Source organism: Zingiber officinale, chromosome 4A (assembly GCF_018446385.1).
Source record: "Zingiber officinale cultivar Zhangliang chromosome 4A, Zo_v1.1, whole genome shotgun sequence".
In the NCBI taxonomy this organism is placed as follows: Eukaryota; Viridiplantae; Streptophyta; class Magnoliopsida; order Zingiberales; family Zingiberaceae; genus Zingiber; species Zingiber officinale.
The window spans coordinates 150,124,264-150,268,442 of NC_055992.1; the positions used below are offsets into that span (position 1 = coordinate 150,124,264).

Genomic DNA, 144,179 nt, shown 5'->3' on the forward strand with positions numbered 1-144,179 from the left:
ACGGCGACAAAGATCGAGACATGTGGCGGCCAACAACAGGGAAGCATTAATAGGGCTAATTAAAAGGTATGGGTGGCGTGCTCAACCATAATGATCAAAGATTTGTACAATCTTCTAGAAATTAGGAGGGTGTCAGCAACATATAAAGGGCGCTCATCTGGGAAAGCGATGAGATGTGAAAATTTGCTAAGTGTTATCGTCAATCATCTTGATCCGCTTAGAGCTCTGACTAAGATATAGCCGAACGGTGGCTCCAAATCCAGGTCAGATGATAACCAACCGGTGGCTCTAAACCCAAGTCAGATCATAGCTAAGTGGTGGCTCTAAACTCAGGTCAGCAAGAAAGCTTCAATGTTCATTATAGACAAGCTGCGATTCTAGGCTCGAGTTAATAAGATGAGGCAGAATGTCGACTATGAAGATAATATTGTTAGAACCCCGTGGTAGTTTTAATGTGATCAATCAAGTTAAGTTAGGTTCTGTAGTGTTGGATCCTTGTGTCTAAGTGTGCAGGAGCTTAGGAACACAAGAAGTCGAGTGAAAGATGTAGCTAGCTAGAAGCAAGGCACGGGAAGGGAGCCGACGGGCTTGGTGCATCTGAGGACGAAGTGCTGCAGAAGAGTACACCGATGGACGAGAAGGACGTGCGCGATGTTTCGAGGGACGAGAAGCCTAAGCTTGCTCGAGGAGAAGGCCGGAAAATGGGTTCGCGTAAGCCCTATCCCTGATGGCCGCGATCACCCAGGCGATCGGAGCTGCAAAAGAGAAAATAGAAGGTTGGAAATATTGCTGAAGGCGCCTTTAAAGGGAGTTAAAGGTGCCTCCGAGGCACCTTTGCCCACCTCCACACCTTCACTATGGAAGGCGCCTTCCATGGCTGGAAGGCACCTTCGATGAACAGTACAAAGGCACCTTCTAGCCCTATGGAAGGCACTTTCGACCAAGTTGAGTTTAGTCGTTGCCAAAGGATAAAGCTTTATCCTTTGGCGCCTCGCTGGAGGCGCCTTCTAATCTGTTGGAAGCACCTTCCAGCCTTGGATAAGATTTTTCAAGGGCTATTAAAAGACCCCTAGAGTTAGGAAATAAAGATCAACTCTAGTATTCATTTCCTAGTGTATTTCTGAGCTTTTAACGAGTGTAATAGGCTTCTCTGCCTACACAAAGGAGATCTTTTCAGCGCTTTCTTTTGCCTTAGATTAACAACCACCTAGGTTGTAACCAAGTAATTTCTTTGTGTCTCTTGTTTAATTATTTGTCCAATTTCTTTTTATAAGTGTGCTACTAATCTGAGTTGAAAGCTCGAGAAGATATTACATTCATTTTTGATAGACAATTCACTTCCTCAAGCCGGTCGCCAAGGGCCCTAACAAATATAACTCGATCGGCAGCTCTAGCATAGAGAATGGCCGATCAGGGAAAGGTCACTGAAGATACTACTTGTCCAATCATTCGGACTTACAACTTCCTTCGACTAGAATTGAGGGTAAGATTTGTGATGTGGTGATAAAGGAGGCCCACCAAGCATGGGTTAAAGGCGGAGATAGCAGCCAACATGGAAGTTAGAGTAAAGGTGGTCAACGATGGTCAACGATAGTCAACGGTCCCACCAAAGATGGTTGAGCGGAAAGCGACACCAACTGTCGATCGGACATGAATTGTCCGATCGGCCAAGTGGCTTATCTAAATGAATCACCCATCTAGCCAGGAGCACTAAGCAAGAACATCATACGCTCATTACGGATCGGAGGAATGCTAAGGCGACCGGAGCGCTTATCCAGTTGGATGGAAGCAATCCGCTGAACCAAGTCACTGCGGGGGAAAAGTAGCAGAGGTCGACCGAGCAGAGGAGTCCTGGCCGAGCAACTACCCCCGTTCGGCCGAATAGTGGGATCATTCTCGTATCTCTTAATATCCCTTTGGGAGGTAATGCCACTGACAATAGGACATGGTCAACAGGCGGATCGTATAACGAAAGCTTCTATTATCTTGCTAGAAATTTTTATGTCCTGTTAAGGTATGGTGTCAGAGATACTTTTCTGGCATGCCCTTTCATAGGAGAGTTTAAAGAATGTGCCCATGCCTTGAGGAACTAGCACATCATCCACTATAGCACTATATAAAAGGGGGGGTACATGCACCGACAGAGGTACATGTTATTCACTATTCATGCCTGTATTTTCAATGTTGCTCCACTTTCTTCTACTATTCCGGTGACTGACTTGAACGTCGGAAGGTCAAAACTGGGGAACCCTTCCCTGACCCAACACTAACATTTCTTGTGTTGCAGAGCGGAGCAGAAGTCACATCCCCAGCTAGTCTTCTTCACGATTTTTGGATAGGATCAAAGACCAAAGTTGAGATACTCCATTAATTATATCTTTGCTATTTGACCTCAGGTAGTAGTCTTTCCCTTATTTTTTTAGGATAGCAAAACATCCTTTGATAAAATTTCATGTCATTGACAATCTTTATATATGATGGTGTCTCAATAAAGACCAAAGCCAATTCAAAATTAATAATTGTTACTTGAATTACTAAAGCATCATTGTGTGTGGGATTAAAATACCCTTTAAATCTACTAGTCTAAATTCCAACACGGATCCCATCTCCATATTTGACTCGTGGATAAGCACTCCTCCCGACTATGCCTCTTCCAGGCACAGTTAGAGTCACCATCTGTGGCCCCTCCAGAGATCATGTTGATGATTCCCTGAATTGGTTGATTATTTGGTGCAAGAGATTCAGGTTGAAGTTCGGATGGATTCTGTCTCAAAAGGGATGGTCCTGGGGTGCCCAAGCGGCCTTGCATTAGGGGTATCAAAGAGGAGGTCGAGGCTGATATGGTACCAGAGTCGTGAGCAAGACACTCACTTGGGGGCTAAGCACTATGTCATGTTCTAGTTCACTTTTTAAACCGTGGTAGCTATTAGTAGTATGTTCATATTCATGATGAAAGGCATAGTAAGCATTGATTTGAGACCACCTAGGACCTCGTTCAGGGTTAGAGTTTAACGACCTCCCCAAAAGTTGATGTTCTTCACAAATCTGCATCGCCCTCTCTTTAGGTAACTTTAAGGGGTGGGATAAGGAGGTAACATGGCTGAGTCGATTGTGGAAGGGGCCGAGGTTCCAGACAACATTCAGGAATCTCAACCGGTCAGGTCCCTCTTGATTCTTGTCGAGCTTTTCTGTTGGAATAGGTTGGGTCGGCAAGAGGGGGTTGAATTGCCTGTTGAAAATAAAACAAAAACCCTTCTCTATATTTCAACTCAGATTAGTAGCACACTTATAAAAAGGAATTAAACAACTAATAAATTAAAGACACTAAGGAGTAACTTGGTTACAACCTAGATGGTTGTTAATCCAAGACAGAAGAAAGTACTGAAAAGATCTCCTTCGTGTAGGCGGAGAAACCTGTTACACTTGTTAAACACTCAAAAATGTGCTAGGAAATGAATATAAGAGTTGTTGAATTATTTCTAGCTCCAAGGGTCTTTTTATAGCCCCTGAAAAATTCTATCCAAGGCTGGAAGGCGTCTTCCATAGGGTAGAAGGCGCCTCCAGCGTGACAATTTTATCCATACGAAGATAAAGTTTTATCTTGGCTAACGATCATTGGGAACGTGCCTTCGGACTGTTCATGGAAGGCGCCTTCAAGCTGTTAGGATCCTTCGTACGGAGGCTAGAGAGGGGGGTGTGAATAGCCGACCCCAAATCGTCGCGTTTCTACAAACTAGGGTTAGCGCAGCGGAAAATAACACGTAGAAACGAAGGAAAAGAAGACAAACCTCAAACAAACTGATGTAACGAGGTTCGGAGATTAGGGCTCCTACTCCTCGGCGTGTCCGTAAGGTGGACGAGTCCAGTCAATCCGTCGGTGGATGAGTCCCCGGAAAACCGGCTAATATGAACTTCTTCTGGGTGGAGAAACCTCGCCACAAAACTTGCAACAACAAGAAGGAGTACAAGAAATACAAGTAGAAAGACAAGAACAATGTACAAACACTAACTTGCCTTCTTGTCGACTGCCTGTGAAGCAACAACTTCTCGGACAATAGCAGCAGCTGACCGTCGACTGGAAGCTCACACGAAGCTTACTGGGGAGAGCTCAACAAGCAGCAAGCTAGAAGTAGGAGAAGAGAAAAAGAGTTGAGGCTCGCAGCAGCAGCCCTCCTTTATAACCTGCGAAGAAAGCGAAGAAACATGGAAGAAATCTAGCCGTTGCGTCGCAACGGCTGAGTACTGATCGATGCGTGGACCGATCAGCTCCATGTGGATCGGTCCATAGACCGATCCTATTCCCTAGCCTTCGCTTCTGTTCCGCTCGATCGGTCCATGGACCGATCAGGAACCTCTGATTGGTCCACGCATCGATCAGGAACTTCTGATCGATGCCGAGGGATCAGGGCCGATCGGTCCCGGACCGATCAGCCCCTCTGCGCCCGCTCTGTTCGCTTCGATCGACTCGATCGGTCACCGATCGATCATTATCACACGATATGCTATCGATATTCGCGATCGGTCACCGGCACCGATCGAATATTCATGATCACTGGATCGATCACCATATCGATCCAGCTCATGGTTTTTGCCCAAACCAAGTCCAAACCAACATCCGGTCAATCTTGACCTGTTGGTACATTGCGCCTAGCATCCGGTCACTCCCTTGACCTGCTAGGACTCCCCGCTAAGTGTCCGGTCAATCCCTTTGACCCACTTAGACTTTTCTCTCCGTACCAAGTATCCGGTCACTCCTATGACCTACTTGGACTTCCCATCACCAGATGTCCGATCACACTTGATCCATCTGGATTTTCCCTTGCCCAGCTTCACTCACCAGGACTTTCACCTAGCTTCACTCACTAGGGTTTTCACCTGGCTTCACTCACCAGGATTTCCAATCTGCCTGGCTTCACTCACCAGGACTTCCCAACTGCCTGGCTTCACTCACCAGGACTTTCACTTTCACCTAGCTTCACTCACTAGGATTTTCACCTGGCTTCACTCACCAGGATTTCCCGACTGCCTGGCTTCACTCACCAGGACTTTCCAACTCACCTAGCTTCACTCACTAGGATTTTTCCCGTGCCAAGCTCCCTGCTTGGACTTTTCTCATGCCAAGCTCCCTGCTTGGACTTTTCCGTGCCAAGTCTCCATACTTGGACTTTTCCCGTGCCAAGCTCCCTGCTTGGACTTTTCTGAGTCAGGTCACCTCACCTCGGGTCAACCAGGTCAACCTTGACCACGAGTTGCACCCACAATCTCCCAAGCTTGTATCCTTGTCAAACATCAAGATACAACTTTTCTGTTCACGTCAAACATCGTCATAACTCGTCAAACATCAAAACATAACTCGAGTCAAGTCAACTCGAGTCTGGTCAACCAGGTCAACCTTGACCTAAGGTTGCACCAACACAAGCCAGTAAAGGCACCTTTGCACTGTTCATCAAAGGTGTCTTCCAAGCCATGGAAGGTGCCTTCCATAAGGCAATTCAGCTTCTATTTTCCTCGAGCAAGTATCCGCTCCAACTTCTCGTCCCTCGGAAATGTCGCGCCCTTCCTTTTTGTCTGCCAACATACTCTTCCGCAACACCTCATCCCTCGAATGCACCGAGCCCATCAACTCTCTCCCGTATCATCCTTCTTGCTAGCTACATCGTTCTCTCAACTTCTTGTGCTTCTAAGTTCCTGCACACTTAAACACAGGGTTAAACAACAACAAGACCTAACTTAACTTGGTTGATCACATCAAAATTACCACGGAGTACTTACAATCTCCCCTTTTTTGATGTGGGCAAGCTCAAGTTAAGTTAAGGTAAAAAAATAAATAATATTAAGATAATTAATATCACAAATAATAATGTGCAAAAAATAATGATACCCACCCCCTAGACTTTATCTTCACTTCTCCCCCTTTGATCACATAAAAATAGGATACATTAAAATGCTTTGAGAATAAATCTAAAACAAAGTCTAAGGAAAAATATTCTTATGCAGAAAATTTTGAAAGATTAAATGTCGAAAAATATGGATTTTAAAAAATACTTTGAAAAATATTTTTAATTATTGAAAAAAAAATTTAACAGACATATATAAGGCAGATAAAAGTTTTCATATAAAGTTGAAATTATTGTAAGCAGAAATAAAGTCCTTTCTACATTAAGACATATTAAAAAAATAAATTTTTAAAAATTAACTTCTAATTAATTTCTAACAGAATTTATGTAAAATAATTTATTTGAAAGTATTTTTATAACAATTAAATACTTAACATTTAGTAAATTAAATATTTATTTCAATAATTGGCTTCTAGGCTGTGGCGAAATACTAAATTTTTTTGGTTATTGGAACAACAACCACTTCTAGACAAAGCCTTTTAAAAAAATTAAATATTTAATTTTCTTTCTGAAAGTCCTAAGTCTAACTTTTAAAAAAATTAATTAAAAAAGCAAGGCATGCAAAAAAATAACCTAAATATGATTTTGGAATCCAAAATAGATTCCTTCATATAGGATTAATCAAAAAAAATTTATGAACATATTTCTGTTGATACCGGTTATGATGAGTGAGCCTTTCATGAACATATTTCTATTGATACCGATTATGATGAGTGAGCCTTTCAGGTGAAGTGAATGCTAAAGTTGAGAGGATGAGTTGATGGCTGAAGTTGATCGAGCATGAGTTTCCTTTCATAGGGCCAGGAAAAGTTGGCAGGGCCCAGAGATGACCGACCAAGATATATTCAACATAAGGTATTCTTAATATATGACCGACCGAGGTATATTCTTAATTCATGACCTGCCGAGATATATTCAACAGAAGAAGAAAGGGGCATTCTCAAGATACAACGGGCTTAATGATCGGCCAGTATATATCTAAACAAACAAGCAGTTGACAACCTTATGACAGCCTAGCAAAACTGTTCTCTTAAAGTTCCTTCGTTCGTTAAATGGTTACAACCATATACTCTTCTACATATATCATCATATCAAGGATGTAACTCATAAACGATAAAGAGGGTACATCTGGGGTAGAAAAAAGATTCCTCAAAGGACTATTACACGAAGTCCATGTTGTACTTTCCTCATCTTCTGACAAACTCTAACAAACCGGGGACCACCTCATGATCGTGAAGATTATGTGAGGTGATATAAAAAGGGGAATCCTCTCCGCTGGTAAGGTATGCAAACACGAGCACTTGTATCTTTCTACTATTGTTCTTCTTCTTCTTCCACCTTCAGACGAGGAACTGACTTAAGCGTCGGAGGGCCTAGAAATGGATCGCCACCCCGGTCTTAGGTCATTAACGCTTTGTTGGATCGTCGGAGTGTGTGTAGGATCATCGGAGAGTTCCTCCAGATCTTAAGAAGCTTACTGTTCTTCAATTGTCAGAGCCAGTGCGCCATCTTATCACCTTCAGACAGGATCATCTGTGATATTTTTCTAATTTGACCCTTATGGTATTTAAAGTGCCAATTTAATCCATTATATATTCTAACTTGTTGAATATATGAGTATGCCAGATTTTTTAACTTTTCTATTTCTACTTTCGATTGTTCATTTTCCATTTTTATCTTGTCGAAGTCTTCTAATCAACAAGATGTTACTAGAATTTCTTTTAATTTATCATCTTCTTTTTTTAATTTACAGGAATTTTTTGATAACATTTTTATAAACTAAAATAATTTATCAAGAGATAGAGACCATACCTGACTTACCTTATCGATCCCATAATCTGAAGCTCCCCCTGAAGTGCTACTATCTTCTAATGTCGCTCCCCCTTCATCGATGCTCTCGATGCTCATTTCGAACGAGCTTGCTTCATTTTTATCTTCTTGGTGACTTGCCACTAGCGCAAGTTCAGCGAGGACTTCGATCTCCAATTCGGATGACGCTTCATCTCACATCGCCTTTAGATTTCGATGCTTTGTCTGGACTAGTCTTTTGTCCTTGCTTTTATCCTTGTTCTTGTCCTTGCTCTTCAATTTAGGGTAGTTATCTTTCACGTTCCCTTCTTCAATGCAGTGGTAGCATCTTATCTTTCTTCTTCTTCTCTTATCCTGTACTTGATTAAATTTATTAGTTTTAAATATTTTTTTAAATTTCCTTACCATGAACATCGTTTCGTCATCATCGAGAGAAGTTTCAAAATCTAGTTTGCCCATTTTTTTTCCTTTAAGGCAATGTTGTGCTTGGGTTCCTTTTTCAAATATGCACATCTCGTTTCATGAATTTCGAAAGTTGAAAATAACTTTTCTAAAGTACTTACTTGTAGATCCTTAGAGATATAATAAGCATCTACGTAGATGTCCATTCAGTAGTCCTAGGGAATGCATTAAGTGCGTACCTTAGCAAATTTCAGTTGGTTACCTTTTCTCTGAAATTCGTGAGTCCAGTGATGAGTTCCTTTATTCTAGAGTGAAAGTGTGCAACGGTTTCACCTTCTTCTAACTGGAGGCTGTTGATCTGGTTCCGAAGTAGATCCCGTCTCGCGAGTTTTGCCTCCGAGGTCCCTTCGTGTAGTTCCAGGAATTTCTCCCAGAGCTCCTTAGCTGACTCGTAGGCTCTGATCCTGTTGACTTCTTGAGGTGGTAAGACACTAAGCAGATGAAACTCTGCTTTGCCGTTTGTCATCAAGTCGGCTTACTTCTTCTTCGTCCATTGGTATTCTTCTTTGCCCTCTCGTGCTACAAAACAAAATTTCATGATTAATAGTAAATTGAAATCTATCTTAAAGAATACCTCCATCTTTTTCTTCCAGCTCACGAATTCCCCCTCGAACTTTGATGGATAGATGCTCGGTCCAGCCATATTTTGTGCTTCGTTCGACGGTTAGTCCTCCTAAAGTTATTGGGCTCTGATACCACTTGTTGGAACAGGTTGGGCCAGCAAGAGGGGTGAATTGTTTGTTGAAAAATAAAATAAAAACCCTTCTCGATCTTTCAACTCAGATTAGTAGCACACTTATAAAAAGGAAATTAAACAACTAATAAATTAAAGACACTGAGAACTTACTTGGTTACAACGCAAATCGTTGTTAATCCAAGACATAAGAAAGCACTGAAAAGATCTCTTTTGTATAGGCGGAGAAGTTATTACACTCATTGAACACTGAGAAATGTGCTAGGAAATAAATATAAGAGTGGTTGAATTATTCCTAGTTCCAAGGGTCTTTTTATAGCCCCTAAAAAATTCTATCCGAGGCTGGAAGGCGCCTCCAGCGTGGCAATTTTATCCGTGTGAAGATAAATTTTTATCTTCGCACTATTCATGGAAGGCGCCTTCAAACTATTGAAGGCGCTTTCGCACTATTCATCGAAAGAGCTTTCCAAGCCATGGAAGGCGCCTTCCATAAGGCAGTTCAGCTTTTTTTCTCCTCGAGCAAGCTTCCGCTCCGGCTTTTCGTTCCTCAAAAACGTCGCGCGATTTCTTCTCGTCCGCCAGCGTACTATTCCACAGCACCTCGTCCCTAAGACCCACCGAGCTCGTCAACTCTCTCCCTTGTCGTCCTTCTCACTAGCTGTGTCTTTCGCTCGACTTCCTGTACTCCTAAGTTCTTGCACACTTAGACATAAGGGTTAAACAACAGGACCTAACTTGACTTGGTTGATCACATCAAAATTACCATATACTTTTTAGCCTGAGCAAGAAGTTTGTCATAATCATGCAGAGGTTTTTCCAATAGTGAGTGAAAGAAATCTCCATCTTTCAATCCTTGGGTGAAGGCACCCTTCAAAATCTCAAGTACAATCGAAGGAATGTCCAGAGTAGCTCGAGTGAACCTCTGTATGTAAGCGTGCAAGGATTCCTGTGATTTTTGCTTAAAATTAAAGAGACTTAGGAGAGTATGTGAGTACCTATTTGAACTGGAAAAATGACATAGAAATAGTGTGATGAAATCATCAAAAGACTGTATAGATCTTGTCCTAAGGGTGTTGAATCATTGTTGTGCGGGGTTAATAAGAATAGTGAGAAAGACTTGACACTTGACTCTCTCGGAGTACTGATGTAGTAAACTTGCATTCTCAAATCGATAAAGGTGCTCGTCTAGGTCAGTGGTACTGTTATAATTGTGGATGTGAAGCGGTTAAAAGTGTCGAGCAACTCTTCCTTTAGAGTACTCTCATCAAACGACTCTTGTCATGCAACCATCCTCCCGATGGGTATCCAGCCCTTCAGCTCCTCATTAACTTGTCGCTTACTAGAATTGTAAACTGAAGTAGCTCCTCTAGAGAGTGGGTTCAAGCATATGTGCCTCCTCCACCAGTATCCTTTTTGGCTTTGCTTCCCCTTCGTAACTGGGAGCAAGGCCTTGTCTTAAGGTTATGTGTACTATAATAACTACCATTCGCAAGAATTCCTCCCATGGCATCGGATCCCTGGGGTTTCCACCATGGTTGGTAGAGAAAGCTAATTATGTTCCACCGGCTCCTCCGGTTGTTGTTGCATTGAGGTTCTCTTGGTGTTCACCATCAGAGTTCCCCTAGTATTTCTTATCATAACTTTTTGTATTTTTTCTCATAGACGGCATGAATTTGATGGTGTCTCTTTTGACCTACTCGAATTTTTCCCTTCCTTCCTTCTCTTTGGATAGAAGTCGCAAGGGATCCTCCAAGAAAAGAGACCTGAGGATCAATGAGCATTAGTCAGGAGTCGGTATTGTCTCTTCGACGATCAAATCAATGAAAGGACAAAAAGGGTCATAAAGAGCTTGAAAGATCGAGAAAGACAGAAAGAAGTAGTCTTTGCAAGTGTTTAGAAAAATCATATTGTCACCTACATGCGTGAAAGTTTATAAAGCCTCGGCTGAGGCAGATCCACGTTGGTTGCTACGCTCACACTAGATGGGCCACGTGGATGATTGCATGAGCGAAGCACCTCCCCTTAACTGACCACACGAGTGAACCTTCCCTTCTGTGGCTACAATCATTAGTCTATACCACCATTCTATTTGATTGCCAGTCCGATGTCACTTTCTCAAGGGGATCACTGGCAAATACTGATTCTGCACCAAAGGGGACTAGAGGTGAACATCCAAAAGAGTCAGCTCACTTTAGCACCTCTATAGCAAGCCTCTAACATGGTTGCTCGGCCCCAAGTTAATCGGGCTTCTTTGGCAGGAAAGGATGTTAATTGAGTGTAGTGGGTCTGGAAAGGCCAATGGCCGGATTAAGTTCTCCTGGGCAGCATCAATATAGTTTAGGCAAATCACGTTATCATAAATGAAGGTTGAATTATAGTATTTTTAATGTGTATTTGGCTTAGTTACTTTTGAGGATTTTGGTTTAATTTGTAGTTATTATGATGTGTATTCGTATTCACGTTATAAAAATTACAATTTTGTAACAATTGTCACATTCCGACCGGTTCAGAATTTAATATATTTGGTAAGAACTTGAGGACGATTATGCCATTTTAAAGAGAGGATGGTGGGTAGAACATCCATTTAATAAAAAATTTTAAAAGAGACATCCTTTCAATGATTAAACAATAAGATACTCATAAAAATTTTTACCAATTATTTACAAGTGTTACTTTATTTCTACATGACTATTGGATTTTAGGGTGACTTGAGACTTGAATTTTGTTCTTAACTCTATTTATTTTTATAATCTCGGTATTCAATTTTTGAATAACTAAGTCTGAGAGGCGATCAGCTTGGCCTAACAAAAAATTTTCATCGACTATCAAGGATAAATCAAGAAGTATGCGTGGCTCCTCATCCACATCCAGTCGTCAATATCTCAAATTTTTCATCAAATCGACTAAGTAATGGAGGTGACTGGCTTAACCCCACGACAAGCTCTCACCGGCAAGAAGGATAAATCCAAAGACACATGCAACTCCTTGCCCAGCAGCGAATGTTAGGGTTAGAACTAGAAAAAAAATTCGAGGAGACTGAATTGTATAGATATTTTTTATACGACTAAATAAATATATTTAATAATTAAAGTTTTACAACAATGATAAAAAAAATACAAATATAAAAAAAAAACATAATTATCTAGATCATTTGGATAGAGGGACTCACAACTAAATAAATGGAAGGGAGAATTTTTTTCATTTGTTTGACTTAGGCCACTTGACCCATTTTTGTTGGTGGTTTGATTTTTTTTAAAAAAAATCCTTTAGAGCAATGTCGTTCCGTATTTTTTAAAGTTTTGTTTAAATAAAACAGTATCATTTTACTAGTGGAAGAATGAGTTATATGGTCTATGCCACCGTGGGCTAGCGGCGATTAGGTTGGAGGATGGTGAAGCCTCCCTCGGCCTCCTCGATGTGTCCGCCATCAACGAACATCCCATATTTTTCATCGAACCGACTAAGTCCTAGAAGTCATTGGTCCGGTCTCTCATAAAATATTCTCATCAACTATTAGAATAAATCCAAAAATACGCACGATTCCTCATCTAGCAATCAACGCTCTATATTTTTCATTGAGCGTCAATGCATTATAAGTAGGAATCGTATATCATGAGGTCGCACTTAAATCTCTTCAGATTGAGTTCACTAGAACATTTAGGGACAATAAAGCGTTTCTCTTTTGAAATTATCACACAAATTGCAAATTGGAGCAATTTGAGAGTAGTTATTCCTTCCCTATTTTATTGTTTTTAAACAAATTATATTTCATTCTTTCGACAAGGTTAGGCTAAACGTAAACTAAGTGAGTCAATTGGATAAATATAAAATTAAATATTAATTTTAAATACATAAGAGCCTTTCCAATGGAGAATAATTGGAGGGGATATTCTCCAAATATCTTCCCTTTTAAATATCTTCCATTATGAAGATATTTGAGGGATGATTGAAAATCATCGAATTTCACTTATGGGGCCCATCAAAATGATGAGTGCCACACAGTTTTGAGGTTTTTTTATTTTTTTTAATTTAATTAAATATGATGGCCCATCAAAATGATGGATTGATGTTACTTTTAGATTTTTTTTATTTTTCTTAATTTAATTAAATTCAAAAAATTAAAAATAAATTAAACATTTGAAAAATTAAACGTTTGAAAAATCAAATGTTTGAAAATTTAAATGTTCAAAACCGTTTAAAAAATTAAACGTTGGATAACGTTCAATTTCTCCCTATATATACATTCTTTCTTTCATCTATTTTTATCATTTCCATACCCATTGACTACCAAAAATTTAAAGAGAAATGGATAAAAATTCTAATCATTATTTTAGAGATTTGTTCAACTCTCCAAATATCGACGAAAATTCTAGTGAAGAAAGTTCTCAAGCCCGTCCTAATTTCTTCAATCCTCAATTTCCATTTCTCACTCAACATCCACCAAATTTTCAACATTTTCCATACCCACCGCCATATTACCATAATTTCCAAAGTTATCCAAATTCTTTGAGTGGCGACCCTCGAGCTTTGTTTTATATATATCCTCCAGAATATTGGGAGAGTAAATATTTCATGTAAGCCCCATCTCATGGAATTAATCCACTTCAATCACCAAAAATTCATTCAAATGAATCGAGAAGAGTTAGTGTTGATGCAACTGACAGTGATAAAGGTACACCTTATGCAGTCCCCAATTCACAATTTCTTCCATTCTCATCTGAAATAGGGTCCGACGATATTATTCTCAATCAAGCACCAGAGATGGGCAACGAATCAAATGAAGACCATAACAAACGAATAGTATGAGCAGTAGCAAATGATAAGCTCCTTGTAGCGGTCTACACAACTATGAGTGAAGATTCGATAGTTGGCAATGCCTAGAAAAGTGAGTCATTTTGGAAACGAGTTGTGGCATACTTCAATACCAATCAAGCAAAGGGAGCTAAAAAGAGAACTGTGGAGAAAGCAAAATCACATTGGGCTTCATTGAAAAATATCGTAAATAGATACAATGAAATCTACAATAAATGGTATAATGATCGACCAAGCAGATGGAGTGACGAAGATTTGATGGTGCGAGCTCATGAAGAAAACAAGAGTACTTTAAAAACTACTTTCCAATATGAGCATGTGTGAAGAATCGTGAAAAATAGTCCGATGTATGCTCCTCAATTCTCAGAATGACGAGCTACAAAAAAAGCAAAAATATCAGAATCATTATATGCACATACTGACTCTTCTAATCTAACACAACAGTTGATATAGATGATAGAGAAATCCGATCTCGCCCAATGGGACAGAAGACAACAAAGAGGAAAGGCAAAGAAAGAGTAGACCTAATTGATGAATTAAATCAGGCTATGCAACAATCAATGACACATTTGGAAGAGTATAATAACAATAATAAAGTTGATCAACTCATCCAAGCACATCAACTCATCGTAATGGACACACGAGGCATGACTGAAGAACAACTTCAAAATCATCTAGTGATATGTGAACAACTGAATAAAAAATTGAACATTAGTTAAGTTCTATGGTTTATTTTATCTGTTGTATGTTTATTTTATTAATTGTAATTTATTGTTATATATTTTATTAATTTAATACGATTTGTATCTTTATGTTTCAATTTTAAATTTATAAAATATTTATAGATGTATGAACTAAGTTCTATATCTTCTATTATATTTTTATTAAAATTAAATGTAAGTTAATTAAATGGTCGTGGGGTCCATAAATATTTGACTGGTGTGATATTTGATTATGGAATTGAAAATATTTGAGAATGAATATTTGATGGATGAGTCTCATAAATATTTGGTTAGTAGAATATTTTATTGTAAAAATTAAAATATTTGAATAATATAATATTTAAAAGATGATAATAAATAGGGATCATAAATATTTGAAAAAAATATCCTTAACTATTTCGGATACTCTAATAGAATAAAATGGTATATCTTTCTCCTCCACCCTAAATTCTTACAAGTTTTATGATATAAAACAATTACAACAGTCAACGATCAAAAGCTAATTTGATCGGTATAAAAATAGAATCTTGATAAATCATTTCCTTTGACTTTCTCATATTTTCGAGGCACGTTGCTGTACTGTATGATCATTACGAATGACCTAGAAGTTGACATTTGATGGAACTTGGATCTGCAGCTTACGACGCAGGAGGTCCTCAAGGTCAGCAACTTCGATACGGATGGGAGAACAAACACTACATCTTTGATCGTCTGTTTTCTGCATTATCTTTTTTTTTTTTCTTTTCATTGCTGTTCACAATTCATTAGATATGGAACATCATAATCATCTGATCTCCCATCGAATCTTCATGATTTGCATATTGACTCATTATATCTTCATGAGATATGTATCTTGAATTTGGACAAAACAGAAGTTCCATATTCAAGATAATTAAGTTGTAAAGAGATGATGATACAGATGGCTGATTACCCTACAGCTTTAGTCCAAACTGATCCAATTGCTACATATATAGATATATTTAGGATTCATAATTTCAATGAGACCGAACCAAACATCCAAAAACAAGTATCAGAGTGAACAAAGTACACATCTTGCTACTGAGATGAGTACTTGCTGCTTCCATGGGTGGCTGGGGGTGGAGTGTTGAGGTCAGGGATGGTAGGGTTCGGGCTGGAGTTGCCATTGCTGTTGTTCTCGGCCAGTTTCTGCTTCAACTCAGATAACAGAGCCTGGTTCTCCTGGTTCAGCATCTGGGCCTTCTTCTTCAACCTCTCGTTCTCCTTCATGATGTAGCAGTTTTGCAGGTAGAGCTTGGTGTTCAGCCTCTCCATCAACCGACGCACTGCAAGTGGATCCAAAAAAACGATTTTGATCTTGTTTTTTTTTTTTTTTTTTTTTTTAATTTTATAACAAGATGTGTGTTTGATAAAGGTGCTGGAGCATAAGAAATCTAGTAAACAACAAAAAGATAGAAAAGGTCGCTAATGGAAACATGCATAACTGAACCTACGAAAGTAGAAGTAAACCACCAACTCTGAAACTTTTGACATGGCAACCACTAACAATTGTAGGTGGTTGACCAATTGAAGAACACAGTTGAAGAGAAGTGAGAAACAGAATGGCCAATTGCATGAACTTATACTGAGGATAGTTGGACGAGAAAATTAATTAAGATTCAATTTCAGCGAGAAAACAATTTCTTCAAGAAAGCTACCTTGTAGCAAGAAGATTGGCGGAGAGAAACAAGAGGGATAGCAGTGGATGAACTCGGTGGCGATTGTTGGTGTGTAAAGATGGCGTTTTGGGTCGAGAGGTGCGAGGCTTTTTATAGAGTGATGGATGAGGACTCCAGTCTGCTCTGTTTTAAAAATCTATGGTGTTCAAGAACAGAGAGAGTGGGTGTCAGGGAGTGGAACTGTGGCAGGCACAGGAGTCATGCATGTGGGACGTGAGCAGAGGCGAGCAAAGAGAGGAAGGAGACGGCCGGAGAAGGAGAAGGTGGCGTCACGTGATATGGCGTGAGTTTCCTGGGGATTTCAATCCAAGGAGCCACTTCTACATGATGGCGATGATGGTGAAGTGGTCGTCCCAAAGATTCGCAATGATGGCCTCTTCCTCCTCTCCTCGATCCTCTTCTCATCACAAATATTGTCCCCCTTCATCTTGCCCATTAATCCCCTCGTTACAGCTCATTCGAGCTTGGCCTTCTCGGCTAGAACAAGGCAACGCTGTGAACCATTAGTTCTTGGCATTTTGTAGGCGGCCACTCCACAAAGCCGTTTCTGATACGCATAATCGACATGATTCAATTCTTGCTAATCTCATTAAATGAACACTTGAACAAGTAGTTGGTTGAGTCTTGAGCAAAATGATGGCGAGGAGTAAATGGCGGAAACAGAGGGAGTCTGACCCAAGTTTTATTTACACTCTTGTGGGGTGTCAATGAATGTTCGGAGAAGGGATCGATTGCATGGCTAGCTCCAAGGGAGAGCCAATAATGAGGAGCACTCGAGTAGCGCAGACAAAAAGCACGGCAAGTGTTCGCCCCTTGTTGAGCACTGGGGAGGGAGTTTGATGACATTGGGATGGATGGAGGTTTTTGACAGGGCAGTTCGGAAATGGAAGGCGGAGGGGGAGATTTGCACGGTGAAAATGTGGTTAGATTTAAGGGAGAATCTTTCTTATCCTGCGAGATGGTTGGATTGCATGGGCAGAGAGCTGCTGCAGGTGGCAATGAGTTCAAGCCACCCACTGAAAGGTTCCGCATGTCCCACTCATCATGAGCAGTGGATTTGAGATTAATTTATATTACTGGAGTTTAAGATGCTGATTTAGGACTTGTGGACTATGGTGTTCTCCCCGGAGTCAAAATTCTGGTCTAAACTGGACTGGTGCAATACCAGGGCCTACAGATGCCTAGGAGCTGATCTTTCTTGGATCCAATGAGAAGAACAGCTGACTTTAATTTAGAGCAGCAGGCAGAGACATAATATTGTTTTTCTAAACGATATAAAGAAATTAATGGAGTAGACAGGCATGATGGCAATCTGGGATGTATCGCAGATGGAGGTCAGCCTCAGAGTGAGACGACTGTAAAGCCCACAGATGTTGTGTTGTACCATGGACGCAGCCTTGGGGCACGGCATCATGCATCTTTTTGCACTTCCATGTAAACTTACATGCAACAGGACATTGGGCTATCTTTTTCATCAAGATTTACCATTTTTCCACGTGGCTTTATTTATTTATTTATTTTAAAAAAAATCAATTCTGAATATTTAAGGGCATGGCATCTTGCATCTTCTTGTATTTGGATTGTTTCTGTCTTTTATATGTTTCGAGACTATTTAAAAATTTAATCGGTATTAGGCGTTTTGATCCTCACATCTGATCTCGATCAATTCAATCTGATCCTGATCCCAATCGCCAAATCGCATAGAATTACAATTTCTATCGGAATCCTGGGCTTTCCGCAGTGGCGCACGCACCCACGGTTTTGCTCAGAGGCCCAGAGTATTGCGTGCGCGATCCGAGACTGAACAAGGAACAACGCCCTGTCGCATTCCTCGGCAGTTGGCAACGAAAAGCACGCGGGCCAAGCCGCTTCAACCAAACTCATTGTCCAGACTGGGCCTGACAATTGGAAGGCTCGGTATCTGGACCGACTGCAAAATCACAGAGAGAGTGACGCTGAGCTAGCTATAAAATAACTAGTTGCGAAATTGTGGCCAAACAACCAAGTTAGCTATGAAATCGCGCCACAATTTCATTGCTAACTCAGCATCTTGACTGTGATTTTGCAGCTAGCTTGACTATATGATCGTCAGTTAATAGCTAAACGGGTTGCTCGACCATACACCATAATTTTACAACCAACTAGACTATAATTTTATATTAGTTAGGTGACGATTAGGTCCTCGTGGTGGCGTGCAAACAGTTAGTTTGGGGAAATCAGTGCTTAATTGATAATTTTATTATTTTATTAATAATTCTGTCCTTAAAATCTAAAATAAAATTATATTAATATTTTTTTCACATCAAAAATAATTTAAAATTTATCAGTAATTTTCATAAACGTATTAATTAAGTATATAGAGACTTAGCTTACGATATATCATTGCCTACAATATTAAAAAATATATTTTTCTCAACTTTTTCATTATATTCAAATATGATATTAAAATAACTTTTTTTATAAATCAGAGCTTGTTACTCATACATGTTCATATATTATATTATAGTCACATAAAGCTTTGGCTAAAAAATTAAAATTATTTTTTATAGGTTAATTCTACTTCCCTGAGATTTCTTTTTGCATTGCTCCAGGTATAAAAGGCCTAGCTAGCTCACACAACACGTGAGAGGCCTAGCTCACGTGTTCGTATAGCTCTACCTTGTATAAGAGACCTAGCTCACTTTAACGCGTATGCAGTATGCAAGGTAGTTTAAATAAAAAAACAAAAGTGAAAAGGATCACAAAATTATCACGCAATTAAAGACCTGTTCCCTTGATCCATGCCACCTAATTCGGTTCTTTTCCAAATTGGACACTACAATTTGGCCGCTGACTCGCCTCAATTAACGTCAATTAATTACCAGAAAGGGCGAACAAACTTAATTAGCCGATAAATTCATCGGCCAAAATCACGGAAATTTGCCAAAAAGCTAGCAAAAGACGAAGCCGAAATCAATGTTCCCGGCGCTGCATAAATCCGTGAAAGAAGCAATATAAAGGGGATGCAAATGTGGCTTTAATGTCTCCATAATAACAATATAATAACTAGTTTTCCCTTTCACTAAGGCCACAAAGTAGGAGTTAGTCGATCCGATCGAACTAGGTTGATTAGATGCGAAGATATAAACAATGATAATTAATTCTTCGGCTTTTCTTTCCCCTCGTTAATAATGAGCCTTTTGGTGCTAAAGTTATCATTAATAAGAGCAAGAAATAAATGTAGACAAAGACGGGAAGAAAAGGAAAAGGCAGAGGCTTCATCCCTTCATTCGTGCATTAAAGAATAAAAAAAAAAGACTATCAAAACTCATTTGGTTGATTATTAATGATATCAGTTAATGCACTAGAATAAAAATAATATAGCATGGTTATAAACATGATGTAATATTATGTAATCTGCAAATATAACCCCCAATTTCACTCTTTGGGCTACTAATTCTTTAGATAAATTACCATTCAAAAATTCACTATAAAACTCATTTTCTTGTTAAGGAAAGAAACTTCTTATCGACAATACTTCTCTTAACATAATTCTTACGAACAAAAAGGTACAAAAGAAATAATGATTTTTTTTTTCTTAGATAATAAGATGATTTAACAAAGGACAGAGTTAAAATTGTGGAATTCCCCCAAGATGCAACTAACTTTTAAATTTTCCAAAGGGCATACTTGTTGCCCAGTTTATCCGTCTGACGTGCTGCATTCAAACAAACACCACCACCACTGTAGTACTTCAATGTGGTATTACATTTAAAAGTTAAGAACCATAATGAATGTGGTGTTACATTTCAAAAATAAGAACCATAATGATGCTTGATTTTAAAGAACACCACCATTGTAAAATCCAACATTATATGGAAAATTGAATTTCAAAAATTAGCACCAAATTGATACGGTATAAATCCTAATCAGCACCACTGTGGAACTGCATAAATCCTAGAATCAATACTATTATGGTGCTAATTTTTAAAAATTAAAACCATAATAGTGTTGATTTTAAAAATGTCGTACAATAGTAGTGTTGGATTTCACAGATGTTGTTCTTTGAATGGAACACTAAAATGGTTGGCGGAAAGGGTAAATAGAAAATAAGTGCATCCTTTGAAATATCTTAAAGTTAGATGAACATTTTGTATAAAAAAAGATTTAAATTGTTTAGAGCAACTCTTGAAAAGGCTAAAAATAATAAATGAAGGTACATTTGGACTTTTGTGAGCCATGTAAATCTATAGGACTTAGAAAGGATTGATAAGAGTCATCTAGGTCCATCCATCAATTTTGACCAAAATCTATTGATTAACCTAGGAGGCTTGGATTTTTAAAATTTTGGCATAGAATGATAAAGATAAGTGTCTAGAATGTATATATGACATCTAACCATGTTTATGAGACTTTCACAAGAAGCTATAGTCACATGTCAAATGGCACGGACCTTGGTGCTGGTCTTACAAAACCAGTAACACGTTGGTGCTGATCTTCCTAATCCAGCACCATGTTGGTGTTGGTCTTGCAAAATGAATACCAATGTGGTTTCTTGGATTATGATCACGAAACTTTGTGTTGGTTTCCAAAGATCAACACAATGTTGTTATTGATCTTCTCATACCAACACCACTATGTATAAAAAGATTCAAATCATTTAGAGCAATGCTGGAAAGGTCTAAAAACTGTAAATGGAGGCACATTTGGACTCTTGTGAGCCATGTGAACCTACAAGACTTGGAATAGATCCGATCATAGTCCTCTAAGTCCATCAATGAGTTTTGATCGAATTTCATTAATTGACATAGGGTTCTAAGACTCCTATAAGAAGTTATGGTTACGTACCAAGTGATAGGACCTTGGTGTTGGTCTTTCAAAACCATCAACAATGTGGTCCCTTGGGTTCTTCAAACTCAATATCTTGTTTCAATTGCTAATGAGCATTTTATGAATTACAACATCAATGACTTCTATCCAATGGTATCATTTCATTGTCAATATTGGTAGAATCCACGTGTAAAACTAAGCTGATAAAAAAAATGCAAATCTTTGTTAAAAATATGACATATATAAAATATCAACCAAGAGTTGAAAATTCTAGTTTTATAAATTCCAATTCACATGAGGAAAATTGTCTACATGAATGCCAAACAAGCCAAATGCGTTGTTTCACACGGTTGCAAATTAAGGAAGCACTTAGAATCCTAATACTAAGAGCACTTCAACTTGGCTAAGGTATGGGGCATGTTTAGTCCTCGTATATAAAGTTATGTGTGATGCAAATCAATGTAAGCAAATTGCAATAACTATAAAGTAATGTATGGTTTATGCAGAATGAATCTTTGAATTCATTTTTCATATCAGAATGAATTTTCAAAGTCTAAATCCTTTGTAATCCTGGAAATATTACATTTGGATACACTAAAATAGAATCATAAAAAGCCTAAACCAATCTACTTCTTAACTATTTAAAGACTTAGTTTTTCATGTGTAATCATAAAGCATGAGAATGCTCTGTTTTTACATGAACAGAAGAAGTCATCAATCCTATTGAACTTTAAAAAACATAGATTCAAGATAGATAACATATAAGAAAATCATAATATATTTAAATTGTGAAATATAACTAGCAATAACTTGTAACTAGTAAATAGAATGTAAAATAGTTGAAGTATAGGGTTAAAATATTACACTTTGACTGACGGATAAGATATAATAACAAGTAATTGTAGGTCCTTATTCTCATCAGTATTCCAAATCTACATAAGATATGAACTCCAATTCATCTAGAGAAAATTCAAAGTAGTTACATCACCATTCTCAAGTTACAATTTAGTTAATGAAACCTTTTATTGGTAAGCATATTGAAGAATACAGATAACAAAAATGATGTTGCAATATCAAAATGAAGAATACAAATAAAAGAAAGATGTTAAAGCTTCATTCATCTTAGGGCATGTTGTTAAAACATGCAACAATAAAGATAATTATTAACTTTAATTTCTTAATCAACCACTATAAATTAATAAAAAAAAATTGATAGTAGATAATAAATCTTCTTTATATGTGTCGTCACTGCTGGTCACATTTTTGATTATCTTTAATTGATCTGAAAAATAACACATCATCATATTTATAAAATTTTAATAAAACTAATTGATTAAAAATTAAAATTATAATACAAATATAAAATTAATCAACACATACTCTTGCTGTAAAATTGGACAGCTGATCTTATCATGTGACACACCTTGAAGCCCTCATCCATAACATAGCCTTGACTTTGATGTTAACTTTTCCTTTGATGATTATAATCTCTTCGCACATCCCTTTGTTCTGATTAAAGATTGATCAACAATACCAAGGGCCCCATCCATCATTTTGTTTTTTTGACCTTCAATGTCACATTTCTACTAATGTTTATCTCTTGATTTTTTTTATAGATATAATCAAATTATTGATCCAAGAAATTTGTCCCCTCATCCATCAAAGATATATCATCAATTAATACTGATATTTATAGGATAACCTCAAGTGTCATATTATCAAAAATCTTTTTGGATCATTAGTTAAATTTTACTTCCTCAAAGCACATATTCCTTCAACCTTTGCATCTCGTGCTCATAGTTTGAGTATATACTTATTAGACAAATGAAGCACTTGATTGATACGAAAAATGCTAATATATGTATGAATGAAATGCCTTCGAACTCAAATTTTATGTAGCTACAAGATATGTAGTCCATCTGTTGGTGATGTGTGAACACCCTTGATTTAGAGGAAGAACAACTTTAAAAATTCAGTACATGGTAAACAACTGAGTTAACTAAGGTAGATGTTTGTTGCACATAATAACCATGACTATCACTTATTTGACTTTGACTCTAGTCATATCTTTTTTGTATACAATATAACCATTTAAATTTATACTCATGCTTATGTGTTGTTATTGGTCTGTCGGAGATGATCTGATGACTCAAAAGGGTAGCTTGGTGGCAGATAAACTTCTATGAAGTACCAGCAGGAAGCTGGAGCTGTTGGAAAGTCGATCGGACGCGTAGAAACTCATGTGATAGTTGTCTCTAATGGCTTGGGCGAAATATCCTTAAAAAGGGTGTGGAAGACGCCTTCCATAGCCTTGAAGGTGCCTCTAATATGAAAAATCTGATACCAAACAGTCGGTCCTTATCTGCGACTAAGTCTGAATTTTATCATATGGAAGGCGTCTTCCATGGCACTGAATGTCCCTTCCATGAACAGTGTGAAGGTGTCTTCCAAACCATGGAAGGCGCCTCGGGCACTGTTCACCTAAAGCCTTTTGTATTCCTTTTGCCCTGTAAAATATGTTAGTCCAGTAATACAAAGTATATCCTGTAAGATAAAGTTTAGCACAATCATAGTAAGAAGTAGTAATTAGATCTTGTCTCCCCAAGACTAGGATTTAATCAGGATCTCAATTTAGGTTTTCGAAATGATCTAAATTTGACCGACGCCTATTGCCCCTTTGAACGGGGACACGTCCTCATATAGTCACTCTCCTCTAGTGACTTACCTCTACTTACCAGGTATAGAGTTACCTCCGAAATTACACATCCGGACTTTAGGAATCAAACATCTCGACCTACTAGAATCACACATCTGGTCTTCTCCAATCGAGAATTGCAAATTCCAACCCTTGCCAAAATCCACATCTGGATTTCAACCTATCGAAAAACAAACATCCCGACTTACTGGAATTATGCATCTGGTCTTCAACCAATCAGGAATCGAACATCCTGACTGGGTTTAGTCAACCCTGTACACTTGATAACAAGGTTAAACTATGACAATACTTAACTTAACTCACTTGTTATTCATCAAAATTTGAGTTAAACCGTTAGTACAAATTGCACCAACATGGAGTGCTTTAGAGGTGCCTTGGAAAGCATAGAAGGCACCCTATAGTGGAAAGAGGTCGAAGACGATGCTGTTGATCGCAATCAAAGTTTATTGGATTAAACATCGTGTTGAAGGCACCTTGGAGGAGCTTGGAGGCTCCCTCAACAACCTATAAAAGAATAGTTCGACCGAGCATTCTACATAACTTAATTACAACTTCAATATGCAACCTTTTGAGTTTCTAGTTTCTCCGACATCATCCTCCCGTTGTGTTGCGACGCTACTATGTCCACTACTGTTGAGAATCCATCCGACATCAAGTTCGATCTAATAATCTTCAAGTGTTGGGTAATGAAAGTTTTAATTAAGTGCTTAATTACTACATAAATGAAAGTATAGATTATTACACTTGTCCTTAGTTTTCTATTATACTTGATTCCCTCTTCCGATGGTTCTGAAAGAGCTTTATAATGGATTACCCTTCGATATGGCTCGAATCGTGGGTCTTGGAGTAAGAGTCGTTGGAGACTCCGAATCAAGTAACCGATCGTGTACTTGTGTTTTTCATTTCTGTTTAATTATGTTGCACACTTTATTTTATAAAACTGAAAAAGATAAGTTTTTAAAAAACAAGTGATTCAACCTCGCCCCCCCCCCCACTTACGTGTGCACTGATCCTATACCTTCATATCAATATGGTCCACAATTAACTTTCTATCTTTGATGTCATAGTGCCATATTAAAATGGGTGATAAAATTCATTAATGAATTTTTATTTGAGACATACCTTTTGAAAAATGAATGTGAGGGAGCACTTGGTATACATTCGGCAATGGGAATGGTGATAGGTTTTGATTGAAGGGTTAATGACAATGGGAATGATTGCTGGATTGATGGTGCATGGTATATATACTAGAATGAGTATTATTTCCATTAATATTGCTTGGTTTGACTAAAAGTATGGAATGAAAATCAGTCAAAATTCTCATTTTACCCATATAAGTAAAATGCAAAAAGAATCACACAAAGTCATGGACAGAACCATGTTAATAAAAAAATGCAACATGGTGAGTATTTTTTCCTTCATCCAAACGTACAAAAGACCTAATAGAGCATAACAATTATCTCTAAAATAAACCATCGTCACATATTAACTTGTACATAACAATTCTATCAATGGTTTTGCATAATTAAAATATCTACCATAATATCAACGATACACATAATAATCATCTATTGTTGTGTTTGCTACGCAAGATAATATTACCTTGTCCTCCTGTCAGCGACCCAATTAATAAACAAAAGTGGGAGAAGCAAAATGTATTCATTAAATCAAACATCATCACAGGCATACTATTACAAGAGCACAAAATCTTTAACTTTAGAGGGATCCAAATTGAACAATAACTCAACCTTCACAGAATCTTCACAAATTGCTTGAGTAGCCTTGTACTTGTTCTTACCAACGAACCAATATTTATCCAATATTTCAAGAACTTGTGATATTTTTGAGGATTTACCTTGAACCCAAGATGATATTGACTCAAGGTGTGAGCTAACAGTTTGTATAAATCCCTCAATCGGATCATTGAGTAACTTGAAGTCAGAATCAACATTTTGCACAGCTGAAGTCTTTGCCTTCTTCAAAGCTTTTTGAACTTTGTCAGCGGATGATTTCTTTTTCTCCTTAGAGTGAGATGCCCTTAATGTAACAAAAAGTTGTTGATTTAGCATCGAATCAACTTCAATTCCTTTTTCAGCAGGTGAATTGTCATCCGATATGATCAACTCAGCATCTACATAAATGATATTTTGTGCAGTCATCGTAGGATCTTCCGCAACAAGGTCAGTTTGTCTGTCATTGTCATATACCATCTCAAACTCCGAAAAAAAAAAAAGAGAATGATACATTATAGAGACTTTTGGCATCATTGTGATTCTATCCGAAAAAAGAACATATCAATCAATTTAATAAAGTCAGGGAACTCGTGACCATACACACCTATCATTAACAGTGTAACATATCCATAAATGACATTATAATTTAAAATGAATAATACACATATTTTAATCCAATTAAGATACCATGTTTCTTCACAAGCTATCTTCTTTTTAACATCATTCTAAGTACAACTACTTTGCCTGCACATTTCATTGATAGCGTGGAATTACCTCTTTAAGGTTTTGATCCTAGATTCAATGTGATTGACAGATTTTGTGAAAGTTGGTAACTTTTGGATCATAATCCTTTTTATCTTAACCATGTAGTTGTTCTTGAACCCTCCTCCATCTATTTTCCAAAGAGGATTGGTTGTCATATAAACATTTTATTAATGCCTAGCTCTCCTCTTTCATACAGAAACTTTATTTTTACCTATTATCCTCGTGTTGCATTCTTTCCCACGGATTCCTCAAGAATACTCTCCATCCTACCATCCTGGTCATATCAAAGTCACAAGAAGCATAACAATTGAATTACAAGAATATCAAATTAGGTTGAAAGAAAGTTAATGACACATAAAACATCAAGCATATTAAGATGAAAATAATAGGAGTACACAAAGGTTTTCACAAAGTTGCATAGAAAACAGAACAAACATCACAATAATGAAAGTCATTCAATATCAAATACTTTATTTTCTCAATTGTTAAACATTTGGAGTGCTAAATTATTACTAAATGCAATCCACTTGTATGTTAGGGTAATTGTCCGTAGGTACTCTGTTTTAGTCTCATGATCACTGTCATCATCTTCACTCTGTTCATCTTCACCACGGATACACTCCTCGGGATCATGACTCATGAATACATGGATCAAGTTATAAAACAAACAATAAGTAATGATAATACAAACTTAGGTTTACATTAGAAAAAATGAAGGGGAAGCTAAGATTTTCCAACAACCCTTCAACAATACAAAATAACATTCCTAGCGCTAGAGTGCTTCATGTTAAAATATTCTTCATCTCTCTCAGCGCAACGATCTTCCCATTCATTAAGGTGATACCTATGCCCGCGATAAGATGTCAGAAATCTATTTGAGTTGCAATATCCAGCAATGACCAAACAATAACAGCCTAAACTAAGAACACTAGTTAAATTAATAAATTCAAGTATTCCATAAATTTGAAACTTCGTCATAATTCCAACTTCAAAGTAAAAAGTATTTGTTATTTATTTTAGGGACTTTAAGACTAAATGGTTTATTGATGGCATCACAAAGTACCCAACCATCATGGGCAGAACCTTCCCACCAAGGTAACAAATATGAATTGCATTTGTGGGCAATACACTCCAACTCATTTGTTGCAATCCCCCTCTTTCATGTGTGATAACATTGTTTTTCCTCTTTAGGGGTGTCACTTGGATAGAAGTACTGTCTAAAGCACCTAAACAACCCTATAATAATTTTTAATTATAATAATTAGAGGTAATTATTAGAATTATAGTTTGAAATAAAAAATACAATTAAACTAAAGAATTATAGGTGATTAAAAAATTCTTACCTTAAATGGTTTCCATCTATCTTCTTCACAGTCATCGCGTACCGGTTCAAGTTTCTTGAGCAATATGTTGTGTAGTTATAAAATTGCTCGAAGACATTGATTAAAATGACGACTCACTGTCTCCCAACTTCTTTTAAAAAGGGGACTTGTCATTCGATTAGTTTTATGATGTGCCAACACATAGATAAATAAGGTCATAATTTCATCAATGGTGACATTTTTTATGATTTTTAAACCCCCAATGTCTTGTACCATATTACATAATATCCTGAATGTACTCCTATCCATTCGAAGTTCACTAATAATACTTATTTCATCGCTCTCTTTTGTAAGGTTGAACATCCATTCCACACCCGCAATCTGTTTGCCCTCCCTACCTTTTATTTGACGAATCCTACTCCAACGATATGCAAGTATTGCAATTTGATAAAGTATGACAACTAAACAAACGATGAACATTCTATAACTTCCCTACATATTCCACAAAGTGCATATTAATCTACAACTTCTATAGTTAAATGGTAGTCGTGCCATGTTTATTTACATCACATAACAACAGATGTCACCAATAATAAATCAAAACCAAAACCATACAAAACAACCATTCTCTATAACCATCGACTTCATATCAAACATATTCATCTTACAATTATCCAAAATTAAACTCAACACAAGCAAGCAAAGAGAGCAGAAGTCATTCTTTTAGGAAAAACCATAATTCCAAAAAAACATTCATAACATCCGATATCACATAAACGTTGAACAAAAATAAACAGATCAACTCATAGTAAAAATAAATAAATAGATCAACTCACAGCTATGCCTAAAATAATAAATAGATAAACATTATTTAGCACCAAAATAATATAAACACCCTACACGACCTAAAGGAATTTCTGGAAAAATATTTTCCTCTTCGCAAACACTATCATTACTAGATTTTTGACCGAAATTATTGTATGAATTCTTCATATAGCAGCTTCTTTAAACCATAAACTCCCCTCTTTAATAATCTTAGTTTGTCCCAAAATCAAAAGGCCCCTCCTTTCGATGACAGCTTAAGTTCGGAAAAATCTGGGATGGGATAGTGAGGATAACGAAGGAGGAGAATAAAGTAGGAGAAAGGAAGAAAAATATGAAGAGGAGGAAGAGAAGGGGGTGGAGGAGCTCGGAAAGCCGAGCAAGTAGGATGAGGAGAAATAAGTGACGAGAAGAAGGGGGGGGGGGGGGGGGGCTAGAGGAAAAGAGCAAAGGGAGGAGAAAAGAAAAAGGAGGAGGAGAATGGGGAGGAAGAGGCACAGGCGGGTGGGGAAGAAGAGGAGCAGAGAAGAAAAGGAAAAGAGAAGAAAAGGAAGGAGGCGGGGGTCGGGTTGCCTCAAAAAATAAGGAAAGAATGAGTTTAGTGATAATCTAGGGGGTGGGTGGGTTATGAAATTAGGGGTATCAAACCCATATTTTAATTCTGATTTCCGTCTACCAAGCACTAGGAATGGGAATAAAACAAATTTTATTCCCATTCCAGCCTCCTAAACCCGTCTACAAAGAACCCCCTGACTTTTCAAATTCCTGATTACTTGACATTCCATCACAAAATATATGTCTAAAATAAACGAGCGACCACTTGTATCGCAATTCATACATCAATGACCACCAATCATTTTTCTCCAAGCTAGCACACTTAATAATCTCTTTCCATACTTTTCAAATTCATTAAGTGTTATAGAATTTGTAATGACATTCTTTATGGTTTGATAGCAATTTTGAAAAGTCAAAGGGTATAATTTATCATAGAATTTGTTCAGTATGTGCCATAAACAATATTGGTGCACTGTTTTAGGGAAAACTTGTGCAATGACTTTCGTCATAACAAGATCTTAATTGGTGATGATAACATTTGGTGTACCTTTAGGTGTGACGTCTATGAACTTCTTAATCAACCAAACAATAGACTTAGAGAGCGTCTAGTTTACACATTTTTCATTTTCATTTTTTGGAAAACGCACATTTTTTGGAAAATAATGTTTAGTTTGCATTTTACACATCTAATTTCTATAAAAATAAGATAGCATTTTTTGGAAAAATAGAGAATATATAAAAGTCATTTTCTAAGAAAAGGGAAAATGCACATTTTCAATAAAATGAAAATGGAAATCATGCAAAATAAACGCTCTCTTAGTTTTTTCATTACTTAGGAACCTATAACTAAAAACAATTGTTTATTGATAATGATTAACTGTTATAAATGGTGCAAAAACCAACCAATATTTGTTAGTGTTATAAGTCGTATCAAATATAACTACATCACCAAATACATTATATACGCTCCTTGATATATGATCCGTCCAAAAATACCTATTAAATTTATTATCTGAATCAGTATCATATGTAGGATCGAGACATGCTAGGGGGTTGAATAGCACTCGTGACTTTTTCGCACTTTTGAAAAACACAGAATAAACGCAACAGAAATAGTAAGTAAAATAGCAGATGTAAAATAATCGCTAACACGTGTTGATTTTACTTGGTTCGGAGCCTTTGACGACTCCTACTCCAAGACCAGTGATCGTCGATCACTTTCGTTGGACAATCCACTTTCAGTTCGAATATTACAAGTATATTGAATTATAACTTTGCAGTAAGTAAAATATACCGACAACTAAGAATCCAGAAAGTCGCACTTTCGATCATCGGAGTCATGTCACATAGTCATAGGATCATCCTTGAAGCAGTGCACAAGTGAAGGATTGCAAGAATGGTTCTTTTTAGCACTCTGCTCGAACCAGCCTTTTACGGACTATTGAAGGCGTGTTCAACCCCCTTGAAGGTGCCTCCAGCGGTGCAGCTTATCCCCACAGTGTCGGAGACGATAACTCCCGTAATCTATGAAAGTTATCCCTTCGAAGGCGCCTTCAAGCGCATAGAAGGCGCCTTCCATCCCTATTCCAAGGCGCCCTGGCTCCTCTCCGTGCGAAGCTTCGACCAAAGCAGCCGAGGCGCCTCCAACAATCCTGGAGGCGCCTCGGACACTGTTCATCTGACCTTTTCTTTGTGCATCTCACTTCCTGCAAGATATATTAGTCCAAATACAAAGTATATCCTGTAAGACAAAGTTAACATAATAAAATATGAATAATAAATTATTTGACAGTTTCTGGTTTGTCCTATTCTGACTTTGAGATTTCCTGGAAATCCTAGGTTGAACCGACGCCTACTGTTCCCTCAATGGAAAGCGCGTCCTTACCTACTCCTCTCAAGAGAGTTTACCTTTTTCCAGACTGATCTTCCATACCGACTGAACTTTTACTAAGCGTCTAATCCGTTAGGACTTCATGTTGGATGTCTGATCCTTGACCCATCCAAACTTCCACTTGGTGTACGTGAACCCCAAGATGTTCACCTAGAGTCCTCGACTCTAGGATTTTACCAATATCCTCAACTCGTCAAGACTTTGCCCAGTCCCCCAAACCAGGATTTCGTTGTCTAGCCACAGTTAGGACTTTCCATAACCTAGGATTATCACCCCCTATAACCTAAGGTTACCTCCCCCCTAGGGTTTTCCACCTGTCTAGAATCTACTAGGACTTTTACCTAAGAACACTTAGGATTTTCCTGTAAGTTCAGTCAAATTTGTTAGATCACAAGACATCTTAACTTTTGAACCATTTGTCATAATCAAAACTCAGGTTCGATCATCTAGTGCTCCCTGCACCAACATTGTAATCAAAGAAAAAATCTCAATTCTTCTCTTTCTTAGAAGTAGATAACTCAATCAGTATTTGAGCATTGATACCCTTCTATTTATGCCTTATCTCTTTTTTTGAAATTTCTAATATCTCTTTCTGTATAGCTCACATGCTCATGCCCTCCATACTCTATATCCAATAATCATACTTATTGACAAGTTGACACATTAGCCTTTGAAATTGTTAAGTCAATACTTTCTTTACTGATGAAACACTACAACATGAGCATAGAAAATGCACCTTTAAAGGAGTCAAAAGTGGATAATTATGACTTTCAATGAAATTAATGAGAACACAATTTGGTCCAGTTTGTTTCTTCACTAATGAAATATTTGCCTTACATCTAGTTCTAATTTTACCATGTGCTCTTATCTTTTTAATTTTATTACCTTGTGTTTGCATATGCAGTTGATCATCTGTATATCCTTCTTTAAAGTATATAAATTTTTTACAGACTACTTTATTAGTTCTCTTATTTTTCTTGTTATTGCTTATTCTTGTGCTAAATCCGACTTCTCATGCATATTGATTATAGAACGAAAATGTCTCCTCGAGTGATGTCAAATTTAGCCCATTTTTTGGCTTTTAATCATTGTCAACTTGGGAAATGTATAGCTGATTAACATAGAGATTTTCTTCCATTAATGTAGATGTCTGATTCAGAAAATCGAGCAACAGTACAGGGGGAGCATAAACAATGTATCAATTGCTAGACAACTATAAGTTGAGTAATAATTTTCTTGCTTGATTCATGAAGCTCACTGTAATTAGAATCTCATCCAAAACTTAGTATCCCTGTAAATTTCTTTGTTCAGACAAGAAAGGGAAGAATTCTACAGAGGTTCATGTGAATTATAGAATGATAATGATAAAAATAATAACGATACAAAATTCTAAAAAGAAACATTAGCTTGTGATACTAGTTAAAAACAAGCACCTGTTAGAGTGTATACTAAAAGCCTAGCTTTTGGTATAAACATTTATCTAGAAATAAGAATCACATTGGTCAAATGTCTACATTTGTGATAAATGTAGTTGTTCAATTAATTTATATTATAGATAACATGGTGTGTGGTGTCACACACAGAGGATCATGTTATCAGTACCTTATAAATTATAAACAGTAGCTCACGACCAAGATGGAAAGGAACAAATCATTTGAAGGTCGTAGTGTAATTAGGTATTAGTTTATCTTAACTATATAATTACACTAGTACACTTAGAGTGTATTGAGTAGGACCATTAGAGGTCGTTTCTTTTATACTGACTTTATAAAGAAACAAAGACCTCAGTTATTATGGAAGTGTGTGCTCTTAATCCTAATATAATAACAAGCACATATATTTGATATTTATTTCTTTAATTTGTCAATGGGTGAGATTTAGTTCGATGAATCAATAAGCCCGATAAGTTGGGAAATGATATCACTTATAGTGTGTATTGTTGATTATAGAAGGAAACTGTGTCCTAGAGATACTAGGTTGAGAATGTCCCCAAGAGGAGCTCAAAAGGATTGTCATGTTAAACCCTGCAGGTGGACTTAGTCCGACATGACGATGAAGTTGAGTGGTACTACTCTTGGAGCTAGATATTAATTAAGTGAGTTGTCAGTAACTTACTTAATTAGTGGACATTTGTTATCTTAAACACAGGGAGACTAACACACTCATAATAAGAAGGAGCCCAAAAATGTAATTTGGGATTGGTGCGGTAGTTCAATAATAATATTCTAGTGGAATGAATTATTATTGATAAAATTAAGTTGTGTGTTCGGGGCGAACACGGGATGCTTAATTTTATCGGGAGACCAAAACCAATTCCTCCTCTCGGTCCCTATCGTAGCCTCTTAATTATAGAGTACTATACCCACCTATACCCACCTTCTTACCCATCCTATAGGGGGCCGGCCAAGCTAGCTTGGAGACCAAGCTAGGGTCGGCCATGTTTTGGTTCATGGGTGAATTCATGTGGCCGGCCCTAGCTTGAACTCAAGCTTAGGTGGCCGGCCCTATTAAAATAAAAAGGAATTTTATTTTTTAAATTTTTCTCATGTGGATAACATGATTTAAAAGAGAGTTTAAAATTTTAAAACTTTCCTTTTATAAGATTCTACAAAAGATTAAGAGAAGAGTTAAATCTCTTTCCTTATTTGTAGATTAAAAGGTTGATCTTAATTTTGGTAAAAACTTTCCTTTTAATCATGTTCATGATTTAAAAGAGAGTTTAAAAATTAAATATCTCTTTTATAAAGCTTCTACAAGGATTAAGAAAAAATTAGATATCTTTCCTTATTTGTAGATTGGAAGAGATTTTAATTTTTTAAAGATAACTTTATTTTTATCCACATGTTTAAAAGAAATATTTTAATTTATAAAATTTCCTTTTTATTGACCATCATGAAGGGAAAATTATTAGAGAAATTTTTATAAAATTTCCGGAAACAAATTAGGAAAGTTTTAATTCTTGATTGAATTAAATTTCCTTTGCTTGGTTTAAAGTGGCCGGCCACATTGTTGATGAGAAAAAAAATATTTTTAATTAAATAAATTTTCTTTATCAATGGCAAAAGAATTAAGGAAATTTTTATTTAAATTTCCTTATTTGCCAAGGCCAAGGATTATAAAAGAGAGGGTAAAGGTGCCTTCATAGAGAACAACTCTATTATTTTTCCTCTCTCTTTTTCTTCCTTGGTGTGGCCGGCCATCCTCTCCTCCTTTCTTCTCTTTGATGGCCGAACCTCATCCTTCCTGTGGAGACTCATATGGTGGTCGGATCAAGTTTAGAGAAGAAGAAGAAGAAGGAGAGAAAGAAAGCTTTGTTTCTAGCATCCCTTGGAGCATGGTGGTGGTGGCCGAACCTCTTCATCCTAGAAGAAGTTTTGATGGCCGAAACTTGCAAGGAAGAAGAAGATGCTTGGTGGTTCTCATCTCGGAAGATCGTTGCCCACACAACGTCCGAGGTTAGAAGAAGAATACGGTAGAAGATCAAGAGGTTTTTCTAAAAGGTATAACTAGTAATTTTTCTTTCCGCATCATACTAGTTATTTTTGGAAATAATACTAAATACAAGAGGCATACGATTCTAGAGTTTCGAATTTGTTTTCGATATAGTGTTCTTTTATTTTTCTTTTCCTTGTGATTTGATTGTTCTTTTCGGTTAACCTAAAGTTATTTTAGGAAATTAAATATTAACTTTCTATAAAAGGTTTTGTCTAGTCGGTGGTGGTTGCTCCCATATCCAAGAAGGCCATGTGCCTCGCCACGTCAGTACTGGGAACCGATTATGGAAATTAATATTTAATGGAATTAATAACTTAAGGTGACTTGGGTCGAACGTGTTAAGTTCCGCAGGAGATCCAAGTCAAAACCTAAAAGAACAAATAGATTAAGTTTTGGATCAAACGTGTTAAGTTCCGCAGGCGATCCAAAATTTAATTTAAAAGAACACATGGTAGCTAGGAAAAGGTTCAGACCTTTGTACAAAATTTTTGTACAGTGGAACCTCTAGGCTTTCCGAGTAGCAACCAACAGCACCATGTTCCATAAGGTCGATGTGGAATGTGGATTGGTCAACACTTGAGCTTTCCCACTGTGAGATACAATCTATGTGATAGATTATAATCAATCAACAAAATTTATAAAGATCCAACTATACCATTTACATCTACATAATCAAAATTTAATAGTTTGAATTTCAACTTTAAAGTATATTACTAGCACCAAGTTACATAAGGTGTGCAAAATGAGAAGGATTATCAAATTTTACAACTACAAATGCTTAAGGGAGTGGCAGCTGCCAGGAAGGGAGCAAGCGGCGACAATGGGGATCCCCAGAGAGGCGGTGCGGGAGGGCATGAGCTTTAGGGATTATGAAATTAGGAGGAAGAGAGGATTGGAAGGGAGGTGAAGAGGAGGCGAAGGCTTTAGTTTTATAAAAGATAGTGAATCTGGTACACACCCAATGATGCACACACCTTGTGAGCTATATATTTTTTATTTTTTTTTACTTTTTTAAATTTCTTTAACTTTAATATTGTAGCTCAAATCCTAAAAATTAAATCTCAAATTCTAAATCCTAAACTCTACGAAAAATTTAAAAAGAAATTATAAATGGTGCTCATAAGATGTGCATATAAATACTATTTGAAACCATAAAGAGTACTAAAATTCCCCCTTTTGATTTTTTTTCTTTTTCTATATTTATTTATTTATGAAACAAATTCCAGTAGACCACGATGATAATCCAGTGTTGAGGGGACCCTTTACGATAAAAAAATAGAAAAACAATTGAAAATTGGCATTGACAATTCTTGATTAAGTAATGAGGTTGTTTTGATGGGTCAAGGACAGTGATATGGTGCCATGGATGGATCGATGGCGTTGCCAAAATTAATCAATTCTCTAATTTTGACCGATCATTGACTTCGGTCTGTTGAAATTTATCGGTTTTTAACCTTTCTATTTTGGGGGGATTTTTGGACCGATTCCTAACCTCCTCCTCAAGCAAAATTCACCTTTAATTATGTTGTTTAAATGACAGTATATTTTTTTGAAAAAAATATGTAATTTTTTTTTAAAAAAATTATTCAAACTTTAGGAAAGTATTAAAGTGATCATACTCTTTTTAAAGTTAAAGTGTATTAAAAACTAAATCTTCATTATAATTTTGTTCGACTTCTAGAAAAGTGTTAGTAGGATAGAATATACATAGTAATTATATTCAAACTAGAGAAGTGGGAGTAATCGATGAAGATGAAGATGAAGACGAAGGTCAACTAGGTCAAGCTGGTGAATGAGTTCGATTCACCTTCCGAGTAGGAGTGGATGAATGTATGTAATGTCAATATCAATTAGCCCCTTGAGCTATAGTGCAATAGTAAATATATTTCAGGACCCTCAAGTACTCCTAATTCAAAATTTAAAGAGTGTAAAAAATTTACCTTTAACGTTTGAATCACTGATATTATTCGTACTTTCGAATTTATCATAGTGATAAAAAAAAAATCCCCAAATAGGTTGATCAATTAAAGCATATATTTATTGATTATAAGTTTTAGTAAATTATAGCACCTAGAAAAAGTCTCAAATATTCAATTTGAAATAACTAAAAGTTTTAAATATATATATATATACTGTCAAATTTTCAACAAAATCTAAGGAAAATGAGTAATTAAAAGAATAGATCTGAGCTGCCCTTGATAAAGCACTTAACTCTAATAACGAAAACAATTAGTACTGAAATGTACAAAACCGATAGAATTGGAGTTACGACTTCTTACTGGTTACTGATACTGTCAAGTAAGTAAACAGGTTAACCAAAATAGTACTCATTTTCCTTTTTTTTTTTTTAATAAAAAACCCAATTTAATTTGTTTTTTTCCTAAGCGATGGGGCGTTCGTTTATTTAAAGGCAATGCTCAGAACCCTCGTGGCCATGCCCGGGTTTCACTCCCTCCTCCCTTCTCCTGCTCCACTCTTCCTTCCCTCCGCCGCCGATCCCTGAGCTCACATTGCCCCCGGAGGAGGACGAGAGGGAGGAACAAGGCGGTGGTTCGACTGGGCAACCAGTTTTCTGCTCTTTTTTTTTTTTTTTCCGTTTTCCGTTGTAGTTGGCTGGATCTGGTGAGCTTTGCTTCCTCTGCTTCTTGCTCTGTTGGTTTTGGTGGGTTTGGGGGAGAAAAGAGGCCTTTTTGTTGTTCATTGCTAGTGTGTGGAGCAGGTGATAGAGAGTGCGTGAGAATTTTTCACCTGAACAACGTCTTTGTGCTCCCTAGCCTGTCCCTTTGTTGATTACATTTGTTTGGCATCCGCTCCCGGGAGGAAATGGATAGGGTTTCCTCGGCGGCGATGCTTCCAGGGGCGATCCAAGCGAGGGAGCAGATGGGGTTGGTGTGGCAGCAGGTGAAGGCGCCGGTGATTGTGCCTGTGCTGCAGCTGGCGGTGTACCTCTGCCTGGCTCTGTCGGTGCTGCTCTTCGTCGAGAAGGTCTACATGGCCATCGTGATCACCGGCGTCCGGCTCCTTGGCCGCCGCCCGGAATCGAGATACAAGTGGGAACCGATGGGCGACGATGCCGAGCTCGGCACGTCCGCCTACCCCATGGTGCTCATCCAGATCCCAATGTACAACGAGAAAGAGGTCCGCTCCGATGTCGATCGCATCAACAAATCTCCGTTTGTTTACTTTCCTTGACGCGGGCGTTTCAAATTTATTTGAATTTTCAGGTGTACCAGCTCTCGATCGGAGCGGCTTGCGGGCTCTCGTGGCCTTCGGACCGCATCATCATCCAGGTGCTCGACGATTCCACCGACGAATCCATCAAGGTAGCAGATCAAATCGATTCTTTGAAATTTTTCTTTTGATTTTTCTAAAATATCTCCAAATTCCCCCAAAGAACTTTTTTCAAAACTCTCCTTCAGTAATACCTGAAGAAAACTAAATGCTATGTGCAATTTTGGGAGTTCCCTACAAAGATCACTGCTTTGGCAATTGGAGTGGATTTGAAGTCTGAACTAATCATTGTTCTGTGGCGGAAATGGCAGGAGCTGGTTCAGATAGAGTGCCGGAAGTGGGCGAGCAAGGGAGTGAATATCAAATACGCGATCCGGGAAGACAGGGTGGGGTACAAGGCTGGCGCGCTCAAGCAGGGTCTCAAGCACCACTACGTGAAGGATTGCGAGTATGTCACCATCTTCGACGCCGACTTCCAGCCGGAGCCCGACTTCCTCCTCCGAACCATCCCCTTCCTCACCCACAACCCTCAGATCGCCCTCGTCCAAGGCCGCTGGACCTTCGGTACACTACACACCCAATGCTTTCTTTTCTTTACTTATCTTTCTTTTCCAAAAATAATGACATAATCTTCAAAATATATATAATGGTGACAGCTAGTGAGCTAGATAAAGACGAAACACATTTATGAACTGAGATTTACAATATATAGATTATTATAGATTTTGTTTGTCTCTTTTTCATGTTTCTGTAGAAATTAATAGATTGGATGGTTTAGGGTATACGTTGTTTAAATGTTATTTATGCTTAAGGACCTCTGAAATCTAGCTTATGACTCATGAGTGTGTCCAGGACCACCATTAATGCGTAATTATGTTTCACATAGTTGCAATGGACAACCGTACAAACACAGGATTTAACTTTAGTAGATCATGAGTCCCACATTATTGACTGTGTTTATTCAAACTATTCATCTTCTTTCTTTTAACTTTATGTTGATGGATACTAACCATGTCAAGCTCCCGTCATCACTGTCATTGTCATATGATCTAAAACTCATAATCCAAATGGTTATGATTACATAAGCTTATGTTCTGATTTTGGACTTTCTATTATTTTAATATTCTTTCATTCACTTGTTCAAATTCTTGAGCTTTTATCCAAAGATCCCTAATGTTGGAAAATACCCAAATGATATTTTTTGGAGTCAAAATATCTTCTAGTGTTCATGAAACAATTTGAATGATTGAAAAATAAATTTTTCATTAAATTTTATTAGAAAGATAAAATCAATTAATTATATCTTATTAAATTATTTTGTGAAATAAGTTGATGGAATAAACTTTGCTACATTGAATTTGCTTGTTATGTTTCACAAAACCCATTAAACTCAATAGGTGTGTGTTTGTTTTTAGTATTATTATTATTATAAAAATGAATTATTTAAAAAAAAACAAGAACATTTCATTTTATCAAATTGATGAACTGAAATAATTTACCTTTTTTTTAAAAAAAAACATGTTCATTTAATTTATAAATACATTTCTTAAATTAAAAAAAAAACTAAACATAGTTGATCTTTTCTTCACCAAGTTGGTTGGTGAAATAATTTGAGGGACTAAATTAGAAACATATTTAATTAACTTTATCATTGTCAAAAACTACAGAGTAAGTTTATCAGGTATTTATTTTGATTGAGAACAACTTGATTTAAATATTTTAGACCACTGTGTTATGACTTGAATAATTTTCAATATTAGAGATATTGAGATAATTTTTTAAAAATTATTTGGATAATTACTTGTGCTTATCCCACTTGTCCAAAATAGAGATAGATTTTATGAAACTTGCAATTCATTTGTAGTAGAAGGTGATTACACTCATCCTAAGCGTCACTCATAGTCTATCCTCGAGTTATGTGAAGAAGATAGATCACAGGGTCAAACTTATAACCGATCGTCAAGTTGGTTAGGGGGTAGAATGAGTTCTTTTTCCGAGGTTATACGTCCATCGGAAATTGATCCTTTATCCTATTATAATAATTCTGTCATCCTCTAATCAACTGGTAGTCAACTGGTCATCCCCTAAGGACATGAAACTTGCAGTTCCTGATTTGAAACATAAGGGTGGTTGTAATGCTGATCCCGATAGCATTGTAGGTTTTGTAAACCCAAGAAATTGGATGTTGGGTTCAGAATGGTTGTCGGCTATTTTTTTTTATATATATTTTATTTAAAAAATAAATAAATATTATAAATGAAGATAGTAAATAGAAAAGGTAGATAATAATTTATGAATTAGTGGGATTCAAGTTATTTTTTTTATTTATGATTGTAGGGAGAGGTTTATAAATATTGTGGACTTTTTACTTTTAATGTAAGGATGATGTGACACAATAAATCTTATAATAAAGTTAGATTTATAAATTGAGGATTGTGATTACTCTAAGATCAGATCAAATAAATCACACTTGAAAGTGAGGATCAACTGCAGTAATATTATTTTGGAAGGAGGGCAGAAGATCCTAGTGCTGTCCTGTACTGGCACACCACATGCCTGGCTTGAGGAGCTCGTGATTATAAATTCCTCTTGTTTTCTCTGACATAATCATATGTTTGCAACTTGCAAGTGTGAGAGAGTCCAGAAAAAATAAACACTTATTAATGGGAGATTAAAGAAGAAAAAGGTCCAACAAGTCTTATCACACTTTTGGTACTACCGATCTCTTTTACCATCACTGTTCTTGCTGCTTTTCCCATGTGCAATTATACTCACTTGCATCCCATCTAACTGTTTGTCTCCACATCCAATTTTTTTTTCATGTCCACCGACACTGCCATTTACTGTATTCTTAAGTTTTTTTGTTTCTTATTTATCTTGTCTAGTCTGCGCAAGCAAGGTATCTTGTCGGCTCAAATGATGAATCATATTTGTCCAAAAAGCCAGTTAAATAATTTTTGGAAGTTGTTTTTTGCTTCCATCCTTGAATGCAATGGATTGACTGCAGTGAATGCGGACGAAAATATGATGACAAGGATGCAGGAGATGTCCTTGGACTATCACTTCTTTGTTGAGCAGCAAGTGGGTTCCTCCACCTGTGCCTTTTTCGGCTTCAATGGTTAGTTCTAAATGCACCTCAGAAGTATTTAACCAGTGAATTAAGCTAAGTGATTATGCTCATGAATGGATGCTTGTCAAGGAACTGCCGGGGTGTGGCGGATTTCAGCTATCAATGAGGCTGGAGGTTGGAAGGATAGGACCACTGTGGAGGACATGGATTTGTCTGTTCGTGCAAGCCTCAAGGGCTGGAAATATATCTTCCTCAAAGACCTCGAGGTACGTACACTAATTGAGATTAGTAATCATTCATGAGTCGAATCAGAAGTTTCAAAATTAGTTCAACAAAACTGTGAATATGGAACTAATAATTAGACAGCCGTGTTGCTACCTTAAATGTTGATTTGACTAGTTTGATTCATGTTGAAACAAAAAAAAAGGTGAAGATATCCTTTGTCAAAGGAAAGAGATTATTGTTAGAAATTGATTTTTCTTAACGAATTGATTGAATTAAAATATTGGCAGTCTATTTTATAAATAGACTGTCATAAATTACTAACAGCACCATGCCGATGCACCACAGATTCGTGCCACTGATTAATTTCAGTTTGATATATTATTATATCAAACTGTATATGTACTTTCTTTTATATTACGCTAAATTGCCCAAAAATCCCCACCCACATTATGTATGCAAAAAACAAAAAAAAATGATTGAAGGAGGATTATTTCTCTCCAAATTATCTTGTTTTATATGATAGTCACTGATCTTTGTTTAATCCTCTCAAGAGCTAGTAGGGAAGGTTACGACCTCCCTTCTCTACTGTAACCTATCATTCTTCATTCTAGCTTTCCTCTCTTCCAATTTCTTCACCCTTTAGATCATTGTTCCTGGCCACCACCTCACTAAAGTTGAGATCCTCGTGAATTAGATACTCATTAACGATCACTTCCTCAGATCTCTCCAATCCAATTCCTCTATGCTCTTTCATCTTGATTCTCATATTTCATTAATAAGTTCTAGTAACATGCTATGTTGATCACAATAGCCACAAATATAAATGTCATATCTCTCAAGTTGAACAATCTTGTTAGCCGCACCATTCATCCTATTATTTTGGTCATGAAACACATATATCATCTATGGACCATGTGGATCGTCCTATCTAGCATCAAGGATAAACTGGAAACCTTAGACATGTAGATTTCCCACTATGCCAAAGTACATATGAACATGCCATAGGATCCTGCTTCAGTAATCCAAAACATTTGCTCACCCGATAACTTCTTTTGTTTTGGATGCTAAAAGAAAGAGATTATCAATTAATTGGCTAACAATATGCACTGATTGAATGTTGATTCATCTCTGATTATTTCTTTATCCACCTTTGATATTTTTTAGGCTTGCAATGTTTATTTTCATTTGGTATATTACTTACTATATTCATTGTTTCTTTTATATCATGTCACAATCTCTATAATATAGGGTATTTTGTATACAAAGACAATATTGAATGAAGAATTATTTCTCCCCAAATCATCTTGTTTTACACTGTTCATATAATTAAATAATGTTGAAAAACCATTTATCAGCTAAAGAATTTTTTCCCGATGAAATAATTTGATGAGTTCTGAATTCATTTCATGCTTCTTATTATATCTGTGTTCAGGTCAAAAGTGAACTACCAAGTACTTTCAAGGCCTTCCGACATCAGCAACACAGATGGTCTTGTGGCCCTGCAAATTTGTTCAGGAAAATGGTGATGGAGATATCCAAAAACAAGGTTAGTCACATTAGGATATTACTTTTTTTTTTAACATAAATTTTTTACATCTGATGAAAACTTTTCTCTGTAAATACAGAAAGTGACTATCTGGACAAAAATATATGTTATATACAGTTTTTTCTTCATCAGAAAGATTGTAGGTCATATTGTGACCTTCATATTTTACTGCATCGTAATCCCGATGACAGTCTTTGTTCCTGAAGTACAAATACCAAAATGGGGTTTAGTGTACATTCCTTCAGTCATTACACTGCTGAATTCAGTTGGAACACCAAGGTATGAGAACTTGAAACAATCTTTAACTTTAGATTTGCTTGATTACCAATGCCATCCTTATTTGTTTAACGATGGATCAAACAATTCATGTTTAGTTTTGCTATTTTGGCAAGGTCTTCCCAGTTCAACTCTTATGTCTGATGACAAAACTTCCAAATCAACAAATGACAACACAATAAATCTTCTGTTTGACTAAATCTTAAATATAGGCCCTTTGATCCAATGTTATACTGTAGGTCTTTTCACTTGCTGATGTTCTGGGTCCTTTTCGAGAATGTCATGTCTCTGCATAGAACAAAAGCAACCTTAAGTGGCCTATTGGAAGCAGGGGGGAGGGTCAACGAGTGGGTGGTCACTGAGAAGCTAGGGGATATCATGAAGACAAAATCTAAAGGAGCTAGGAAGCCAAGACTAAGACTTGGTGACAGGTATTCGCAATTCATCTATTAGAAGCTTGCCTTGTTAAATTCAAAGCATTAGTCTTAGAAGCAAACTTTAAGGAAATAATATTGGATTGAAATGCTCCTTTTCCTGTCCTGAAAAATAGGTTACATCTGATGGAGCTCTTTACTGGAGTCTACCTCTTCTTCTGTGGGTGCTACGATCTTTCCTACGGGAAGAACCATTACTACATCTACCTTTATCTTCAAGCAATCACTTTCGCAATTGTTGGATTTGGTTATGTTGGCACTTTTGTGCCACAATCCTAAGGTCGATATACTGCCGACCGCATTCATACAGTGCCACAAAATCATACCTTGTACCTGGGCATGCTTTAGTTTCAGCAACTGTGGAGATCATTCAAGAAAAGAACCAAGTCTCATCAACAACGAAGGCAGACCTCTATCCAATGTGAGTCTAGAAGGCAGTCTTCTGATAGGATCCTTGTGTGATTAAGAATTGAGTAAATGATGGTCTAACAAAGTGTCACAATTGAACAACCTTGAGTATCAAGGGCAGAAGTAGAGAGCAGTTTTAGCATAGTGATGTGTGAAAGCCAGAAATTCTAGATCAATTATAATTATTAAATTTGTCTTTATATTCTTTCGCAGTGTTGTGCTAAACAAAAGGGGGGAAACCAAAAATTAAGTTGAGAAATTAGTTGATAAACTTTAGGTACTAAAGTGTTACTCTATGGCCAAAATATGCAGATGCTGCAATGAAAAAAAATTGTATTCCAAGATGCCATTGTAGTATTCTCCCATTTTGGTGTGCACCCTTTTGTAATGAGCATGAGTATCCTATTGTGTGCTTCGATACTGCATATTTTGTAATCCAGATAACTGATATCTTGGTCCATTGTTGTTCTCCAAGAACATGATCTCCTAAAAGGGTTTGCAACTGGCATATGCTTGAAGATGCAACTGTGACCATGTCCTTCATAGGCTCCTCTGCTTTTCATATCCGGAGTCTTTTCTTGGTTTCTCCATTGAAGTACCAAGGTAGCTTTAGCTCCGGTAAAAAGTCCTCGGCGCCTAAGATTTTCTATTGGAGTAGGGTCGAGATAAGTTTTGTATTATGTAAATTTGTTTGATAAACTAATCAAGTAAGGTAGAAATTAAAATAAATAAAACTATTTAAATGATTATTTAATTTTAATTTAGTTAAGTTTATTTTAAACTTAATTGGTTTAGGTATTATTGGATTCTTAATTTAAATTTGTTTAATTGTTTGAATTTTTTTTTTATTTGATAAAAATTATTGACGAATAAAATTTATAAATTTTATTTATGAATATTAATGATTATATATATATATATATATATATATATATATATAGAAAATTGTTATACTTAGGACTCAATCCTGCAGATTATTACGGACCGACTGTCATGTCACCTTATTTAATTTTTTAATACAATATTTTCTCTCTCTTTTTTTTATTTCTTCCTTCGTTCTCGCTACAGACTCACCACGTCACCTCGCCGCACCTCATCACCGCACCTTGCGGTGCCTCATCACCGCTGGCCACCCGCCCGTAACGCTCTACCCTCCTGCGATATATGAAAGGACGGTGAAGTGATGCTGCTCGCCATCATCCTCTCTCCTTCCTTGAATCGGTCCTTTTTTCTTCCTCGCTTTAGGGTTTGATATCAGATTTGCTTTTCGATGCCTCACTGCTCCCAGCTTTGGATCCTCTTCAGTGGATTTGAGGTCAAGTATTGCATATACTAATGCATTCGTCCGCTCTCGATCGATATGCCTTTTTTTTTGGGTTTTTGATTGTGGTACTGAGAGGATGATTGTTGTAGCTTGCGATAATGGATGCCTCGCTTTCTGCTGCTAGCAGATGTGCTTGTTTGACAACGAGAGAGAGCACGCCGGTCACGTTCAAATTCCGGCGTGGTCGCGTCCGGAATCCATCGTGATCGTCGCATGCCCAACACGGCTCTAATCACGCCGGATCGCAGCTAGAATCGAGGCTCGGCCTAGCGGGTGGGCGGCGGTCAGGAGGGTGGCCGGAAGTCGAGCGGGTGGCCAGCGGTGACGAGGTGCGGCGAGGCGCGGCAACGAGGTGCGGTGTGCATGCAGCGAGAACGAACAAGCAGAAGAAATAAAAAGCGAGAACGAACAAACGAGAACGAACATGCACGGCGACGAGGTGCGATGTGCATGCGCGGTGACGAGGTGTTGGGCAGGATTTCGGTCGCCTGCCCAACACGGACGCGCGTCCGGATTCCGATGTGGTCACGTCTGGATTCCGACGCGGTCGCGTCCGGAATCCCTCGTGATCGTCGCATGCCCAACACGGCCATGATCATGGCTGGAATCGAGGCTCGGCCTAGCGGGTGGCCAGCGGCGGGGCGGGTGGCCGACGGCCGGGCGGGTGGCCAGCGGTGACGAGGAGCGGTGAGGTGCGGTGATGAGGTGCGGCGAGGTGAGGAGCGAGGCGTGGTGAGTCTGTAGCGAGAACGAAGGAAGAAATAAAAAAAAAAGAGAAAATATTGTATTAAAAAATTAAATAAGGTGACATGTCAGTCGGTCCGTAATAATCCTAGAGTCCATAGTATAACAATTCTCTATATATATATATATATCTTACTATTTTATTAAAAATCTCCCCCCTTTACTAACTAACTTTGGTGAAGCCTAAAATGAATTTACGTTACTGCCCTTTTTTCTATTCACACTAAAAATAATTCCAAAGTCTATTAGTAATTCCACAAGCGAAACAATCAGTGATCTAGAGTTCAAGACTCAGTTACAACGTATTATTATGAATTTTTCTCATCATTAATTTTCTCTGCTTGTTTTATATAAAAAAATAAAATTCTCTTTAGTCCCACATCTTAGAATCGATAACACTATGATCAAAGAAGTTTCTATAAATATTTTAAGTCGACAATGTTAAAAAATATACTTTTCTTAGTTTATTTTACTAAGATAAGTATAATATTAAATTAAAATAATTTTTTTCATAGGGAAGCTCATTACAGTAGTTTATTGCTGGGGCCCAAATAATTTATATATTATTATATTACACATGCACAATTACACTAGTATATAGAGAATTGTTATACTACGGACTCTATCCTGCGAATTATTACGGACCGACTGACATGTCACCTTATTTAATTTTTTAATAGAATATTTTCTCTTTCTTTTTTTTATTTCTTCCTTCATTCTCGCTACAGACTCACCACGCCTCGCTCGTCACCTCGCCGCACCTAATCACCGCACCTCACCGCGCCTCGTCACCGCTGGCCACCCGCCCCGCCGCTGGCCACCCGCTAGGCCGAGCCTCGATTCCAGCCATGATCATGGCCGTGTTGGGCATGCGACGATCACGAGGGATTCCGGACGCGACCGCGCCGGAATCCAGACGTGACCACATCGGAATCCGGACGCGCGTCCGTGTTGGGCAGGCGACCAGAATCCTGCCCAACACCTCGTCGCCGCGCATGCACATAGGGGTGAGCATTCGGTTAATTCGGTTAATTTGATATTAATTTTGTATAAATTCTTTTTATTGTTATTTTAAACAAATTTAGTTAATTTGGTGTTAACTGAAATAACTAATACGGTTAATTCAGTTTTAGTAAAATTTTGATTTGATTTGGTTAGCCAACACTAAATCGGTTTTCGGTTAATTCGGTTAATTTATGGACCGAATTAACCGAATGCTCACCCCTACATGCACATCGCACCTCGTCGCCGTGCATGTTCGTTCTCGCTGCATGCACACCGCACCTCGTTGCCGCGCCTCGCCGCACCTCGTCACCGCTGGCCACCCGCTCGACTTCCGGCCACCCTCCTGACCGCCGCCCACCCGCTAGGCCGAGCCTCGATTCTAGCCGCGATCCGGCGTGATTAGAGCCGTGTTAGGCATGCGACAATCACGATGGATTCCGGACGCGACCACGCCAGAATTTGAACGTGACCGGCGTGCTCTCTCTCGTTGTCAAACAAGCACATCTGCTAGCAGCAGAAAGCGAGACATCCATTATCGCAAGCTGCAGCAATCATCCTCTAGTACCACAATCAAAAACCCAAAAAAAAAGGCATATCGATCGAGAGCGGACGAATGCATTACTATCTGCAATACTTGACCTCAAATCCACTGAAGAGGATCCAAAGCTGGGAGCAGTGAGGCATCGAAAAGCAAATCTGATATCAAACCCTAAAGCGAGGAAGAAAAAAGGACCGATTCAAGGAAGGAGAGAGGATGATGGCGAGCAGCATCACTTCACCGTCCTTTCATATATCGCAGGAGGGTAGAGCGTTACGGGCGGGTGGCCAGCGGTGATGAGGCGCCGCAAGGTGCGGTGATGAGGTGCGGCGAGGTGACGTGGTGAGTCTGTAGCGAGAACGAAGGAAGAAATAAAAAAAAAAGAGAGAAAATATTGTATAAAAAAATTAAATAAGGTGACATGACAGTCGGTCCGTAATAATCCGCAGGATAGAAACCGTAATATAATAATTCTATATATATATATATATATATATATATATATATATATATATATATATATATATATATATATATATATATATATAAAAGAGTTACTTTTCCCCCCTCTCGGTCAACGCACACTCCCTCCACCTCCCCTCTCTCTCCCTGCCAAAAGACCATGTAACCTCCTCTTTGTTTTTTTTTTTTTTTTTTTATTTCATTTAATTCTCATTTAATTTTAATTTTTTAATTAATTTTATTTAAAAATAACTCTCATACAATTATATTTTTTATTTTATTTAATTATTTTTTTCATAATACTTATATTTTTTCAATTGATTTTTTTAAATTTTATTTTTTTATTAATTTTTTTAATCAATTTCTTTATCAATTTTTTATGAGTTTTATTTTTTCAATAAATTTTTTATATGTTTATATGTTGATCCGGTAGTAAGAACAGGGACCCCGCCCTGTGGAGTCAACGCCACGTGGAAGTCACATTGGCAGTTGTCCATCCGGAGAGGGCCGGGTCCGACCGGACGGCCGGCCGGCCGTCCGGTGGAATCGAACGTCCGGGGAGGGATGGGTCCGATCGGCTGGCCGACCGGACGATATTCGGCTGATGGTTAAAGGCGCCCTGTCGAAATCAGGGTTCCGGCGCTCAGTGGAAAAGGTCGCGGGGCCGAGCGGACTTCACGCTCGGCCAAAGCCATAAGGTAACACTGCTAATAGTCTCCATAAAGCACGTGATGGAGGATCTCCCCAAGTAAACCACCGCATATGTCCGGCCGGATGTTGAGGGAGTTGTCCGCCCGGAAGCCAGATCTGGAGCAAAGGGGAAAAGGACAAGGAACGTCTTTTTCTGACAGCAGGTATATTTCACGTGCGGGCCATGCTCCAAATCTTGTGACAGGGGATTCCGCTGTCCCATCGAGGACATGCTGAGACTGTAGCAGTATGGGTTAGGGAAGCTCACTGACAAGTCCTTACTGGAGTATGGGCCATGGACACGTGTACATCTCGGTAAGTGTACACTCACTTCTTCGCTGCCCTATATAAAGACCCTCATTCTTCGTCGGAGGTACGCATTCTACGAGTTTTAAAGCCACTGTTTCTTTCTTGAGCTTCGCCTGATTGAGCGTCGGAGGGTCGCCGCCGGGAACCCCTTCCCGGCCCGACTTCTGTGCAGGTTCGCCGGAGCTTCGTGCCACCAGTCGAAGATCCACGACAGCAATCGAAGAGCGCCCCGTGCCTAGCGTCCGTTGATTCAGCATTCGGACAGGATCAATTTGGCGTCGTCTGTGGGAACGCTCCTGCATCCGAATGGAAACAATGGACGAGGCTGGACGACAACACACGGTGACGCTTTCGACGGAGGAACTCGAAGCCTTGATCGAGATAAGGGTCGCCAAGCTTGTGGAGCAAAAACAGAAATCCACAGCCGAGCGGCCGGAGTAGCAAGCAACCTCAGCTTCTGGTGGCCGAGCGGAAGCACCTCAAGCCACCGTTGCATTCCACCGGGCCCTGTTCCGCACCCCTGAAGCCGCAGCAACTCATAGAGATCGTGGATCTTCTTCGGACGAAATGCCTAGACGAGATGACAGAAAAGGGAAAGCCCCCCGAGCGGACGCATCGCCCGAGAGGATTAATCGCCAATTTTCAGAGGCTATTCTACGAGATCCTCTGCCGAAGCACTACGTGCCTCCGACGATCGGCGAGTATAATGGGACAACCGACCCAGACGATCATCTGGGTAAGTTTGATAACACAGCTACGCTCCATCAATGCACAGATGGAGTAAAGTGCCGAGTTTTTCTTACCACTCTCTCGGGATCGGCTCAACGGTGGTTTCGGAGGCTGCCGGACGGATCCATCACGAGCTTCAAGGATTTCCGGACGGCCTTCCTCCACCACTTCGCCAGCAGTCGGCGCTATCAGAAAACTAGTGTTAGTCTGTTTGCCATCAAACAGGAGCCGAGAGAGCCGCTCAGAGCTTATATCCAGCGGTTTAATCAGGTAGTCATGGATATTCCAACGGCCACCTCAGAGACAATGATGAACGCATTTACACAAGGCCTCGTGGACGGGGACTTCTTCCGCTTGCTCGTTCGGAAGCCGCCTCGAGACTATGACAATATGTTGCACCGAGCCAACGAGTACATCAACGTGGAGGAGGCCCAAGCAGCTCAAAGAAAGGAAGCTTCGACTGATCGGGCTCAACCTTCCGAGCGGAAGCCTCCCACCGCTCATCAACCGCCAAGAGGACCGAGGGCTGAAGCAATCCGCTCCCCCCATGCCAGGTCTCATGTGCAAGAGGTAGCTGTCGGCCGGTCCAAGAAAAAGAAGAAATGGACCCCGATGTTTTGCTCCTTCCACCGGACGGATACGCACAACACAAGGGATTGTCGAAGCCTTCCCTTAATTGCTCAGCCCATGCCCCGGAATGGCGGTCGGCGATGTCCATCATCCGATAGGCGGCAGAGACATCATGAGGCCGACAGGAGTCAACCTGATAGGCGACAACAACAGACTTCCGATCGGCATCGCTCACCAAGGCGGGAGAATCGCCGCATGTCTAGGGAACGGTCTCGACCGTCCGCTCGGGAAGAAGAAAATAGAAGCAATACATCCCGAGGCGAGATCAATATCATTGCTGGTGGGCCGACCGGAGGAGACTCCAACCGAGCGAGGAAGGCGAGCGTCCGACAACTCCAGATTCATGCGGTCGGCTGCAGTCAGGAAAGGGCGAGCGGACCCGAGATAAGCTTCGGGCCCAGAGACTTGGAAGGGGTCGAAGTGCCGCATGACGACGCTCTCCTCATCAAAGCGGTAATAGCGAATTGTACTATCCACCGCGTTTTTATTGATACAGGGAGCTCGGTCAACATCATCTTCAAGAAAGCATTCGATCAGCTGCAAATTGATCGAGCCGAGCTGCTGCCCATGACAACCCTCCTTTACGGGTTTACGGGCAATGAAGTCCTGCCGGTCGGATAAATCCGTCTGGCTATCTCGCTGGGAGAAGAGCCGCTCAGGAGGACAAGGACAGCAAACTTCGTGGTGGTCGACTCTCCTTCGTCCTACAATGTCATTTTGGGACGACCGACGCTCAGCGAGTTCCGAGCGGCCGTCTCCACCTTCCACCAGAAGATCAAGTTCCCCGTAGAAGACAAAGTGGGAGAAGTACGGGGAGATCAACTGGCCGCTCGGCGATGCTACATCGAGATGGTCCGAGCAGAAGCCAATTCCGCTCGGAAAACGTCCCGGATTGAGGTAAACGCCATCACAGAAAAGCCTCCCTCTTTAGTTTATGAAGAAAAAGAAGAAGTGCGGATACACCCGACCCGATCGGAAGCTACGACCTTCATCGCGTCCGATCTGGAGGCGAATCAAAAAGAGGAGGTGATCCAATGTCTCCAAAGGAATTACGATGTCTTCGTCTGGTCGACGCATGAGCTGCCTGGAATTTCGCCGAGCATAGCGCAGCATGAGCTACATGTCCGACCGGATGCACGACCAGTAAAGCAAAGAAAAAGGGACTTCAGCGCCGAGCAGAATTCCATCATCCGAGCGGAGGTGGAAAAACTTCTAGAGGCCGGCCATATACGCGAGGTGCAGTTCCCGACCTGGTTGGCTAACGTAGTATTAGTCTCCAAGCCAGGCAACAAGTGGAGAGTGTGCATAGATTTTCGGGATCTCAACAAAGCTTGCCCGAAAGATTTTTATCCTCTGCCCCGGATAGATCAGCTGGTGGACTCTACGGCCGGCTGTGAATTAATCTGTATGCTCGACGCCTACCAGGGCTATCACCAAGTGCCGCTCGCCCGTGAAGATCAAGAAAAAGTCAGCTTCGTGACGGCCGACGACACTTATTGCTATAATGTGATGCCGTTCGGATTAAAGAATGCGGGGGCCACATATCAGCGCTTGATGAATAAAGTATTCAGAGAGCAGATCGGGCGGAATCTAGAAGTTTATGTGGACGACATTCTCATTAAGTCCGTCCGAGCGGCCGATCTCTTCAAGGACATGGAAGAAACCTTCCGAACGCTACGCAAATATGGAGTCAAGCTATATCCCCAGAAGTGCCTGTTCGGAGCAAAAGGAGGGCGTTTCTTGGGGTATATAGTGACAGAGCGGGGCATCGAAGCAAATCCCAGCAAGGTGAAAGCTCTACAAGATATGCCGCCTCCAAGAAATACAAGGGAAGTGTAGCGTTTGGCCGGTCGGATAACCGCTCTGTCCAGATTCATCTCCAAAACCGCCGACCGGAGCCTTCCTTTTTTCAAGATCTTACGCAAGGCTACAAAATTTCACTGGGACGAAGAATGCAACCGAGCGTTCGAAGATTTAAAGGCATATCTGAATTCGCTCCCGGTATTAGCCAAGCCGACTATTGGTGAGCCACTTTGTATTTATCTATCCTCGACCGAGCAGGCAATCGGCTCAGCACTGGTGAGGGCGAGCGGAGAGGAGCCTGTGTATTTCCTTAGTCACATTTTAAAAGATGCTGAATCTCGCTACACTGGGCTCGAAAAGCTAGCTTTCGCTCTGGTCCTCGCCGCTCGGCGCCTTCGTCCATATTTCCTGGCGCATACCATCATTGTCAAAACCAATAGCCCGCTCGGGCGTGTATTGCTGAATCCAGAAGCGTCCGAGCGGCTCATTAAATGGACGACGGAGTTAAGTGAATTTGACATCCAATACCAGCCCCGCTCGGCAATCAAAGTGCAGTCCTTGGCGGATTTTGTGACTGAAGTTCAGAATTCAGAGCCGGAAGCTATGTGGAGAATATTTGTGGACGGATCATCCACTCGGCTCAGAAGCGGGATTGGGATACTGTTGCTCTCCCCTCAAGAAGAAAAGATGCACTTATCCGTCCGGCTGGATTATAAAGCTACAAACAACGAAGCAGAATATGAGGCCCTCATAGCCGGCTTACAGGCCGCCCGGCATGTAGGTGCCGGACGGGTAACACTCCATTCAGACTCCCAATTGGCCGCTCATCAGCTGACAGGCACCTTTGAAATCAACAACGCTCGGCTCAAGCTTTACGCTCAAGCCTTCGAGAAGCTCAAGACTGACTTCAGAGAAGTTATCATCCAAAAGATACCCCGAGCGGAGAACCAAGCGGCTGATGAGTTAGCCAAGCTTGCAAGTTCAATGACGCCGATCGCCATCCAGCAGCCAATTGAACAAGTATCTTTGGTGGCGCATGTCGATCGGATGGAGGGCCTCGCATTTCCGAGCGACTGGAGGACACCCATCACGGAGTTTCTGCGCTCGGGCGCCACATCGTCCGATCAGAATGAAGCTTAGTTGCTAAGGAGGAGAGCCGGTCGGTTCACACTCATCGGCGATCAGCTCTACAAGAAGGCTTTCTCCCGCCCGTTACTGAAATGCGTGAGCCCGGAAGACGTGGCGTATATCCTCCAAGAAGTGCATCAAGGATCCTGCGGTGGGCATCCGGGCGGACGATCGCTGGCTAAGAAGATCCTGTTGGCCGGGTACTTCTGGCCGACCTTACAAGCAGATGTCGCGAGAACCGTGTCGACGTGCCTTTCGTGCCAGAAATACCACAACTTCTATCACCGACCGATAGAGGAAATGGAGGCATCGACGGTCTCATGTCCGTTCGACCAGTGGGGAATGAATATCGTTGGTCCATTTCCTATGGCGACCGGACAGCGGAAATTTCTACTAGTGGCGGTCGATTATTTTTCCAAGTGGGTGGAAGCCGAGCCGCTAGCCAGGATCACCGAACAAATGGTCAAAAAGTTCATATGGCAACCCATCATCTGTCGGTTCGGCATCCCTCGCCGACTGATTTCCGACAACGGAAGGCAGTTCACAGGAAAGTTGCTTGAAGACTGGTGCAAAAGCTACGGCATCGAGCAGCACTTCACATCTGTAGCCTATCCCCAAAGCAACGGTCAAGCTGAAGTAGCCAATCGGGAGATTCTTCGCATTCTGCGCGCTCGGCTCGATCACTCTGGAGGAAGTTGGGTGGATGAAGTGCCGGGCGTCTTATGGGCCATCCGAACGACTCCAAAGGAAGGGACGGGCGTCACGCCCTTCCACTTGGTGTATGGCGGCGAAGCGGTCATTCTTGTTGAAGTCGGCGTCGAGTCCGCTCAGATCAAAAATTATGATGAGGACAACGCCGAGCGGAGGAACATGGAGCTGGATTTGGTCGAAGAAGAAAGAGCCAAGGTGTCCGTTCGGCTGATGGCATACCGACAGCGGATGAAGCAAAACTACAACCGCCGCGTAATCCCCAGATCATTCCAGGTCGGCGATCTTATCTGGAAGAAAGTCAAGCCGGTCGGCGACGTTGGCAAGCTTGAAGCCCCGTGGGCGGGTCCCTTCAAAATCATCGAAAAGCTCTGATCGGGCGCTTACTATCTGGAAGATGAGGACGGACGGCAGCTGGATCGGCCATGGAGTGCGAATCATCTCCAGCCTTATCGTGCCGGATGAAAGGTGCACTGGTGTAACACATATTTATGTATATTCTAGTTGCCCATGTCCTTGTAATGCAGGAAGCAGAAATGAATTAAAAGGATGGCTATCATTCCTGCCGAGCGGCTGTGTTAAAGATTAGCCATGAAGACCGTCGAGCTCCGACGTTAAATATCGAGAGACGAGCCGGCGTCTATAAACGTCCGAGCGGAAGACCGTCGAGCTCCGACGTTAAATATCGAGAGACGAGCCGACGTCTATAAACGTCCGAGCGGAAGACCGTCGAGCTCCGACGTTAAATATCGAGCCGGCGTCTATAAACGCCCGAGCGGAAGACCGCCGAGCTCCGACGTTAAATATCGAGAGACGGGCGTCTATAAATGTCGAGAGACCGCCGAGCTCGACGTTAAATATCGAGAGACGAGCCGGCGTCTATAAACGCGTCCGAGCGGAAGACCATCGAGCTCCGATTTAGAGACGAGCCGGCGTCTATAAACGCCCGAGCGGAAGACCGCCGAGCTCCGGCGTTAAAATCGAGAGACGGCGTCTATAAACCGTCCAGCGGAAGACCGTCGAGCTCCGGCGTTAAATATCGAGAGACGAGCCGGCGTCTATAAGCGTCCGAAGCGGAAGACCGTCGAGCTCCGACGTTAAATATCTAGAGATGAGCCGGCGTCTATGAACCCTCCGAGCGGAAGATCGCCGAGCTCGACGTTAAATATCGAGAGACGAGGGCGTCTATAAACCTCCGAGCGGAAGACCGTCGAGCTCCGACGTTAAATATCGAGAGACGAGCCGGCGTCTATAAACCCTCCGGCGAAAGGGCCGAATGCTCAGCGTATATGCAGACGCCGGCGTCCTGTAATGCAGGAAGCGAAATTAATTCAAAGGATGGCTAAGCGTACGCCGATCGGCAGTATCGAAGTTAGCCGCGAAGACCGTCGAGCTCCGACGTTAAATATCGAGAGACGAGCCGGCGTCTATAAACGTCCAAGCGGAAGACCGTCGAGCTCCGACGTTAAATATCGAGAGACGAGCCGGCGTCTATAAACCCTCCGAGCGGGGAATGCCTATAAAGAGAATACAATTGCCCCAGAAACTCACCCTCAATATCATTAAATCGTCTCTACGTTCCGCTCGGCCCAGAGCCAAAAATTACTTGCTCGATACATAACGAAGGATCTCTGCTATCAGAGCGGAAAATTAAGTAGGCGAAGTATTACATGTTTAGCCGAACGGCAGGGCAATGCCAGGCACTTGGTAAAAATCTCTTTCGAATACCAGAGGGGTGATAATGGGAGAGCGAATGAACACATATTTTGGTTATGTAAAAAGACAGCAAATATAAGGAAAACATTGCATTAAAGTTAAAGCTTTAGGTCGAGCGGCCCAATTACAAAAAAGGATGATATCCTGGCAAGTGGCTGAATTACAGAAAGCTACTCAATATAATCATAAAGGTCCCTGGGAATGTTATTCATAAGAGCCACCTAATCGCTGGCCGGAATAGCAGTAGACTCTGGGAGAAGACCCTTAGACTTCAGATAAGTGACGGTGGTGGTCATAGCCATGTCGAAAGCTGTATACATCCGCTCGCATATTTTCTCCGAGAATTCAGGCGAGCGGATGTAGCTCTGTCTTAAGGCTGCGACTCGACTAGGCTCGGCATCTTGATATTCTTTGAACGCCGCCTGGGAGCCAGTAAGGGCCTCATTCAGATTCTGAATCTTAGCCGCGTCGGCCGAGCGGCCCGCCTTCTCCCTGTCGAGCTACTCTGTCAATTCCTTTATCTTCAGCTCCAGGCCCCGAGCCTCAACGTTCTTCTTCTCCAGATCGGAGATAGCTGTATTCTTCCGAGTGGTGGCCAGGGTTATTTTTGTGTCAAGCGACTTGACTTGTCGCTCGGACTCGGCCAGGGCATGGGCCTGGTCGGCTGTCTTCTTCTGCTCGGCCGCCAGCAGGGTTTGAGCTTTCTTCAGCTCCTTTTGCAGCTCGGAATAGGAAGGGCCCTGAAGGCCGGACGGCCCAACTGCGGCCTTCAGTTGTCGTAGCTCTTCATCCACCAAGGCCAAGCGGTTGGAAACCGCAATTTCCTCCACCCATCTCTGGCAAAAGAAAATTATAGTTGTTAGCGGCCGATTGGTGTCGGCCTTTTTGCATGTCACTTGACACATCAAATTAATTAAAATTGAAACTCATTTAACATAAAGATAAGCGTTGTAGCAACGAGTCCCAAGTCATATTTTTCCAAGGATAACTAGTCAATGTGTATACATATCTAGAATTGATTTCAAATTGAATTATTGCATTAACAAGATCAACCAAGTTCTTCTATTTGACTCACATTACCCATTGTCTACATCTAATAAAATCAAGAATAGAGTTAAAGCAAGGGTAAGCTTATCTAGTATGATTCTCTTCTATCTCATCAAATTAATAACAATTAAACATCATTGATTCAAATTCTTCAACATCATTCCATCGAAGTAAACAATCAATAGCTCAAATTAAACATCCAACAATTAAACGTCATCACAATCCAATTCAACACTTAACTCAATCATCAAGTCTCCAATTCTCAATCACAAACAACACAATTAAACAAAGATTAGCATTGAAACTAGTTTACAGTCACTAAGATCAAAAATTAGATCTACACTAATAAAACAAAACCAAGTTAGTAGCTGAACATTCAAAATTAAACACTAGCTTAACTCTAGTTAGTAGCTAAACACTCTTTATGTATGAACCGAATTAAGGAATTTAAACTAGGTAATAAATTGCACTCTAAATCAGTAGCTGAATATGGATTTGAATACAGAAATTCAATGAAATCAAATTGCAAGGAAGAAAACAGAAATAAATTGCAACAAAATTGAAACAAAGATGAAGTTACAAAACTAGAAAAATCAGATCTGTTGTTCTGAGCCATGTGATGAACATTTTGACCTAATTGATAGAAAAGCAAAGAAAACAAACGTTTCACACACACAAATCCTTGACGCAAGCTTTCTTCTCCCTGCTGTCAACAGAATTGCCTCAGAGAACGCCCTTGTGGCAATCGGCAGCAGGTCTCGAGCTTCCAACTAATCCACCGGATGATCTTAGCCTCAGAGAACGCCCATATGGCTCACACCCGAGTGGAATTCACAAGGCACAAGGAAATAGTGCCGGAATCTGAAGATGTGCAAACTCCAATCGATTGATCAGACTGATTCTGGAGTTGCTGATGGAATGGAGAACGCAAGTGTGATCGGAACCTCAGAGAACGCCCATACAGCTCCGGTGATGATGGAAATCGCGGATCGGAGAACGCCCCTGCATCCGGATTGTGAAATGGACAGAAACCAACTGCGCGGTCTGGAGAACGCCCCTGCCGCTTCTGTGACCTCGGTCGATGATCGCCGTCAGCTCATAGATCGTCGCCGGTGAAGATCGCTAGCTCATGGATCTGGAATGGAAGAAACGGGAACTCGGTGTCGCGGCGGAGAAGATGATGCACTGTAGCACAAAATCGCGAGGAAGCCGAGCCCGAGCACTGTAGCTTCTTGCGAGGTTTTTATATCCCTTTCAAATTAAATCCGACGGCTGAGAATCATCGGAGCTTGATCAACGGTGGGAAATAACCTAAAATCTGATCCAACAGTACTTATCTTCATCTACGGTCCAGATCTACTCCTCATTAGGTCGGATGGACCAGATGCTTGACGGATGACCCAGATCTCTCCAATCTTCAACGAACGGTCCAAATCGATCTAGGTCTTGATCGCCTCATTTTGCCCTAGCTTTGAGCCCAAGTGTGGTCCAATCTGATCGGGTCCATGACCCTTTTGATGCCTACAAAATAATAAACAAACATTAGCACCAAAATACCATGAAAATAGGCTAATTTGCAATTAAGTCCAAGATTGATACAATGTATAAAAATGTAATGTAAATATGGGCTCTATATATGAAAACTACATCAAACCATGATTATATGAATGAGAATAGTATAGTAAAATCATGGTTATCACCGATCGGAAAGAATGCATACAAAACTTCGTAGAGCAAACTTACCCCCGTGGCCTCCCGCATGTGGCTATTGGCCAAGTTTTCGAGGGGGATCAGCGTTGTGGGTGCCCGAGCATCGGCCCACATCTCAGCTAGGGGCCCTTTCAAGGTGATGGTGTGTTCGGGCACGGTTGGACGGTCGGCCTCTGGCAGCAGCTCTTCAGTCGGTAGGTGAAGAGTGACCCGAATCGTGCGAACGTGACCGGGGGTCGTCCGACCGGCAGTCTGAAGGGGATCAGAAGCCGGCGCAGAAAACTGCGAATGAATGGTCGAGCGTTGGACTGAGTGACGAGCGGGCGGAAGGGTGCTGATTGGAATAGCCTCCACTGGAGCGACTGGCTCATCCCAGTCCGAAGGAGTCCGGTCGGACGAGATGGTTTCGGTCTCTGGCGCCTTGCCCCGAGCAGTTGCAGTGACCCGCTCGGATGGTTGGACCGCGGAGGTTGCCGACCACAGGGGAGTCTCCACTCGACGCCTCTTTTGTAAGGGCTGCTCCTCCTCCCGAGCGGAACCTTCCTCGGGGGCAGTTCGTTCTCTTGAGGGGGTGGCGCCGCTAGCCACATTTTGTTGGGAAGCTTGAGCGGTCGACTCAGCTTGAGTTCCGCTCTCTCCTTCATGGGATCCGACCGGCTGGATACCCAGCGCTTCCATCTCTTTGGCAGCCGCGGCTTCTAACGCTGCCGCCTTTCTCTTCAGAACGCCGGCCATCACCGAGTCCATAACGATGTCAGCTGCAGGAGAAAGAAAAGAAATCAGTTAGCAATTAAAGCAAATGCCCAAGCAAAATTCTTACCGAAGCCGGTCGGAAGAGGAGTCCGTATAGGACTCAGCCCGAAGATGTACATCACTCCCTCGTGAAGAAGTTTGTTGATGTCAAGTCGCAGACCGGCCAGTATATTTGCAGCGTGGAGATAGTCCGGTCGGGTCTTGAATTTCTTCAACTCGGGAGTGGGAGGTAGGCTGACCTGCCACTGGGTCGGGAAGTTGGCCCGATCGGGCATACGGATGTAGAAAAAATAATCCTTCCAATGTTTATTGGAAGTAGGAAGTTTGTTGAAAAAGACCAAGCCGGGCCGAGCTTGGAACATGAAGGTGCCCAGCTCGGCTTGCTTGAGGTAATAGAAATAAAAGAAGACCTCCGGTCGGAGGGGGATGTTTTGAATCTTAAACAAAACGACAACACCGCAGAGGAGACGGAAGGTATTGGGTACTAAACTGCCGAGTGGCACACCGAAAAAATTACAGACATCTATGATGAAAGGATGTACAGGAAAACGAAGACCGGCGGTAAACTAGTCTCGGAAGACACAGAAAGCCTCACGCGGCGGCCTGTGAGGCCGAGCAGAAGGACCAGCTAAGCGAATTTCGAAATCCTCTGGGATTTCGAAATTGTCTGTCAAAATATCGAAGTCCCGCTGTTCGAATCGGGACTGCATGGTGGTGTACCATGGGCCGAGCGACTGATCTTCGGGATTGGAAGAGCTAGCCATGGGCCGATCAGAAGGAATCAAAAGGCAAAAAGGCAGGAGAAAAGCAACAGCAAACGAAAGGAGGTTTCAAGGATCGAAACTGAGAAAGAAATGCGGAGGAAACATCGGAAAGGAGGAAGGAAAGATATAAAACCTTGCTGCGGGGAAAGGGACAAGGAAAAGGAGTCGGAGAGCAGAAACAGGATCGCCGGAGCTCCAAAGCGCAGGAGGTAATGGTCAAAATCGCGGAGGCAAGTGAGGGAGAGAAGGAAACAAAGAATTTATAGGGTGAAGGCCGGGCGGCCTCCACCGTTGGATCCAGGTCACAGGAATCAAAGCATGCATCGAGCCGTCCATTTCGAATCGCTTCGATCACATCAAAACACCATGCCACCGCCGCTGTACGCCGATGGCAGTGCTCCACGTGGCATTCAATCATTCGGAGCATTTAATGAAAGCATGCTCAACCTTAATGTCGAAGATTGGCGCAGAACACGAGGAGATCCGGTGAATGCCATTGTTGATTCGCTTAAGGCTACCTCTATGGTTGGCCGAGCGGAGGATACCAGCACGGAGGAGCCGCTCGGCCAGATTCTTAGTCCAGTCAGTTGGACTATTCGCCTCCTTCGACTAGACTTGAATGGAAGGCAAGTGATCCGGTAGTAAGAACAGGGGACCCCGGCCCTGTGGAGTCAACGCCACGTGGAAGTCACATTGGCAGTTGTCCATCCGGAGAGGGTCGGGTCCGACCGGACGGCCGGCCGGCCGTCCGGTGGAATCGAACGTCCGGGGAGGGATGGGTCCGATCGGCTGGCCGACCGGCCGATATTCGGCTGATGGTTAAAGGCGCCCTGTCGAAATCAGGGTTCCGGCGCTCAGTGGAAAAGGTCGCGGGGCCGAGCGGACTTAACGCTCGGCCAAAGCCATAAGGTAACACTGCTAATAGTCTCTATAAAGCACGTGATGGAGGATCTCCCCAAGTAAACCACCGCATATGTCCGGCCGGATGTTGAGGGAGCTGTCCGCCTGGAAGCCAGATCTGGAGCAAAGGGGAAAAGGACAAGGAACGTCTTTTTCTGACGGCAGGTATGTTTCACGTGCGGGCCATGCTCCAAATCTTGTGACAGGGGATTCCGCTGTCCCATCGAGGACATGCTGAGACTGTAGCAGTATGGGTTAGGGAAGCTCACTGACAAGTCCTTACTGGAGTATGGGCCATGGACACGTGTACACCTCGGTAGGTGTACACTCACTTCTTCGCTGCCCTATATAAAGGCCCTCATTCTTCGCCGGAGGTACGCATTCTACGAGTTTTAAAGCCACTGTTTCTTTCTTGAGCTTCGCCTGACTTGAGCGTCGGAGGGTCGTCGCCGGGAACCCCTTCCCGGCCCGACTTCTGTGCAGGTTCGCCGGAGCTTCGTGCCACCAGTCGAAGATCCACGACAGCAGTCGAAGAGCGCCCCGTGCCTAGCGTCCGTTGATTCAGCATTCGGACAGGATCATATGTCAAGGGTTGAAAGGGGGGTCATCTAAAGTGATGAGAAATTTTGACATGTGTCAAGGGTTGGAAGGGGGGTCATTTAAAGGGATAAAAGATTTCGACATGTGTCAAGGGTTAGAAGTGGGATAATTTAAAGGGAGGGGAGGTTCTGACATATGTCAAACATTGAAGAGGGGTAATTTAAAGAGAGGGGGGTGTTTTGACAGATGTCAATGGTTGGAGAATGACGAATTTAAAAGGAGGAAGTGTTTTGACAGGTGTCAATAGTTGGAGGATGGGTAATTTAAAGAGGGTGAGAGATTTTGACATGTGTTATATGTCAATGGTTGGAGGGAGGGATGATTTAAAGGGAGAGAAGATTATGACATGTGTTAATAGTTGGATGCGGGTAATTTAAGTGTCAAATTAGGAATGTAATTTAAAGGAATGGAGTAATTTAATAATTATATAAAATAAAAAAAATTAAAAATTTTGATAAAAAAATAATAAACAAAATTGATTAAAGAAATAAAACTAAATAAATATTAAAAAATTAAAAACATAATAAATAAAATTAATTAAAAATAAAACTAAATAAAAATTAAATAAAATTTAAAAAATATAAGTATTAATGAAAAATAATAAAAAAAATTAATTAAAAAATAAAATTAAATAAAATTAAAAATATATATAAGTATTAATGAAAAATAATAAATAAAATTGATTAAAACTTTAAACTAAATAAAGATTTTAAAATATATAAACTAAATAAAAATTTTAAAATATATAAGTATGAATGAAAAAAATTAAAAATAAAATTAATTTTAAAAATAAAATTAAATAAAATTAAACTAAATAAAAATTTAAAAATATATAAGTATGAATAAAAAAATGAAAAATAAAATTAATTAAAAATAAAAAATAAAAAATAAAAAATATGTAAGTATGAATATATAAGTATGAATTAAAAAAATTAAAAATAAAATTAAAAAAAAAACAAAAAATTGAAAAGGAGGTTACATTCGTCTTTTGGCGGGGGAGAGAGGGGAGGTGGAGGGGATGTACGTTGACCGGGGGAAAAAAGCAATTTGCATATATATATATATATATATATATATATATATATATACCAATATTTTTTTTTTAACAGAAATAAAGTAGATTAACAGTAAATAATAACAGAAGTAGATTAACAGTAAACAAAAATAACTTGACAGTAAACAGTAATTGTAAAACAGTAATAGTTAACAGTAAATAGTAAACAGTAAATAGTAAACAGGAAATAGTAAAAAAAAAATACAGTTATAGTGAAGTGCAGAAATAAAGTAGATAGTCACAATACCGTGATGGTATGGTTAAATATATTGACTTTTTTTTTTTTTTAACTAAACTGCTTTCTTTTCTTGTTTGTTTTCCAGGGAGCCTCACCTGTTCAGGACCTCACCTTTCAATCAGTGCCCCGGCTTATGCGTAAGTTTTTGGGCTGCTACCCTTCTTACTTAGCCCGCACAGGTCTTATATGATTTTGGTTATTCCTGATACAGTTACTGTTCACCTATCGGTTACTAAGACAAGGACTGAGGAAAAGAACCAAGACGAAAGAGACAGAAACTTAGATTATCAGTATAAAACAAGCAACAAGCATAGATCTTATTTAATAGAGAGTTTTTACAGAGAGTTACATAAAATTTTTACATAAAGATAGCTTACATAGAAGACAACATATATTACATAAAAGTACCGAATTTTTACATAACTTAACAGAGAGAACTTACAAACACACTTGCGCAAACTTGAAGAACAGCGGAAGAGTATGGACAGTAGTGAGTGCAGTGGGGGAAGTGGATGCCTCAACAAGAGAGTTTTGGGGTCCTTTTATAGGAGGAGGAGAGAGCTTTTCTTGGAGGAGAAGGAAAGCAGAGAAAGAGAGGGGCCTGGAAAGAGAAAGCTTGGCGAAGGACAAGTGGAAAGTCTAAGAAATGGAAAGGGGGCCTGGTAAAAGAAGGGTTTAGTTGAGAGGACAGATGGCTTCTTTTAGGTGGGTGGACATAATGGCTAGGTGGCAGAAAAAATGTCAGGAATGATGTTTTTGGTAGATGTTACTGTAGTGTTGTGTTTTTGGGAGAGGACGTCATGGATGACATTACTTTATTAAGTCTCCATTAAGTTGTCGAGGTTATTGTCACTGGTAAGGTCCAGAGAGGGAGTTTGTGAACTTCCGGCTAAGTCTGACTGCATACTTCTGTGGAGTGCTGCTCTATATGCTCTAGCAGAGAGGACAGAGCTGGCTAGTCTCTTCTGACAGTATCTTTCAATTTTTCTTTTATAATGTTGAAGCAATGTAGTATGCTGTGTTTTGAAGGAGAAAGGGAGGAATCTAGTTCCCATATCTTTTAGCCAATAGATCTTCTCAGTGTAAGTTTCTCCTACTAGGAAGTAATTGTCTGGATCTGTCAAGCGATCCCAAGCCCAATTAGTTCCTTGTACTGATGCTCTCCAATGCTTTAATTGATCTTCAATAGTAGGAAGAGCTTCCCAATGGAGATCGGGGTCAGATGGGTAATCTTCAAGTTCTGTTTGGATACCCCCGACTTCATTGATATCCAGCTTAACCAGATGTTTGGCTGGTTCAATATTAAGGTTAAGCCATTCCGGTGGAGAGCTGTCAAAAGTACATACAACAAACGTTTCCTCTTCTTCGAGGGCCAGAGAAATAATAGTACCAAGCTTTTTAGGAAAATCTTTAACAGAATCTGGATCATGTATCCAGACTTTGTATAGTAGTCCATAGTCCATCAGAAGAAAAGGAGTAATAAGCCTTCCTTTGTATGAAATTGCTTTATACCTTTCATAGTCTAAGTTGGCTTTTCGGAAGGAATATAGCAACTGGCATGGACATCCGTATTTAGCAGAGTCTTCACAGGTTGACCCAATTTTCTGACATTTAAGTTTTGGGCCAAATTCTGCTTCATATGTAATAGTTAGCCCAGGAGGGGGATTTTTGTGGAAGACCTTTAATGCTTCACATAATTCAAAAAATGTCTGTAGTGTAGATTGTTCTGCTAGGTTCCGAACGTAGGAATTGATATCCTCAGGTATAGTGTTGGGCAGGCCCAATATATGGGCTGCAGATGTTCTTTGAGCAAAAGTTGTAGCAGCTTGTTCTTTTAACTGGGCCAGTGTTAGATAATTGGCCCGTTGTGGTTTCTTTTCTTCTAATGTTGTGGAAGAGGAAGGAGACCCATGAGTTCCTTCAGTAATTTGTGCATATGTAGGAGTTTCTTCTGATTGTGAGCTAGTTGGCACCATAGTTGTTGTTTTTAATAAAGTGCTAATAAAGAAATTAGCACCAAGTTGAGTCCTGGCAGCATTAAAGGCTTCTTCAAGTGAATAATACCCTTTGAAGAAAGGATGCTCTAAGCCTTGTATGGCCATATTTGTTTCCTCCCAAGTAGCATATACCCCAGCTTGTGGCCCAGAAAAGACTACATAGCAAGAGAATTTCTTGCCTGCTGGCTTTTGTATGGTTGTTAGAAAGTAGTTTGTTAAAGCATTTATGACTGCTATCTTGTGTCCGGAGCTACCAGGGATGGTAGGAATGTGCCAAATGTTATCTATCAAACAGTGTTGAATGTGATCTAGTTTGTCTCTGAATAAAGAGCGAAACTGATCTTCTTGCTGTGTAAACTGTTGTAGTTCTTGTGTTCCAAATCTTAATGTTTTAGTAGCAAACGATGTGCGAACTTTCCTTGGCCGATCCATTACCTAAACAAAAATTTGTTAGTGGAGTAAACGAGATAAAGTATCAGCTAAAGAATTGTTAATTCCTTTTATATGTTCCCAGTGAATACGTAAACCTTTATTAATAATAGTATCTGTGAATTTTAGCCATCTCTTAGTACTTAATCCTTTTCTTAATCCTTTAGTTTGTTGGCTATACTTGACTATAGCTTCGCAGTCGGTTCGAATGGTAATTTCTTGCTTATTACAAATGAATAATCTGAAGGCTTCTAGACAATAAATAACTGCTAATATTTCAAAATCTAACAAGGTAAGATGTCATTTTTCTTGAAATTTTCCAGAGGCATATCTGCATAAGGTTTCTGTAGTTTTAGGGTCATACTTGGATGTTTTTCTAAATAAAATTCCTCCCCATCCTGTTTCACATCCATCTGTTTCGATGACTAAATAGTCAGCATCAAGTGGTAGTGTTAACATGGGAATTGTTTTTACTAATTCTTTAATCTGTTTTACAAGTGCTATATCTTGTTGATTAAAGTGTTTTTGTCCTGTTAAGGAGGTTTTGTTGTATAAGGGGCCGCTGATTTTTCCTATATTTTTTAAATAAGGTCTAGCATAATTTAGGAGTCCTAAAAAGGCTCTTAGAGTTTTAGTGTCTTCCATCTTATCCGGAAAAGCAAGGATTTTGAAAGTAATATGAGGTTGAAGGGGCTATTTTCCTTGTTCTATTTCTGCTCCTAGAGAATCAATATGAGTAGTGGCTATTGTCATTTTTTTTCGAGATACTATAAGACCATGTTTCTCAAATAAATTAAATATAATATGAAGATGAGCATAATGTTCTTGTTTAGTCTTAGAGAAAACTAAAATATCATCTATATACACACAAGTGAAAAGAGAAAAATCTCGAAAAATGTCATCCATTTTCCTTTGGAATATTTGAGGAGCGACCTTAAGGCCAAAAGGCATAACAAGCCACTCAAAATGTCCTTCGGGACAGGAAAATGCTGTCCATTCAATGGACTCAGGATGCATTTTAACTTGCCAAAATCCTGATTTCATGTCAAATTTTGAGTACCATTTTGAGTTTTGGATTTTATTTAAGAGTTGGTCTTTGTCGGGAATTTTATAACCGTCTTCTTGACAATTATCATTTAGTCTCTTGTAATTAAATACCATTCTAGATTGGCCACGTTTTTGTTCTGATCCTTTATTAACTATAAAAGCTGGACTTCGGTGCCTAGATGTAGACCTTTGAATGGCTCCTAAAGTTAAGAGTTGGTTAATATGCATTTTACATTCTTCAGTTTCCCAATTTGTATATTTTAAGTCTTGGGTCTTAATTGTAAGGTCTGGATTAATGATTGATAGCTTGCAGTATACTTTATCTCTGTCCCAATATTTAGTAGGATTTTCTCCAATTATTTCTAATTTTTCTAATCTAGAAATGAGAGAGTCTAAATCAGGTTTATGTGTGTTTATTAATTGAAGTAACTGTTGTGGGAGTATAAGATCATGTGGGATACAGGTGTCATCAGTTATAGGGCTTGACCAGCCAAGTGGGGCTAGTTTTCCGAGTCTTGGTAGTCAGAAAAAGCTAGGGCACAGGTCTGGTTATCCGGTTGTGTCTTCTTACTAGGTTGTTTACAGGCATTTTTAGGAGAACATTGACAAGATGTGTTTTCTGAAGGTAGAAGTTCTATATGGGATTTTGTATTTAAGGGATGGACAATAGAGGGATAGTCTGATACTATTGGAGATATTATGGGTGAGGAAAAGAAAAGAGCATAATCCTTAGTTAGAAGACAAGCTCTATCTGATGCTACCAGAAAATTTAAACCTAGGATTAAATGAATATTAGGATGTAAGAGTGGCTTAATCCATAGCTTAGGAAGTGAGAGTGGTGTGCCGTATTTACCACAGTTGTCATAAAATCTTAGATGGGTGTTAGTAACAAATTGCGTGCAAGCTAACTGTTGGCCATCAAATTGTGTACTTAGTAATGGTTGTGATGCTGTTTTTATAAAAGTTTTCGGTAAGACAGAAAGAAGTGTATTTTCATCTATGGTGGAGTTGGTAGCTCCACTATCTAAAAAGGCATGTAGGGTGAATTCATGGCCATGGATATTTACTAGACATTTGACTCTAATGTCTAAAGTTTTTCCTGTATTACATATACTAGAGGCTTTTATAAAGACTAGATCTCGATCTATTACATCTGTTGGTATAAGTTGTAAACCTTTTCCTTTATCAAGGGTAACCTGAGAAGAAGAATGTGATAAAATAGATATATATATATATATATATATATATATATGTATATATAAAATAGACTCTCTGAACTGCAGGCTTATCTTGACGGCAACGTGGCAGACTTCTACGACCAAGCGATACACACTCTCTAGAACAGTTGAAACTTCAGAAGGAAGCTTCTGGGTCTCTCAAAGTAAATAAAACAACTTAAAATACTTAATTTCATATGATTTTTTACGTCAACTTTTTGGGGCCTTAAATCTCGAAAGCTTGGAAATTGTAATCTGCAGCCCTAAATTGAGTCGAGCAGCCACAGAGTTAGTTCGAGCGGAGATGGCAGCGGCGGTGGGGAGGATGAAGCTGGGCTCGCAGGGGCTGGAGGTCTCCCGCCAGGGCCTGGGCTGCATGGGCATGTCCGCCCTGTACGGTCCGCCCAAGCCCGAGCCCGACATGGTCGCCCTGATCCACCACGCCGTCGCCTCCGGCGTCACCTTCTTCGACTCCTCCGACGTCTACGGCCCCTTCACCAACGAGGCCCTCCTCGCGAAGGTACAAGAACTCATTTGGTCATTCGCTTCCGATTTAATTTAAGGAAGATAATCGAAGGCCGGCCTTCGATTATATGGTTAGGCTTTTCGAGGGGGAATGAGGAAGAAGGTGGAGGTGGCCACCAAGTTCGGCTACCACATCGTCGACGCGGCGAACTTCGAGATCCGCGGCGACCCAGCGTACGTGAGGGCGGCCTGCGAAGGCAGCTTGAAGCGGCTGAATATCGACTGCATCGATCTCTACTACCAACACCGAGTCGACATTCGAGTCCCCATCGAGGTCACGGTCAGTGATCGAGTTGCAAAACTAATTCCTCATTCATTTTTTTTTTCCGAATCAATAGTGAGACGTCCCAATTTTCTTAATCTGTTAAAAAAATATTCACGCTTGTTCATCCAATATTCATATTCATATTGTAACAACTATGAAACTGTAGCTGCTCTACCAATCCAAGTGTTGTGTTGTTAGATCGGAGAACTAAAAAAGTTAGTTGAAGAAGGCAAAATAAAATACATCGGATTGTCTGAGGCATCCGCTTCGACCATCAGGCGGGCGCATGCCGTCCACCCCATCACTGCAGTGCAGCTCGAGTGGTCTCTCTGGTCCAGAGACGTAGAACAAGATATTATTCCTACTTGCAGGTCAAAACCTTACAATTTAACTAACTTCATCTAGTTCTATATTTCCATTTCATTCGTCTTTGAACTGATTTTTCAATTGTTAATTTTGCTGAATTCTGCAGGGAACTTGGTATCGGAATCGTCGCGTATAGTCCTTTGGGAAGAGGGTTTTTCTCTTTGGGACCAAAAATAGTCGAAACACTAACCGATTATGATTTTCGCAAGGTGATGATTGATTACCTAAATTATTTTAATTTCACTATCTAGTTTTGTTAAGCAAAGTCACTACTGAATGAATGATCAGATGGTGCCTAGATTTCAGCCGGAGAACCTTGCTCAAAATGGACTAATATTTGAAGGTGTGAGCGAAATGGCGAAGAGGAAAGGGTGCACCACTTCGCAATTGGCCTTGGCTTGGGTCCATCACCAGGGGCCTGATGTTTGCCCCATCCCCGGCACCACCAAGATCGAAAATTTCAATCAAAATATTGGAGCTTTGTCGGTAGAGCTCACTCGGGAAGAAATGGTCGAGCTCGAGTCGTTTGCCGCGGCGGATGCCGTGATGGGTGATCGGTATGCGACCACCTCGGGCACGTGGAGGGAATCTGAGACCCCTCCTTTGTCTTCGTGGAAGGGCCGCCAATGAACGTAACAAGAAAAACTCTAACTCCTATCGAATAAAAGAGCTTGTCTAGCTTCACATCTAGATTGAATAAAAGAGCTTTCTTTGGAGTATTGGAGCTCTAATCGCATTTATGTTTAATTTGGTGAAGTCTTGAAAGATCAATTTGCATTGTCTCGCAATCCTTTAATAGACGTTAACACTTACACAATAGCATGTGTCTTTTCCTAAACGAGATTGTTCGAGTTCAAAAAAGGCTGTTGAGACAACGAAGGTAACTCGAACTCGAAAAGACTTTTGATTCAAAATTGTTGGTATTACTTATCTATTTGGTAGATTTACATGTTAAATGTATAACACACTGTTTTGTCATAGAAATCTGTTATCCAATTTCTATTATTAAAGCTGAAGAATTATGAAACGAAACTTCTTTGATCCCATCAAATAACGACAACGACTCTCGATTCTGGCTGGATTTACAGTTGTAGAACAATTCGATTCGTATATATTTGCTTCAGAAACAAATCAGCTGCTTCACATGAACCCACTTTCTCGTTCTAGTAGCAACTTGGAAGAAAATTCCTCCACAGAGAAGCACCGTTTTGCTGACTAGTCTTCTTCTCCACAAAAGCATCACGAACAAACAAGACACGAAGAGATTCAACTCTTTTTTGCTTCCACTAAAACATCAACGTCAATTAGAACTTGCATTTCTTGTCCTGCGTTTTGGCGTCAAGTGGACCAAATTAAACAAAGGCATATTTTTCAGAATCTGAAATTTGAGAAATAGAAACGAGATGTTCAGTCATACCCAACACATGATTGACAGACACTCTTCGGAGTCACAGTGTCTGGATTTGATCTCGCATTCATTGTCAACGGTGACAATTGCATGATTCCCTTCATATTTGTGAAGATTTGACAAGGAGGATTTTACCCAATTAGAAGTGGTGATCTCGAAGAAGTTTGAGAGACCTATCAACAAAAAAATGATACCAGACAAGAATATATCCGATCGCCAAGTTTGGTTTAGCAAAATCTTTCGATGCGACCAAACTTGCTCTTTTGAATTTCATTTTTTTTTTGTTGGGCTATGAGTTAGTAGGTTAGTGGGTTCTATGTGATCAAGTGTTAATGGATGTCAATATTTGTATTATGGAGTTAAAGATTTAATGGTTATAATATTTTTATATTATACATTTATTTATTTATTGTACACTTTTATTTATTTATTTATTTAATATATTAATAAAAAATTTATTGACAGATATATGAATGTTATTAAAAATATTATTGCACTAACCAACACAACTCAAACCATAAACAAGTCATCGGTTTTTCCATGGAAAATAGGGCGCAATCGCTGCCACGACAGCCTCATTCCTGTAACCACTTTTTTGCCACATGTAACCACTTTTTGGCCGCAATTTTATTTGCCTAAATCAGCTGATGTTGTCAGAAAAGTCATAACATTACTGTTTGTTTTTCTTTGGGCAGAGCTCCCTTAAGCTTTTCTTTTTAATCAACGGTAATGTAAATATTTTTAAATCAGTTAAATATGTCAAATTATGTGCGTGGCCCATAAATTTTTTAAATCGTCTATTTTTAGATATCTAACTTTTTTTTTAATAAATCCCTCTTAGATTTGTAAGATAATCTTCTTTTAACCCTTCAATTTTTTTTTAAATAAATGAGCTCTTGAATTTTTTTCAATTGTCTAGTCCTCCAAATTTTTTTTAACAAATTAGACATCCAATTTTTTTAACTGATGACTCGTGGTTCCTCCGTTAAATTTTTCTGAAAAAATTGATGAAAACTATGAAAAGTGTCTTTCTTTTAAAGGGCTAAAACATAAAAAAATAGACAGATCTCATACCAATAAAAATATAACATAAAACATAACAGTCGAGTATAGCACTAGTAACATCCTTCCACAAAGGCCATTGTCTCTACAGCTCGATAGTAATGATAGCCTCGTTGGTAGTGAATCGACTGTATCTGCTCCTTGTGGTGGTATCCCAACCGGGTCTAGCGGAGGTGCGGCAGTGGAATGCGGCTGCGACACGCCAGCAACGGTCTCTTTGTCGAAGATATCCCTAGAGCAGCACTTTGAAAATTGCTAAGATGACCACGGAATTTTAGTCGAACATCTTGTTGGTGATGGATGCTTTTTACCCCTTTAAAAGACACGCAGGAGACACGTTTTATAGTTTTCGTCAATTTTTTTATAAAAACTTGACGGAAGGGCCACAAGTGACCAGTTAAAAAAGTTGAATGATTGATTTGTTCAAAAAAAAATTGAAGGGCCAAAAATAAACGATTAAAAAAGTTTAAGTACTGATTTATTCAAAAAAAAAAAAAAATTGGTTGGAGTGCTAAAAGTAAATGATTGAATACAGAGGTAATAATAAACTAGATAATATTGAATCTAAATGATCGATTGCATCCATACGAAAATTTTTTACTAATCATCTAAGTAAATCAGAAAAATATATATAGAAACTCATCATAACAATCAACGTTCTTAGTCCCATCATCTATTAGAGAAAAATATTTTATAATACATCATAACTGAGTTTTCAATTTTACATATCTAATTAATCACTAGAGATAGAGATAAAGATAGAGATGTGGCCATGACACCTTACCCTTAGCATGAATATGCATTGTAGCAATAATTAACCGACTGATTTCAGATTTCACACGTGCGACAGTAGATAATAAGGGAGCTTAAATGTCATTTTTATTATTATCCTTTTTTTTCTTTTCAAAGAGTCAAAGGGTGGTTGACTCTGTTTTTTCATTGTTTTTTTTTTTCATTTTTCTCTATGCCTTCGGAAGTATCTATCTTCATTTTTGTTCTTATCTAATATATTACTTTCTGTTCTATCATTTACTTTTTCTAGTTTGGTTTTCTAGCTTTGATTAAATATCAAAACTTATCAATGGATTGGTCTGTGGATGATTAAACAACTCTAACCCATCAATCATTTGCATAGATTTTGCTCGCTTAAAATTCTATAGAATACATTAAAAAAGAAACAAGTATAATTAATGATAACATTAAAATTTAATAATTTATCAATTGCCTAAGAATAAGATATTTAATGCACATTAACTTACCCTTTTCTAATGTTGTGATTAGATGCCAACTCTCCCCCTAATGTAAGTTTATTCCTGTAAGTGTAAATAAGAAAACTTTAAGTTCTAAGTGATGATTGGACTCTTTTTTTAAGGTAATATTATCTTCTCTAGATGCTTTAATTTATTACCAATCATCATTATTAAGATATGATTCTGACTCAAAACTTGAGTTCGAGTGACTGAATTGAGAGGTAATGATGAAAAGATAACACTTTCTATTAATAAAATAGAAAGAACCAAGGGGATCAATTTGATACACGTACTAGTAGTTTTGTAACACTCAAATACTGCATAACACTTTTCGGTTTTTATGCCTAAAAATAAAAAGACCTAAGTAGCCTCCTTAATTTTTGAAATATGCACCCTATTTTTATTTTTTATTAAAAAAACGTCCCATCCCTATCAACCACACGGGTTAAATGACATATCTGTACACTGTTGAGTTCTGGCCCACGTATTAAATCAGGGCACGTTCGGCCAACTGTATAAATAAAATAAAAACTAACGGTAAATTAAATAATATTACAGTAAATATAAAATTATTGATATTACAAAATACTACTAGTACTAAATTATAGTTGTTACTAGTGATCGTGCACACATCTAATATAATATATTGAAATTATATTAATTTTTTATAATGAAATTATATTAATTAAAGTATTTTAGTATTAAAATATTAAAGTGGAGTCATTAGGATAAAGTACCTGACTTTTAAAAATCTGAATTATTTGGATCTTTGAAAATCCGAATTGTTTGGATTTTTTAGAGTCACCCTCACGATTTCCCTATGAAAAAAATTAAGAAAAGTATATTTTTTAATATTGTCAATCTAAAATATTTATAGAAGCTTTTTGATGTTGTCCTGAGACTAAAAAGGATTATATTTTTTTATATAACAACTAGAGAAAATTAATGATGAGAAAAATTCATAATAATATGTCGTAGCTGAGTCTTGAACTCTAGATCACTGATTGTTTCGCTTGTGGAATAACTAATAAACCTTGAAATTATTTTTATTGTGAATAGAAAAAAAGATATTAACGTAAATTCATTTTAGACTTCACCAAAATTAGTTAGTAAAGGAGGAGATTTTTAATAAAATAGTAAGATAATATAAATATTATTAAATAAATTAAATCTATTTGATATTGTTTAATATATGTGTTATATCATTTTACAAGGAAAGTTAATTGGGTGGGACATCCTTTAATAAAAAAAATATCAAAGTGGTCATCCTTTTAATTAAATCCAAAATAAAAAATCTGACCATACATTTTGGATTTAACTAATACAAATTGTATTTGTGATTCAAATTTAGAATCATGTTGAATTTTATCTCTATATTTGATGGACTTACAAGTTATTTATAATACAAGAATCTAGGCCAGCAAGTAACAAATTTATTAAGTGATCTAATTAATGATTACTATGAGATTGTGTTATTAGATGTGAGTTAACACATAAAATATGTTAATCCATTTTGTTATTATTTATAAACTGATAATAGATAGGATCAATTGTTATATATAGGATATCAATCTCATATATGATGTGCTATCGAATAGTGAAGTGAGTACGGTGTCGTTGCCCAAATCCCTATGAAATTCATGCCAATTGCTTCTTCACAAATCATGGATCATGTGGCTGACATAAAGACGATGACAATTCCGCTACGTTGAAGTACTGTAGCATATTTATATTATACAATTTAATTTCCATTATAATTTCTATGTTACTAAATATATACATATTTTTTTTAGATAAAAATTAAAAGAACATTCTTTTTGGTCAAATCATCATGGGTATTTCATTTTAATTTTCTTTATTAAAAGGACACCCCACGCCACTATTTAGTCATGTATAATTATCCAACTACTCTTCAATATTATTTAGTGTTGTTCTCATTATTATCTATCGTGTAAACTTTAAACTGGTTGGACATTTTTAAGCAACTACAAAATTGTAGTTAATACGCATGTTGATGCAGCTAAATTTTGTACTTATTACAACGTGAATGTTAAGTAAGCAGGTTGAATCCACGTTATAGCAACTATTATTTTGTACTTGTTATAAGAGTTATTGTAACTATGATTTCGTAACTGCTATAACATGATTAGTAGATGAATAGGATTAAATCTATATTATACAGCTACAAGATTATAAATGCTATATCGTGAATATTTTGAATATATTTAAGTATGCATTGTAATAGTTATGAAATCGTAATTGTTAAAATGTATCGACTTAGGATTTAGATGAAAAATAATAATATAAGCATTGATCCTATCCAAAAGCTGCAAAGATGGCTAACTAGAATTTCGATGTTACTAAATCTTTACATATTATGTAATTTAATTTCCATTATAATTTTGATGTTACTAAATCTTTACATATTTTTTTTAGATAAAAATTAAAAGAACATTCTTTTCATCAAATCACCACAAGGGTATTTCATTTTGATTTTTTTTATTAAAAGGACACCCCGTGCCACTATTTAGTTATGTATAATTATCCAACTACTCTCCAGTATTATTTGATATTATTGTTATTATTATCTACTGTGTAAACTTTAAACTGGTCAGACATGTTTAAGCAACTACAAAATCATAGTTAATACACATGTTGAAGCGGCTAAGGTTTTGTAGTTATTACAATGTGAATATTAAGTAAGCAGGTTGAATCCACATTATAGCAATTATTATTTTGTACTAGTTATAACATTTATTGTAACTATGATTTCGTAACTGCTATAACATGATTAGTAGATGAATAGGATTAAATCCATATTATACAGCTACAAAATTATAAATGCTATATCGTGAATATTTTAAATATTTAAGTATGCATTGTAATAGTTATGAAATCACAATTGTTAAAATGTGCCTGATCAACTTAGGATTTAGATGGAAAATAATAATATAAACAGTGATCCTATCCAAAAGTTGTGAAGATGGCTAACATGAAACTCGACTCTGCTGTTGACCAAATAAAGACTTCGAACTGTCCTACGTGTCACAAAAAGTGTTAGTTGTCGGGCCAAGAAAGGGGTCTTCGATGTTGACCCTCCAACGCTCAAGTCAGTGATGAGTTTTGATTAGGGGTGAATATTCGGTTAAAATCGAACCGAATTGAACCAAATTAACCGAACAAAACCGAACTGATTTTTTTTCAAACAAACTGAATCGAACCGAATTTTCAATAAAATCGAACAAACCGAACCGAACAAACCGAATAAATTAATTTTTTCTAAAAATTTGGTCCGGTCTAAAATTTATGTTGTAAAAAATCAATTTGGTTCAAAAATTCGGTCTATTTGGTCAATTCGGTTTAACCGAATAACAAAATTCAAAAACGAACCCGAACCGAATTAACCAAATTAACCGATTTTTTGGAGAAAAAAACCTAATTTCTGAATAAACCGAACCGAATTTTTAAATTCGGTCGATTTGATCGATTTATTCAGTTTAACCGAACTTTTGCTCACCCTTAGTTTTGATCGGTATTGAGAGAGGAATAGTGAAAAAGACTATAGCAATGAGCGTATAAAATTATGTAGCGTCGCATGCCTCCATTTGTGGATGAAGACCATTTTTATAATGTCACTTGTTGATAATTGACAGCAATTCAGATTGTATGAGATGAAGTACCACTCTTAAAAACTCACTCTTATATTCATAAGATATGTTACAAGGAGTGTATTATAAAGATAGAATAAAAACTTCTCTCACAAGAAGGGAAGATTGTCCCTTTTGTTTGGGGATTAGAAACGTGGAGAAGAAGAAGCTTTGAAAGCTTTTTATAGAAAATAGAAAATATAATTTCTTAATTCTACGATGAAAGATGCAACTCCAGGAGATGAAATTATTATTTAGCATGTGTCAATCAGTCAAATATCAATTGTATTATAGTTAAAATAATGGTAAATATATCAAGCAATTAATGGCTGATGTGACAACCAATTAATGGCTGATAAACTAATCAAAAAAGGCTTATTTTACAATTAAGCAATGGTGGGGTAGCTGGTCAAATAATAATTTGGATAACAGTGCATTTACAACTGTATTATCTTTCTTATTTTCAATATCACTGTTGTGTTCATGTACGAATTATGATGTACTTGCTCCCACGGTGTAGCACAGACGGTGGACGCATGGTATCTCTGACGTAATGGCCAAGGGTCGATTTTCAGGAACTGACGACTTGTGGTTTACCCTACCATGCGCTTGACGCCTATGTACTTGCATGTACCTTACTCCATATCCACGGGGTCAGCACTATGGAGGCCATTATTGTAACGAATTATAAAGTACTTCCAAAAAAGGATAAACTATAAAGCGACCCTGACACCTTTCCTAAAGTGAGCCCGCAAATCTCTATGATTTAACAGACTAAAAGTTTCGAAAAGTATGATTTATTTGTAGAATATCCTTTGTCCCGCATGACACAAAAGATCAAAAAATCGTAATAATTTGTTAAACTACGGAGCCCACAATAGATTATTTTAACCAACCAATTGAATTACTAATATAGTCCGACCGACTCTGATTCCTGGTTAGTACCCGATCATTGTTTTATAAGTGCAATCGACTATTCGGCTCTTACTTCTTTATTTGAATTGTACATGATCGAGATGTCTAGCATGTTCGATCAGACCATATATCCAATCCACTAGAGCATTCATTCAAGATAATTGATACTTGACTTTCTACTCCAACATTGATTAAACAATTTTGTTTTGAGGCAAGATTTTGAATAATTGTTTCAGATTGAATAATGAGAAATTAGGGGGGAAAAAAAAACAACGAATGCCTGTTTTTATTTTTGAGGCTGTGTGTGTATGTGTTATAGAATTAATGTTTAGAAAAAACTTGGCGAAAGATGGCGGTCAAAAGGAAGACGTACGTAGATGGGAAGAAAAATAAGGTGGTGCGTGAAAAGGACAGGGATAAAGAGAAGGGTATCAGCTATATGGATAAGCAATGGCCCCCCTTCCATGAATAAAACAGTCTCAGTACAATCAATGTCCTGTAGCCGGAGAAAAAGCAGCATAAACAAGGGGAATCGCCATCGCCCTCTCTGTCGACCTCTCCTTCTTCGCCACATTTTCACATTTTAATTTTCGATCGAAGCCCATGGCAATCTATATATAATTGTCGTGTATCTGTTTGTGTGGCGCAGAGAGAGCAAGCGGGGGAGGAGGAGGAGGAGGAGGAGGAAGGGCGGAGCAGGTGGCGGAGATGGTCGGCAACAGCAATGGTAGAACAGGGGTCTACGGACGCGGAGGCGCCAAGCTGCTGGAGATGCTGAACGTGAGAATGGTGGGCGCCGGGGAGAGGGTGGTGGTGCTGTCGCATGGCTTCGGCACGGACCAGTCCGCGTGGAGTCGCGTGCTGCCCTACTTCCTCCGCGACTACCGCATCGTCCTCTACGACCTCGTCTGCGCCGGCAGCGTCAACCCCGACCACTTCGAGTTCACCCGCTACACCACCCTCGACGCCTACGTCGACGACCTGCTGACCATCCTCGACGCCCTCGGCGTCGACCGCTGCTTCTTCGTCGGCCACTCCTTCTCCACCATGATCGGCATCCTCGCCGCCATCCGCCGCCCGGAGCTCTTCGTCAAGCTCATCCTCATCGGCGCCTCCCCCAGGTCCGGTCGCTCGCTGCTTTCCTTTCTCTTTTCTATTAGAAACCCCGACCGAGGCGCTGAAACCTCCAAATTGGGGCCGGGCGGTTAGGTTCCTGAACGACGACAAGTACCACGGAGGCTTCGAGCCGGAGGAATTCGACGAGGTGTTCGCGGCGATGGAGGCGAACTACGAGGCGTGGGTGCAGGGGTTCGCGCCGCTGGCGGTGGGCGCCGACGTGCCGGCGGCGGTCCGGGAGTTCAGCCGGACTCTGTTCAACATGCGGCCGGACATCTCCCTGTTCGTGTCGCGGATGGTGTTCAACAGCGACCTCCGCGGGGTGCTGGGCCTCGTCACGGCCCCCTGCGTCATCATCCAGACCACCAAGGACGTCTCCGTCCCCCTCGCCGTCGCCTTCTACCTCAAGGACCACCTCGGCGGCCGAACCACCGTGGAGCTGCTCCCCGTCGAGGGCCACCTCCCTCACCTCAGCGCCCCCGCCGCCCTCGTCCACGTCCTCCGCCGATCCCTCGCCGCATGTGGAGATTAAAGATTCTCTGTTTTTTTTTTCTTTGTTGCTGGTGTTGTTGTTTTTCCTGCTCGATTGCAGAAGAAGGTGGAGAATAAAGTCGAATGCTGGTCATTTTCTGTTGAATTACATCAATCCACAAGATGAAATCCACGTTCGATATCGTGTTGCTGTCACGCACGGCGACTGGGACTTCCCCTCCCCTCTCGTTTCTTCTGCTTCATGCATTTTCTTTAAAGAAAAAAAGAAATTAAACAAATTTAGTATTTAATTGGCAAAAAAAGGAAAGTGAGGTGTGATGCACGATGAGTCGGCTGTGATGTTGACAGACTGGACTGATCGCCCCAGCACCAACCACAAAGTGGGAAAAGAAGGAACGGCTCCTATTAAGTCGCCACCTCACCGCCGTCGTATGGATAAGGATCAAAACGGTAGACGTCAAAGTCCAATTTGAGGTTTGGGGTTTGAAAGATTTGGGGTTTGAGATTTGAGGTTTGGGGTTAGGTGTTAGGGTTTGATGGGTGGAAGTGTTCTTTCGGTTTGACATATGCGCTTATTTAGCAGTTTATTCGCTTTTCTCATATGTTCCATTTTTAACATATGCTCTGATTGAAAAAAAATCTAAGAAAGAAATCAACTAACTCAAAACGTTAAAAATACTCCGGCGGAGAATCTCTTATATTTAAGCTTATTTTCTGAAACAAAGGAGTGAAATTTAATCCTCTCCTCTCACCTCCACTCCTTTTAGCAACACATAATTTTGATGTTGAATTGTAGTCGAATGATATTGGCTAAACTATAAGCTATAATTATTAGTCTCATCTAAAAATTATGACTCGGACAAATCAATTATGTGTTCTCGATGGGTCACACATTGCTAATTTGAGTCATCTAACAATACCAAAAAGAAAACCAATTATGTGTTCCAATACACAAAAAAACAATCATGTGTTCTCGATGGGCCATACATCGCTTATTTGAGTCGACTGACAATACGAATAAGATTCAAATTTAAGTGGCATTTTTCTCTTTCTTGATACTCTTGTAATAATCTGGGATTATCGATGATGGATGGGTCGGATTGAACCCGTAATGGAAGAAGAGATTGGGCTCGAGAAACATAACATGTTTGACAAACGAGCTCGGAATTAGGAGGTGCTCGGGAATCGAGTTCCGATTGGTATAATGCTCGGCCGTAGAGTCTAATGCTTAGAGTGTAGTGCTTGAGAAGCGGGTTTGGAGCCAATTAATGCTTGGGAATTGGGCTCAGAGCTGAATGATGATCAGCATAAGAGACTAAGGGCATCTCTAATGATTAAAGTTCTACAAATTTTTTTTTTATGATTTCAATATGCTACATCATACCACATCAACATTCTAAAAATCTATTGAAATAACTCCAATAGTCAAAAACTTTTAGAGTTCTAAAAAATTCTAAATAATTTTTAAGTTATCTAATTCTTAACATGTAATTGTATGGCTACATGCATATTGTATAAATTTCAAAGAAAAAACAACTTTGAAATTTTATTACTGTTCTTAAAATACAAAGTTCAAACTTTGCATCCATAATATTCAGCTTTTCCATTTTTCAAACCTCTTTAAAAATTTTGCAATGGAGATGCCCTAATGCTTGGGATAGAAGGGTGAAGGAAGCCATGGACAATAAATAAAATCAATGACGAACGTTAACCGTTACAGAAAAAGATGGTTTTTCGAGGGAGAAGAAAAATATTAATAATAGGCATGGGCTCTAAAAAATGATAATTAAAGGTAGGGTATATTAATTTCCAACTATTCATGTTCTTCATTTACTAAAAACTATATTCCCTTCCTTGAAGTCTAACTTAAACATATGAGAAGTCACAATGGTATAAGATCAGCGCTCTCTGATCAATGCCCTATTTATTGTGAAGTGCGGATGAGGAAAATAATGGATTGAACAGGAATCGAGATATTTTCCATTGTTTACATGTATAAAAAAAACTAAGGGACGGATGGATTTCAAATCCATAACTAATTGTTTTTATCTCTATTTTTCACCTCAAAATCGGATAAAAACATGCAAGAAGCGTGCAATCTCAAAATCTCCTTTGATTTCTCCCTTGGACTCTTTACTCGTGCACTCCACTTGCGACACCCAACAATTAGGTCTTTCCTAATTTGAAATTGACTCGGTTTTCGCTGCCTCTTCTTCTGCTTCACTCCTATCCCTCTCCTTCTCTCCTCCCCGTCGCCAGCAACCACAATAGGAGCGGAGGTCTGGCCCCGTGACCTCATCGTGAGATCGCGGGCGAGGTCTGAACTCACTGCGAGATTGCGAGTGAGGTCGCTGCCGAGGCACCCGTGAGCCGCGATCTCGCCACTTAGTTTTCTTTTCCATTCTCATTTACTTTTTATCCTATCTTTCCATTCCATTCCCCTTCGCAATGGATATATTTCCACGATGAACAAAGCATAAGTGTTAACCTTGACAGCCACGCCTTCAATGAATTCAGAGAAGTCTAGGAGCATCAGTCCGAAGAGTGCCCAAACTCCACCATATCATTACTTAAAAGGATTTGATTGTAATCGCTCCACATCGGTCATCAAAGGAAAAAAAAAAAAAACTTATGACAATAACAGCTTTGGTCTTTGGACAAGAATATATCAACCAAATTGCCATTGTCCATCAAGTCAATGTGATAGGATCTAGAAACTTTAAAGACAATATAATTGGAGTCCTCAACTCCTATGACTATTACAATGAATCTCTAAAGCAATTTGGAGACCTATCCCTCATTTTTAATGCCCGTTGGAAATTCAAATATATATAATAAAATTAAAAACCTCAAAGTCCAAGTGTTTTCTAAATGGCTGGCGAAACACTAAAAAATAAAAATTCTCAATAATATGGTTAAAGCTGAAAACTTTTTCTAAACCACTTGCCAATGCAAACCATAATCAACTCTCCACCTACAATTTTTTACTTGATTGATTTTCCTTCACGGCACCACTTCCCATCAAAGATGCATCGCTCAAGTCATCCGCAATCCAAAACCTAACCAAACAAACCGGCAATCCCACTTTTTCTCTTCTGGAATTATTTTTAATATTTCCAGAAAAAGGAAAAGAAAAAGGAAAGTAGGAAAAAGATGGTTTTTCCTCCGTCGCCGCTACAGCCACATATTTACAACCCTTGCTCCACTCCCAGCCTTTTCGCCACGTGTCAACTAACGGTGTGAGCCGCTGCCAGCCCTCGATTGCCTCAGCAACTCTATCAACGCCTCGGCCTGATTTGTTTTTTTTTTCAAAAGAAAAAAATAATTGAATTAAATTTGTTTTAGAATATAATTATAATGATGAAGCAATAAAAAATATATATGTGAATTTGAATGAAGGGCTGACGTCGGCTACGCTGCCGTCGGAGGGGAGTGGGAGCCGCAGTAGGTGAGGTTACCTTCTCCTTCGCCTTCTTGGTACCCAACTGGGAGAGGGCGACGAGAGGCGGGATGGCTCCCTCGTTGACGGCCATCTTCCGGTGGATGGCGCTCTCCTTGCAGATCTCTAGGAGGGATAGGACGGAGATCTCCTTCTGCCGCGAGGTACCAGTCTCCACCATTTCTACCAGCACCGGCACGCCGTACTCCTCCACCGCCGCCGCCCGGCCCTCCGGTATCTCCACCACAGCGTGCAGCACGTACGCGGCCTTGTCCACCATGTTCGACCCTGGGTCGGCCATCAGGTCCAGCAGCGGCCTCAGGATCCCGGCCTCGACGGCCCGGAGCTTGTTCTCGCGGGAGGCTAGCAGAGCGAATAAGGCGGTGGCGGCGTCCTTCTTCGCGCGGGGGCCGCCGGACTCCAACAGAGAGACGAGGGGCGGGATAGCGCCGGAGCGTCCGATGGCGACGCGGAGCTCGTCGAGCTGCGCTAGGCGAAGGAGGGCGCACGCGGCGTTCTCTCGGGCGGTGGGGGTGCCGGTGCAGAGGGCGCGGACGAGGGGGCGGATAGCGCCCGCCGCCGCAATCGGGGTCTTGTTCTCCTCGCAGAGCGATAGGTTGAAGATCGCAGTGACGCCGTGCTCCTGCAACAGGGGATCCGGGTGGGAGAGCAGCCCGACAAGCGGCCCGACGGCGCCGGCGGCGGCGATGCGCAGCCGGTTCTCCGGACTGTGCTTGGCGAGAAGGCGAAGCTCCATGGCGGCAAGGCGCTGCGACTCAACAGGGACGGAGGGGGACTCGAGGTCGGAGATGAGGCTGCGGACCACCTCCTCGGAGCAGTCGGCTGCGCAGGCGAATAGAATCCTCTGAAGTCCGCTGGAGGAGGCGGTAGAAGATGAGGTAGGTGATCCGGAGTAAGGGATCTCGCCGGAGCAGTCGCTGTTGCAGTCACTGAAGGCGCCGGAGGACTCTCCTCCATCGCTATAACTCCGCCCCATTAACCGGAAGCTCGAGGGAATCTCCATCTGCATCTCGAACGCCGTCGATTCAATTCAACTCATTTCGATTTTCTCTTCTTCGCCTTTCGATTCTCGCCGGCGGATGCTTTGCATTCGAAAGGGGGAAGAGACCCTCGGAAGCGGAACCATTAATGAAAAGGAGGCGCACGTGCTTACCACTTGAGAGCGTGGACTTGACCAGACTCACTGGAACCGGTCAGTGCCGCTCGCACGTGGGGAGATGACCGACACGTGCACGTGGCGTGGCTTTGCGGTTACTGATGGAGTGCGGAGCCAGCAACCGCGCCACCGGCAATTCTTCAGAGAGCTGGTACGGTATCATCATCTCCAACCTTCTCTTTTACTCCTCCATGTTGCTTACTATTTACTCTGGTTTCTCCATTCCCGTGGATTTCTGTCAAAGCAGTAGCTTTCGTTGTTCTACTTTTTTCGATCACGAATAAAATAGAGAAAAAACCAAGGATACAATATCCTTAATTTCACTTTATCGCAACGAAGTTATTAGAAAACAAAGGGCCGAATACCCCGAAGTTTCTTCGTTGTTCATGCCTTCAATGATGGGGGTAGCCTCTTCCCAACAAATAATATCATGTGCCCCCACTCCCCTGTACGTCAAGCAAGGTGAAACACAGGGCAAATGTTATAGACCTGACGAAATTTCTTTACCAGCATTTTCATGTTATTCTGATGACAACAAACAATAACACTCTGTCAGTGACAAAAGTTTGCAGCATTTCATATGCACTGCACATGCCCATCTGATTACCTTGTGTGCGATAGTTGTTCCTATTCACTGGAGTGTATCTTAACTAGATCCCACCTCCATGATCATGGTCTCAGACCTTGTGGACAGGGAATTACAACAACTTGATGTAGACTTGAAACCTTCAAAATAGTGTTTGCCAACTTCCTTTGGCCTTGATGTTGGGCAACTTCCTTTATTGTTTCCACTATCGACGGATTCATCTTAGAAGAGGATTATATCTCAACTCTGGAGTTCAAAGTTTGGTGTGGTAAAAAGGAGGAGCCTATTTGACATGAGTCAATTATCACGATGTAAGTTAAAGTCAAGGTGGTCAACGTTAGGGCTTAAGCAAGGCTTAGCCGTACCCGAGCGGGAAGCGGCTCATCGGCCAATAGAAGGGATCATTGTCCGATCGGCCATCTGAGTAAATCAGTGTTTGGTCAACCCGATCGACAGGAGAGCAAGTTGAGCGGGCCAGGAGTACGAACCGAACAAGCCAGCCGTCCAACTTGAGATATGGCGTTGGCATTGTACACATAATGAATTGATAAAATAATAAAAGAGGAAAAGACAGATAATTAATAGGGGAAAGAGAAGACAAAAGAGAATACTCCATCATCATTAAATCAAAAGCAGCCAAGACAAAGATGCCTTCTATCAGTAATTAATATCATTAAATCGGGGAAGATGGAGGGTAAGAAAGGTATAAAAGAGTATGCCAAGTATAAAGAAAGACAAGATAAATCTCTGTCCCTAATACTTTCACTTCTTTCTTCTTCTGTTTATGACTTGAGCGTCGGAGGGTCAATGCTAGAGACCGCTTCTCTGGTTTTGGTTTTATTTTGCAGAGAGGAGCGAAGTCTTCATCCCGTGAGCAGAATTGTCACCTCCCCGACTTTCTAGCTTCGCGTCTTCGGACAGGATCATTTTGACGTCGTCTGTGGGAACATAGCCTACATCCGAACAAGAAGATGGAAGACGTTGGATGACTCACAATAGTGACGCTGACATACGAGGATCTCGACGCACTAATATAGGCTCAAGTGACGAAGATATTGGAGCAACAACAACAACAGACGCTGGCTGAGCTGCAAGCACAGGAGCCTGCATCTTCCGCGCTAGGTCACTGGGTTGAGCGAGGGGACCGTACGAAACTGCTTTCCATTTGTGACCCAAACAAGAGGCCGATCGGTACCTATGGGGAAGCACCTCATGGGTCGGTCCCCTTACATCGAGCGCCGTTATGGGCAGCAGCAAAAGAGAGGGCCCGAATGGACAGAGACCAGAGATCTTTCTCGGATGAGGCACCTGCTCGAGATACAAGGAAAAGGAAGGCATACAGAGAGGATAATTCGCCTGAGTGGGTCAATTAACAATTTTCAGAGGAGATTCTAAATGACCCCTTGCTGAAACATTACACCCCACTGTCGATCGGAGAATATAATGGAGCGACCGACTCCGACGACCACTTGGCCAAATTTGATAACGCGACCACACTTCACCAGTACACGGATGAAGTGAAATGCTGAATCTTCCTCGCCACGTTATCTGGTCGACGCAACACTGGTTCAAACGTTTGCCAAGCGGTTCGATCTACAACTTCAAAGACTTTCGAGCGCCTTCTTGCATCACTTTGCTAGCAGTCGCCGCCACCAAAAGACGAGCGTGAATCTATTCTCACTGAAGCAAGGGTCGCGAGAAGCCTTAAGGGCATATATCCAACGCTTCAATCAGGTGGCAATGGATATCCCGACGGTCTCCTCAGACGTATTGGTAAGTGGTTTCACTCAGGGGCTCACTGAAGGAGAATTCTTCCGGTCACTCATTCAGAAGCCGCCAAAGGACTTTGGCCATTTACAAAAAATGGACCAATGAATACATCAATGTAGAAGAAGCCCAGGCGGCTAGGAAAAAAGATGCACTCGCCGAACCAACGGCAGCATCAACCAAGCAGCAATCAGCCTCCTAAAGGGCCCCGATCGGGAGGAACTCAACCACAACACGAGCCTAGAACGCATGCTGTGCAACATGTTGGGGACGGACGACCAAAAGCCTCCAGGGGCTATGGATGTCGATGTTTTACTCCTTCCATCAGTCGACGACTCATAATACCCAAGACAACTACCTGTCTAACAGACCGGCCCCAAGAAGGCAGTATCGTTAATCATCGTCGCCCGATCGGAGATATAGGCGCCAATCAGCTGGGCGAAGGGGAGATGATAGGACAACAGTTGAACCATGCTGTAATCAATCTCAACGGAGCAATCCAAGTCCTGTTCGGGAGCAGGCCGAATAGAGACGACCCTCATCTCGAGAGGAAGAAAATAGGAGCAATGCCGCTCGGGGCAAGATAGCAATGATCATCGAGGGGGCCGACCGGCGATGATTCCAATCGAACGAGAAAGTTGCACGCTCGACGACTTGAAATTCACGCGGTCGGCTGCAGCAAGGAGAAGACCGAAGGACCTAAGATCAGCTTTGGCCCAAAGGATTTGGAGGGGTAAGAGATCCCCCATAACGATGACCTGATTATCCGAGCGATAATAGCTAATTATGTTATTTTCCGTACTTTTGTTGACACAGGAAACTCGGTAAACATCATATTCAACGTTCGATCAGCTGCAAATCGACCGAGACGATTTACTGCCCATGACGACTCCACTCTATGGGTTCACCGACAACGAAGTATTGCGATCGGCCAACTGCGCCTGACCGTCTCGCTTGGGGAAGTGCTGCTCAAGAGGACACGAACGACCAATTTCATTGTGGTGGATGCAACGTTAGCCTACAACATCATTCTCGGTCGACCGACGCTGAATGAGTTCCGAGCGGTGGTATCCACTTTTTGCCAGAAGATCAAGTTTCCGGTGGGGGACAAGGTGGGCGAGGTCAGAGGCGATCGGTTAGCCGCTCGGCGTTGTTACATCGAGATGGTCAGAACGGGAGCACGAATCGCCAGGAAGACACCACGCTTGGAGGTGAGCGTTATCATGGAGAAGCCTCCTGTTCTAGTCTACGATGAAAAGGAGGAGGTCCAGATCCATCCAAATCGATCGGAGGCGACGACCTTTATCGCCGCCGATCTAGAAAGCGAGAAAAAAAAAACAGAGTTGGTCGCCTGCCTCAGACGAAACTATGTCGTGTTCGCCTAGTTGATGCACGAGTTGCCATGCATTTCTCCGAATGTGGCTTAGCATGAGCTACATGTTCGACCAGACTCCCGACCGGTTAAACAGAAGAAGAAAGACTTCAGCCCGGAGCAGAATTTGATCATCCGGGCGAAGATAGAAAAATTACTAGAGGTCGACCATATACGGGAAGTCCAGTTCCCGAGTTGGCTCGCTAATGTCACGCTAGTCTCTAAGCCGGGCAGGAAATGGCGAGTATGCATCGACTTCCACGACTTGAATAAAGCATGCCCGAAGGATTTCTATCCACTATCTCGAATAGACCAGATGATGGACTCTATGGCAGGTTGTGAGCTGATCTACATGCTAGATGCATATCAAGGTACCACCAAGTGCCGCTCGCCAAAGAAGATTAGGAAAAGGTTAGGTTTATCACGACTGACGGAATGTTTTGCTATAATATCATGCCATTCGGACTGAAGAACGCCGGTGTTAGAGTGTATACTGAAAGCCTAAGCTTTTGTAAACATTTATTTTGAATAAAGAATCACATTTGGTCAAATTATCTACATTTATTTGTAGTTGTTCAATTAATTTATATTGTAGATAACATAGTATGTGGTGTCACATACAGAAGATAATGTTATTAGTACCTTATAAATTATAAACAGTAGCTCACGACCAAGATGGAAAGGAACAAACCATCAGAAGGTCGTAGTGTAATTAGGTATTAGTTTATCTTAGCTATATAATTACACTAGTACACTTGAGTGTATTGAATAGGACCATTAGAGGTCGTTTCTTTTTATACTGATTTATAAAGGAACAAAGACCTCAGTTATTATGGAAGTGTGTGCTCTTAATCCTAATATAATAACAAGCACATATATTTGATATTTATTTCTTTAATTTATCAATGGGTGAGATTTAGTTCGATAAATCAATAAGCCCGATAAGTTGGGAAATGATATCACTTATAGTGTGTGTTGTTGATTATAAAAGGAAACTGTGTCCTAGAAATCTAGGTTGAGAATGCCCCAAGAGGAGCTCATAAGGATTGTCATGTTAAACCCTGCAGGTGGACTTAGTCCGACATGATGATAAAGTTGAGTGGTACTACTCTTGGACTAAGATATTAATTAAGTGAGTTGTCAGTAACTCATTTAATTAGTGGACATTCATTATCTTAAACACAGGGAGACTAACATACTCATAATAAGAAGGAGCCCAAAAATGTAATTTGGGATTGGTGCGGTAGTTCAATAATAGTTCTCTAGTGGAATGAATTATTATTGATAAAATTAAGTTGTGTGTTCGGGGCGAACATGGGATGCTTAATTTTATCGGGAGACCAAAACCAATTCCTCCTCTCGGTCCCTATCGTAGCCTCTTAATTATAGAGTACTATACCCACCTATACCTACTTTCGTACCCATCTAAAAGGGGTCGGCCAAACCATGTTTAGATGGGAATGATTGTGGCCGACCCAAGCATGGGTTCAATCTATGTGTGGCCGACCATTAAAAATAGAAAAGGAATTTTAATTTTAATTTTTTTTCTTATGTGGAATACATGATTTAAAAGAGAGTTTTAAAATTAAAATATTTCCTTTTATAAGATTCTACAAAAGATTAAGAGAAGAGTTAAATCTCTTTCCTTATTTGTAGATTAAAAGGTTGATTTTAATTTTGGTGAAAACTTTCCTTATTTATAAATCATCCACATGTTGAAAAGATAAATTTTAAAATTATAGAAATTTCCTTTTATAACATCAACCATGAAGGGATTATTAAAGAGAAATTTTATTTTAAAATTTTTCCGGAAGCAAATTAGGAAGATTTAAGTTTTCTAGCGAAAAATTTCCTTGTTTGCTTGTTTTGATGTGGCCGGCCATATGCATTAAGAAAAGGATTTTAATTTTAATTAATTAAAATTTTACTTTTCAATGGCAAAAGAATTAAGGAAGGTTTTATTAAATTTTTCTTATTTGCCTAGGCTAAGGATTATAAAAGAGGGGTTTGGTGCCTTCATGGAGATAACCTCTATTCTATTTCTCCCTCTTTTCTTCCTTGGTGTGGCCGGCCTCTTCCTTTTCTCTTCTCTCCATCTTTGTGGCCGAACCTCCTCTTCCTCTTGGAGATCAAGTGGTGGCCGGATCCTAGCTTGGAGAAGAAGAAAAAGGAAGCTTGCATCCCTTGGAGCTTGGTTGGTGGAAAAGGTTCTTCATCCTTAGGAGGTTTTGTGCTTGGCCGAAACTTGAAGGAAGAAGAAGAAGGTGCTAGGTGGTTCTCGTCTCGGAAGATCGTTGCCCACACAACGTCCGAGATTAGAAGAGGAATACGGTAGAAGATCAAGAGGTCATTATCCACAAAAAAAGGTATAACTAATAATTGTTTTCCGCATCATGTTAGTTTTGTTTCTTTGTAAAAATACCAAATACAAGAGGCATGCGATTCTAATTTTTCGAATTAGTTTTCGAAGTTGTGTTCTTTTGTTTTTTCTTTTCCTTGTGATTTGATTGTTCTTAGTGGTTAACCTACGGTTACTATGGGAAGGTTAAATATTTAATTTCCTTAAAAGGCTTTGTCTAGTCGGTGGTGGTTGCTCCCATATCCAAGAAGGCCTAGTGCCTCGCCATGCAGTACTGGAAGCCGATTTTGGAAATAGATATTTAATTGTCTTCGTGACCTAGGTGATTTGGATCGAACGTGTTAAGTTCTGCAGGAGATCCAAGTCTAAACCTAAAAGAACAAATAAGTTAAACTTAGGATCAAACGTGTTAAGTTCCGCAGGCGATCCAAGTTTAATTTAAAAGAACACATGCTAGCTAGGAAAAGGTTCAGACCTTTGTACAAAATTTTTGTACAGTGGAACCATAAGACTTTCCGAGTAGCAACCAATAGCCGGTGCCACATACCAAAGGCTCATGAACAAAGTGTCTCAGAAGTAGATCGACCGCAACTTGGAGGTATACGTAGACGACATACTAATAAAGTTAGTTTGAGCTGCTAATCTGTGTGCAGATATCGAAGAAACATACCGAACATTGAGGACGTACCGGATGAAGCTGAACCTGAGCAAGTGTCTGTTCGGTGTTAAGAGTGGACGCTTCCTCGGATACATCGTCACCGAGCGAGGAATTGAGACGAATTCGAGTAAGGTAAAGGCACTGCAAGACATGGCCCCGCCTCGTAGCTTGAAAGAGGCCCAACGACTGACCAGATGGATCACATCGATGTTCAGATTCATATCTAAGTCATTCGATTGGAGCCTACCGTTCTTCAAGGTGCTGCGTCGAGCGACAAGATTTCAGTGGGACACGGAGTGTAATTGGGCATTGGAAGAGCTCAAGGAGTATCTCAACTCCTTACCTGTCTTAGCTAAACCGAACGTCGAGGAGCCGCTTTGGATATATTTGTTGTCCACCGAGTATGCGGTCGACTCGGCATTAGTCAAGCAGAACGACCAAGAACAGCAACCCATGTGCTTTTTAAGTCATATATTGAAAGACGCCGAATCTCGCTACACTGGTTTGGAAAAATTAGCTTATGCTTTGGTGTTTGCCGCTCGGAGAGTCTACCCGTACTTTCTCTCTCATCTGATCATTGTCATGACCAACAGTACCCTGGGAAGAGTCCTCCTCAATCGAAAGATGTTCGGGCGGCTAATCAAATAGACAACCGAACTAAGCGAGTTTGATATCCAATATTAACCTCGAACGACGATCAAAACCTAGGCCTTGGCTGATTTTGTTACAGAGGTCCAGAATGCCGAGCTGACAACAATTTGGAGAATATATGTCGATGGTTCCTCCATTCGACAAGGCAGCGGGGTCGACATTTGATCATTTCACCATAAGAAGACGGGATGCAACTTTTCGTTCGGCTGGATTATCAGGCCACCAACAACGAAGCTGAGTATAAAGCCTTGATAGCCGACACGGCATGTCGGAGCAACAAAAGTCCTAATTCACTCGGACTCTCAACTAGCTGCCCAACAGCTATCTGGGACGTTCGAGATTATCAACTCCCGACTCAAGCTATATGCAGAAGCTTTCGAGAAACTGAAGGCAAATTTTCAAGAGGTTACTATACAGAAGATCCCTCGATCGGACAATCAAGCAGCGGATGAACAGACTAAGTTAGCTAGTTCATTATCACCAGTTGTAATCAGCCAGCTAATCGAACAGGTTTCATTGGTGGCGCACATCAACTGGATGGAGGGAGTGGTCTTCTCGAGCGACTGGAGAACGTCCCTGATTGAATTCCTCTGATCGGGTAGCACGCCGACCAACTAGGAGGCAATACGAATATTAAGAATGAGAGCCGGATGGTTCACCTTGGTCGGAGATTAGCTGTATAAAAGAGCCTTCTCTAGAGCCCTGCTCAAGTGCGTTGAACCAGAGGACTCAAAGTGCATCTTGCAAGAAGTGCACCAAGGTTCCTGTGGAAATCATCCGGACAACCGTTCACTCGCTCGAAAAATTCTCCTGACTGGATACTTTTGATTAACACTCCAAGAGGATGTCGCTCAAATAGTAGCTACATGTCTGTCCTGCCAAATGTATCACAACATCCAACACTGACCGACCGAGGAGATAAAGACATCCACGGTGTCTTGCCCGTTTGACTGGGCATGGACATTGTGGGACTATTTCTCATGGTGACTGGTCGACGAAGGTTCCTGCTCGTCGTGGTGGACTACTCAAAATGGGTGGAGGCCGAGCCATTGATAAGGATAAGTGAGCAGATGGTCATCAAATTCGTCTGGCAGAATATCTTATGTTCATTCGACATCCCCCACCGGCTCGTCTCAGATAACGGGAGGCAGTTTGTAGGTTGGAGGCTCACGGAGTGGTGCGAAGGCTATGACATCTAACAAGCCTTCACGTCAGTAGCCTACTGCAGAGCAACGGCTAGGCGGAAGTCACAAACCGAGAAATCCTTAGACGCCTACGAGCTCGACTCGACTGCACACGGGGCAGCTGGGTCGACGAGCTCCTGAGTGTCTTGTGGGCACTTCGCACGACTCCAAAAGAGGCGACCGATGCAACACCATTCTAGCTAGTGTATGGAGGGGAAGCAGTGGTCCCCGTGGAGGTTGGAGTAAAATCTGACCGGGTGCGTCTCTACGACGAGGGAAATACCGAGCGAAGGTTAATGGAGCTCAACTTGGTGAATGAATCCACCGTTCGACTAATGGCATACCGACAGCGGATGAGACAGAACTACAACCGAATGGCGATCCCGAGGTCTTTCTAGGTCGGAGATCTGGTGTAGAAGAAAATCAAGTCGGTTGACGATGTCACCAAACACGAGATGCCATGGGGAGGACCTTACAAGGTCATACAGAAACTTCGTTCGGGGGCCTACTACTTGGAGGACGAAGATGGAAGGTGGCTAGAGCGGCAATGGAGCACGAATCATCTCCAACCTTATAGGGCCGGATGAGAGGTGCATAAGTAAATATAGATGTATTTGTGCATATGCCTTCTGGATGCAGGACATACATGAATAAAAAAATAAGTTTTCCAGTCTCTTGAGTTGATTGGCCAAGTTAAAGGTCGAGCGACGACTTTAAACCCTTGTCTCCATCAACGGTCAAGCGACGACCCGAAATCCTTGTCTCCGTCAACAGTCGAGCGGCGACCTTAAACCCTTGTCTCCATCAGCTGTCGAGCAGCGATCTTAAACCCTTGTCTTCGTCAGCGGTGACCTTAAACCCTTTTCTCTTTCAGCAGTCGAGTGGCGACCTTAAACCCTTATCACCATCAATGGTCAAGAGGCGACCTTAAACCCTTGTCTCCGTCAACGGTCGAGCGGCGACCTTAAACCCTTGTCTTCGTCAGCGGTCGAGTGACGACTTTAAACCCTTGTCTCCGTTAGCGGTCTAGCGGTGACCTTAAACCCTTGTCACTGTCAGCGGTCGAGCGACGACCTTAAACCCTTGTCTCCGTCAACGGTCGAGTGGCGATCTTAAACCCTTGTCTCCGTCAGTGGTCGAGCGGTGATCTTAAACCCTTGTCTCCGTCAGCGGTCGAGCGGCGACTTTAAACCCTTATCTTCGTCAGCGCTCGAGCGGTGACCTTAAATCCTTATCTCCGTCAACGGTCGAACGATGACCTTAAATCCTTGCCTCCGTCAACGGTCGAGCGGCGACCTTAAATCCATGTCTACGCCATTAAACGGTCGAGCGACGACCTTAAATCCGGACTGATCAATCAGCTAAGAAAATAGATAACTCGTTGCCGATCAACGAGGCCACACTTGAATTTGCGCGACAACGCTTGAACTAAATGCAAGTTGAAAAATTAAAATGCCAAACTGCTAGAAAGAATATAAGGGTTAGCCGGACGGACGAACATTCATTAATACTTCAAAAAAAATTACAGAAGCAAAACTTTCAATAGGCTCACTCCAAATAATCCAAGACATCATTGGGTAGCGACTCGATCAACTTGTCCTGACTGATGACCTTACTTGTCAGGGCGGAGGGGAGGTAACCACCTTCCTTCAGTTGATCGAGCGACCCGTCGATGCAAGGTTGAATAGACGGAGTACTCGATCGACGACCTTGTCATTAAAAGCATCCGAGCGGATGTAAGCCTGTTTCATGAGATCAAACTTGCTCGACTCGACTCCCTGATAAGTCTCTAAGGCCGCTTGAGAGGCCTTCAGCTCTTCCTTCAACTTGGCCAGTTCTTCATCTTTGGCGTCGAGCTGGGTCTTTGCTGCGGTCTAGTTGTCAATTATCCATCCCGCTTGGCCTTCAATGAGGCCTCAGCCTCCTTTAAGTTTTAGGCCAATACCCGAAACTCCTTATTTTTTATTTCTAAGTCCTCGATGGCCCGGAGCTTCCTGGTGTTGGCCAAATTGAGTTGGACTCGAAGGAGCTGACCTGCTTATCAAGCCAAGCCAATTGTGCAGCTTGCTTGGCGCCTTTGCTCTTCTCTGCCTCCAGCTGCTCGGAGCTCTTGTTTAGATCGGCTCGTAACTGAGTCATCTCAGCATTCATCTGCTCTAGTTGCGATTGAGAAGCCGACGATTGATCGCTCGGAGCATGGAGCTGCTGGACTTCATACTCCAGGTAAGCAAAAAAAAAAAAATGCTAAGCATTATACAAGCTGAGCGGACGAGAGAAAGAAGGAAAATATATACATACCTTAGTGAACATCTGGGTGTGGCTATTAGCCAGTTCCCTCGGAGCTACAATCACCGCACGAGCTCGAGCATCAGCCCATGTATGTGCGAGAGGCCCTTGTATTCTTATTTGATGCTCGGGAGCGAGGGACGCCGGGTCGTCCGAATGGTGGTACTCGTCAGTTGGCAAGTGAATGATTGCCGTCATTAATCTTTGACCGCTCGGGCCAGAAGGTGCAGACGTCGCCCGGTGGTAGGGCTATGAAGAGACTGGTCGAATGTGGGACACTTGCGTCACCGGCAAAAGAGGGGGCATAAAGGCAGTCGGTGGTGCGCAGATTGCCCCTTAAGGCTGCCCGGACAGAGAAGGTGTCCAGTCGGAGGATAAGGACATAGGGAGTTTCCCAAGGCCCTGCTCAAGAGGAGGATTAGAAGTATCACCTCACTCGGATGGGGGTCGAGAGCTGACCATGGTGGGGGTCTGCAGAGCTAAAGTGGCAGTTCGGGAGGAACTTTCCTCTCGACGCCTCTTATGGTGTTGCAGGGGCACGTCGGAAGTTGCCAACTCTGGAGCGACAACGATCGGGACCGTAGATGGTCGTTCAGGCATAAGGTTCGCTGTGGCAGCCGCCGCATTGCTCGCGGCTGTCCGACTTCCTCTGGCGCCGCTCCCTAGCGCTTGAGTTCCCTCCTCGCTTAGCGGATCCTCATGAGAGCCGACTGGCTGCAAGTCGCGACTCTCCAACTCAGTCACGACTGCAACATTGATTTCTACGTCCGCGAGTTTGCCTTTGCCGACCAGATGTGTGCGCAACATGACTTGAGCCGCAAAAGAAAGATAAAAATCAGTTAGATTCAAAAGTAGATTAAAAAAGAACATACCTAGGCTGGACGAAAGGCTTTGCGGATCGGGCTCAGGCCGAACACGTAGAGGACACCCTCCAGCAACAACTTATGTATATGGTATTTCTGACCGGCCAAACTGGAAGCTGCATAAAGGTAGTCCGAGCGGCTATTATATTTCTTGAGCTCGGGAGGGTTCGACACCTCTAATTGCCACCTGGTCGGGAAGTCTGGCCGCTCGGGAAAGCGAACAAAGAAATAATAGTCCTTCCAATGCTTGTTGGAAGACGACATCTTGTCAAGAAAGATTAGGCCCACTCGGGCTTGAAAGAGAAAAGTCCTCGGCTCAGACAATTTGAGATAATAGAAATAGTAGAAGAGCTGAGAAGTAAGGAGAATGCCGTGCAGGCGGAACAAAACGACGACCCCGCACAGCAGCCGAAAAGAGTTCGATACCAGTTGATGGAGAGAAATACAAAAATATTTACAAACGATAGAGAAGAAATGGTGGATCGGGAACCACAGACCAATGGTAAATTGGTCCCTAAAAAGCATACAAAACCTGAAGGTGGCTAGTTCGGGCGGTCAAAAGCCGAGGGAAGACCAATTTAATAATCGGAGGGAATTTCAAAGGCAACTCTTAAACTCTCAGCATCACCTCCGTCGAACTTGGATTTGATGGTCATATACCAAAGCCCAGGGACAGAGACAGGTTGAGAGGAGCTTGCCATCGTAAATAAAAGTGACAGGAAACAACGAAGAAGTTCGATTGGCGGGGAAGGTGCTAAGAACAACGAAACAATTCGATTGAAGGGAAACGAAAGCTTACTAGAGAGATCGCTAGGATGGCCAGAAAAGGAGAACACAGTGTTGCCGGAAAGTTGGAAGACAAAGACGCAGAGTGCAGGAGACGAAAATGCAAAGTGAGGAAGACGACGACGCATGCGAGATTTATAAACCTCACGATCGATCGACCTCAACCGTCCGATCCAAAGCCACGAAAACCTAGAAGCAGATCCCATCGTTGAGTTTGAAAAGACGCACACCTCGTTGCAAGAGAATATCCGCTTGTCATGTCAAGCGTGTGGCGGTAGTGAAGGACACGTGTCCTTCGATCACCGGGTAACATTTAATGAGCTTAATTAAAAAGATATGGCTGCGTGGTCGGCCATAACTATCAGAGATTTATATGGCCTTCAAGAAATCTGGATGACATTAGCCAAAGCCAAACTTGCCTGAGGATGCGTAAGGAAAAGGAAAACATGTGCCAAGTGTTGCTGCTCAGCATCCCGATCGATGCAAAGAACGGATCACCGGGCTGAACCCGATAATGGCAAAAAGAAGCAGAGTGGCGTTAGCCTATGGGATGATCAGTGATTACAGACCGGGCACAATTCGATTGGACACTGTAGCATTTGGGCTGACGAGTCTTAGAGTCACCGAAGACACATCTTGTCCAGTCAGTCGGACTTGCAGCCTCCTTCGACTAGACTTGAAGGAGAGGCTTGTGATGTGACGATAAGGAGGAGCCTACCTGGCACGAGTTAATTGCAACGGTGTAAGTCAAAGTCAAGGTGGTCAACACCAGGGTTTAAGCAAGGCTCAGCCACACCCGAGCGAGAAGCAGCTCATCGGCCGATAGGAGGGATCATTGTCCGGTCGGCCATCTGAGTAAACTAATGTCTGGTCAACCCGGTCAACAGGAGAGCAAGCTGAGCAGGCCAAGAGTCCGAGATGAACTAGCCACCCGTCTGGCTTGAGGTATAACGTTGACATTGTACACATAATGAACTGATAAAATAATTATTCCTGTCCGAAAGTCGGGGAGACGGATGCTGGGGATGTGGCGCTTCAGGCCGCTTTTCCTTTCCGCGCGTCTCGAACGGGCACCTCGTCGGAAGACGATCCCCGCTCCTGATGTGCTTGGGCTATTTTCGAATGGGTTTGGAACAGAGCCCGATGGAAGGGGATCGGCGCGGGTGGCGCTTCCCCTTGGGTGTCGATTGACCTTCGGTTCTGCCCCCATACGGAGAGTTGCCCCGCTCGGTTTTCTTGCCTGGCTCGCCTATCAACCGCCGAGGTTGCAGGCTGCGGTGCTGGCCGATCGGCTATCGCTTGTTGTTGTTGCTGCTCCATCATTTTTGCTGCCCATGCTTGCACGAGCATCTCCAGCTCCTCTTGAGTGAGTGTCACAGTGGTAAGTCGTCCAGCGTCTTCTATCTTCTCGGCTTGGATTCAGGTGACGTTCCCACATACGGTGGCAAATATGATCATGTCCGAAAGTCGAGGAGACGGATGCTAGGGATGTGGTGCTCTTGCTGACCTCCGATGGACTTCGCTCTCGCCTTCAACACAAACAACGTCAGTGCCGAGCTAGGGAAGGGGTCCTCGGCGATGGCCTTCGGACGCTCAAGTCAATCTCCGGCGAAGCAAGAAGAAGCAAAGAGAACTGTAGCGCAACAGTAGAAATTGCGAGAAAAGCATACCTCTGTCGATGCCTGGACCCCCCTTTATATAGGGCTCCTATAGCATGTGTGCACGCTTCTTAAAGCGGGCACACTATCCCAAGCTTTCCCTGAAGATACATGTCAGTAAAGTGTCCTTGACTCAATACCTTAATGAGTCGAGTATATCTCTGAAGTGACAGTGGAATCTTCTGCCGTACGATCTTCTGTCTGATCATGTCGCCTGTCAGCGACACTAACACCCAAAAGGATGTCGAAGGATATCCCGCTGTATATGTTGATTGGCCGAGCGGAATGACCGCTCGACCAGGATTCTGATATCCTTGCATCCGCCACCACACCGAGCGAGATAACCGCTCAGTTGAAAGTCCCCTATCCAAATGTCATCCGTTGTTGGGCCGAGCGGGATGGCCGCTCGGCCGGAAGCCCATTGTCCACATGCTCTATTGCTTGGCCGAGCGGGATAACCGCTCGGCGGGCAGTTCACTATCCACGTGCTCGGCTGATGTCGAGTCTGCTGCTAGGCCGAGTGGAGGAGCTGCTCGGCTCGACTTCTGCGCGTCCCTTGAGTGTTGGTTTGATTACTCTGAGTCGGCTAAAAGCCCACTGTCGCGCCGAGCGGGAGAGCCGCTCGGCTAAAAGTCCTCTGTCCGTGTCGTCAACCATTTGGCCGAGCGGGAGAGCTGCTCGGCTAGGCTTCTACGCATTCTCGCCCGATCAGCCAAGACCGTCCATCTAACTGTATCGGGTCGTCTATCCGCTGACCGTCTTGACTTTGACCTCAACCGTGGTATCGGGGTGGGGGCTCCTCATCATCACCGCATCAATATAAAAGAGGAAAAGACAGATAATTAATAGGGGAAAGATAAGACAAAAGAGAATACTCCATCATCATTAAATGAGAAGCAGCCAAGACAAAGACGCCTTTCGTCGGTAATTAATATCATTAAATCGAGAAAGATGGAGAGTCACCGAGAAAGGTATAAAAGAGTATGCCAGGTATGAAGAAAGACAAGATAGATCTCTATCCCTAATACTTTCACTCCTTTCTTCTTCTGTTTCTGACTTGAGCGTCAGAGGACCAACGACAGGGATCCCTTCCTTGGTTTTGATTTTGTTTTATAGAGAGGAGCGAGGTCTTCATCCCGTTAGCGGAACTGCCACCTCCCCGACTTTCCAGCTTCGCGCCTTCGGACAAGATCAAAGCTCAATAACTTTTCTTTTTTCTGAGCTTATCAAAAGTAGTATTAATATATATCTGTATTTGTGCAAGTTCTGTTAGGGTTCATTTGCAATCTTACTGAGCAATATCAAATTCAATTTCTGGTCAACCCATAATTTAAAACTGCTAGCTGAGTTGTGATGTTTTTGAATTGGCATGATTAGTTGTTGGGAATTCAGATCGATTATTAAAGATTAATTTTAATAATTGATCCTGTTTGAAAATTATAGAGATGATGTGCTGAGAATGGTAATTTAATGGTTGACTGGTAGAAGACTTCTTACTGAAAAGCTTCCTCTCAATCTTGTGCACATAGAGACGAGCCAACAAAACGTCAGTGTCTAGAAATCAGGGGAAGTCCCTAGAGAAAGCCCTCTGACGCTCAAATCAATGAAATTTAGGCGGATGAATGAAGAACAGTAGAGAAAGTGTGCGAGAGTAGGTTGTAGATGTTCAGAGAACGTACCTTGCCACAGAGAGGACTCCCCTTTATATATCACTTCACACAACCTTCGTAATCATGAGGTGGCGAAGTGTGTCAGAGTTTGTTAGGTAAATGAAAATGTACAACCTAGGCAATGTACAATAATTATTCGAGGAATCTTCTCCTTACCCCATGTATATATATCTTTTGTCGTTTATAGCTGAGGTTGTTAAAGGGATATGCTGTTATAAATGGTTTGCTGTTAGAAGACACAATGACCCCCGAATAAAATTTCAGAAGAATATTTTATGACACATAGTTGTTATTTTGATAGATTGTTAGGATTATCTGCTCATGTTGTCGGCTGAGCATATCCCAGCCAGCTTATAAGGCCGATCGTCTTCATGCCTGTTCTCGCATTAAGCCGTTTTGTTATGTTTTGAAGGCTATTTAGAAATTCGCTCGAGAAATAATATAATGTCTTCGACATGTTGGGAATCTATTTGAAAAACAGTATGATAACCTGTATGTGCTAGAAATCCATTTGATGACATGTGTGTGTTATAGATTCATCTAGGCAGTAATATGAAGATAAGCGTCTTAGGCCCAGTCGACTTTTGTCCGGGTGGGCGTATAATGGGCTTATGAAGAAATGAAACTGTGTTCTAAGTAGTTTGATCAGTACTTTTGAGCCAAAGTGCCTTAGGCCCAGTCGAACCCTTGTCCAACTGGGCATATAATAACTTGTGGTTAAAGTGTACTTGGCATTATAACCGAATTTATAAAACTATCTTATACTTAGACATAGAAGAGATAGGTATGGAGCCCTATAAATCCATTTAGTTCTATTATTGAATGGATATCCATGGGACTGACCGACGATCTGGGTGACCGAGCGTATGTAAAGAGACTTATATAGAGTAAGGAGTTCGACCTCCCTTTGACTAGGTCTATGGCTGGTCGAATGTAGGGTGAGTTGGTCATTCTAGTCGGCCTATAAGGGCGACCGTCCTTAACCTCGATCAATTTTTTGTGTGCAATTTGCACTAATGATCTAACTCAAATTTTGATGAATGACAAGGGGTTTAAAGTTAGAGTGTTTTGTTATCTAACCTTTCTACCGAGTGTTCAGGAGTTGATTAGTCTGAAGGACCTGACACCAGGCTGAAATCCAGCTAGGTCCGCACGACCCGATAGCTGTTGGGAAGTCCAGATAGGTCCGCGGGGTTCGATATATGGCGGAAAGTTCAGTTGGGTTCGTGGGACCTAACAACTGGTCAAAGTACAGTTGGGTCTGTGGACCTGACAATTGGCAGGAATAGCTGGTGGGTCAAAGGTAAGTCAAGTGACTGCAGTTGATAAGTGGATGTAAGCAACTGGAGGAGAGATCCAATGAGGGTGCGTTCCCGATTGAGGAAACTGTAGGAGTCGGTCCAACTTAGGTATATTTGGGAAACCTAAGTTGAGACCTTAACTAGATCTTGGTCTTGAGGAGATAAGATTTAATTACTACTCTTATTTTATTATGTTATGCTAACTTTGTTTTGCAGGGTAAATATATTTTCTATTCCTTGGACTAACCCTTTTTGCAGGGAAGAAACTGTTGAAGAAAAAGGGAGTCCAGGTGTCCGGAAGGGATCCGGGCGCCCGGACCAGCTTGCCCAGGCCGGTGCCGCGGGCATCCAGGCGGTCTGGGCGCCCGGAGTCGGTCCAGGCGCCCGGACTCGAAAACTAATCCAAAAGCTTAAGTGGAGCGCATCGACTGACCGAGCCACGTCGGTTGGCGTGGTCCAGATGTCCGGAGGGGTTTCAAGCGCCCAGAATGGGCTATTTAAAGGCCTTCGACCAGGGGCTTCACAACACAAACTGCTACAACTTTCATTCCCGTGCGTTGCTTCAAAAAGGCTCTGACGACACTACAACGCTCTACCGACAACCGGACTTCAACTTTACTTAGTTTTCTTTGTTGTCGGTAATTTTCATATATAGTTCATGCACTTATTTGTAACCATTCGAACTATTAGTGGATTTTTCAACAAAAGCATTCGACGAGTGCGAGCTTTGGAGTAGAGTCGTCGAAGGCTCTGAATCAAATAAAAAACCACTTGTGTTAGCATTTGGTTTGTCCTCTTCCTTCTTTTATTATTCCATTGCGTAACTTCTTTTTGTATTTATGGTCCTACACTTTTAAGTAACCGGACATGTTATCTTTCCAGTCCAAGAGTAAAGTTTGCTCGGGTTAAGGATAGGTTGGCTCCCTTTCGTCCAACCTGTAATTCGACTGGGCTGAGAAGAGAGCCTTAGTGCTGAGTTACGAAGTCAATTGGGGAATGTTCTCTTCCCTTAACTTTAACCGCTATGTCACTTTGATTTTGACCGTTACGTCACCTTTATTTTGACCATCACGATATGTTCTAGGTCAGCTCATTATAACCCATAATGTTTTTATGCAGTAAAGCTAATTTTGAGTTGATGATGAAGAGTGTAGAGTTCATTTATGACTTGTTTGGTTTATAGATTGGAATTGATAGTGAATAGAATTGTCAGTCTTACAGAGTAGAATTAATAAGAAGTAAACTAAAATTGCATTCCATTGTTTGTTTCATGAAATGAAAGGGAGATTATTTCCATTTGTATATTTGGTTTTAGAAATGTGACAAGTAATAGGCATAGAATAAATATCTATAGTCAAACTATGCTTCCAAGTGATGTCAGTCTTATTCATCTTGCTGGTTCTTTAGAAAATGAAACTGAATAGGAGCAGATGCTCCTTGAAACTGCATTAACATTCAATTAAAATGATGATTAATGCTGTTTAGACTGGGGGGTAGATATTGTTCATAATCCCTGAACTTTCAAGATATTTTTTGCTGTTCTATTGTCCTCTGACCAATTAATTTGACCTCTCTGTCAAGGTCAAATTCATGGGGATTGCTTGCTTTTTCTTCCTTCTTCCTTCTAGTCTCAAGTCCCAGGTCTTATATAAATTTTACTATTTTATTCCACCTCCCAATACACAGATGATGGTTATTAAGCATAATTGGATACTTAAACCAGACTTAAACAGACCTGCTTGGATATCTGATTACCTAGTCTGCCATCCCTAACCGTCTGATTCAGTTTAAACAGCATTAGAATCAGAATCATCACTCTATTCTTGGTAAATCTTTTCCCTCCAATCAGTCAGCAAGTGAATCCGAGTAACTTAAAATAGTTAATTTGGCTATCAAAACAATCCCAGGTCAAGTTGATGGATCATCATTCATCAATGCATCATGCCACTGTCCTCTATTGCTGTTCCTGATAACTTTGATATGCTTTTACATTTTAAATATAGCTACATACTTGGATAATCTTCTCACCTATGCTAGAAGGCATTTCAATGTGTTTAAACACTCCTACGTTGATAAATTATTTCATGTCGATATGATATATTCATCTAATTTTATAGTTAAATTCTTACAATTAGCCTATGCCCTTTTTGTGCGAAACTAAATTGAAGACGACAACAAGTTTTCAATTTACAAGTTATGCTTCTGGTGAAAAGGAGTTGACTAATTACGTTACCATTTGCTCTTTCACTCAGACACTACTAACTTATATTTGAAGGGATTCAATTCCTTTTCGATCATTCCACGAAATTGATAGCTTCTCTTTGCACTCAAATTATTTGCCTGCTTTGCGTGATTGAATGCAACCTTTTTGGCTTCTTTCATCAGAGAAAATTATTTAAAGAGTTGGAGATCGATAGAGACACTTTGATTAAGAAATCCAATTGACGCTCCGCCTCTCTGTTTTTTATTTTCAGTGTGCGGAGGAGAAGAAGAGATGGGGATTAAGAAGCTGGAGTTTTTACTGGGAAGACGACGTCTTTCGAAGCTGAAACCCATCTTGGCCCTCGCCCTAGCACGCCTCTCCGTCCTCCGCAGCCACCACCAGCTCCGGACTGGCCAGGCGCGCGACCAGGTCGCCCACCTCCTCCAACTCGGCCACCTCGACCGCGCCCTCCTACGGGCGGAGCAAGTGATCAAGGAGCAGAGCACGGTGGAGGCGTTCGAAATCCTGAGTCACTACTGCCATCTCCTGACGGAGAGGATCGGCTTGCTCCAAGAACACAAGTGAGACAAATCCTCTGTTCTGCTTTTCTTTTTTCCCCTCAATTAATTTTGTCCAAGAGTAGCAGTGTTTGAATTTCCGATGGGTAACTGGAAGCAGAGAGTGCCCGGAAGAGCTGCGGGAGGCCACGTCGAGCTTAATCTTCGCCTCGTCGAGGTGCGCGGTGGAGCTGCCGGAGCTCGCCAAGGTCCGCGCCATCTTCTCCAATAAATATGGGAAGGAGTTCGCGTCCGCCGCCGTCGAGTTAAGGAACCGATGCCGAGTAAATCCTGAGGTACCAATAAATGCCGTGGTAATGCTTGATAATATCTTTAAAATTTTAATTAAATTATCTATTTTATTAAATTTAAATAATTATCTTTTAATTAGATACCACATCAGCTATTCTATTTTTTCTTCCTTATATGAAATATCTATTTTTCATTACATAATCTATTTTCTTTATTTTTTCTCCCTTCCAATTTAAATAATATTTTAATATTTAAAAAATAAATTTCATTTATTAAATTTAGAAAAATATTATTTATAAAATCTAAATTTAGCGAATGGTAATTAGTGCAAAGCTTTTTTTATATAAAATATAAATTTAAGATAAATTCTGTATTCAGAGATATGGATATTCTTAGTTGTACATTTGTTTGTGTGTGATTGAGTAAACTTGAGGCGCCCATAAGTAATCCGGACATCTTCGGGGCGTCTCGGGTTCACTCAATCGCTCACGGAGTCGAGCACGAACGAGTATATAGAATCAGGGGTCCGAACATATGAGGGGGGTGAAGGAGTATGTATCGAACGGGTATATAGGATATCCAAACCTTTTATATATATATATATATATATATGATTTTATTAAAATATGAATATCACATATGGTTGAGAAGATGACTGAGGAGATGGTGGTAGTTGGCCATTGTCTGGTTTAATAAGAGTTAGTAGAGACAATGGTACACATTGACAACAAATTATAATTATTGATCCATGCGAGAGGGATTAACAGGATAGCGACGTACTTTTTTTTTTTCAAATAGAAATTCCGACTTAAATCAATGGTTGAGAATTGGTTGTTCAATAGTTTGTAATTGGTCGTTTGACAGTTCAGAATCATTTCAAGAATGTCGATTTTAATTTTAACCTTTCAAACCAGTTAGTCATTATGATAGTTAAAAATTATTATTATTTTATTTTAAAAAATCTTTTAAAAATTCTAAATTTATACAAATATAAAATATAAAAAAATTAATTCTTATTTAAGTTGTCTATTTATTCATTTATATTATAAGGGAATTAAAATTACCTAGTTCATTAATTATTTTGATATTAAAATCTTCTATTTCAAATTTTTATTCTTTTTTTTATAACTTTCGTTTAATCTTCGTATTTGAGCTTTTAAAAAAATCGAAAGTCTCGGGTCTATATGTAAATGTCAAGAACAACCATGTTACGATATGAATGACAAAGTTAACGGATGCCAAATTTTGATTAAAAAAAATTAAAAAAAAAAAAGTAAAAGAAAAGTGTGAATAATGTATTTGATTAATCTTTTACTCGATGCAAACAGAATTTTGAAGTGTCTTCTGCAGGTGATCCAGAAGCTATCGACGAGGTCGCCGAGCTTGGAAGTGAGGCAGAGGACGACGAAGGAGATCGCCGCGGAGAGAGGAATCGATTTGGAATTCGTCGAGGCTTCTGATCCTGCTGAGGCTTTAGAGGTAAAGTTGTTTGACGAAGGTGCCATGGAGAAGCAGCCGGAGACGATGCACGTCAGGCGAGAGGAAGCCAATTCCGATGAGATTTTGAGTGTCGTCGAGTATGAAGACGTAGTCACTGCAGCAAAGGATGCTTATGAGGCTGCGGCCTTTGCGGCGGCGGCTGCAAGGGTTGCCGTCAAGCTCTGCCGGTCTCAATCTGAAGCAAACGCCTCGTATCGGCCGGAGGAGATTTAGCAACACTCAATTGGCTTCCAGAGTCATGAACTCATGATGGGCGTTGGTTTGTATTTTATAATTGTTATTTGAGTTGTTGTAAAAAAAAAACAAAACAAAAAACAGTTGTTGTTTCATTTGTATTATTTTGATCTTGTCTCAAACCTGTGAAAACAGAACTGTGGGTGTGATATAGTTGGAATGTTGATCAAGTAGTTGTTGGATATAAATAATTTGTTGTCGGAGATTTTAAGGATTTAACTGAATTTAAAATTATACAGAATTTAAATTCAATTTACAGTTGAGTTGACCTGAGCTGATGATCTCAGGCTGCCAGCAGGGGTTGATTTTTATCAAAGTTCTAACCTCAGAGTGACTGAGCGAGCAGAGCGTCCGAGCAGTGAGGTCGGTCGGATGAGGCAGACAGCCAGAGCAAGAGTGGCCGGTCGGACGAGGCAGACTGGCCGAGCAGTGCAGACAGGCCGGGCTCTCAGAGAGGCCGGCCGGGTCGAGCAGACAAGCTGGTCGAAGTAGACAGGTCAGCCGGGTTGAGCAGACAGGTCAGGCGTATAGGATCGAAAAGAATTTAGATATCTCCAAAATTGCATGATATTGTCCACTTTGGGCCTAAACCCTCATGATTTTGCTCTTGGGCTCTACCCAAAAGGCCTCATGCCAAAGGAGATATCTTTTTCTCTTATAAACCCATGATCTTTCCCATGCGTTTCCAATATGAGACTATATTTGCAACTTTGCAACCCCAACAATCTCTCCCTCAAACAAAGGACCATAGGCTTCCCACGTCCGATCCTTGACCCACCAGGTCTTCCTACCTCTCGGTCCACCCGACCTACTAGAACTTCCTGTCTGGTGTCTGGTCCTCTTGATCCGAACATAGGAGCCCCCACTTTCTTTGTTCGAGGTTAATATTGTACACACATGGCTCAATCAGACCATAGCTTTTGTGCACAGTCGGCGGTTAAACCTTTTGGAAGTCCGGGCTCTAATACCAATTGTTGGATCGAGACGCGCTAGAGGGGGGGGATGAATAGCGCTCGCGGCTTTCACACTTTTCGAATTCGTACGAGTAAAAACAAATGCAGCGGAATTAAAGAACAAGCAGATGAACACAGTGGATTTACTTCATTCGGAGCCTGTGACGACTCCTACTCGAAGGCCCGCGATTCTTGATCGCTTTCCGTGGGCAACAACTATAAGCACGAGAATTATTACAATCTACGTACAAATTAAAACAGTAATTAAAAATATCGACAACACTTAGAGAATATGAATTCTGGAGCTCAGGGTCGTCGGAAAGTAGTTGCAGCACTTCGGGAACCTTTCGTTAGCAGCTAATCGCGTATAGGGATCGCTTGGAATTCTTGTGATGAGCTGCTGGTCGAGATCCCTTATAAAGGGTGTTCAAGGCGCCTTCTACTGTTCACCAAGACGCCTTGAATGAGCCGAGTCAGCCGCGGAGATAAGTGCTGAACTGGTCGAACCTTATCAGGTTCAAGGCGCCTCCAGCCTCTCCAAGGCGCCTTCATCAAGCTGTCCAAGGCGCCTTGGCTTCCTTCAAGGCGCCTCCAAGCTTGCTTCGCAGCCAGCTTAGGTTTTGCACCCGAGGCGCCTCCATGGAGCTTGGAGGTGCCTCCATGGAGCTTGGAGGCACCTCGGACACTGTTCATCTGAGGTTAATCTTTGCACTTTGTGTAACGACCCACCTTCTACTGCTAGGCTGCAAGGCGGACCGCTACAGTTTCTTTGCTAACTACAGCTAAATTACTAATGCGGAAAACTGGGCTGAATAAAAAATTTTACTAAACTATTGTAGTTGCCTCTGTTAACTCTGTGAGAGTGAGATTTCATGTCCCACTACCTTCTAGATATTCATAGCTAGGCTGAGGAGGCAAAATTGGAGCTTTGGATCGGTCCGTGGAACGATCCCTTGACCCCCACGCGAACACTGGCTGGATCGGTCTGGGGACCGATCCAGAGAAGATCTGATCGGTCGGCGACCGATCATGCTGGATCGGTCGACCGATCCAGAAGATCTCGGTTCGCTTACTGATCGGCCCATGGACAGACCGATCAGTAAGCTCTGGATCGGCCTACCGACCGATCCAAGCACCAGAATATCCTGATCGGTCCGTGGATCGGTCGGTGACCGATCCAGAGGATACAGAGCATATCAGATTACCGGATCGGCCGATCGACCGATCCAGCAGCCAGACCGATCGGTCCGAGACCGATCGAGTCGATTCACCCGGAAGTTCGATTTCAAGACTTTGCGTGCCAAAACCTCACATGACTTCTAAATCAATTGAAGCTACTTCTAACATGCATTAACAAGCATTCCCATAATGACTACTAACAATCTAACTCATTCTTTCATAGTTTAGTACGTTCCAAAACTAAAGGTGCATAAAGATGAAAGTATTAAACCATAAACTGTAAAGTGCTAAGGTAAACATGCTAAAGAGTCTAATGTTCATCCTGCTAAGTCCCCTAAGGACCTTTGATTCCAGTTCCACACACACACACCATCTTCGCATTGTCCTCCAGCCTCCGCTGCTAGTCCATTTTCCTTTTACTTGTATCTGCAGTATAAGGAAAATAGTATCTGTAAGCTAAAAAGCTTAGTAAGAAACCATCTACCTCACTAAATCATGCATACGATGCAAATATGCTTTTAAAACATGCTTAAGCTGAACATAGAGCTAACATGGAAAATTACACTGAAGCATAATACTGAGCTAAGCTAAACTAAACTGAAGCTGCAATCAAACTCAACTGGTATAACTGATTTTTCTTGAGTTTTGAAAACTAATACATAGTAAGTGAAAATACTAAACATGCTGCTGTAGGGCCCTGGCAACTGTACTTGCTATGCGCGCATCCCTAACTAGACCCGGGTTTGCAAGTCCCGAATTTAGTAGGGTTAACTAGGTTATCTAAACCTAGCTAGGTTATCTAAACCTAGGGACCGACTATGGGAGCCCAGCCCAATGGATATCTAATCCAGTACAGTGCCAACTGAAAGTAAAATACTGAAGTAGCTAATACTGTTTTGCTGAAACTAGGTTATCTGAACCTAGAACTAGGTTATCTGCACCTAGAGGCGACTATGGGAGCCCACCCATTGGATATCTAATCCATATAAGCTGTAACAAACTGAGTATACTGAATAGATACTTCTAATGTATTTAACTGAGCTGTTAAAGATGCCTAGGGTGCATTTTTACTAAACTAGCTATTTTATCGAACACCTAGCGTGCCCTAACTCTCCTCTCTATTAGGGAGACCACCTCTAGGCACCCGACAACATCTAACCTCCTATCTGAAGAGGGAAGACATGCCCGGCCCATCTAAAGGTGTTCAACTAAGACCCTAATCTGAAAAGAGAGTTAAATACACCCTAGATATCGATAAAAAAAATCTGCATACATCCTAACTAAAGCATAAAAACTCAAACGGAAGCTATTATACCGCAGGTGAGGGGTTTCTTACCTCCTAATCGTAATTTCTTACGATTCTATTCGCTAAAACTCCGGTGGAGATGGTCCTCTCGACACGTCTTCGCGTTCCTCTCGCGGAGAAGAACCCTTTTCGTGTTGGAGTCGTCGCCGGAAAGTGATCCGAGAGCCCTTGGGGCTTGGGCGTCGAGAGAGGAGGAGGAAGAGGTGTGGGCGGCGGTGCTGGTTTTTGGGAGAGGGATAGGTCACGGTGAGGGTTTATGAGGAGATGGCTGCCGAACCAAATTAACCCAAACCCAACTTAAGTTTCCTATTTATACTTAGTGATAAGTTCCGCCCAAATCCCACTTAACTAGGATTGTTCCCCTTTTCTTTCAGCACAGCCCTGCTGTGTCCACTGGTTACTAGCCTTGTCCACTAAACCATAGGTCTCGGGTTCAATCCCTGCCTAGGCCGTTTTACGCTTATATTTATTTTTGCTACTTCCGCTACTCGGAAAATTCCGGAAAAATATCTAAAAATTCCAGAAAAATATCTAAAAATTCCAGAAAAATCGTAGAATAATTCTAATGCAAGTTTGAGAATTTTCGGGCGTTACAATCCCCCATACCTTATAAAAAGTTCGTCCTCGAACTTAGAACAATTCTGGGTACTTCTGTCTCATGCTGGCTTCTGTCTCCCAAGTTGCCTCTTCTGCTGTGTGATTGTGCCAAATAACTTTGACTAATGGTACTTCCTTGTTCCGCAATTTCTTAACTGCTCGGTCTATTATCTGAATAGGCCGACTATCATAGCTGAGGTCTTCGCGGATCTGTACCGACTGGGGCTCAATCACCTGGGTGGCATCTGGGGTATGCTTCTTCAGCATAGAGACATGAAATACATTGTGAACAGCTGACATCTCCTAAGGTAGCTCTAGCTCATAGGCTACCTTGCCCACTCTTCGACTGATAAGGTATGGTCCCACATACCTGGGACTTAGCTTGCCCTTCTTCCCAAAACGCATTACTCCCCTCATGGGAGCTACTCTGAGGAACACTGAATCCCCAACTGAAAACTCTAAGGGTCTGCGCCGCGTATCGGTCTGTGCTGTCTCTATCCTCTGGCGGATCTGCTGTATAGTTGCTGTGGTATCTGCTACTAGATCTGTCTGAAGCTCTAGTTCCTTCTGTTCACCACTCTCATACCAGCAGATTGGAGATCTACACCTCCGCCCATAGAGAGCCTCGTAAGGTGCCATGCCGATAGTGGCCTGATAGCTGTTGTTGTATGCAAACTCTGCTAAACTCAGATATTTGCACCAACTTCCCTTAAAGTCTAGGGCACAAGCTCGGAGCATATCTTCGAGTACTTGATTTACTCGCTCCGTCTGTCCATCTGTCTGAGGATGGAATGCTGTGCTGAACTTTAGCTTTGTACCCAATGCTGACTGTACACACTCCCAGAAGTGTGATGTGAATCTGCTGTCTCTGTCTGAAATGATGGTTCGTGGGACTCCATGTAGTCTGACGATCTCCTGGAGATACAACTGAGCTAGCTTCTCCATGGAGTAGGATATCTTGATAGCTAAAAAGTGGGCTGATTTGGTCAACCTGTCGACTATTACCCAGATGGCATCGAAACCATTCGTGGTTCTGGGCAGTCCCACTATAAAATCCATAGAGATATCCTCCCACTTCCATTCTGGAATCTGTATAGGCTGCAAGACTCCTCCTGGTCGCTGATGTTCCGCCTTGACCCTCTGACAGGTGAGGCAGACGCTAACATATCTGGCGATGTCTCGCTTCATCCCGGGCCACCAAAAACGTTTCTTCAGGTCTTGATACATTTTGGTGGAGCCTGGATGCATCGCATAGGGAGTCCTGTGAGCCTCATCTAAAATCTGTCTCTGTAGCTCCTCCCGATCTGGAACACAGAGTCTATCACCAAAATACAACACCCCGCTATCGGACACTCTGAATTCTCTACTTTCTGATTCTGTTAGCCCTTGCTTGATTCTGGGTCCTGGTCCTGAGCCGAGTGAATATCACCAAGCAAGGTAGACTCTAAGGTCATAGTAGAGAGCTGTCCGACGATGAGTTCGAGACCAAAACCGCGATCTCCTACTGTAGGGGTGGTGACATGGTGCTAGAGATAATAAGGTAGCGGATTTTCTGCTAAGTGCATCCGCTACCCTATTGGCTTTCCCCTGGGTGGTAGAGGATGTCTATGTCATAATCTTTGACTAGCTCTAGCCACTGTCGCATATTCAGATCCTTCGAGTGAAGAAGTACTTGACTCTGATGATCTATTACACCTGCACCGAGCTCCATACAAGTAATGTCTCCAAATTTTGAGAGCGAACACTATCTGCAAGCTCAAGATCATGAGTAGGGTAGTTCTTCTCATAATCCTTGAGTTGTCGGAGGCATAGGCGATTACCTTGCCATCTTGCATCAAGACCGCTCCTAATCCCAATTTAGAGGCGTCACTATATATATCGAACCTGTCTGTAGTCAGAATAGGTGCACTAGTCAATCTCCTCTTGAGTTCACTGCAGTCCTCCGTCCACCGAAATTTCTTGTTCTTCCTGGTGAGCTGTCAGTGGGGAGGCTATCCTGGAGAAGTCCTCTACAAACTTTCTATAATATCCTGCTAATCCCAAAGCTCCTGATCTCGCTGGCGTTGCTAGGTCTCCTCAAGTTACTTACGCTTCTATCTTGTTGGGATCTACCATAATACCATCCTTTGAGATTACGTGACCCAGGACACCTGATTTAGCCAAAACTCACATTTCGTGAACTTGGCGTATAGTTGGTTCTGAAGGGTCTACAATACTAGTTTCAGGTGCTCTGTTCTTCCTGAGTTTCTGAGTAGATAAGAATGTCATCGATAAACGCAATAACAAACTTATCTAAATACTCCTGAATACCCTGTTCATGAGATCCATGAATGTAGTGGAGCATTTGTCACGCCAAAGGCATGACTACGAACTCGTAATGTCCGTATCTGGTCCAATGCTGTCTTTGGTATATCACCCTCCTTGACTCTGACTTGGTGATATCCTGATCCGAGGTCAATTTTGAGAACACTGCTGCTCCCTTTAATTGGTCGAACAGGTCATCTATTCGGGAAGAGGATCGTGACCTGATTCAGTGCTCTGTAGTCTATACATAGCCGCATGCTTCCATCCTTCTTCTTCACGAATAGCACAGGCGCTCCCTATGGTGAGTGACTAGGGCGTATGAAGCCCTTGTCAAGTAGCTCCTGTAGCTGCTCATGAAGTTCCTTCAGTTCTGCTGGAGCCATGCGGTAGGGCGCTTTGGATATAGGATTGGTGCCGGGAAAGAGCTCTATCTCAAATTCAATCTCCCTGATTGGTGCTAGGCCTGGTAACTCTTCAGGGAAGACTGCTGGGTAGTCACATACAACTCGGACCTCTGTTAGCTGTTGGTCCTCGTCATGGCTGGTATTGACTACATGTGCTAGGTACCCCGTACATCCCGAATCCATCAACTTCTGTGCCTTCATAGCTAAGAGAAATTTTCTGGCTTTTCTCTTTGGTTCTCCGATGTACTCGAACTATGCTTCTGCTTCGGGTTGGAATACGACTTTCTGTTTACGACACTCTATGGAAGCACCGTATTTAATCAGAAAGTCCATCCCAAGGATGACGTCGTAGTCAGTCATTTCCAGCAGGATCAGATCACAGAAGAGTTCCCTGTCTGCTATAATGACTTGCACTGCTCTGAGCCAGTGCGTGGATGCCATGACCTCTCCTGAAGGTAGTGCCGTCAGAAACTGACCACTGAGTACCTCTGGGGGTATTTCTAATTTCTCGGAGAACACCCTGGCTATATAGGAATGGGTTGCCCCAGTATCAAATAGAACAGTAGCACTATACTGAAAGATGCTAATCTGACCTGTGACGACTGTCGAGGCATTTGCTACGTCCTCTCTGGTGAGTGAGTAGATCCTCGCGTTCGCCATAGCTGGAGGGGCTTCTAATCTGCCCTGGCTGATAAGGGGACCTTCTAGAGCAGACTGCATCTGATATAACTGCGCTGGCTGGCCTGCATGCTGAATCTGCTGTGGCTGAGGAAGACCAGTCTTGTTCGGGCACTGCTTGGCCATGTGCCCTTCTTGTCCACATTCAAAGCATCCTCGCGTGCCCTTGCGGCAAACCCCAGGGTGGAATTTCCCACAAGTAGCACACTTTGGATAACTGGATCGCTTGCTAGATGATCCTCCTTTTGAGTCACTCCCTGATTTGCGCTTGCTGTTGGAGTTCCCCTTCCAGTTAGAGCTGTGACCTTGCTGTTTTTGAGTGTGAGAGCTTCCTTGGCCTTTGGACTCTGAGGAGACCTGCTTCTGCTGCTTTATGCTGTTCTGATAATGTTCTGTGGTCAAGGCGCTGCTCACTAACTCCTCTGGCTTATGTACGCCACCGGCCACGTTCACTGCTATCTCTGGCCTCAGCATCTTGAGCATCAACCGGATTCGCTCCTTCTCTGTGCTGACTAGTTCTGGGCATAAACGAGCCAACCTGTTGAATTTCTTCACGGCTTCCTCCACTGAGAGGTTGCCCTGGCGAAATTCAATGAACTCGTCGTAGCGGCGGTCTGTAACTCGCATGTGAAAGAATTCCTCGAAGAACTCTTTCTCGAAGTCAGCCCATGACATCTGATTCACTGTGCGCTTCGCTCTAACTCTCTCCCACCATATGCTAGCGTCCCCTATCAGCAGAAGGAAGCACATTTAACCTTCTCCTGTTCCGGCCAGTCTAGAAGCTCCATTATCCTCTCCAGTGTTTTGAACCATGCTTGAGCATCCCATGGTTCGCTAGTGCCTGAGAAATTCTCGGGCTTAACTCTCTGCCACTGGATTAGGTAAGCTTCTTTCCTTAGCTCAGCTGCTGGGACTACTGGTGCTGGTATTGGTGCTGTTGGCTGAACTGGTGGAACCTCTATAAATGCTGGGGTTGCTAAGTTCGGTTCCGGGGTGACGGTAGGAGTATGCTGCTGGTTAGCCTTTAAGGTGGCTTGAGCCACCAACTCTGTAAGATCTGGAGGGGGCACTGAACTGCCTGCCTCCTGCTGGGGCTCAGTAGCTGGTGCCCGCTTAGCTGGGCGTCCTCGTGCCATTTCTAATGACATAGAGAACATACATAACTAAAGCATTCATAGTTTCACAACTACTGATATCATGTCTAAAACTATCATATACTAGCATGCTTTAGGTATATATAAACATGAACTGAAATAAGAAAGCAAGGAACATATAGAGAGTAGAGGTATTCTTACTTGGAAGCTGCAGGTACAATGCTGATGTGTGTGTAGGAAGTATGGAACACGGCTCTGATACCACTCTGTAACGACCCACCTTCTACTGCTAGGCTGCAAGGCGGACCGCTACAGTTTCTTTGCTAACTACAGCTAAATTACTAATGCGGAAAACTGGGCTGAATAAAAAAATTTTACTAAACTATTGTAGTTGCCTCTGTTAACTCTGTGAGAGTGAGATTTCATGTCCCACTACCTTCTAGATATTCATAGCTAGGCTGAGGAGGCAAAATTGGAGCTTTGGATCGGTCCGTGGAACGATCCACCGCTGATTTCAGTGGCCGGATCGGTCCGGGACCGATCCGAGAGGTCGGATCGGTCGGCAGATCGATCCAGAACCGCAATCCGGGTTCGCCATCGTCGTGATGGATCGGTAGATCGATCCAGTATCGCTCGATCGGTCACCGACCAATCCAAGCACCGAATACCAGGATCGCTATCGATCGCTACCGGATCGGCCGACCGATCCGTGAGGATACAAGAGCATATCAGATTCCGGATCGGTCGGCCGACCGATCCGACCAGACTCGATCGGCGGAGACCGATCGAGTCTGATTTCACCCGAAGTTCGATTTCAGACTTGGCATGCCAAAACCTCACATGCAGCTTCTAAATCAATGAAGCTACTCTAACATGCATTAACAAGCATTCCCATAATGACTACTAACAATCTAACTCATTCTTTCATAGTTTAGTACGTTCCAAAACTAAAGGTGCATAAAGATGAAAGTATTAAACCATAAACTGTAAAGTGCTAAGGTAAACATGCTAAAGAGTCTAATGTTCATCCTGCTAAGTCCCCTAAGGACCTTTGATTCCAGTTCCACACACACACACCATCTTCGCATTGTCCTCCAGCCTCCGCTGCTAGTCCATTTTCCTTTTACCTGTATCTGCAGTATAAGGAAAATAGTATCTGTAAGCTAAAAAGCTTAGTAAGAAACCATCTACCTCACTAAATCATGCATACGATGCAAATATGCTTTTAAAACATGCTTTTGGAAAACATACTGAATGTGCAAGCATGGCATGACATAACATAAGCTGAACATAGAGCTAACATGGAAAATTACACTGAAGCATAATACTGAGCTAAGCTAAACTAAACTGAAGCTGCAATCAAACTCAACTGGTATAACTGATTTTTCTTGAGTTTTGAAAACTAATACATAGTAAGTGAAAATACTAAACATGCTGCTGTAGGGCCCTGGCAACTGTACTTGCTATGCGCGCATCCCTAACTAGACCCGGGTTTGCAAGTCCCGAATTTAGTAGGGTTAACTAGGTTATCTAAACCTAGCTAGGTTATCTAAACCTAGGGACCGACTATGGAAGCCCAGCCCAATGGATATCTAATCCAGTACAGTGCCAACTGAAAGTAAAATACTGAAGTAGCTAATACTGTTTTGCTGAAACTAGGTTATCTGAACTTAGAACTAGGTTATCTGCACCTAGAGGCGACTATGGGAGCCCACCCATTGGATATCTAATCCATATAAGCTGTAACAAACTGAGTATACTAAATAGATACTTCTAATGTATCTAACTGAGCTGTTAAAGATGCCTAGGGTGCATTTTTACTAAACTAGCTATTTTATCGAACACCTAGCGTGCCCTAACTCTCCTCTCTATTAGGGAGACCACTTCTAGGCACCCGACAACATCTAACCTCCTATCTGAAGAGGGAAGACATGCCCGACCCATCTAAAGGTGTTCAACTAAGACCCTAATCTGAAAAGAGAGTTAAATACACCCTAGATATCGATAAAAAATCTGCATACATCCTAACTAAAGCATAAAAACTCAAACGGAAGCTATTATACTGCAGGTGAGGGGTTTCTTACCTCCTAATCGTAATTTCTTACGATTCTATTCGCTAAAACTCCGGTGGAGATGGTCCTCTCGACGATCCGCTCACGTCTTCGCGTTCCTCTCGCGGAGAAGAACCCTTTTCGTGTTGGAGTCGTCGCCGGAAAGTGATCCGAGAGCCCTTGGGGCTTGGGCGTCGAGAGAGGAGGAGGAAGAGGTGTGGGCGGCGGTGCTGGTTTTTGGGAGAGGGATAGGTCACGGTGAGGGTTTATGAGGAGATGGCTGCCGAACCAAATTAACCCAAACCCAACTTAAGTTTCCTATTTATACTTAGTGATAAGTTCCGCCCAAATCCCACTTAACTAGGATTGTTCCCCTTTTCTTTCAGCACAGCCCTGCTGGGTCCACTGGTTACTAGCCTTGTCCACTAAACCATAGGTCTCGGGTTCAATCCCCGCCTAGGCCGTTTTACGCTTATATTTATTTTTGCTACTTCCGCTACTCGGAAAATTCCGGAAAAATATCTAAAAATTCCAGAAAAATCGTAGAATAATTCTAATGCAAGTTTGAGAATTTTCGGGCGTTACACTTTGGTCCCTGCAAGATATAGTAATCCCAAATATACCCTGCATCACAAAGTTAGCACATAAAACATAATAAATGTGATAATGAAAGTCTCCGGACTGTCCGAGTCTGACTTCGGGTTTCCAATCGGAAACCCTAGGTCGACCCGACGCCTACTGTTCCCTCTGCGGGGAACACGTCCTCACCTACTCCACTCAGGAGATTTACCTTCTGCCAGTGCGATCCTCCAGATCAACTGGACTTTTGCTCAGCACTCAAAGCTTCCGGACTTTCTACTGGACATCCGCTTCTCGGCTAGTCCAGTCTTTCACCTGGTTCACGACACCAGGACTTTCCACCTAGGGTTACCACCCCCTAGGGCTTTTGCCTGAAGCCTTCGACCTGCCAAGACTTTCCGCATAGGGTTACCACCCCCTATGACCTAGGGTTACCACCCCCTAGGGGTTTTACCTGCCTAACCACAGTTAGGACTTTCCTGAAACACTTAGTCAAGCACGTTAGATCACGACACACCTTAACTTTGAATCCTTTGTCATTATCAAAACTCAGGTTCGATCGTCGGATGCTTCCCGCACCAACAATCTCCCTCTTTTTGATTATGGCAACCCAAATTCAAAGTTAAGTAAAACAAATGTATAAGATATATTAAAAGATTTTAAGTGAGCAAGCTTAAGTATATAAATTCAAATAAAAGCATAACTTAAGCTAACACTTAAACTTTGTGACGCTCCCCCTTAATACAGGGCTTCCTTTTTGAATCTTTTACTTTTGAATTTTCTACTCTCCCCCTTTATAAAAGCAACACTTTTTACTTTTAAATTTTCTACTCTCCCCCTTTGTCATATATCAAAAAATAAGCCAGTTGAAAGTAAGTTTTAAGTTTTTAGAAAAAACAGATTTAGTCTTTGAAAGAAAAATGCATGTGTAACACTTAGATTATAATAAAATTTTACAGAAAAGTTGTTAGTTAAGGGAGAAAAATGACTTAAAAAGGAATATTTTTCTCCTAAGTTAAAAAGGCTAGTATATGGATGACTTAAAAAGGATTTTTGAAGCCAAATTATGTTTAAAGAAATTTGAAGTCTTAGCAAAAATCTTTTGAAAGCCATGAGTTAAATTTTGCAAGTAAAGAAATATGTTTTTAATACTTTTAGCTAAGTATAGAATGAATCTAAGAGGTAACTTAGAAAAGTATTTTAGCCAAAAATTTATAAAGGCGGCTAAGTTTGAGAAAGTTAGAAAGTTGATATATGAATTACTTAGCTAAGCCTTTTGCAAACATTGAATTTTGAAAATGTGGGTTTAGTTTAAAAAGGTAATTAGCTTAAAGGCTTAATTTTGAAAAATAGGAGTAAGAACTTGTTAATTTTTAGGACAAAGAGAGAGTAGCTAAAAATTTAATTCAGGTTATTTATTCAGTTGGTCCTTAAGTCCAAGCATGAGTCAAGATAAATAGCATTCAAATTATCTAACTTGTCTTGATCAGGTATCAGAGCCCTAAAGTACAAGCATGCTTAACCTTAATATCCCCATTTCCTTCACCAACTGTCTAACCTTTAGCTACTTGTTTATTGTCTAATTTTTTATCTCACTCATTCTAGGTTTTCAGGCATGTTTAACTTATGAGTGTGAGATGGAGTTAACTCTACTTTAATTGGTATTTAAAGTAACTTAAAGTTTTAAAAGACTAAACATTTAAATTTTTGAAGATTTTCAATTAATTAAGTTTGAAATCATAATTTGAAAAGAATTAAAATTTTAATAACTTGAAATTTGATTATAATTTGAAAAACTATAATTTTGTAGATAGTGATTTTGAATATCTAAAATGTTTTTTCAAACGATTTTTAAATAATTTTTCAAATAATTTTTAAAATGATTTTTAAAAGAATTTTTCAAATAATTTTGAAAATGATTTTTCAAAGATTTTTCAAAGGATTTTTGAATAGTTTTTTCAAAGGATTTTTAAATAAGTTTTTCAAAGATTTTTAAAATGTTTTTGAAAAGATTTTTCAATAATTTTGAAATTGATTTTGAAAAGATTTTTAAATAATTTTGAAATTGATTTTTCAAATAATTTTGAAATTAAGTTTTAAAAGATTTTAAATATTTTTTTAAAAGATTTTTGAAATATTTTTTAAAAGATTTTTCAAATAATTTTGAAATTAAGTTTTAAAAGATTTTTAAATAATTTTTAAAAAGATTTTTCAAATATTTTTTAAAAGATTTTTCAAATAATTTTGAAATTAAGTTTTAAAAGATTTTTAAATAATTTTTAAAAAGATTTTTCAAATATTTTTTAAAAGATTTTTCGAATAATTTTGAAATTAAGTTTTAAAAGATTTTTTAATTTTTTTTTTAAAAAGATTTTTCAAATATTTTTTTTAAAAAGATTTTTCAAATAATTTTGAAATTAAGTTTTAAAAGATTTTTAAATAATTTTTAAAAAGATTTTTCAAATATTTTTTAAAAGATTTTTCAAAATAATTTTAAAAAATATAATATTAATTACGAATTTAATTTTGAATTTGAATTTTAAATTCCTTAGTTATCTCACCCGATCTAAATTTTCAATCAGGGAATCCTATAATTTTTGTGAGATGAATTGAGGTTCAATTTTAGGGTTATGTTTAACTTTGTGTTAGATTCAGGTTTAGCTTTGGGTTCAACAAGTAAGATTTCTTTGGATTAACTTCTAGGCTATGGTGAGTCACAAGGAACTCATTAAAGTAACCATGCCTTTGAGGTTTTCCAAGTCCTACCCATTGAACTTAATACTAAACCTTGGTCTAACTAGTTAGGATCCATTTAAGGGTAGCTTCGGTCAGTTCCACTTAGCCAAATGCACCAAGTCGAAGTCATATCTTCTTAGACATACGATGCCCAAGCTTCCCTAACGTACTATCATCCAAAAACTTCACCAGTACCGTGGGTCAAGTTAAACCTAGCTCCTTTTAATCTAACCTTAATTGCCCTGCTGGATAGTCTATTCTTGTTTACCCATTTCGGGTAGATTAAGTTTAGTTACCAGTCGGGTAGTTTAGTTGGGGTGCCAGCTATTCTGGATCCTCCTTCTATTTTTAATGTTTTATTTGATTGAATTTTAAATTTTAATTGAATTTTGAATTTTTAATTGAATTTTTAATTTTTAATTGAATTTTGAAATTTAATTTCAAATTTTTAATTGAATTTTGAATTTTGAATTTTAATTTAATTTTGAATTTTTAATTATGTTCGTTTTATTAATATCGTTTTTATTTTTGCTCCCCCTGGATCATAGCCTCGATAAGGTCTATCAAGGTAATAGACTTGATCCTTGGGGACCCAATATTGACCAAGTCCAACTTGATTGACCAAGTTGGACTTAGGTACTCATGCTTGGACTACCTTTCTATTATTTCTATTTACTAATGATAAATACGATTTGTATTTTCTTTTAGTTTTAAATCCAAGTATGGATTTGTTGTAAACGGCTCGCTGTTGTCCAAGAATCAGATCCAGATTCTTGGAACCCAAAGTAAACCGTTCCAACATGTTCTTGAGTTCTTTAACTTGAGTTTTCAAATTGGAATTTTCTTCCTCAAGTTGTTAGACTTGGGTTGAATTTCCAATTTGAACTGGCTCAGTTAAAGGACTCGAGTTAGTCACTTCCTTTAGGGCTGTTACCTCCTTTTGGAGTGACTTGACTCGGACGTTGGATTTAGCCAACTTCTTTAGTAAGTAAGGAACTAAATTTTCTAAATTATCTAAGCTAATATTAGAAATTAAAGAACTTACAGTGAGTTTAGAACCTTTGGAAACGGATACGGATCCGTGGCTTTTCTCGGACTCGGATTCGGATTCACTCTTGGTATCTGTCTCGTATTCGGACTCAGTTTCCGCCACAGATGCTAGTGTAGGATCGAAAAGAATATAGATATCTCCACAATGGTATGATATTGTCCACTTTGGGCCTAAGCCCTCATGGTTTTGCTCTTGGGCTCTACCCAAAAGGCCTCATACCAATGGAGATATCTTTCTCTTATAAACCCATGATCTTTTCCATGTGTTTTCAATATGGGACTATGTTTGCAACCTTACAACCCCAACAGCTAGTACTGGTAGTGCGAGGAAGCTTGTTGGTTCTTCTTCTTCAGTCTCGGATTCGTCTGAAGATTCAGACCATGTTGCCTTCATCATTTGTTTCTTTCTAGCTTCCTCTGTATTGCTTATACCTGCAACCAACGTAATACCTTCCTCGGCCGAAGTAGTATCATACTGTTCATCTAATTCAAATAAGTCATCTATTAAATTATGCTTACTTACTTGGCTACCTTCGTGTAACTGAATCAGATTCTCCTACAGCTCCTTGGCGCTTGAGAATGGGCCGGCGCGATTCAGCTCCTTATTCGTTAAGCCGCACTGAAGTGTATACGTTGCTTTTGCGTCTGCTTCTACCTTTTTGATAAGGTTCGCGTCCCAGTTCTCGTACAGTAGTGGCATGCCGGCTTTGTCAGTTGGTATTTTGAGCCCGGTCTTGGTGATCATCCAGACATCGAACTCGGTTCGTAGGTACGACTCCATTCGGCCTTTCCAATAGCCGAAGTCTTCGCCGGAGAAGAGCGGTGGACGAGTGGTGCTATAATCCTCTTGTTGGGCCATCGAGATAATATGCAAAAGAAAAATAAAGAAATATGTCCCAAGACTAAGTCTTGGATTAGTAGTGCGGGAGTAAAGAATTGAAAAAGAACTAACTCGAGTGGTGTTGCACCAACTTCGAGCAAGATCGATACGAACGAAAAAAAACTGGAATATAGTAATAATACTAATTTCAGTTGACTCCGAAAAATTTAAAACACCGCGAAAAATTACGTGATTGGTGGTTGCACCAAATCAACGCGACCTCGCTCTGATACCAATTGTAGGATCGAAAAGAATTTAGATATCTCCACAATTGCATGATATTGTCCACTTTGGGCCTAAACCCTCATGGTTTTGCTCTTGGGCTCTACCCAAAAGGCCTCATGCCAATGGAGATATCTTTTTCTCTTATAAACTCATGATCTTTCCCATGTGTTTCCAATATGGGACTATGTTTGCAACCTTGCAACCCCAACAAGGCGAAGCAGACCGGCCGAGACAGGTAGGTCGGGTGAAGCAGGCCGACCGAGACAGGCAGGTCGGGTGAAGATCTCGAGCGGGCAGAGAAGTATGTCGGTCGAACAAAGAGACCGACCGGACGAGCTGACCAAGGCCTGCGAGTCGCAGTTTCCTTGAAACAGATTCGCCCACCTCCGGTTGTGCTTTGAGGCTTACAAGAGTCGTCTATTTCCCAGGATACAACGACCGACCGTGAATCCGACCAAGCACTGGTGGTCACGGCGAGCTGAGTGGTATCCGTATACTACCACAGGCACTTCGTCGAGCAGGAGCTGCACGACAGAGGAGGAAGAAAAACGGAGAGCTTTGCTTTGCTTACTGTATCTTCTTCCTATGATCGGAGCCTCCTTATATAGGAGCTCGGATAAGTGGCCAGAGTTAATGACCTTAATGGTCATTATTAACCGAGCAGTGAAACGACCACCGTTTCACTCATTATTACTCGGCCGGTTTCATTCTGCATTAATCTCGAATTTAATGCATCCGTTTCACAGCAGCAAAAGATCTACGTGGCAAAATACTGATTGTTCCACTTGGGCACATTTTTGCCTCGACCGGTCCGACATTCGTGTGCGTAGGTCGCGCTCGCACACGAGTCAACTTGGTTCAGTGCAAATCCGGGCCCTAGATTTGCACCCCCCCTGTGCACCCACGCGTGAGAGAGAGTCTCTCCCAATTCATTTGTTCACAACCTCAATGTATGTGAATCAATATAAACCAACAAAATTGCCTTGAAACTTCCAATGTGGGACTAAAGTCCCATTCACAATGGAGCCTCTTTCCTCTTCCATTTCTTCTCCATTCACTTATTCAACAATCCTCCACATGAATGGAGATAGGGTAAGTGATATCATTCAGCAGTTGAGTCAAGTATAGGATAGGTAGATTTTACCTTTTGAACCTTCCCTTGTGAAGATTTGGTTGCTTATTGGTTGATAGTAGACACGATGTCCTTGAACTATACTGTCGTCTGTGTAAGCAGTGACAAATTTCATTCAAGACTCTCCCTGATACAACTCAGTTATCATGAGTGTGTTCGTTCTTGGCCATGAACACGCCTAGTTCTGTGAGAAGCTCTAAGAATTGTGCCTCTAATTCTCTTCGAAGTGACCCCACTTCTTTCTCACATAGGTGATCTCTCAAGAGTTGTCATCTACTCTTCTTGATTATTAAAAGCCCATCGGCTTACCCTGGTCTAGTCACTGTTTCATTGGGTTATCGCCCTACAGTGTGTCTAGCCAGTGCAGATTAGTTGTCCCTTTTAACCTAGTTCTTGGGATCTCCAATCAGCATAGGTTGGATGTCCTCTGCACTGATCGGTGACAATGGCATCAAGCCCATTCCTCTTGATGAGCTTGCAACTAGCTCTCGATTTAACCCCTTGGTTAGCTGATCCGCTAGGTTATCTTTTGACTTCATATAGTTTACAGTGATAACTCTTGTTGAGAGTAGTTATCTAATGGTATTATATCTACGACGTATATGTCTAGACTTACCATTATACAGATGACTTTGTGCCCGACCGATTGCCGATTGACTATTGCAATGTATGCAAATCACCGGTATTGGTTTCGTCCATCGTGGAATATCTTCTAAGAATTGTCGTAGCCATTCAACCTCTTCACCACATTTGTCAAGAGCTACAAACTCAGATTCCATCGTGGATCTGGTTATTACGATTTGCTTAGAAGATTTCCAGGAAATGGCTGCACCTGCTAGAGTGAAGACATATCCACTCGTAGACTTAGAGTCTTTTATATCAGATATCCAACTCGCATCGCTGTATCCTTCGAACACAGCAGGATATCTTGTATAGTGCAGTCCATATTCACGAGTATACCTCAAGTACCTCAGTACTCTTGTTATCCCTTTCCAGTGCTCAACACTGGGATTACTCATATATCTACTCAGTTTGCTTACTGCGTAGGCCAAGTCTGGTCTTGTACAACTCATCAAGTACATCAGACTTCCAATTACCCGAGAGTACTCTATCTGAGAGATACTTTCACCTTGATTTTTAATAGATGTTGACTCGTATCTATCGGCGTTCGTGCCAACGCAGTATCACCCTTGGTGAATTTCTCAAGAATTTTTTCCACGTAATGGGACTGACTAAGAACAAGTCCTTCTGTTGTTCTAAGAATTTTGATCCCTAGAATCACATCAGGTAGGCCTATGTCTTTCATATCAAATCTTGAGCTCAGCATACCTTTTGTGGATTTTATTATCCTATCATTACTTTCAATGATAAGTATGTCGTCTACATAGAGGCACAAGATGACATAGTCACTCTCTGTGACTTTCATGTAGACACATTTATCACATTCATTGATCTTGAATCCACATTCCTTCATGACATTATCAAATTTTTCATGTCATTGCTTTGAAGCTTATTTCAAGCCATATAATGACTTCACCAATCTACATACCTTATTTTTCTGTCCTGGCACAGAAAACCCCTCAGGTTGCTCCATGTAGATCTCCTCTTCTAAATCCCCGTTTAGAAAGACAATCTTTACATCCATTTGATGTATTTCGAGATTCCATAGAGCGACGATAGCCAACAGTACTCTAATGGAATTTATTCTCGACACCGAAGAATACGTATCAAAGTAATCGAGGCCTTCTCATTATCGGTATCCTTTGATTACCAGTCTGGCCTTATACTTATTAATCATGCCATCTAACTTCATTTTCTTCTTGAAAATCCACTTGTAACCTAGTGGTTTACTTCCTAGAGGAAGATCCACACGTTCCCAAGTGTGATTTTGCAAGATAGATTCTATCTTAGATGCAATTGTCTCTTTCCAGTGAGGTCCATCAGAAGAACCTACAGCTTCTGAGTAACTTCGGGGCTCACTCTCCAACATGAAAGTGATAAAATCCGATCCATAGGATTTTTCTACCCGAGCTCTTTTGCTCCGTCTAGGCTCAACCTCCATGAGTTCCTCGTCATCATCATCTTCTTCTTCGTCTTGTGTTTTTTTTGCCCGTTTTGAGGAGCTAGCATCCTCTCGGGTCTTATACGGAAACACGTGCTCGAAGAACGAGGCATTTCTTGATTCGATTATCGAGTTTTTGTGTATCTCCGGTATGTGTGACTCATACACACAAAATCTATATGCAGTGATGTTTTGTGCATATCTAATAAATATGCAATCAAAAGTCTTTGGTTCTATCTTAATCCTTTTCGGATCAGACACCAACACTTTGGCAAGATACCTCCACATTCGTAAATATTTATAGGACGATTGTCTTCCATTCCACAACTCATAAGGGCTCTTATCTATTTTCTTCCGGGGCACCTTATTTAAAAGGTAATTAGCTGTTAACACAGCTTCCCCCCACATGAACTCTGGTAATCCAGAGCTCAATAGAAGAGCATTCATCATCTCCTTTAGAGTTCAATTCTTTCGCTCAATAACTCCGTTTTGCTGAGGAGTATAAGGAGCTGTTGTTTCGTGTCTGATCCTATGTTCAGCACATAACTCAACGAATGGTGACACATATTCACCGCCTCGGTCACTTCGAACCACCTTAATTTTCCTATTAAGTTGGTTTTCAACCTTATTCTTATAGAGAGCAAATTTCTCTATAGCTTCATCCTTACTTTTTAGAAGATACACATAACAATATTTTGTGTTATTATATACAAAAGTGATGAAGTATTTATTACCACCATGTGTTGGCGTACCTTTTAGGTCGCACACATCAATGTGGATTAGGTCAAGTGGTTCATTACTTCTTTCAATATGTTGAAAGGATGACCTTGTCATTTTCGCTTCAACACAAATCTCACACTTGTGTTTTGGGTCAAGGTGAAATGTAGGTATGCTTTGCATATTAATTAATTTATGCAATACATCGTAGTTAACATTCCCTAGTCTACTATGCTACAAACACGAAGACTCAAGCATATAAGTGGAAGAGCTTTCAGTTTTATTTATCTTAGGCCTAATCGCCATTACATTGAGCTTAAACAACCTATCAGATACATAGCCCCTTCCTACAAACACTCCATTCTTGGACAATACAACTCTGTCCGACTCAAAGACAATGTGAAAGCCATGCTTGCTTAACAGTGATCCGGACACTAGATTCTTTCGAATCTCTGGAACATACAACACATTGTTCAGAGTGAGATCCTTGCCCGAGGTCATCTTCAGCACCACCTTTCCTTGGCCCATGATGTCCGAGGTTGCTGAGTTCCCCATATACAGTTTGTCTCCAGTGACTTCCTCGAAGTTGTGGAGCAGCTCCTTGTTGTAACACACATGTCTGGTGGCTCCAATATCGATCCACCATTATCGCGGGTTTGAACCGATAAGGTTCAACTTAGAGACCACAGCGCAGAGGTCATCCATTTCTGGTTCCTCGTTCAGGTTGACCTCTTGCTTCTTCTTCGGCTTTTTGCACTCCGAAGATTTGTGACCGACTTTGTCACAGTTGAAGCACTTCCCAGAGAACTTCTTCTTGCTAATGCCTCCTCTGGGTCCCATCTTGGAAGACTTAGGGTTCTTCCATTTCGAGCTTTGACCGTGCTCGACCACGTTGGCTTTTACAGTAGCCTGAGAGAACAGTTTCTTCTCTGAACTCTTGTTGTCTTCTTCGATGTGAAGTCGAGCAATGAGTTTCTCCACATTCATCTCCTTCCGCTTGTGCTTCAGGTAGTTCTTGAAGTGCTTCCAGCCGGGAGACAGCTTCTCAATGATAGCAGCCACCTGGAAGGTTTCACTCAGAACCATCCCTTTTGAGTGGATCTCGTGCAAGATCACCTGAAGCTCCTGGACTTGGCTGATCACCATCTTGGAGTTAACCATCTTGTAGTCTAGGAATCAGCCCACGATGAACTTCTTTGCCCCTGCATCCTCTGTCTTGTATTTCTTGTCCAAGCACTCCCACAGCTCCTTAGCCGTTCTCTTCATACTATACACAGCGTACAACAAGTCAGCAAGGCAGTTGAAGATGTAGTTTCGGCAAAGGAACTCAGAATGAGTCCATGCCTCCACTGTTAGAGTGTATACTAAAAGCCTAGCTTTTGGTATAAACATTTATCTAGAAATAAGAATCACATTGGTCAAATGTCTACATTTATGATAAATGTAGTTGTTCAATTAATTTATATTGTAGATAACATGGTGTGTGGTGTCACACACAGAGGATCATGTTATCAGTATCTTATAAATTATAAACAGTAGCTCACGACCATAATGGAAAGGAACAAACCATTGGAAGGTCGTAGTGTAATTAGGTATCAGTTTATCTTGACTGTATAATTACACTAGTACACTTAGAGTGTATTGAGTAGGACCATTTGAGGTCTCGCTTTTATACCGACTTTATAAAGAAACAAAGACCTCGGTTATTATGGAAGTGTGTGCTCTTAATCCTAATATAATAACAAGCACATATATTTGATATTTATTTCTTTAATTTATCAATGGGTGAGATTTAGTTCGATAAATCAATAAGCCCGATAAGTTGGGAAATGATATCACTTATAGTGTGTGTTGTTGATTATAAAAGGAAACTGTGTCCTAGAGATACTAGGTTGATAATGTCCTCAAGAGGAGCTCATAAGGATTATCATGTTAAACCCTGCAGGTGGACTTAGTCCGACATGATAATAAGGTTGAGTGGTACTACTCTTGGACTAAGATATTAATTAAATGAGTTGTCAGTAACTCACTTAATTAGTGGACATTCGATATCTTAAACACAGGGAGACTAACACACTCATAATAAGAAGGAGCCCAAAAATATAATTTGGGATTTGTGCGGTAGTTCAATAATAGTTCTCTAGTGGAATGAATTATTATTGATAAAATTAAGTTGTGTGTTCGGGGCGAACACGGGATGCTTAATTTTATCGGGAGACCAAAACCAATTCCTCCTCTCGGTCCCTATCGTAGTCTCTTATTTATAGAGTACTATACCCACCTATATCCACCTTCATACCCATGAGAAAGGTGCCGGCCAAGCTAGCTTGTGGTTCAAGCTAGGGCCGGCCAAGCCTTGGGGTGGTCGGCCCTAGCTTGAACCCAAGCTTAGGTGGCCGGCCCCATTAAATTAAAAAGAATTTTAATTTTAATTTTTATTATGTGGAAGATATAATTTATTACAGAGAATTAAAATTAAAATATCTCTCTTTAAAGGATCTACAAAAAGATTAAAAGAAAGAGATTAGATCTCTTTCCTTATTTGTAGATTGGAAAGATATTTTATTTTTTTTCTCTCTGAAAAATTATTCACATGTTGAAAATTAAAATTATAGAAATTTCTTTTTATCAACCATGAAGGGATTTTAAAAGGAAATTTTATATTTTAAAATTTCCAAAGAAAAAAAAGGAAGTTTTAATTGTTGATTAAAATTATCCTATTTGCTCTACATGAGGTGGCCGGCCACATACAATTAATTAGGAAAATTTATTTAATTTTTTCTTAATTAATTGTTGTCAAGGAAAGTTAAGGAAATTTTATTATAAATAAATTTCCTTATTTGCCAAAGCCAAGGAATATAAAAGAAGGGGTAGGGGTGCCTTCATGGTGAACAACCTCTATTATTTTTCTCCCTCTTTTCCTTGGTGTGGTGGCCGACCCTTCCCTTTCTCTCTTCTCCTCTTGTTGGCCGAAACCTATCTTCTTGGTGGAGCTTTTGTTTGTGGCCGGATCAAGGAAGGAGAAGAAGGAGAGAAAGCAAGTCTCATCTCTAGCATCCCTTGGAGCATTGGTGGTGGCCGAAATTATTCATCCTTGAAGAAAATTATTGTGGCCGGCCATCCTCTTCCTTTCTTCCTCTTTTGTGGTGGCCGAAACTTATCTCTTGCTTGGAGTTCTTGTGGTGGCCGGATACTACTTGGAGAAGAAGAAGAAGAAGGAGAGAAAGCTTGTATCCCTTGGAGCTTGGTTGGTGTTTTGTTCTTCGTCCTTGGTGAAGCTTCTTTGTGTTGGCCGAACCTAGCTAGGAGAAGAAGAAGGTGCTTGGTGGTTTCTCATCTCGGAAGATCGTTGCCCACACAACGTCCGAGGTTAGAAGAGGAATACGGTAGAAGATCAAGAGGTTTTTCTACAAGGTATAACTAGTAATTTTTCTTTCCGCATCATACTAGTTATTTATGGAAATAATACCAAATACAAGAGGCTTACGATTCTAGAATTTCGAATATATTTTTCGATGTTGTGTTTTTTTGTTTTTCTTTTCCTTGTGATTTGATTGTTCTTTTCGGTTAACCTAAAGTTATTTTAGGAAATTAAATATTAGCTTTCTATAAAAGGTTTTGTCTAGTCGGTGGTGGTTGCTCCCATATCCAAGAAGGTCGTGTGCCTCGCCACGTCAGTACTGGGAACCAATTATGGAAATTAATATTTAATGGAATTAATAACTTAAGGTGATTTGGGTCGAACGTGTTAAGTTCCGCAGGAGATCCAAGTCAAAACCTAAAAGAACAAATAGATTAAGTTTTGGATCAAACGTGTTAAGTTCCGCAGGCGATCCAAAATTTAATTTAAAAGAACACATGGTAGCTAGGAAAAGGTTCAGACCTTTGTACAAAATTTTTGTACAGTGGAACCTCTAGGTTTTCCGAGTAGCAACCAACAATTGGTATCAGAGCTAGGGTTTTGCCTCTGTGTATTTGGTATTAGTTTAATTATGCACATGTCATACATAATTTAGGCAGGTTAATAGTAGGATGTGCTAACTTTGTAGATGCAGGATCCAATTATTATGGCTTTTAGTTATTATGTGTGTGATTGGACCCTTGGACATGTCAAGGGCATTTATATGTGTGTGCATGATTGTATTATAAAATACAGCAGGAGCTGTATTTTGTTTTATTAGGATTTTATTTTTGATCTAGATACATGTACATTCCTTTTATGGAATATAGGATCAAAAATGTAAAATTCTATTTATGTCGCGGATCGAATCTTGCAAAGCGTGGAACCTTCTAAGGACCAGAGGCGCAGCGGAACTAGGAGCAAGATGGCAGCAGCTTGGGATGGCAACAGCTTGGGATGACAACACACGGAGGACAACTAGAGATAAAAGCCATAATAGTTGAAAATTAGATTTTCTATTTATTGCTTTTATATTGTGTGCATGTTGGTTTACATATTTAGTAGGCTAGCATAGTTAAAATTTCTCATTTATAAATAACTAAGTGGGAGAGGGATTTTTAAGTAAATCTCATGGTCTCCATTACTGGTTTGTAAGTGATGCAAACAAGCTTGCGCGTTGGCTCTGAGTGCCTTCCTCCATAACGGATGAGCTTGTTTGTGGATCACTAGAACAGACTTCCATTTTTGGATGACTATAGGAAGTTAATTAAGAGTGTGTGATCTTCCCCAACGGAAGGGGCATAATCTTATTAATGGACTTAGTGTCAAATAATGGTATACACTTAGACACATTTAATAGTATCCTCCCCAACGGAGTCACTACTATCACTTGTGTTACCAAAGGGAAACCAACTATTGATTTGTCATAAAACTAGATTGGCAATATAATAAAATTAATAAACCCCTCTTACAAATGTTTGAATTTGTATACGTTCACACTAACGTGGCATACAAGATTCATGGTGTTTGAGGTAATTTTATTTGTCAAAAGGTTATATTGACAAGATAGTCAATGGGTAAAACCCTCCTCTTACAAATGATGAATTTGTATACGTCCACACTAACGTGGCATGCAAAATTCACGGTGTTTGAGGTGTTGGTGAATTTAAATAATATTGTTTGAGGAATCAATGTTATTTTAAATTCAAAGAGTTTTGACCAAATATTTGATCAAAGACAAATCAACTATTAATTTTATTCGTCATAAAGTAAAGTTGACGAGATAATAAAATTAATGAATAAAATCTCCTCTTCGATTTTATATACGCAAAATTTATGGAGATTTTAAGGAGTTGATCTTGACCAAATATTTTTGTGATTCTTAGGATGTTTGTCAATCCCTAGTTGTCATACTATAGAAAAAGACTTAGTAGTCCCAATTGTAATGATTGGAAATAGGACTTGGACATTAAGGTAGACTGTCTTCTTAGAACTAAGAACAATTTAGGTGTATTTAATTCATTAGTTGAAACATGTCTAGTGGTGTTATCTACCAGAACCTGGAGTGTAGATACAAGATGCCATTAATCATGTCTGCAATTCATTGCAGGGTTCCAGGAAACCCGACAACTAAATGAAAGGTAAATCACCGTCCACATGGGCACTACTGTAAAAGTGGTAGCTATTGCAGTGGGAGATGTTTATCCTTTGATAAGAATAAAATATGGATTTTAAGTAATTGTCTTTACGTACCAAGTTTAGAAAGAACCTGATTTCAGTTTCTAAACTATTATAGATATTGTGTCTATTTTGATAACAAAGGTGTTATCAAGAAAAATAGGGAAGTTATCTATTCTGGTATGATGATTGACAATTTATAATCCAATAACTCCCACGATGCAACAAATGGAAATTAGTAACACATCTTCTAATTTTAAGAGAAAGCAACCTTCGGAAATGAACCAATTATATCTTTGGCATCTAAAAGCTAGGTTATACTTGAGTAGGATTCATTGGTAGCTAATGAACTTTTGGGTTTATTGGTAGTGGAAATATTTCCAACCTGTGAGTCTTACTTGGAAGGAAAATAACCAATAAGCTTTTAAGTCCAAGGGGTATGAAGTCAAAGATATGTTGAAATCGGTTCATTCTGATTTGTGTGATCCTATGACTATCCAGACAAGAGGTAGTATTGAATATTTTGTCTATTTTATAGACAACTATTCAAGATACAAATAAATTTACTTAATGTACCACAAGACTAAATACTTTGATTAGTTTAAAGAGTACAAGGTTGATGCGGAGAAATGTTAAAGTAAAAAGTCACTATGGAAGATCGTAGTGGCAAGTACCTCTTGAGAGATTTTAGGAGTCACTTATCAGTAGTTGGATTTCAATCCCAACTAACTGCATCTGGTATACCCCAACAGAATGGTGTAGTAGAAAGAAGGTAAAGGACTCTTATGGAATAATTAGATAGATGATGAGTTATTCAGAAAATTACCAAATTTGTTTTAAGGATAAAACTCTGAAAACGAAAGTGAACATAGTACCTTCCAAATTAGAACTCTCTACTCATATAGAATTGCTGAATAGGCGTAAGCCTATTTTGAAGCATATTCGGATTCGGGTAATCCAGCACATATGTTAAAGAGAGATAATAATAAGTTGGATAGGAGTTCACTTGTTTGTAAGTTATCCTAGATAAACAAAAGTAGATTTATAGTCTTAAAAATCAGAAGGTCATTGTTAGCATCAATGACTGATTTTAAAAGGACTATATAATGAACCACGTGCTCATAAGTAAATTTGTTCTTAAGGAAATAATAAAAGACATGTCTAATCTAGTACCAACTGTACAAGATGAGATACCACAAGAAAACTGCAACACGTATCACAAATGATACACAATTGTAGAAAATGCCTTGTCGTAGTGGGAGGGTTGTTAAGCAACCTTAAAAGATTCATGTTTTGGGAGAGTTTTTGAACTCGATCCCTGAAGGACATGAACCTGATCTCTGGACATATGACGAAGCACTCCAAGATGAATATGCAACATCTTGGCAAAGAGTAATGAATAATAGAATTAGAATATATGTATTCTAATAAAATCTGGAAGCTTGTAGAACCACCAAGTGGTGTAAAAGCCTTTGGGTGTAAAAGGTCTATAATAGGAAAAGAGGGATAGACAAGAAGGTAGAAACCTTCAAAGCAAGGCTTGATGAAAAAGGAAACTTTTTTTACTGGTAGCCATGCTTAAGTCTATCCGGATTCTTTTATCTATTTGGCAAGTGGATGTCAAGACAGCATTCCTTAATGGAAGTCTTGAAGAAAGCATCCATATAAAGCAACCAGAAGGGTTCATTGCAAAGGGCTAAGAGCATCTTGTGTAAAGCTCAATTAGTCTATGGACTGAGGCAAAGCTTCAAGGTCTTGGAACATCCGGTTTATCAAAGTAATTCAGACCTATGGATTTATTTTAGTAACCGGGTAAGTCTTGTGTATACAAAAGGTGTGATGGAAGCGTGGTGGTATTTCTTGTACTATACGTAGATAACATTTTTGGTAGTTGGAAACAATATCAAAATATTGTCAGAAGTAAGGGTATGGTTGTCCAAACAATTCGATATAAAGGACTTGGGAGAATGAATATATTCTTGAGATCAAAAGGGATCGCAAGAAAAGAATATTTTACTTATCCCAAGCTTCATACATCGGAAAAATCCTTGCTCGTTTTAAAGCATGCAAAACTCCAAGAAAGGTTTCTTACCTTTTCAGGATGGAGTAACTTTATCTAAAGATATGTCTCTGTAGACATCAAAGGAGATAAAGGAAATAAAGGCAGTTCTTTATGCTTCGGCTGTCGGAAGCCTAATGAATGCTATGCACGAGATAAGAAATCTGTTTTGCCAAGGGCATAGTTGGCAGATATCAAAATAACTCTGGACAAGGACAGTGGACTGCAGTAAAGCATATATTGAAGTACCTTAGAGGCACTAGAGATTATATGCTAGCTTACAAGGCAGTTAACTTGGTCCTTGTGGGTTGTATGGATTTTGACTTCCAATCGGATAGGGACAATAATAAGTCAACCTCGGGGTTTTGTGTTTACTTTAGGAGGTAAAGTCATAACTATGGAAGAGTGATAAGCATAGGTGTTTTTCTGGACTCCACCATAGAAGCTTAGTATATGGCAAGCCTCTGAGGTAGCTATAAAAGCTGAATGACTCAATAATCTCAAGATAGACTTAGATATGATTTCTGGTTTGTACAAAGATTATTACAATTTATTGTAATAATATTGGTGCAGTAGCAAACTCGAAGAAACCATAAGTTTATAAAGGCAAGTAAACACAATAGAGCGCAAGTACCACCCAATACGAGAAATCGTATAAACGAGGAGAAGTTGTTGCTGCCTAGATTGCATCAGGTGATGACCTATAGATCCTTCCACCGAGGTCCTTAAGGCAAGAGCTTTTGATGGACATGGTGAAGGGTTAGGAATCAGATGTATGACAGCAGATATAGCAGCTTAGTCTTTTAGTATAAGTGGGAGATTGTTAGAGTGTATACTAAAAGCCTAGCTTTTGGTATAAACATTTATCTAGAAATAAGAATCACATTGGTCAAATGTCTACATTTATGATAAATGTAGTTGTTCAATTAATTTATATTGTAGATAACATGGTGTGTGGTGTCACACACAGAGGATCATGTTATCAGTATCTTATAAATTATAAACAGTAGCTCACGACCATAATGGAAAGGAACAAACCATTGGAAGGTCGTAGTGTAATTAGGTATCAGTTTATCTTGACTGTATAATTACACTAGTACACTCAGAGTGTATTGAGTAGGACCATTTGAGGTCGTTTCTTTTATACTGACTTTATAAAGAAACAAAGACCTCGGTTATTATGAAAGTGTGTGCTCTTAATCCTAATATAATAACAAGCACATATATTTGATATTTATTTCTTTAATTTATCAATGGGTGAGATTTAGTTCGATAAATCAATAAGCCCTATAAGTTGGGAAATGATATCACTTATAGTGAGTGTTGTTGATTATAAAAGGAAACTGTGTCCTAGAGATACTAGGTTGATAATGTCCTCAAGAGGAGCTCATAAGGATTATCATGTTAAACCCTGCAGGTGGACTTAGTCCGACATGATAATAAGGTTGAGTGGTACTACTCTTGGACTAAGATATTAATTAAATGAGTTGTCAGTAACTCACTTAATTAGTGGACATTCGATATCTTAAACACAGGGAGACTAACACACTCATAATAAGAAGGAGCCCAAAAATGTAATTTGGGATTGGTGCGGTAGTTCAATAATAGTTCTCTAGTGAAATGAATTATTATTGATAAAATTAAGTTGTGTGTTCGGGGCGAACACGGGATGCTTAATTTTATCGGAAGACCAAAACCAATTCCTCCTCTCGGTCCCTATCGTAGCCTCTTATTTATAGAGTACTATACCCACCTATATCCACCTTCATACCCATGAGAAAGGTGCCGGCCAAGCTAGCTTGTGGTTCAAGCTAGGGCCGGCCAAGCCTTGGTTCATGGGTGGCCGACCCTAGCTTGAACCCAAGCTTAGGTGGCCGGCCCCCATTAAATTAAAAAGAATTTTAATTTTAATTTTTATTATGTGGAAGATATAATTTATTACAGAGAATTAAAATTAAAATATCTCTCTTTAAAAGATCTACAAAAAGATTAAAAGAAAGAGATTAGATCTCTTTCCTTATTTGTAGATTGGAAAGATATTTTATTTTTTTTTCTCTCTGAAAAATTATTCACATGTTGAAAATTAAAATTATAGAAATTTCTTTTTATCAACCATGAAGGGATTTTAAAAGGAAATTTTATTTTTTAAAATTTCCAAAGAAAAAAAAGGAAGTTTTAATTGTTGATTAAAATTATCCTATTTGCTCTACATGAGGTGGCCGGCCACATACAATTAATTAGGAAAATTTATTTAATTTTTTCTTAATTAATTGTTGTCAAGGAAAGTTAAGGAAATTTTATTATAAATAAATTTCCTTATTTGCCAAAGCCAAGGAATATAAAAGAAGGGGTAGGGGTGCCTTCATGGTGAACAACCTCTATTATTTTTCTCCCTCTTTTCCTTGGTGTGGTGGCCGACCCTTCCCTTTCTCTCTTCTCCTCTTGTTGGCTGAAACCTATCTTCTTGGTGGAGCTTTTGTTTGTGGCCGGATCAAGGAAGGAGAAGAAGGAGAGAAACCAAATCTCATCTCTAGCATCCCTTGGAGCATTGGTGGTGGCCGAAATTATTCATCCTTGAAGAAAATTATTGTGGCCGGCCATCCTCTTCCTTTCTTCCTCTTTTGTGGTGGCCGAAACTTATCTCTTGCTTGGAGTTCTTGTGGTGGCCGGATACTACTTGGAGAAAAAGAAGAAGAAGGAGAGAAAGCTTGTATCCCTTGGAGCTTGGTTGGTGTTTTGTTCTTCGTCCTTGGTGAAGCTTCTTTGTGTTGGCCGAACCTAGCTAGGAGAAGAAGAAGGTGCTTGGTGGTTTCTCATCTCGGAAGATCGTTGCCCACACAACGTCCGAGGTTAGAAGAGGAATACGGTAGAAGATCAAGAGGTTTTTCTACAAGGTATAACTAGTAATTTTTCTTTCCGCATCATACTAGTTATTTATGGAAATAATACCAAATACAAGAGGCTTACGATTCTAGAATTTCGAATATGTTTTTCAATGTTGTGTTTTTTTGTTTTTTCTTTTCCTTGTGATTTGATTGTTCTTTTCGGTTAACCTAAAGTTATTTTAGGAAATTAAATATTAGCTTTCTATAAAAGGTTTTGTCTAGTCGGTGGTGGTTGCTCCCATATCCAAGAAGGCCGTGTGCCTCGCCACGTCAGTACTGGGAACCAATTATGGAAATTAATATTTAATGGAATTAATAACTTAAGGTGATTTGGGTCGAATGTGTTAAGTTTCGCAGGAGATCCAAGTCAAAACCTAAAAGAACAAATAGATTAAGTTTTGGATCAAACGTGTTAAGTTCCGCAGGCGATCCAAAATTTAATTTAAAAGAACACATGGTAGCTAGGAAAAGGTTCAGACCTTTGTACAAAATTTTTGTACAGTGGAACCTCTAGGTTTTCCGAGTAGCAACCAACATCCACAGTACTGATGGTCTGCGCATCAGCATCCTCAGCTCGCTTGGGAGGGTCCTCGGTCAAGAACTGAGCCAGATTGAGCGTGGTCAAGTAGTAGAGCATCTTCTACTGCCACCTCTTGAAGTTCAGTCCACTGAACTTCTCTGGCTTTTCCCCGTGGTTGATTGACACAGTTCTAATCGGGGCGGAGGAGGCCTGCATGTGTTGAGTCTGTTGCACCTCAACTTTTCGTTCCGTGGCCATCTCAACAGAGGCGAATCTGTTTCAAGATTATTGGACACAAACAATCTGTTGTCGAAGATTTTAAGGACTTAGCTGAATTTAAAATTACACAGAATTTAAATTCAACTTACAGTTGAGTTGACTTGAGCTGATGATCTCAGGCTGCTAGCAGGGACTGGTTTTATCCAAGCTCCAACCTCAGAGTGACTGAGCGAGCAGAGTGTCCGAGCAGTGAGGCCGGTCGGACGAGGCAGACAGGCCGAGCAGGAGTGGCCGGTCGGACGACGCAGACTGGCCGAGCAGAGCAGACAGGCCGGGCTGTCAGAGAGGCTGGCCGGGTCGAGCAGACAGGCTGGTCGAAGTAGACAGGTCGATCGGGTCGAGCAGACAGGTCGGGCGAAGCAGGCCGGCCGAGACAGGTAGGTAGGGTGAAGCAGGTCGATCGAGACAGGCAAGTCGGGCGAAGATCTCGAGCGGGCAGAGAAGTATGTCAGTCGAACAAAGAGACCGACCGGACGAGCTGACTGAGGCCTGCGAGTCGTAGTTTTCTTGAAACAAATTCGCCCACCTCTGGGTGTGCTTTGAGGCTTACAAGAGTCGTCTGTTTCCCAGGATACAACAGTCAACCATGAATCCGACCAAGCATTGGTGGTCATGGCCAGCTGAGTGGTATCCAAATGCTACCACAGGCACTCCGCCGAGCAGGAGCTGCATGACAGAGGAGGAAGAAAAACGGAGAGCTTTGCTTGCTGTGTCTTCTACCTATGATCAGAGCCTCCTTATATAGGAGCTCGGATCAGTGGCCAGAGTTAATAGTCATTATTAGCCGAGCAGTGAAACGCCACCATTTCACTTATTATTACTCGGCCGGTTTCATTCCGCATTAATCTTGAATTTAATGCATCTGTTTCACAGCAACAAAAGATCTACGTGGCAAAATGTTGGTTGTTCCACTTGGGCAAATTTTTGCCCCGACCGGTCCGACATTCGTGTGCGTAGGTCGCGCTCGCACACTAGTCAACTTGGTTCAGTGCTTTAATGCGTCTGTTTCACAGCAACAAAAGATCTACGTGGCAAAATGTTGGTTGTTCCACTTGGGCAAATTTTTGCCCCGACCGGTCCGACATTCGTGTGCGTAGGTCGCGCTTGCACACTAGTCAACTTGGTTCAGTGCAAATCTGGACCCTGGATTTGCACCCCCTGCCCCCCTCCCCCTGCGCACCCACACGTGAGAGAGAGCCTCTCCCCATGTATTTGTTCACAACTTCAATGTATGTGAATCAATATAAACTAACAAAATTGCTTGAAACTTCCAATGTGGGACTAAAATTTCATTCACAATGGAGTTTCTTTCCTCTTTCATTTCTTCTCCATTCACTTATTCAACAGTAGTCACGCCTCGGAGGGGAGAGTATGATGAGCTATTCTCTATGTTGATCAAGTCATCAAAAAACCTTTAATCAACGCTACCTACAGATAACGACCAACTTATCTCGGTCCCTGTTACTCCGATGCTTGAGGCAGATCTCACGATATATAAGGAACATGCTAATAGTGTAGAAATTAAGAAAAGTAAAAAGATAGTCATATTATTGAATCCAAAATTCATTGTTAAAAATATAGAATATAAATCTTTATATAGTTAAATTAAGAAACCCTAAACCCTAATAAAAAGAGAAAAAGTCTAAATTGCACTAAAAATCTATAAACAAATAAATATATATATTTTAATATCACCCTTAAACTCACGATGCCACGGCTAGAAGCATTGAGAGTTTGTCAGATAAGAAACGAAAGCGTGAAGCTGAATGTGCCTTAGTAAACATATCTGCAATCTATATATTTTAACGAACAAAAGGTAATGTGATGGTTCCAATATGAAGATGATGATGAGTAATGTGACAATCATTTTCAATATGTTTTGTCCGCTCATGAAAAACTGAATTGCGCGTAATTTGAATAGCACTCTGATTATCATAATATAACGAAATAGGTTGATGAAGAGAGATACTCATATCCGCAAGTAATCAATGCAACCAAACTATCTCACAAGTAGTTGAGGCCATAGCACGATACTCAGCTTCTGTGGAAGATCTAAAAATAACATCTTGTTTCTTACTCTTCCAAGAAATGAGAGAATTACCAAGAAAAATGTAAAAGCCAGTAATAGATTTGCGATCCATAGGATCACCAACCCAATCAGCATCAGAGTATACACGCAACTCTAAAGATGAAGTAGAAGGAAATAAAATGCTTTGAAATTGAGTGTTCCGAAGATACCTGAGAATACGAAGAACAGTAGCCCAATGAACTATAGTTAGTGCATCGATAAATTGACTAACCACATAAACATCATACACAATATCTGGACAAGTCACAATGAGATAAACCAAGTTTCCAACAATAGTTTTGTACAAACTAGGATCCGCTAAACGTGAGCCATCAAATGGAGAATATCGAGCATTAGTCTCAATAGGAGTATCAACGACTCTATTATCAGTAAGACGAGCACGCTCAAACAAATCAGATATATACTTTGACTGAGATAAAAGATAATCTTTTGGGGAATAAGCGACCTCAATGACCAAAAAGTAGCGTAGTGAGCCCAAGTCTTTCATAGCAAAACAACGAGCCAACTCAGACTTCAAGGAAGCAATTCCATCAGAATTATTACCAGTAATAATCATATTATCAACATATAATGATAAAAGAATATGACCTGCACTCGTAAATCTGACAAACAATGTTGAATCATGATTATTAGGATGAAAACCAAGCGAAGTAATCACTGTAGAAAACTTCTCAAACCAAGCACGAGTTGCTTGTTTGAGACCATAAAGCGCTTTTATGAAGCCTGCAAACTTCACCAGGTTGGCGTGAAATACCAGGAGGAGGTGTCATATAAACTTCTTCATGAAGATCACTATTTAGAAATGCATTCTTGACATCCATCTGAGATATTCTTCATCGACAAACAGAAGCAACAACAATTAAAGTATGAACAGTCATTATTTTTGCAACGAGAGCAAATGCTTCCTCATAATCTATGTCATACTCCTGAGAATAACCTTTAGCAACAAGACGAGCTTTGTACCGTTCGATAGATCCATCATATTTTGTTTTGATCTTCAATATCCAACGAGAACCAATAGTGTGTTTTCCTGGTGGCGACAGTACCAAATCCCATGTATGAGTTATATGCAAAGCAGTTAGTTTCTCAGCCATAATACTTTACCAAAGTGGGTTATAAACAGTTTCTCTATAGGATTTAGGCTCAAAAAGACAATGAATAGATGCAACAAATGAAGCAAAAGAACAAGAATAACAAGAGTAAGCAAAATCTGGTAGTTTAGTAGACTTACAAACACGAGTGGATTGACGATAGTGGAGAGAAGGATCATCCGTAACCTCAGGAGATAATTGGGAAGTGGCAAAAGGAGGAACATGTGGAGTGGATATCTTGGGAACCAAAGTACTAGATTCAGTTGAGCTACCAGTAGGATCTGTGGATGAATCTTCCTCAGTATCGGTATTGAAAGGATCAATGCAAAGCAGATCTGACTTTGTCATATTATATGAATTAGCCGGAATAGAAAAGAATGGAATATGCTTAAGAAACACAACATGACGAGAGACATTCAATTTTTGACTAACGAGATCAAAACAACGATATCCTTTTTGACTAACACCATAACCTAGAAAGACACAAAGAGCAGACCGAGATGCTAACTTATTACGCTCTACATGTGGACGAAGGACAAAGCAAGTACAACCAAAAACACGTAAAGAGGAATAGACAGGAGCATACCCATACAATTTTTCAAAAGGTGACAAACTTGAATTGTGTGAGGTTGGAATTCTATTAATGACATGAGCAGCGGTAAGGATTGCTTCCCTCCAAAAGGCACTAGGAACACTGGTAGACAATAAAAATGAATGAGCTGTTTCAACAAGATACCTATGTTTTCGTTCAGCCACGCCATTTTATTCAGGAGTATATGTACACGAGGTTTGATGAATAGTACCATCAGAAGTAAGTAAATATGAAAATTAATTTGAAGTGTATTCACCCCCCAAATCACAACGAAAACGCTTTATGACACTAGAATGTTTAGTTTTCACAAGAGCTCTAAAGTTGTTAAAAAATGTAAGATAATCAGACTTGTGTTTCATAAGATAAATCCAAGAGTAACGAGTGCAATCATCAATAAATGAAACATAATATCTTGACCCCCCCTTTTATAGGAATAGGAGAGGGTCCCCACACATCAGAATGGATAAGATCAAATGGAGCAGAAGAAAAAGAAAGCTTTTTAGAAAATAGTAAGGCAGAAAATTTGACCAATTTACAACCACTACAATTAGAAATATCAGAACTTTTTAAAGGTCCTAATGCGCTTATAGAAGCTAAAAACTGCAAACGAGGTACTGAAACATGACCTAAGTAAGAGTGTCACAAATAAAAATCAGAAGATGAACGACTCAAATGAAAAGACGATAAATCCATACTCGAAGCTACAACTTCTGGTAATTTGAGTTGATCTAAAATATAGAGTCCTCCTTACCTATGGCCTGTCCCAATCAACCTCTGAGATTGCGGGTCCTGAACATAACAATTGGATGAAGAAAAAGAGATGAGGTATCTAGACTCATATAGTTGACTAACAGAAATAAGATTTAAAGTAAGACTCGGAATATAATAAACTTTAGTAAGAGATAAACAAGATGTAACAATTGTGTTCGTGCAGGTTGCACTAACGGTCTAACTCAAGTTTTGATGAATGACAAAGTAAGTTAAGTTAGGTTTAATGTGATCTAATGATTTAACTAAGTGTGCAAGAGAAGTCCAGATAGGTCAACGGGCTGACCGGATATATGGCAAGAAATTTAGCTAGGTCGATGAGCTGACTGGATAGTTACTACAAAGTCTAGATAGGTTGACGGGCTAACCGAATATCTGGCATGAAGTCTAGCTTGGTCAACGGGTTGACTAGATAGCTGGCATGAAGTCTAGACACGGGCTGACCGGATGTCTGGCAAATTGGTAAGTTAAGGTAAGTCACTGGAGGTAGACTTGACCACGGTTCGAAACTAACAGTTCAATGGTTCGGAACCGCTGGTTCGACGGTTCCAGGTAGGTCGACCCTTAACCTTAACCGCCCAAGACAGTTACGATTCATGGTTCAGAATCGCCGGTTCACGGTTCGGTTCACGGTTCATCATGGTTCAAGATTATTATGTTAAAAAATTAAAAATTAAAAATTAAAAATTAAAAATTAGAAATTAGAAATTAGAAATTAGAAATTAGAAATTAGAAATTCAAATTTATTGGAAAAAGGGCTTGCACTTATTTAAGTTGCCTATGTCCCTTTAGGGGAATCAAAGTCCACGTAGTTCTTTTACATTTTTATCATTTTACATTTTCACTCACTTCTATTTCCTGTTTCTGTCGTATTTGTTCCTTCAGTATCAAAATCTTCAACTTCGTCATCTGAAAGTTGCATTCCTTGGATTCTTTTCTCTGCTCTGGTCCAATCGTCCAGTAATGCTTGGGCTTCCAATGAGTCAGGAGACAAAGTTGATCATCGTTCATCTAATATGTTGCCGCCGACACTGAACGTCTGCTTTATAACAACAGTTGACACTGGATAAGCTAATATTTCTTTGGCGATCACGGAGAGGACGGGAAAGCTTTGAGCCTTCTGTGACCACCACTTTAAGATATCGAAATTTTCGCAATATGCTTCATTAAAATCAAAAGAAGTCATAAAATAATTCTCAAGTTCCTGCGTGAAACTTGAGGATCCTTGTGGATGTTTTGTCCGTTCTTTTAATAAAAGTTGTGCTTTTGTAAGTTTAAAATTACTACTAGCAGTTTGTTGTATTTCAGAAATATTAATTTGTGTTCCATATTTTGCATAATATTGATTATAAATATCATATAAATAAATTCTAACATTATATATAATATTAACTGGATTAGGGGAAGAATAATCTTTAATTGGAATTAAAGCGTCATAATATAAAGTTAACATTTCTTGTAAAACTTCTAATTTAAATGTAGGATCTAAAGTAAATGCAATTAAATAAATTTCAGGAATTAAATAAAAATATTTTTTCCATTTAGTTTTCATAGCTAAGATGCAAGGAGATAAAGATTCATTATTAATATGTTCATTTAAAACTAATACTATATTAGAAAATTTTCTAAAACTAATTGAGCAGTGGGATAATAAACACCAGAAAGTTGTTCTATTGCATCATTAAATACTTTTAAAATTTCATAAATACTACTATAAATATTCCATTGTTGTGAAAATAAATATATATTAGTATTAGTATTTTGTGCAAAAAATGAACATAATAATTCTTTATATTGAAATGAATCTTGTAATAATTGGTATGTTGAATTCCAACATGTCACGTGGAAATTTTTTAGGTCTCATTCCATTAATTTTACAAAACCTACCCCATTGTTTCATTATAGATGGATGAGACCATAAATAAGAAATTACAATTCTAATTGGTTTAATATAATTTTATAAAATTTTTAAACCATCTTGAACACATAAATTTAAAACATGACATACACAACGAATATGAAAAAATAAACCGTCAATAATAGATTGACAAACAAATTTTAGATCATCTATACAAGTAGTATTGGAACTAGCATTATCTAATGATATTGAAAATATTTTATGAGTTAAGCCATATTCTTCTAAAATTAAACATAATAATTGTGCGATGTTATGAGCATTATGTGATTCATCAAAAACTCTATAAGTTAATAATCTTTTTTGGAGGTTCCAAGAGTTATCGATCCAATGGCAAGTCACACCCATATACAAATGTGTTTGTCAATGATCGCTTCAAATATCGGAACATAAAGAAACTTTATTATCTAATTTACTAAATTCATCAATTAAATTCTTTTTTCCTTATTTTACTAATTTTTTAATTGTACGAGTAAGTGTAGTCCTAGGAACACGTTTAGCACATGAATTAAGAGATTCTTTACAAAAATATTCAAATGTGTATTTAGATCCAAAACTAAAAGAAAGATATTTTACGGAAATAGATTTATCTAATGATTCTCTTAATTTATTATCCGAATATAAAAATAAACCGGAATCGTTACTACCGCTAGTTGAAGAAAATCTTGATAATTGTGTTTGAGAATGGTCGAGTCCATATTCCGTCGGGTGCTTCATTTCTACATGTCGTTTCAACGACCCATAGCCGCCGCCGGCTTGAAATTTGTAGGAAGCATTGCAGTGCTTACATTTTGCACACATTTTTCCCGGCGGAAGAGTGACATTCTCAAAATGTTTAGTGAAAATAGAATACTTTAGAGTAGGAAGTTCCCGAACCTTAGAAGTAATTGCATCGGTACTTTCTTGTGTTTCGGGTGTCGGATTCGGAAGATGCTCGATCTCATCATCGGTAGATTGAATGTTGGGGTCCTCCTCCGCGGATTCATTATTTGCTTTCCCTTTCGAGCTCGAGATGATGCACCTCCACGACCTCCTTCCATTGTACTTGAAAATTGGAAACGAAAACGTGTAGAGAATACGAAATTGAGATTAAGAGTAAGAGTAGAGAAGATGTGTGTGAAAATAATGAAATGAGTTCTCTATTTATAGAGTTTTGATAGTAACGGACACTAAATTATAACCATTGATAAAAAAATCAGTTAAATGATCCTAACCGTTGGAAAAAAATATCCAAAAAAACCCCCCAACGGCTATGAACCGCCGGTTAACCAACGATTCCAATGGCTATGAACCACCAGTTAACTGGCGGTTCAAGCCATTAAAAAAAAATTATGGTTGAACCGGCGGGTTGAACCGTCGGTTAACAAGCGGTTCACTGATTTTATAGTAGCTGAACCAGAACCGGCCTGACAACTTGCCGGGTCGGTTTCGGTTCGACTCGGCGAATCGAGTCAACGGGCAACCGACCCATTGACCCCCTGGGCCGGGTCCGGGCCAGACCTGGCCCGGGGTCGGGTCTAACTAGAGGAGAATGACTTGGTGAGGACGCGTTCCCCATTTGAGGGAACAGTATGCGTCGATCCAACTTAAATCTATTTGGAAAATCTAAGTTGAGATCTTGACTAGATTCTGGTATCGAGGAGACAGAATCTAATTATTATTCTTGATTATAATTGTGCTAACACTTATTTTGCAGGGTAATATAAATTTTATTATCTCGGACTAACTTCATTTTGTAAGAAATAAAGGCTGTTGGAAAAGTTAGTCCGACTACCCGGAAGGGATTTGGGCGCCCGGAGTGGTCTGAACGCCCGAAATGCTCAAAATCAATCTTGTTGCCAGCTTGGAGCACATTGATTAGATGGCTGACGTCACAGTCTAGGCGCCCGGAAGAGATCCAGGTGCCCAGAACTACCTATATAAGCAGCCTTCCACCAGGAGTACAAAAACACAACTTCTCTCTGCAACTACTTT

At 40.4% G+C, this 144,179-nt stretch overlaps 5 protein-coding genes across 8 annotated transcripts; 4 read left to right on the forward strand and 1 right to left on the reverse strand.

Moving 5' to 3' along the window:
- Nucleotides 1-36,620: 36,620 nt before the first annotated feature.
- On the forward strand, nt 36,621-43,591 carry LOC121971662 (probable glucomannan 4-beta-mannosyltransferase 9). Its single transcript, XM_042523024.1, has 9 exons — nt 36,621-37,339; nt 37,426-37,524; nt 37,744-37,996; nt 40,440-40,550; nt 40,632-40,768; nt 42,160-42,273; nt 42,353-42,552; nt 42,789-42,980; nt 43,100-43,591. Exons 1-9 carry the CDS (start codon nt 37,025-37,027, stop codon nt 43,260-43,262), a joined length of 1,584 nt encoding a protein of 527 aa, XP_042378958.1. The 5' UTR covers nt 36,621-37,024; the 3' UTR covers nt 43,263-43,591.
- Nucleotides 43,592-67,173: 23,582 nt separating this feature from the next.
- Nucleotides 67,174-68,906, forward strand: LOC121971663 (probable aldo-keto reductase 2). Its single transcript, XM_042523026.1, has 5 exons — nt 67,174-67,453; nt 67,535-67,738; nt 67,922-68,094; nt 68,196-68,298; nt 68,378-68,906. Exons 1-5 carry the CDS (start codon nt 67,238-67,240, stop codon nt 68,717-68,719), a joined length of 1,038 nt encoding a protein of 345 aa, XP_042378960.1. The 5' UTR covers nt 67,174-67,237; the 3' UTR covers nt 68,720-68,906.
- A 7,961-nt stretch (nt 68,907-76,867) lies between these two features.
- Nucleotides 76,868-78,151, forward strand: LOC121973786 (probable strigolactone esterase DAD2). 2 transcript variants are annotated; one of them, XM_042525139.1, is made up of 3 exons: nt 76,868-76,920; nt 77,021-77,492; nt 77,581-78,151. In XM_042525139.1, the coding sequence occupies exons 2-3, from the start codon at nt 77,080-77,082 to the stop codon at nt 78,017-78,019; spliced, it is 852 nt and encodes a 283-aa protein (XP_042381073.1). In that variant the 5' UTR covers nt 76,868-76,920; nt 77,021-77,079; the 3' UTR covers nt 78,020-78,151. The 2 variants fall into 2 exon arrangements, with proteins under 2 accessions (XP_042381073.1, XP_042381072.1); XM_042525138.1 differs by having other exon boundaries at nt 76,883-77,492.
- A 2,743-nt stretch (nt 78,152-80,894) lies between these two features.
- Nucleotides 80,895-82,448, reverse strand: LOC121971664 (U-box domain-containing protein 4-like). 2 transcript variants are annotated; one of them, XM_042523027.1, is made up of 2 exons: nt 81,386-82,448; nt 80,895-81,270 (listed from the first exon to the last, which is right to left on the reverse strand). In XM_042523027.1, exons 1-2 carry the CDS (start codon nt 82,446-82,448, stop codon nt 80,954-80,956), a joined length of 1,380 nt encoding a protein of 459 aa, XP_042378961.1. In that variant the 3' UTR covers nt 80,895-80,953. The 2 variants fall into 2 exon arrangements, with proteins under 2 accessions (XP_042378961.1, XP_042378962.1); XM_042523028.1 differs by having other exon boundaries at nt 81,067-81,270; nt 81,438-82,448.
- Nucleotides 82,449-82,581: 133 nt separating this feature from the next.
- LOC121971665 (IST1-like protein) lies at nt 82,582-104,599 on the forward strand. 2 transcript variants are annotated; one of them, XM_042523029.1, is made up of 4 exons: nt 82,582-82,746; nt 102,211-102,520; nt 102,618-102,810; nt 104,099-104,599. In XM_042523029.1, exons 2-4 carry the CDS (start codon nt 102,231-102,233, stop codon nt 104,459-104,461), a joined length of 846 nt encoding a protein of 281 aa, XP_042378963.1. In that variant the 5' UTR covers nt 82,582-82,746; nt 102,211-102,230; the 3' UTR covers nt 104,462-104,599. The 2 variants fall into 2 exon arrangements, with proteins under 2 accessions (XP_042378963.1, XP_042378964.1); XM_042523030.1 differs by having other exon boundaries at nt 102,618-102,792.
- The last annotated feature ends 39,580 nt before the right edge of the window (nt 104,600-144,179 follow it).

What these genes read in the sequence shown, in the direction of transcription:
- LOC121971663 (XM_042523026.1), top strand. Translation starts at nt 67,238, where the DNA reads ATGGCAGCGGCGGTGGGGAGGATGAAGCTGGGCTCGCAGGGGCTGGAG. An exon ending in ACGAGGCCCTCCTCGCGAAG is followed by an intron (nt 67,454 to 67,534) that starts GTACAAGAACTC and finishes TTATATGGTTAG; the next exon opens with GCTTTTCGAGGGGGAATGAG. An exon ending in GAGTCCCCATCGAGGTCACG is followed by an intron (nt 67,739 to 67,921) that starts GTCAGTGATCGA and finishes TTGTGTTGTTAG; the next exon opens with ATCGGAGAACTAAAAAAGTT.
- LOC121971665 (XM_042523029.1), top strand. Translation starts at nt 102,231, where the DNA reads ATGGGGATTAAGAAGCTGGAGTTTTTACTGGGAAGACGACGTCTTTCG. An exon ending in GGCTTGCTCCAAGAACACAA is followed by an intron (nt 102,521 to 102,617) that starts GTGAGACAAATC and finishes AACTGGAAGCAG; the next exon opens with AGAGTGCCCGGAAGAGCTGC. An exon ending in AGGTACCAATAAATGCCGTG is followed by an intron (nt 102,811 to 104,098) that starts GTAATGCTTGAT and finishes TGTCTTCTGCAG; the next exon opens with GTGATCCAGAAGCTATCGAC.
- LOC121973786 (XM_042525139.1), top strand. Translation starts at nt 77,080, where the DNA reads ATGGTCGGCAACAGCAATGGTAGAACAGGGGTCTACGGACGCGGAGGC. An exon ending in CTCATCGGCGCCTCCCCCAG is followed by an intron (nt 77,493 to 77,580) that starts GTCCGGTCGCTC and finishes CCGGGCGGTTAG; the next exon opens with GTTCCTGAACGACGACAAGT.
- LOC121971664 (XM_042523027.1), bottom strand. Translation starts at nt 82,448, where the DNA reads ATGCAGATGGAGATTCCCTCGAGCTTCCGGTTAATGGGGCGGAGTTAT. An exon ending in CCGACGGCAGCGTAGCCGAC is followed by an intron (nt 81,271 to 81,385) that starts GTCAGCCCTTCA and finishes AAAACAAATCAG; the next exon opens with GCCGAGGCGTTGATAGAGTT.
- LOC121971662 (XM_042523024.1), top strand. Translation starts at nt 37,025, where the DNA reads ATGGATAGGGTTTCCTCGGCGGCGATGCTTCCAGGGGCGATCCAAGCG. An exon ending in TCTTCCTCAAAGACCTCGAG is followed by an intron (nt 40,769 to 42,159) that starts GTACGTACACTA and finishes ATCTGTGTTCAG; the next exon opens with GTCAAAAGTGAACTACCAAG. An exon ending in AGACTAAGACTTGGTGACAG is followed by an intron (nt 42,981 to 43,099) that starts GTATTCGCAATT and finishes CCTGAAAAATAG; the next exon opens with GTTACATCTGATGGAGCTCT.